General features: G+C 47.7%; 2 protein-coding genes and 1 non-coding gene across 5 annotated transcripts; all 3 read right to left on the reverse strand.

Moving 5' to 3' along the window:
• SMIM12 (small integral membrane protein 12) lies at window positions 38,719-43,069 on the reverse strand. 2 transcript variants are annotated; one of them, XM_013963011.2, is made up of 2 exons: window positions 42,943-43,069; window positions 38,719-39,657 (listed from the first exon to the last, which is right to left on the reverse strand). In XM_013963011.2, the coding sequence occupies exon 2, from the start codon at window positions 39,650-39,652 to the stop codon at window positions 39,374-39,376; it is 279 nt and encodes a 92-aa protein (XP_013818465.1). In that variant the 5' UTR covers window positions 39,653-39,657; window positions 42,943-43,069; the 3' UTR covers window positions 38,719-39,373. The 2 variants fall into 2 exon arrangements, with proteins under 2 accessions (XP_013818465.1, XP_017896706.1); XM_018041217.1 differs by lacking the exon at window positions 42,943-43,069 and adding an exon at window positions 39,739-39,853.
• On the reverse strand, window positions 50,696-112,585 carry DLGAP3 (DLG associated protein 3). 2 transcript variants are annotated; one of them, XM_018041233.1, is made up of 12 exons: window positions 112,444-112,585; window positions 90,868-90,950; window positions 88,327-89,484; window positions 83,807-84,012; window positions 83,405-83,477; window positions 72,013-72,226; window positions 71,422-71,735; window positions 70,891-70,976; window positions 53,755-54,239; window positions 52,715-52,806; window positions 52,311-52,454; window positions 50,696-51,600 (listed from the first exon to the last, which is right to left on the reverse strand). In XM_018041233.1, exons 3-12 carry the CDS (start codon window positions 89,431-89,433, stop codon window positions 51,382-51,384), a joined length of 2,940 nt encoding a protein of 979 aa, XP_017896722.1. In that variant the 5' UTR covers window positions 89,434-89,484; window positions 90,868-90,950; window positions 112,444-112,585; the 3' UTR covers window positions 50,696-51,381. The 2 variants fall into 2 exon arrangements, with proteins under 2 accessions (XP_017896722.1, XP_017896733.1); XM_018041244.1 differs by lacking the exon at window positions 112,444-112,585 and adding an exon at window positions 108,369-108,847.
• Window positions 56,463-56,535, reverse strand: TRNAG-CCC. The gene has a single exon. It is a non-coding gene; the product is annotated as a tRNA-Gly (tRNA).

Consider the following 144,179-nt stretch of genomic DNA (forward strand, 5'->3'; position numbering starts at 1 on the left):
TTCCATCAACCTATCAAGTTACATGATATTACCACCCTTTTCATTAGAGTAGCTTTGTAACACATCTTAATATCTGGTAGAACACATTCTACCAAAGAATTGATGCTTTCGAATTGTGGTGCTTCTTTCTTGAGAATCCCTTGGACTACAGAGAAATCAAACCAGTCAATTCTAAAGGAAATCAACCTGAATATTCATTGAAAGGACTATTGCTGAAGCTGAAGCCCCAATACTTTGGCCACCTGATGTGAAAAATCGACTCATTGGAAAAGACCCTGATAGTGGGAAAGATTGAATGTAAAAGGAGAAAGTGGTGACAGAGGATAAGATGGTTAGACAGCATCACTGACTCAACGGACGTGAATCTGAGCAAACTCCAGGAGATAGTGGAGGATAGAGAAGTCTGGCGTGCTACAGTCCATGAGGTAACGGAGAGTCAGACGTGACTAAGCGACTGAACAACAAAGAATTGTTTTTACTTTTCTTGAAAATCGTGGAAGCCAGGTATATATTCTCCAGGCAGACGTTTGAAAGAATCTTCTATGTGGAATCCGACAGATCCTAAAGAAAAGACCTATAGAAAGGGGCACTAGGGTTCCCCAAGGAAACAGCTGGATGATCATGCAATGAGGGCCGCAGTCAGGAAGCCCCACTCGTTCACCCAGAGCAACTTTCCAGTGACCCTCTCTCAAATATGAGCACACAGCCAAGGACGTCAGGCACTCAAGGGAAGCATCTTATGTGAAAGAGTCTGAAACAAACAGAATAAAGTTTTCTAGAAGATACAGATTATGCATGGAGACGCAAACTTCTTTTAACTATCACTGCTTTCTTTAGAAAGATAAAAGTGTATTGCAGCCTTGAAAAAAAGTGACAATATGCGAAAGAAGAAATGTGCAGAGAACAACAAAATCAAATTCTTGGGGGAAAAAAAAGAAACGTAATTTGTTGTTTTTCAGTCACTCAGTCACGTCTGACTCTTTGTGACCCCATGGACTGCAGCATACCGGGCTTCCCTGTCCTTCACTGTCTCCCAGAGCTTGCTCAAATTCAAGTCCATTGAGTTGGTGATGCCATCCAACCTTCTCATTCTCTGTTATCCCCTTCTCCTCCTGCCTTCGATTCTTTCCCAGCATCAGGGTCTTTTCCAGTGAGCTGGATCTCCGTAATATCTGTATCTTTGTCTTTTACTCTATTTTCTGGGGTGGTTGCCTAGCTATCTTCCAAAATGTTTATTGAAGTTTTCAATTCTACTACTATCATAATCACACTACTACTACTTCAATAAATATTTTGGAAGATAGCTAGGTAACCACTCCAGAAAACAGAGTAAAAGACAAAGATATAGGCATTACAAAAGTTTAGCTTTCTTTTTTTTTTAAGTTAGAAGACCAACTAACAGGAGTTCTAAAAAGGGGAACAGAAAAAAAAGTGAAAGTAATCAAAGAAAATCCTAGATTGAGAGGATTTTCAATCAGTAGTGCCCAGCTCAATGGACAATATAAGTCCTCTATATTGTCTGAATATTTTCAAAACACAGAAGACAAAGAGATGGGCCCACAAATTTCCAGAGAGAGACAAAACACAGTCTCAAGAATCAGAACGGCATCATACTTTGCAACAATACCAGAGGCTACAATAGTAGAAAATGAATCACAGCCTTCGAAATTCTGAGTCAAGTGATTTTCAAGGTGAAATTCTCTACCCGGGACAATGACCAACAAAACTAGACTATACACTCTGCGATTGTTTTAATAGCAGATTCCCTGAAGGCCTGAACAAACTTGCTATAAAACCAGTTAGACTCAATGCCATCTTTATGCCATCCTTTAAAATTTTTTTCACTGACTATTTGCCTATTCAAAATTTTCTTCTTCATGAATCTATCTTAGTAATTTATATTTTATCACAAAAATTACCTGTTTAATTGTTTGAGCAATCTTTTGTCATCAGACCATATATTCTCACTTTACTTACACTTCAACTAAAAGCCTTAGTAAAATTGTTCCTAGGCTTCTTTGTGTGCCATGTAGAGAGAGACATTTCATAATCAGGGTCATGCTAGTTTGGCAAAATATAATTGGAAAGCTTTCCAGCTAAAACCCTCAAGTGTTTTTCATGTGAGCTGCCACTAAGCTATTACCAAGCCTGAGCTCCTGTAATTGTGAATCTGAGAATTAAAAATGACACATCTGACATCTGCACCAGCGAAATGCCATCATGTCCACTTCAGTCCATTGCTCCAACTGACAAGAACCGTCCTCTTAAATCTGGATTCTGTCATCTGGAGTATTAGCCACTTCTAGCTTCCATAAATTGGATTTTTTTTTCATCTGACAAATCTGAGAGTTTAATGCAATTAAATAGCCTTTCCTGGTGGAGACTATGTTTATTCCAGGGTCTGTATGTTTGGGGTCTTTGTTAAGTGGAAAATGTTGTTTCTAAAAGCAGCCTAGTGGTTAAGACTCCACACTCCCAATGCAGGGAGCGCAGGTTCCATCTCTGGTGAGAGAACTATTAATAAATTCCACACGCTGCAGCTGAAGATCCCTCATGTGGCAACTGAGACCCAGCACACCCAAATAAATAAATACTTTAAAAAGTGAAAGTAAGTATATAAAAGCCATAGCCTTTGCTCCGCCCCCTCCAAAGGTGGGGAGGCAGCAGAGCAAAGTGCCACATGAACCTAAGCGTGTGGGGGACCTGACTACCCAGGCCATGTCCTGGGCTCAGTGAACAGTCGTTAGCCAGGCTTGGCTGTGACCCAGAGGAGCTCTAAAACCAGAAACAGAAGCTCAGTGCAAGGAGGGTGAATTCCCACAAGGGGGAATGCAGGGCAGACACAGGAGACAAAGCCCAGCACACAGCCCAGGAGCATGAGATGTGTTGGGTTAGGACCATAGGTGCACAAGCCAAGTTTTAGCCATGGGAAGACCCATTCTCAGCCTTACAGTAGTTGGTCCCTGCAGAGAACAGAACTCAGTAAGGCAGCGAGCCCAGGATGGCTTCCCAAGACTGGATCTAAAGAGGCCTCCACACAGACTGAGGCGATGACAACAGAGCGTGGTCAGAGCCAGACATCCCTAACCTAGGGATAATGAGGGACAACCAAGGCCAAGAGCTCTACCAACCCAGCAGAGACATTAATGTGTATCTTGACATTATTTCCAAATGAGGTTAAATACACAATTGGGTTTTAATATATGTGTTAAAAAGCATTAAATATTGACATATTTGAAACATGACACAATTTTTGTAACTCTCTCTATACAATTCTTTGCTAAAGAATACACAGAAGAGCCATAAAAAAAAGATCTTCATGACCCAGATAATCACGATGGTGTGATCACTCACCTGGAGCCAGACATCCTGGAATGTGAAGTCAAGTGGGCCTTAGGAAGCATCACTACAAACAAAGCTAGTGGAGGTGATGGAATTCCAGTTGAGCTGTTTCAAATCCTGAAAGATGATGCTGTGAAAGTGCTGCACTCAATATGCCAGCAAATTTGGAAAACTCAGCAGTAGCCACAGGACTGGAAAAGGTCAGTTTTCATTCCAATCCCAAAGAAAGGCAATGCCAAAGAATGCTCAAACTACCACACAATTGCACTCATCTCACACGCTAGCAAAGTAAATGCTCAAAGTTCTCCAAGCCAGGCTTCAACAATACAGGAACCACAAACGTCCAGATGTTCAAGCTGGATTTAGAAAAGGCAGAGGAACCAGAGATCAAATTCCCAACATCTGATGGATCATGAAAAAAAGCAAGAGAATACCAGAGAAACAACTACTTCTGCTTTATTGACTATGCCAAAGCCTTTGACTGTATGGATCACCACAAACTGTGGAAAATTCTTCAAGAGATGGGAATACCAGACCACCTAACCTACCTCCTGAGAGATCTGTATGCAGGTGAGGAAGCAACAGTTAGAACTGGACATGGAACAAGAGACTGGTTCCAAATCGGGAAAAGAGTACATCAAGGCTGTATATTGTCACCCTGGTTATTTAACTTATATGCAGAGTACATCATGAGAAGCACTGGGTTGAATGGAGCACAAGCTGGAATCAAGATTGCAGGGAGAAATATCAATAACCTCAGATATGCAGATGACACCACCCTTAGGGCAGAAAGTGAAAAGGAACTAAAAAGCCTCTTGATGAAAGTGAAAGAGGAGAGTGAAAAAGCTGGCTTAAAACTCAACTTTCAAAAAACTAAGATCATGGCATCTGGCCCCGTCACTTCACGGTAAATGGAAGGGGAAACAATGGAAACAGTGACATACTTTATTTTCTTGGGCTCCAAAATCACTGAAGATGGTGACTGCAGCCATGAAATTAAAAGATGCTTGCTCCTTGGAAGAAAAGCTATGACCCACCTAAACAGCATATTCAAAAGCAGAGACATTATCTTGCCAACAAAGGTCCGTCTAGTCAAAGCTATCGTTTTTCCAATAGTCATGTGAGAGTTGGACTATAAAGAAAGCTGAGAACCAAAGAATTGATGCTTTTGAACTGTGGTGTTGAAAAAGACTCTTGAGAGTCCCTTGGACTGTAAGGAGATCCAATCAGTCCCTCCTAAGGGAAATCAATCCTGAATATTCATTGGAAGGACTGATGCTGAAGCTGAAACTCCAATATTTTGGCCACCTGATGCAAAGAACTGACTCACTGGAAAAGACCCTGATGCTGGGAAAGATTGAAGGTGGGAGGAGAAGGGGATTACAGAGGATGAGATGGTTGGATGGCATCACCGACTCTATGGACATGAGTTGGAGCAAGCTTTGGGAGATAGTGATGCTCAGGGAAGCCCTGGCATGCTACAGTCCATGGGGTTGCAAAAAGTTGGACACGACTGAGAGGCTGACCTGAACTGATCCTCAGGGGAAACTAACCAGAGCTTACGCTACTGTGGGCTTCCTAGGTGGCGCTAGTGGCAAAGAACCCGCCTGCCAGTGCAGGGGACATCAGAGAAGATCCCCTGGAGGAGGCATGGCAGCCCACTCCAGGATTCTTGCCTGGAGAATCCCATGGACAGAGGAGCCTGGCGGGCTACCGCCTCTTAGGTCGCAAAAAGTTGGACACAATTGAAGCGACATAGCACACACATTACTTGCTGGAGTTTTATCAGAGACTAACAACCTAGACAGTATATTCAAAAGCAGAGACATTACTTTGCCGACTAAGGTCCGTCTAGTCAAGGCTATGGTTTTTCCTGTGGTCATGCATGGATGTGAGAGTTGGACTGTGAAGAAGGCTGAGCACCGAAGAATTGATGCGTTTGAACTGTGGTGTTGGAGAAGACTCTTGAGAGTCCCTTGGACTGCAAGGAGATCTAACCAGTCCATTCTGAAGGAGATCAACCCTGGGATTTCTTTGGAGGGAATGATGCTAAAGCTGAACCTCCAGTACTTTGGCCATCTCATGCGAAGAGTTGACTCATTGGAAAAGAGTTTGATGCTGGGAGGGATTGGGGGCAGGAGGAGAAGGGGACGACCGAGGATGAGATGGCTGGATGGCATCACTGACTCGATGGACGTGAGTCTGAGTGAACTCCGAGAGTTGGTGATGGACAGGGAGGCCTGGCGTGCTGCGATTCATGGGGTCGCAAAGAGTCAGACACGACTGAGCGACTAAACTGAACTGAACTGACCTGTGAGGGAAGGAAAATATTCTGCTCCAATCCCCTATTGCCAACTTGTCTCACCAAAGGGAAGTAGGGAGGAAATGCATGAGAAGATCTTGTGAGGCTCACAGTCCAGAACCTCGTTAAAAGCCTGAGACAATCACAGGCCTACAGAACACTTGCCTCGTCCCCACACCTCTCCCCACATTACCGAAGTCCTATTCACAGCAGTTCCCTTCACCTAGTACATTATGGCCAGCTGGCAAGAAGAAAGTATGAGACATGCTAAAAGGCAAAAACAGTTTGAGGAGACAGAGCAAACATCAGAACGAGATACAGATACGATGGGGATGTTGCATTTACCAGCCTGGGAATTTTAAATATCTATGATTATATGATAAGGGCTCTAGTGAATAAAAGACATAAGATGCAAGAACAGGTGGTCAATGGAAGCAGAGAAACAGAAATGCTAAGAAAGAATCAAAAAGAACTACTAGAGATTTTTTAAAAAAAAAACAGGATAATAGAATTAAAGAATGCCTTTGAGGAGTTTGTAAGTAGAATGCACACAGCTGAGGAAAGAATCTCTGAGCTTAAAGGTAACACAATAGAACATTTCAAAACTGCAAAGCCAACAAACAAACAAAAAAACCCGAAACCAACAACAGAACAGAATATCCAAGAACTAAGGGATAACTACGAAAAGTATAAGATATGCATAATGGGAATACAAGAAGAAGAAAAAGATAAAAGAACAGAAGAATTATTTGAAGCAATAATGACTCAGAATTTCCCCAAAATTAATGTCTGATACCAAAGCACAGACCTAAGAAGCTCGAGGACAATAAGCAGGATAAATGTCAAAAATACTAAAACCAGGCAAGTGTGGCATCACTGACTCAACAGACATGGGTTTGAGCAAACTCCAGGAGATGGTGAAGGACAGGGAAGCCTGGTGTGCTGCAGTCTGTGGGGCTGCAAAGAGTCAGACACGACTGAGTGACTGAACAACAGCAAGGCAAGTGTGTGTTAGTCACTCAGTCGTGTCCAACTCTGCGACCCCCATGGACTATAGCCCACCAGGCTCCTCTATTCATGGGATTTCCCAGGTAAGAATGCTGCAGTGGGTTGCCATTCCCTTCTCAAGAGTATCTCCTCAACCCAGGGGTTGAACCCAAGTCTCCTGCCTTGCAAGCAGATTCTTTACCATATGAACCGCCAAGGAAAATATCATATTCAAATTGCAGAAAATCAAAAATGATGAAAAAAAAATCCTGAAAGAATTCAGAAGGGAAAAACACCTTACCTATAGGAGGAGCAAAGATAAGAATTACATCTGCCTCTCCTCAGAAACTATGCAAGCAAGAAGAAAGCAAAGCAAAATAAACTCAGAACAGAGGGTGAGCACCTCAACTTGACAAAGGATATCTGCAAAACACCTATAGGAAACATACCTAATGGTGAGAAACTAGAAACTTCCCCACTCAGATTAGGAATAAGACAAAGATGTCTCCTTTCTCCACTCCTTCTCAATGTCACAATCAAAGGAGTCAAAAAGTTATGTCTATGCACACACTACTATAAATGGATAATCAACAAGGACCTTCTGTATAGCACATGGAACTCTGCTCACTGCTATGTGGCAGCCTGGATGGGAGGAAGGTTTAACGTTGTTTGTTAACCAGCTATATTCCAATATAAAATAAAGAATGTATATGCATGTAGAGGAAAAAGAACTATAAAAAAATACTTATGTCCGCAAAATGAAAAACAAAGAAACTTTATACCCACACAAAAACTTGCACATAGATGTTTATAGCAGCTTTATTAAAAATTTCCAAAACTTGGAGACAGCTAAGATAGCCTTCAGTAGAGGCGAGAGGATAAACTGTGGTACATTCAGACAATGGAATATTATACAGCACTAACAAGAAATGAGCTATTAAGCCAATGAAAGACATGAAAGAAACTTAAATGCTTATTACCTAGTAAAAGAAGTCAAAAAGCTTACACACTGTATGATTCCAACTATAGGACATTCTGGCAAAGGTGAAATTATGGAGACAATGAAAAAATGTCAGTGGTTGCCAAGGGTTAGAGAGGAGAGAGGGGTAAATAAGAGTAATGATGATTTTAGGACAATTAAAATATTCTGTATGATACTCTAATAGTGAATACATGTCCTTATACAGTTGTCAAATCCCACAGAATATACAGCAGGAAGAGTGAACCCTAATGTAAACTACAGACTCTGGGTGATGATGATGTATCAATGTAGGTTCATTAATTACAACAAATGGATCACTCTGGTTCTAGATGTTGATAGTGGGAGAGACTGGAGGTGGGGAGGGGAGAAGGAAGACGGTATATGGGAACTCTGTACTTTCTGTTCAATTTTGCTGTAAACCTATAACTTCTGTAAAAATGATTTGTTTTTTTTTTTAACTAAAAAGGAAAAATGGAAAAAATACACCACACAAATACTAGCAGATAGTTGAATGGCTATATATATATATCAGACAAGATATGCTTTAGAACAAAGAATACTACCAGGGATAGGAGAGCATCTCATAATGTAAAGGCACCAATTCAAGGGACTTCCCTGGTGGCCCAGCGGTTAAGACACCACACTGCCATTGCAGGGGGTATGCGTTCAATCCCTGGTTGGGGAACTAAGATCCCACATGCCACACAGTGTAGACAAAAAAAAAACAAACAAATTTAAGAAGATATATCCATCTTAAATGGGTATGAATGCACCTAATAACAGTGTCTCAAAATGCAATATTCCTAAAAAAAAAAAAAAAAAAAAGAACTAGGTTGGAGGACATACACTACCTGTTTTAAGGACTTACTGTGATTTAAAAGGTGTGGTATTAGTATAGCAATAAACAACAGATCAACAGAACTGAACAGAAAATTCAGAAATAGATCAACACTTACGTTGTCAGTTGCTTTTTGACACAGATGTAAGATAAGCAAGTGAGGAAAGGATGGTTTCTTCATCAAATGGTCCTGGAACAATTGGATATTGTAGGGAAAAAGGAAGCTGAGCCCTTGCCTCACACCATACATAAAAATTAACCCCAAGTAGGTCAAAAACCTAAACATGAGATCTAGTAATAAAAACTTCTAGAATCAAAAAGAAGATAAATTCTAGGGTTGAGTAAAGATTTGTTAGAACACAAAAGTACAAACCATGCAAGAAAAAAATTGATAAATGGGATTTCATCAAAAGTAATAACTGAAATACATGAAAAGATAATGTAAGTAAATGCAAGTTAAAACCATAATGAAATACCATAACAAAACCTACCTGGAAGGATAAAAGATTGATCATACCAGCAACATGGATGAATTTTTAAAACAAGCTAAGTAAAAAACACAAAAGATGATAAGTTATACAATTCCATTTATGAAATTCTGGAAATGACAAAACTTCAGTGACAGAAAGCAGATTGATGGTTGCCAGTTTCCTGGGCTGTAAGTAGGGCACCATCTCTACTAGAACCTACCTCACAGGGCTGTTGAAAGGATTAAGTAAGAATTAAATGAGATAATCTCTCTAGGAAACTTAGCACAGACCTTGCACATGGAAAGAATTCAGTGATGGTTGTGAAGTAAAAGTCGCTCAGTCATGTCCAACTCTTTGAGACCCCATGGACTGTAACCTGCCAGGCTTCTCTGTCCATGGACTTCTCCAGGCAAGAATACCAGAGTGGGTGGCCATTCCCTTTTCCAGCTATTCCCTTTTCCAGGGGATCTTCCCAAGCCAGGGATGGAACCCAGGTCTCCCACGTTGCAGGTGGATTCTTTACCATCTGAGCCACCAGGGAGGCCCTCGTGATTGTTAGTTGCATATAGTTTTCAAAGCACTGATATTCTTGTGGCAGAGCCTGCTAGGATTCACCCATATCATGTTGTCAGCTTCTTCCTGGACACACTGCTAGACCCAATTTCTAGCCTCTTTGCATTTGGGTAGGACCACACAACTAGTTCTCACCCACATGTAGATGAAATGTATATGATGAAATGTAGATGAACGTGATATATGAGCATGGCAGTTAGGAGTGGGTTGCCTTCCCCATAGTCTCTCTGTTTGCTGGAGGACAGAGAGGATCCAGTGGGGGACTCAGACCCTAGAAGACAATGGAACTACAACCTGGAACAAGCCTGGGTCCCTGAAGGATTGCATGAAATAGCTCCCTCCTTCCCCCACTACGAAATAAACAACAAATGAACTTTACCTGTATTAAGCCGTGGAGAGTTGTGAGTGTCTGAGTGTCTGTGTGTCTGTGTGTGTGTGCACGTGCGCACGTGTGTGCTCACTTTGTCACGACTGACTCTTTGTGACTCCATAGACTGTAGCCCACCAGGCTCCTCCATCCATCTCACTGAGAATATCCCAGCCAGAACACTGAAGTGGATTGCCGTTTCCTCCTCCAGGGAATCTTCCTGACTCAGGGATCGAACCCAGGTCTCCTGCATTGCCAGGAGGGTTTTTTACCGCTAAGCCACCTGGGAAGCCCCATGGAGAGCTGAATGAGTTCTTATTGCTGGTGTTATTGCTATAGCATTAGTCTGCCTGACTAATCAAATATATGTATACCCATCCTCATCCTTCCTAGTCTGAACACCACTCCCCAAAAGCTCTCAGCTTTCTATTCTTCAGTTTCCATCCCTTGCCCTATGCTCAACCTCCATCTTTATCTTATCTTATAGTCCCTAGTCCAAAGTCATTGAAAGACCAAATCCCACCAACAATTCAATGTTCTACGTAGTACACTTTATCTATGGGCTGCTGCTGCTGCTAAGTCACTTCAGTCGTGTCCAACTCTGTGTGACCCCATAGACGGCAAGAACTCTGGAGTGGGTTGCCATTTCCTTCTCCAATGCATGAAAGTAAAAAGTGAAAGTGAAGTTGCTCAGTCGTGTCCGACTGAGCGACCCTGTGGACTGCAGCCTACCAGGCTCCTCCATCCATGGGATTTTCCAGACAAGAGTACTGGAGTGGGGTGCCATCGCCTTCTCCATTATCTATGGGCAGTGAGGCACAATAGAATGAACATAACTTGGCATTTCTAAGACTCAGATCCAAATCTCTCTATAAATTGCCAGCATTGTGACCTTGGTTGCGTGCCTCTTTCTCTCTGAGACTCAGTGTCCCCATCTGTAAGGTGGGAATATCAGCATCTTCTTCAAACGATTGCTGTGAAGGTTAAAGTAGGTAACGGATGGTAGAGCCTATACAGCCTGACTCACATGAGTCCTTCAAATGAACCCAAAGCACTTGCCTCCCCCAAGGGCTACCAAGGCTGGCCAGGCTCCCAGGAGCCAGCCTACAGTGCAGAGGTCTGTGACTAGGTGGGGACAGGTACTCCTGGCCCCAGGCAGGAGAGCATCTGCTCAACCCCCTTCCTGAACCCAAGAAAACAGGGCTATAGACCTCTTACTGCTAATATTGTGGCTTCCTTTAAATCACACACTGACAATAACACCAGCAGCACCCATCACGTACTAATGCTGGTTACAGTCTATGGGATTTATTGTGGTATATATTCCCCAGGAGAAAAATAAGATCCTAGAAGCACATTTCATTTTCACAGCAAGCCTAGGAGGTACTTATTCTACCGATGAAGAAAGCAAAGTTCAGACAGATTTTCAGTAACCTGCTGAAAGTCACATAGCATTCGGTAGCAAAGCTAGAAATTGACCTGTTCGTACGTTCAATCTTCCTTTGATTTACTCAGCAAATCATTTCTGCTCTCTGCTCTGAGCCAGGCCCTAGGCTGGGCCTGAAGACACAAAGATGCAAGGAGACCAAGTCCTCAAGGTGCTCACAGAAAGAGACCCCCTGACTCATTAGCTACAGTCCCAAGCAGAATGGAGCCTGTGCAATGCTGGTCCCTCTGTGGTCCCCTCCTCCCGTTCTGCTACCTCCCAGAGCTGTAGAACCCCAGCAACAGCCCAGAGACGTTTCCTGAGGCCACTGTTTTCCTTGGCTCCGTGGTGGGAGACAATGTGCCCAGCAAGGTGGAAAACAAGACAGGGGAGGGGAAGCAGACCTCACAGCAACCTGTCCCTGTTGCTGGTGGGAGCCTGGGACAGACGGGGCTGCTCTGGTGCGCACCCTCCAGCCCCTCCAGGCCATTGTTCCCATGTTGTGACAGGGGGTTCAGCTGCGGCCTGCAGACCGGGGGCTTCCTCCCCAGCCCGCCAGCCTGCCGGGCTTGGACAGCTGGAGGAAACGGGCGCTGGGGAGCCAGCTCTCCACTCCAATAACAACAGGCTGCCTGCCCACTGGCGGCCTTGCTGGGGGCCCGGCCTGGAGCCAGAGGCCACCCCACTCCACCCTGCCACTGGCAAAACATGTTTTCTTGTTTTTCAAGGGGGAGGGGGTGCAGGAGGCTCATACCCATCCTGAGTCAACACGGGACCTGATAAGCACAGACGGGCCTGGCTGCCAGGGTGCCAGCTGGGGCGGTGGAGACAGGAGTAGGGCCAGGGCCAGGCCTACCTGGGACACCATTCCGGCCAAAAGGCCAGGTTCAGAGTCAGAAGGGAAACAGCAAGGCCCTGGCTGCTCCAGGGATAAAGCTTCCAACCTCAAATCTGTCTTTACTGAAAAGAGAAGACCTCAGGGGCTGCCAGGCTACAAGCATCATCACTGACTTCAGACACATAGTACCCTGACCTTTGTGGGTACAAGTGCCCATCCACCAGTGCCTGCTTCTCGGCCAGCATCTATGCCAGGCCTATTACCAGCATCACCGTTTTCACTCCTCAGAGAACATGAAAAGTGAGGACTGCTGCCCATCACCTTTCTCAGATGAAGAGAATGAGGTTCAGGGTGACACAGCCAAGGCCACATGGTGACTGGTGCATGTTTAGAATCTGAATCTACACTTGCCAGACCAGAAAGTTCATGTCCTTCTGATCACACTCTAGACAGTCCTACAGCCCTTTCTTATTCACAGAGGTCTTTAGCTCACGAGACACTTAACAAGTTTACTGTATTACTTTCTTAGGGCTACAGCGGGAGCTGCTATCAACCTGCCATTTTTATCAGGAAGCTATTAGTGTCTTAGTTTCTATATCCCCCAAAGCAGATCCTGCGGTAAGGATTTGAATGCAAAGTTGTTTATTCCGGAGTTGATCCCCCAGGAAGCTCCTACAAGGGAGGGAAGAAGGAAACGAACTCAGAGTGACTCAAGAAGCTGGGACTGCTATGGGCAGTCGGGTCTCAGTCCTGTTGGAGGCTCTGGGACACACACAGGACAGAATCATGCCCAGAGACACAAGGAAGCTGCAGTATTTACCCACCACTTCCTCCCAGCTCTGGCTGAGAGCTAAGGTGCTGCTCCTGGTCCCTTAGCTCTCCAAGCCTTCAGACTGCCCCGTGAGGGTGCTGAGCATGGTCCTGCAACCAGAGAAAGTCCTCAAGCAGAGAAACACAAGCTGACATAACAGTATGTGTGGGAATAGTCAGGGTCCAGAGGACATGAGTGGAGTGGACACTGACAGCCACTGTGACAGTTAGTAAAACAGGGAGCATCACTCTCATTTTGTAGACATAACCCCTTGTCCCCTTCAGCTAAACCATCCCCATATGCTATGCCTATGAGAGTTGTGGTCCATAGGCCCCTCTTCAGCTCTAAGAGTCTGATCTCTCATCAAGGGTCACAGCCCCTGCAGCCAACCCCAAAGGACTTGCACCCTGTGAGGATATTTCAAGTCCCACCATCCTCAGCAATTCTGACCCTGCCCAGAGAGAGCCCAGGTCCTTTGATTCCTCCCACTGCCACCTCTGCCTTCCATCTCCACCCATAACTTCCCCCTCCAAAAGGTTGGGATAGTATTTCTTCTCTTTTGGGGGGAGATGATCTTAATATTACTGTCCAGGAGCCATATAATCAGTCCCCCAATACCCCTCACCTTTTCTCCGATGATGCCCAGGCTCTTGTTCAAAGAAGACCCATGGTGGGCTGCTCACTCAATGCCAGAGTGCCCGCTGCAGACACATACATGAGACTGCAGCCAGCGTTCCGCTGCACAGATGTGGGAAAGCTCTGAAAGTCACGGGGTTTGTCCACCTTGAGAAATGGGGTATTGCCTGCCATATCGTTAAACAAAGGATGTCCCAGTCATCAGCAACTGCAGCCCTCCAACAGGGGCTGGTGAGCCCTGAGGAAACTCAGGAGGGAGAAGAATCCCTGACTTCTAATAGCCATCAGACTGCAGCCACTCCCCATGGTAAACCCTGAGGACACTCAAGATATGAAAATACAGGATACTGGTCCCAGATAGCTGAGGTGTATGTCAAAGAAATAATTTCTGTGAGCCCAGACTCTTGCACCTTCCCTTACATAGAAAAGCACTAGATTCCTTAAGATATCTGGTTTTAATTAACAATATTTTTGATGATCAGACTATCTGCCCTTTGTTACAAAACTCCTGTATATCCTGACTTCCCCCTTTGCCTCCTCAGAATAGTTCTCTCAGAATTATTTGAGGTGATGCTCCTGGGCTTGAAGTCGTAAAAATTTCCGACAAATAAAACGTAACTCTGAGAAACTTACCTGGTGGTCCAGTGGTTAGAAATCTGCCTTGCAATGCTGGGGACGTGGGTTCCAGCCCTGGTTGGGGAACTAGGATCCCGTGCACCGAGGGGCAATGAAGCCCGTGTGTCACAATGAAGACCCGGGGCAGCCTAAATAAATATACAAAATTTAAAACATAGCTCTCAACTTTTAGGATGTGCATATATTTTTAATTCAGCAAACTTTAACCCAGGACACTCCCTCCTGATTCTGAGTCTTTGGAAAATACAGGGTGAGCATCCTGCCCCTTGAGGTCTGCTTTGGCCCCACCATTGGCCCCTACATGGGGGTACACCAAGGTAGGGGGGCTTCCCTGGCGGCTCAGCTGGTAAAGAATCCGCCTGCAGTGCGGGAGACCTGGGTGCGATCCCGGGGTTGGGAAGATTCCCTGGAGAAGGGAAAGGCTACCCACTCCAGTATTCTGGCCTGGAGAATCCCATGGACTGTATAATCCATGGGGTCGCAAAGAGTCTGACACAACTGAGCGGCTTTCACTTTTCACAAGTGGTCCACCCCATGTTTGGGCAATAAAGGGGGCATTGTCTATAGCGAGTTTTAAAATAATAAAACTGGCTAGAACTCGGCCTGCTTTTCGTTTTTGCCACACAGTGGCAATTCTAGAGAATGTTATGGATGAGCTGGCACCCCCCCACCAAGGTGGACGGCTCCACCAGCGCCCCCAAGGCACCGGTGCTCAGCGCCACTCCCCTCCCACTCCGTGACTGACAGACGTGATGAGCCAGACAGGCCTCTCCTTTCCACTGAAGCGAGGTGCTGCCTCAAAACTCTTCCTCCACACGCTACCCTGCGCGATCCTGTTCTCAGCTGGCATCAGTCTGATCCCTGGCACTAAGCTCCCCGGCCCAGACCTTCTCCTAGAAGTGTTCCTCAGACTGTTCTCGGACTAGGGATCTAGCCTGAACCACAGTCGCTCACACCTGACCGGACTCCCAACCCCCTCTCTGATTTCACAGTCTTCACTCAGCTTCCCTTATTGTCCTCTGCTCTGTGTTTGCTCTGCTCTCGTCCAGCTGCGCACCCAGGGTCCTGGCCTGAGAATTCATACCCAAAATGCTTGGCCTACCTCGGCCGGTCTGCCTCTGGGCAGTGATCTCCTGATGCTCACACTGCGCAGGCCCACAAGGAGCGCTGGACGGTGACGTCTTCACCTGCGCATTGCGTCATGCATGTGCCCTCTGAAAAGTCCCCTTAAGGGAGGTCTGGGTTTGACGGTTGATCACTATCCGAAGTTATACGATAGCTGTGCTTAGGTTTAGGGTCTGTCTCCCTCCGCTGGAAAATAAATTTCAAAAGGACGGAAACCTGGTCCATCTTACTCCCCGCTGCGTCCACTACCTAGAGCAGTACCTGGGACACGGGAGGCATGCGGAAGCTAGCAGCTGAGAGAGTCAGATGAGTTTTCCTCAGCTCACACTTTAGACCCCCTGGGGTAGCCTCCACCTCCGAGGCCCTTGGGCTCCTCTGCCCCTCTCAGCCACCCCACAGCCCCGCTGTGCCCTCCAGACTCCTCCCACCACCCCTCTCGTTCCCTGACGTCTGCGTCTGTCCCCAGCGTCTGCTCAACCTGTCAGTAGCCCAAAACTCAGAAGGTAGGAGAGCAGAGTGTCTGAGCGCTAGGACCCTGGAAGCAAACAGTCTGATTCTTAACCTCTGCAAAGCCTAGTGTCATTTCATCAACAGAATAGCAAAAGTGGTAATACCCATCTCAGAGGTTGTTACAAGGGTTGAATGGGGAGCTAAATTGTCAGATGTGTATTGAGCCCTCGGTAGCATTTACCATTATTATTACCAAGTTAATAATGGAGTACTGGAGTGGGTTGCCATTTCCTTCTCCAATGCATGAAAGTGAAAAGTGAAAGTGAAAAGTGAAAGTGACGTCCCTCAGTCGTGTCTGACTCTGTGCGACCCCATGGACTGCAGCCCACCAGGCTCCCCCGTCCATGGGATTTTCCAGGCAAGAGTACTGGAGTGGGGTGCCATCGCCTTCTCGGAAATCTGAGACAAGTGAGCTTATCTACAAAGTAGACGCAGACTCACAGACATAGAGAACAGACTTGTGGTTCCCAAGGGATGGGGGGAGGGATGGATGAGGAGTTTGGGATTAGTAGATGTAAACTATTATATAGAGAATGGAAAAACAACAAGGTCCTTCTGTATAGCATGGGAAACTATTTAACATCCTGTGATACAGCAAAATGGAAAACAATATGAGAAAGGATGCGTGTATGTGTATAACTGAATCACTTCAGTTCATCAGAAATTAACACAACATGGTAAATCAGCTACATTTTAATACATTTTTTTAAATGAGGCTCAGAGACCCCCACCCCACCCCAGCAATCCGAGGAGGCTCAGCGGCGGGGGCTCCAGCTGAGGTGGCCCTGCGGACAGAAGAGCAGGGCAGACGCCGCTGCATGCTCAGCCCCCTGAACAGACCCTGTTGCAGCCCCCGATCCCTGGGCCACTCTCTGGACCCAAAGTCCTGAGCCTAATGATACATCCCCACCTGAGCTCCCAGAAAGGGCAAGGGAGGACTACCTCACCAAGGGACACCTCTGTAGTGAGGGATGGGGCTCAGCTTCCTTCCGAGACTCACGTGAGATTCCCTCAAAACCAAGAGAGGGGTGCCAGGCAGCCAAAACTCCACAGCAGAGGTCAGCCCGAGGCCTTTGCCTCGAGGAGCTAACAGTGTGGGAGGAGAGGTGAGCCTGACCTTGGAACGCATCGATTCCCACGTTTCCCGGGTGCTGTCAGTGGAGCTCTCTGAGGATGCGAGTATGAGAAAGGCTCAGTGAGAGGCGCTGGCTAACCCGGTTCCCTCATTTCAGGCCTCTCAGGGCCTCTGATGGAGAAAGCGATGGCACCCCACTCCGGCGCTCTCGCCTGGAAAATCCCATGGACGCGGGAGCCTGGTGGGCTGCAGTCCATGGGGTCACGAAGTCGGACATGACTGAGCGACTTCACTTTCAGTTTTCACTTTCATGCATTGGAGAAGGAAATGGCAACCCACTCCAGTGTTCTTGCCTGGAGAATCCCAGGGGCGGGGGAGCCTGTGGGCTGCCGTCTATGGGGTCGCACAGAGTCGGACACAACTGAAGCCACTTAGCAGCAGCAGCAGAGCCTTTGACATGCCAGCGTGTGCTGTGAAGGTCCCGGAGGGGAAGACAGCATCAGCTTTTCCCTTGTTTGACCACGCAACCCTTTCCTTGGAGAGTATTCTGCAGGACGGGTATTCTGTTCCTATATCACATTAAGGGAAACTCCGATCTAACTCAACCTTCAGACAGGGAAACTGAGGGGCTTTCCTGGCCTTCCTGAGTCCCCGGCCTCCTGACTGTCCAGCCAGGACTCAGGGAAGGGATCTGTTCCCAGGAAAGGGGCCAAGATGGAGGCAGCGACCTGGGCCAAGACAATTGCTCAGGCCCTCCCCCGGGCCTGGTGCCCGCCGACATGAGCTCACCTCCAGGTGCAGATGAACAATGCATGCTCTCTAGGCCTTCGGGGCCCACTTCCATCTTCAGGAAGCTCCTTCCAGGGAAGGAGGGCCAGTCATGGCAGCCCAGGGCCATTCAGAGCCGGGTCCCAGCCGCCTCAGCACCAGAGGGAAGGAGGCAGGACACTCGGCCGTTAGCAGGAGCCCAGGGCCTGGCTGAGGAGCCGGTGTGCCGGAGTCCAGGCCCCTAACCTCCTCCCCCACCGCTGCATGGCTGTGTGACCTTGGGAGGGTTAGTTAAGTCTCTGAGCCTCAGTTTCTCCAGCTGAAAGAAAATCCGCTGAATTACAAATGAGTCCGTAGGACCTCCCTGGACATCCAGTGGCTAGGACTCTGCACTTCCACCTCAGGGAGTGTGGGTTTGACCCTTGGTCTGGGAACTAAGATCCCACACGCTATGAAGCACAGCCAAAAAAATAAAAAAGATTCAGTAAAGTGTGAAGTATTCTTCAGATACGAAGTACTGTTGAAACAAATGTGCTGCTTTTTCTTAATGAGAGACCCTGAAAAAGACTTTGTAGGTAGGTCATGGCAACTCTGGGCGGGGGTGGCTTCCCCAGAAGGAGGTGTCTCCTATTTGGTTATGTTAGGCAAGGCCATGGCCTACCTAGAAACACAGACAGGATAGCATTGACATGAGGTGTTCATTTTGAGAAGTATTTCCTGAATGCCACTAGAGTGCCAGGAACTGGGCTCAGAGTTACACACACACACACTTCACACTGGCTCACACCTTCCATCTCTGCCCTGACAGTCCATGCTGCCCAGAATAAACTTCCCCTCTTAACCTGGGGGATTTCTATTTATCCTGCCAACCTAGGATGAGGGGCTCACCTCCCCAGGGAAATTCTTCCTGGCCTCTCCTCTCTCCAACCTAAGCTGACGCTGCCTCTGTGCTTTCTGTGTGCAGACTCTCATCACTGATCCTAAGGGATCTTACTTGTCTGTACGCTCGTCTCCCCCAGTGGACTGTGAATGACTTGAGGGCTATGAGTCTAGTCCAGCACATACAGGTTGAGTGAATGAATGTAACCCAACTTTCAGCTCCTTCTGTTGTGGGAAGCCTGGGGTTTTCCCTCATGCCAATCCTTGAAGCAAGAGTCCACGTGCCCTCCCATTTACCCTAAAGAAAATACATTCTGCATAGCATCTGATGGCTGGACATTTTGCAAAGAAGACAGACCACACGCACACCCCACAGCAAGATCCTCCAAGTAGCCGTCAGACATGCTTATTTCCAGTCTCCTTCCTACGACACCAGGAGTCCTCGATGGTGGCCAGAATGATGTCCCCCTCCCAAGATATCCATGTCCTAATCCCCAAACCCGTGATTACGTCAGGCTACATAGCAAAGGGGAATTAACTTGCAGATGGAATTAAGGTTACTAGTCAGCTGACATTAAGGTGAGGGATTATCCTGAATTATCAAAGGGGTCATAAAAAGCAGACAAAGACGGTACAGGTGAGAGGTTAAAGTGATGTAATATGAGAAGGATTCCAGCTGGCTTTAAAGATGGGAAAAGGAGAAAGGGAGATATGTATCAAGGAATGGAGGTGGCGCCTGGAAGCTGGAAAAGGCAAGGAAGCAGATTCTCCCCCTGGAACCTCCAAAGAAGAATGCAGCCTGAGGACGCCTTGATTTTAGCCCAGCGAGACCAGTTTCAGTCTTCTGACTCCCAGGACCACTAGAGCACACTCGCTTTAGGCCACCAAGTTCGTGGTCATCTGCGTCAGCAGCAACAGGGCACTAATGCATCCTCTTACCATGCCCAGACTCTCCTGTCTCCAGCAATTCCACTCCGGCCCCAAACTTGCACAGCTCACCCAGCTGAACAAAAGCCCTGCAGTGTGCCCAAATCCACCCTTCTTAAAAGGCTGTGTAGCAACCATCTTTTGTTATACAAGGCATATCCCTCAACAAGCAGGCTCACAGCCTCACAACTAATCAAAACACTCCTTCCAGATTGATACAATATTCTGAGATATTCTCCTGGAAGGAAGTGCCGATATACTGGTTCTCTCCATGTTACAAGTGAAAATAATAATTAGCTAACATCTGGGAGCTCTTGCTACAAGCCAGGCACTATTTTTAGTGCTACATGTGTTAACACATTTCATCCTCTCAACAACTCACTGAAGCAGGTGCTGGTCTCATACCCATCTTACAAAGAGTTTAGTAACTTGCCCAAGGTCACACAGCTGAGATTTTAATTCAGATGGTCTGACTCCAGTCTGGGCTCTTAACTTCTGCACATCCTGGCCCCCAGTATGAGAGCAAATGAGTAAATGAGGCAGGTGTGCAAAATGCACATGGAAATGCGTGCGGACGGACATCTGTCCGTGCCGATGCTAAGAAACCAGGTCTCATGAAGACAGAGGTCCTGTGCTCATGTTTCTCACAGTCCAGCAGAAGGTGGAGACCAACTCATCAGCCCAGTGCTCTGAGGGCATCTGCTCAGAGCTCTGGGAGCACAGTGGGAGGGTCCTGATTAGATAGGAGTCAGGGAAGGCTTTCTGGAAGAGGTGGAACTGAGCCAAAATTTGAAGGGTGTGTAGGCAATAGTGGAAGGTGTCAAAGGGCATTGGGTCAAAAAGACCCTGAGGCCTGAAAGAGAAATACAGAGACAAGATAGAGCCACTGAGAGACCAACACTGACTGCAGAGTAGAGAGGCAGAGAAAGGGGCAGAAAACAGCTGACTGTGTCATGCCTGGCTGTTCCCGGCCCAACCTCCCTCCAGCTCTGGGACAGAAAATAGCCTGGCTGACCCACAGTGTACAAAGCATTTCCTGTGCAGCCCTGGGGACCCCTGAGCTGCACTTTCTCAGGGGTGGGGCTGGTGGGGATGGGGCAGTGAGGGCAGAGGAGGAGGGGATGTAGTCTCTCGGAGGAGAGTGGCTCAAGATGGGAAACAAGCATGTCCACGTACGTGCCGGGGGTGTGTGTGCAGGAGGGGCCCCCGGGTGTGCGTGATGTGCCTCTCACGCTGTGCACATGGCTGATCCCGGGGTTCATGGGTCTCTGTGATAAATGAAGCCTGGGTGGACACACAGCAGGTCACGGCAGCCACCTCCCAGTCTTAGGTCTGGGGACAAAGGGCACTTCTGGAACCTTCTTGAGGACACAAGCCATCTCCTCTGGGAAGCCACCAGCGTCAGTGTTCCTGGAGCAGCTTCCAGGGGATTCTTTATCCTGCCTGCTCCCTTCTCTGGTCAGTGACCTGGTCCCAACTTCTGCTGGGGACTGAGTGATCCAGCCAGAACCCTCCCCAAGGACGCTTCCCAAGGACCCTTCCCAGGGAACAGGAAAAGGGCTGGGGGCAGTCAGGTCTGGCCTCCAGAGCCCAGAACATTTAATGGGGGAAGACACCCTCCCCTTAGGGAGATCCCTAACATCCCCCAGGGCCTTCTCCGTGCCTCCTGACCAGCCCTCCCCCGACCTGCCTCCCTGAGTCCCTGTCCCCACATTTCCCAAGGTAGTTTTTGAGGCTATCTTTAAACCAGCTCTTTCCACCCTGTTTTCATGCAGTTTATTGTTTTACCCGCTCCCCCTGTTAGATTGATTGATTGATTTTTGGCCGTGCTGGGTCTTCACTGCTGCGAGCAGGCTTTATCTTGTTGCAGGGAGTAGGGGCTACTCTTCCCTTCAGCGCGCGGGCTTGTCCTTCGGTGGTTTCTCTTGTTGCACAGCCCAGGCTCAGTAGTTGTGGCACACAGGCCCAGCTGCTCCACAGCATGTGGAATCTTCCCGGACCGGGGATTGAACCCTTGTCCCCTGCATCAGCAGGTGGATTCCCATCCACGGCACCACCAGGGAACACCTGGTGTTCATCTAACACCTCCTTGTTAGATGATCTCTCCGATACATGCGATGTCTTTGAATCTAGTACACACATTTTTCCTGTTTGATGGATCTGCTTTCTGAAACGTCCTAGCAGAGACTGAGTGGCCAGCTGCTGGACCGCCGCAAAGGGGATTTCTGACCGGGCTTTCATTTTTGGCCGGGTAGACCCACACACTCGTCCAGGTGAAACAAGGGCTTTTAGGACAATCAAAATTATGTTCCTTCGCTCTCCTCCTAAGTCTGAAGTCTCAGCCCACGTCACCTCAAACTCTGACACACCTAACAACCAGCCAGGACCTTTGATTCCACCACACTGGGGCCCAGGAAGCTCACCCCAAAAGACCACAGAACAGCTTCAAGCCTGGAGGCACGCTGACTTCTTCTGACCGGGCGGCCTGACCTTCCTGTCCCTCCCTGGGGCCACTGCCCTGGCTCCCCAGCAGCTGCACAAATGAGAGGTGCTATCATCCACTGCCTCCCGAAAGGAGACCAGTGAACTGCTGGATTAAATAACAGGAAGTAATTTGTGGAGCACCTATCATGTGTCTCCTTTAACGGACACAATAGGTAAAGAACCCGCCTGCCAATGCAGGAGACGACAGAGATGCAGATTTGATCCCTGGGTCAGGAAGATGCCCTGGAGTGGGCAATGGCAACCCACTCCAGTGTTCTTGCCTGGAAAATTCCACGGACAGAGGAGCCTAGTGAACTGCAGTCCATGGGGGCGGGGGAGGGGGGGTGTGCGCAAAGAGTTGGACATGACCGAGCATGCACTCGACACAATGAGCCCTCCAAGGGAACTGCTATTCTGCTGAAGAAGGGCTTCCAGGGGAGGCTAAGTCAGGACACATTGGATGGGCAGCGCCCCCTCTCCCCAGCACCCCTTCACAAGAGGTGGGTCAGAATGGGAGCATATATGGGAAGCAGGCTCCTGGACGAAGGGGGCCAGAGCACGATGACCTTCCCCCGGCCCAGCTCCTGGGACTGGGTCAGAATCTCAGGGAGAGAGGAAGAGCGGCTGGCTGTGGGGCTTTCTTTCCCAAGGGATCACGTGAGAGAAAGCTCACAGGCCACACTGCTCTGGGGCCCAGCAGTGATGTGCACGGTCTGGATTTGGGGAGAGGAACCTTCTCCTCACTTCATGGAAATCCCTGTGGATCCAGTTCTGTGAGGACTGACAGAAGTATGGTGCCACCTGGTAGCCAGTCAGCTTGCAAGCTTGAAGGCCCTGAGACAGCATTAGGCAGAGAACAGGGGCTCTTTCAGGGGCTCCACAGCCCTCCTGTGGCTGGAAGGCCAGAACCAGTCATGAGACAACAGACTGGACACGTGCGAGATCTACTAGGGACCCTGAGGAGACAGACGTCTGGGTCCCAGAGATGGGGGACTATGAGGCAGGAAGAGTGGGACATTCAGGCCAGTGTGATTTTTTTTGCAGCCACAGGTTGGTGAGGCCAGGGAAGGTCACATCTCAGGCATGATAGAGATGGGGGTCAGGCTCAGAGAGGGCAAGTTTCTGGTTCCACAGCCACACAGCATCCAGGACACCAGCCAACCTGGGTCACCTCTCACACCCACTTCAACCCCAAGGTCCCATAAATCCTCTTTGTCAGCCCACCCCAGTTCCATTTCTTTTTTGTCTTTTCAAACTATGTGTTTATTTGGCGCCGCCAGATCTCAGTTGCGGCATACGAGACCTTCAGTCTTCATTTCAGCACGTGGGATCTCTAGTTGCGGCATGCAGATCCACCTCCTTGACCAGGGGTTGGACTTGGGCCCTCTGCATTAGGAACACTGAGTCTTAGTCACTGGGCCACCAGAGAAGTCCCCCAGTTCCATTTCTAAAGCCAGTGCATTTCTACTAAGAAACTACTGCAGCAGAGAGGGCTGAGCCCACGTCGCAAACCCTGCCCTGCCCAAGAGGCATCAGCACACCTGTTTCCCCTTAATATCAGCCTCCTCTGAAGACCGGGGCCCCGTCCGCAGGCCCTGCAGAAGCGACCGTGTCTCACCAAACGCTTCTCTTCCCCCAGGCGCCACCTACTAGTCAAGCACCAGTGCGTCTCCTCTCTGGGATTTCTGGATTCGGAAACAAAGGATCAAAGTTGTTGCTGTAACATGTCAGACTTGGGAGCTCTCAGTTGCTCTGTTTTCCTCCATGTGAAGAAACCAGTTTGCCACGAAATAGGCTGGAGCGTGCAAAGAGCGAGACACAGGTACAAAGTGGAGAGCGGGTGCGCTAGGGACCCTCAGGTCTGCCCCTGAAGCAGCTCTGAGAACCATGAGGCTCTTCTTTGCCTGAAAAGCATAAGTTGGATTTTGGTCACTCGCACAAGGCCCTGCCCAACCCCCATGTGCCCTTTCCCCTCCATCGCAGGATGGGCAGGACAACAAGGAGCAGCGCCAGGGAAAAGAAAAGCTGGAAGGGGGAGCGCCAGTGGGGCCGTCCCTTGGGACTTCTCCCAACAATGGCACGGGCAGCACACTGTTCTGGGTCGAGACGTGTCCCCAGATACCTCCAGCCCCTCGCCGGCAGTGAGTCAGGCAGAGGCAAAAACGGATGGTAGGGGCAGTTGCCAGTATCTCTGGAAACCTTCTGATGCCTGGGGACCACATCCCTGACCTAACTTTGCGTGAGCAGCGAGACAGAAAGGAGAGGTCAGATGGGAGATAAGAGAATGCCTTGTTGTATGCTGGGGAGGAAGGGGCTGGCCCTGGGCTTGGGTGGAGAAGGGGCTGGGAGGTGTCTGGCCCATAGAAGCACATTAGATGCTTGTTGCTGTGGTTTAGTTGCTAGGCTGCGTCCGACTCTTTTGCCACCCCATGGGGTGCAGCCTGCCAGGCTCCTCTGTCCACGGAATTTTCCAGGCAAGAATAGTGGAGTGGGTTACCATTATCCTTCTCCAGGGGATCTTCCCGAGCCAGGGATCAAGCCTGCATCTCGCGAGTCCCCCACACTGGCAGGCAGATTCTGTACCACTGAGCCACCGGGAAGAGCCCTACTCAAAGCGCTCGAGTCAGCCCTTTCTCTCTCCTTTCCTGCAGGGTGCCTAGCTGTGAAACATGCAATAGGAACAGAATATACTCCGCGTTAGAGCACCCTGGCATCTCCCGAGTCTGAAGACAACTTGGCCTCCTGTGAGATCCCGGGCCCACTCCTAACCTTCGCCTGCCAAGCTCCTCTGAACTGACTGCTGTGACAGCGGTGCCTGCCCAAGGTGGGCAAGCACAGGGGCCCACACCACTGGCCTCCGCTGGAGGCAAGCTGGACCGCACTGTTGGTGCAAGCTGCTGGGAAAGGACAGAAAGCCGGGACATGGGCAGAGAGGGCGAGCTCCTCCACAGGCAAGATCCAGCCCAACACTAATGATTTCAGCCAGTCTGATGTTCAAGGCAGACAGGTTTCAGAACTGGAGTTTCAGGAGATGCATACATTCAGAGCAGGGCCCTAGTCCCGCAGCTCAGGAGTACGGAAACCCAGCGCAGCTCCTCTGGGGATGAGGAGACAGTCATTAACGAGGCTAGTTGGGGTGTCAGGAAGCAACATGAACGGGAAAGTCGCTCAGTCGTGTCCAACTCTTTGTGACTCCATGGACTATACGGTCCATGGAATTCTCCAGCCAGAATACTGGAGTGGGGAGCCTTTCCCTTCTCCAGGGGATCTTCCCAAATCAGGGATCGAACCCAGGTCTCCCATATTACAGGTGGATTCTTCACCAGCTGAGCCACAAGAGAAGCCCAAGGCAGGTCAGGAAGCAAAGCAGGTCTTAAAATGACATCAACTGGGAAGGTGCAGCTGGGGTGAGACGACTAAGATCCAGAGGCCTCAGAGCTGATACTGGAGGCCAGCAAGGCCACGTGAACGGTTCTAGTGTCCACATCAAGGACAGGAGACAAAGAGGGAAGAGGGTCTAGAGCAGCAGCCTTTGGGGCCAAGAGTCTCATGGCGGGCGTCGCTCCCCCAGGTCGAGGCAGTCGGGCTTCGTACACGCATGGAGGCCGCGGAGCACTGCCAGCTAATGCTCAGAAGGGCTCTCTGCTCAAGGCAGGGCTGGAGTGACAGAGACAAGAGGGGCAAGAAGAGAAGGAAAGGCATATCTACCTTACTTCATCCTCACAGAAACCCTGCAAGTCAATGCGATTATCTCCACTAGAGAGACTGAGACTCACACAAATCTGGTAACTTGCCTAGGGTCACACAGTTAGTTAGGGCCAGAGTCAAGGCTGGAACCCAAGGGTCTGACTCCAGCATCCATGGTTTTTCCACCTCACCATGTGGCTGAGGAACAAGTGCCCCTTCCTGGCACTGACGGATCAGGGTTGGGAGGGCAAAGCCGTGGGCAGCCAGACGGGGCTCTAACGAGCCTCTTCCTGCGCGAGGTCTGTCCTGTTACAACCTCATTACTTGGCCTGAAGTGCATTTCTAGAACTCAGACACACCCAGACCCACACATAAGGCCAAAGGCACATGGCCAAAGAAAAATTATCTGCTTCTGCGCCTGCCATTAGTGCAGATAATTAACAGCTGATTTGATATTCTTGGCATAAAGGAAGGCAGAGCTCTGCTTTGTTTGGGCTATTAAAATGCCTCTTCACCCCCTCTGCACGGTGATTCGCTCACTCACCACAGAACCAGACAGCAGGGGCAGAAGTGACCTGGAAGGGAAGGAGATGAGGGTGGAGAGGGCACGAACATTGCCCAGACATCCAAAGTTTGCCAGGTACCAAGCTAAGAACTTCAACAAGTTACGCAAGTAATATGAGTATTCGTGCCCTACAGGAGTTAAGACTGAAGCTCAGAGAGGTAAAGCAACTTGCCCAAAGTCACACCTTCGAGGGGGGCAGAGTAGGACTTCAAAGCTCAGGTCTGCCTGATTCCAAGGCCATTTTTTCTCACACTGGCTCTCAGTAGAGATCTAGAAAACCCACCTGCTAACAAAGTGCCTGAACTCCTTTCCAGCTCTCTCGGGCACCACACCTGAAGTCAAGTTTCCGCTACACTCATCCTTTCTCCCAGAAGTTCAAGTTCCCAGGAGCAAGAGCGGACCCCAGCCCCCAAGCCCATTGTGCACCCGATGACAATGAGAGGCAGGCAGGCGTCCCCTCCTCACCCACCACTTTCCTCCCCACCCCGCGGGGTGCTGCCAGTTCAGCACAATAGAGCATTCTGTGTCCAGGGGCCTCTGCTGGCGGCCCCCTGGCTTCTGTAGCCCCTCCAGACAATGGCAGGGCCCAACAGGCCTGATAACCGGTGACAAATGTATGTGAATGACCAGCTCACAGGAAGTGGCCTTCAATAGTCCGATAGCTTCCTGTATCCTGACATTGTGAAGGCCCACTTCCTGTGCTGTCTCCGAAAATACAGCAAGGCAGGGCTGGGGGCAGGGGCAGAGTCCACCTCCCAGGCCCAGGCTCTATTCAACCCTCTCCCCACCCCCACCCCCATGCCACCAGTCTCACCTGACTCCTGGCCAAAACCCGCCCCAGCCCAGGCACAACAGAGGACCTATTCTTAAAGAGTCTGCAGCCTTCCTCAGTCACCACAGCCCCCCAACCCCGCCCCAACCCTGCCTGCCTGCGCCCAATTCCAGGATCCCAGGCCTTCTGCTGGGAAAGGCCTTCCCGTGGCTACTCGCATACCTCGGGTGCACTGTAAACATACTTCCCCTGTCCGCAGGTCACTCGACTCCGAAGGATAACCTTCAATAGGCTATGAATGCTCATTAAGTCCACCCTTCCACCTTATCTCCCCAGAGGGGACAATCACAATTCCTTCAGCTTCCTCCTTGTCCAAAAAAAAAAAAAAAAGCAAAGCACAGCAAGAGCCGGGGAGGCGGGGATGCCTCCACCCTCACTGAGCTCAGCGGGACTCAGGAAAAGGCTTTCCCAGGCTTCGCCTCCCCAAGCACTGTGCCGCCTAGAAGGAGCTGGCCAAAGAGATCAAGACCGCCTGCCGACTAGCACGGCAAGCGTCCGGAGTGTCTTCCGTGGGGTCAAGCACGACGCTTAGTGCTCTCCCCCTCGACCGTCTGGTGACAGAGGTAGTAAATCCTCAAGTTAAAGACAACCACTGAAATAAGCCAGATGGAGGAAGACAAATACTGTAGGTTATCACCTATATACGGAATCTAAAAAATAAAACAAACTGGTGAAAAACAAGAAAACAGATAGGCACTCCCAAACGAGTGGGCAGAGGGAAGTGGGGAGGGGCCAGACAGGGGTAGCGGATTAAGAGGTAGCAACTACTGTCTATAAAATAAATAAGCTACAAAGATATGCTGAACAGCACAGGGAACATAGCTAACATTCTATCAGTTCAGTTCAGTCACCTCCGACTCTTCGAGAACCCCTGGACTGCAGCATGCCAGGCTTCCCTGTCCATTGCCAGCTCCTGGAGTTTACTCAAACTTACGTCCATCCAGTCAGTGATGCCATCCAATCATCTCATCCTCTGTCGTCCCCCTCTCCACCCACCTTCTATCTTTCCCAGCATCAGGGTCTTTTCCAGTGAGTTAGCTCTTCACATCAGGCAGCCAAAGTATTGGCATTTCAGTTTCAGCATCAATCCTTCCAGTGAACATTGAGGGCTGATTTCCTTTAGGATGGACTGGTTGGATCTCCTTGCAGGAATATTTTACAGTAACTATAAATGGGTATAATCTTTAAAAACTGTGAATCACTCTGTTGTACACCTGTAACGTAATATTGGACATCAACTACACTCAATAAAAACAATTTAAAAAATAATAAAGACAAGCACAAGGAGAAGCTAAGTCACTGGCCCAGGGTCACTCAGCTAATGAGAGGCCAAGCCAGACCTCCCCAGCCTTGCTTGGCACCGGGAGATAGGTTTAGATAGAGGAAAGGGGAGGATACCTTTCAACCCTCCTCTCATACCCGCTCTAGGACACCCACCCACCCCCCAGACACTGAAACTCCCCCAACCCCTGGAGAGGGGCAGGGGGCTGCACCTCTGCCCCCAGCAGCCTGCCACTGTGAGCATTGTTCCACAGTTTCAATACCAGGGCACTGAATCAGCCTCGGCCCATTGTGGTCGCTGGTGGGAGGGGGCGGCTGCTGCGGGAAGCAGGAGAGGTCAAGAAGTGACAACCTATTCATCGCCCTCAGCCGCTGGAGACCTGAGAGCCAGCAGCTCAGCCAGCAGGAGCCCCAGGTTCCGTGAGTCCAGGAATCGGGCAGAACAAAGAGGTCTCTGGAGATGGAAGGAAGGAGGGGAGGAAGCCCTCGCCAACTTTCCTACCCTCCACTGTCACAAGGTGAAGGGAGCCTTCCTGGGGGTAGAGAACCCAAAGCCACCAGCCCAGGGCATACCTCCCACTGCCTTCTCCACCTGTGACTTAGCCTCTGCGTCTCAGTGTCCTTACCTGGAAGGGATTAAATGAGATATCATGGAGCACCCAGCCCCACGCTCATTTGAGCTCAGGGAGCAAGCAGCTTTTCCTTCTCAACTTTTCTGGGCTTTCTCTGCCTCAGGTTCCCCAGACTAACAAGGTCAATGAGGGTGGTTCCCCACATCCAGCCCTTTGCCAAGAAGCAGGAAACCTCTGCCATCCAGGACTCGAGGAGTGGGCAGGGCAGGAGGCCGCTGGCAGCCTGGCCAAAAGCACCATCATATCATGCTTGCCTCCCAAGCTGGCTCCTGGACCCTCCGGGAACCCATGGCCACATGAGACACAGGGCTGCTGACCCCAGAGAGAGATACCGAGGGCTGAGGAGGGGCAAGGCACCAGCGGAGGCCCTTGCAGTGATCTCTAGTGCACCGAGTGGGGCGGCCTAACAGTGACAAGGATGTGGGCTCCTGGATTTGTCATCTGTGACCAATTCAGAATCCCAGCAAACCTCTGAGCCACTTTCCCCCCACGCTCAGCTTTTCACCAGAGAACACACAGCTTAAGGGGAAAGTCTTCACCAGAATATCAGCTTGAACCAAACCAATCGGGCAGGGAAATCTTCTGGGAAAAAAGAAACAGGAGTGATGCTTGGATTCTCAGTGCTGTGTCTACCCTCCCAACATGGAAGGTCCACAGTTGCAGAGTTCAGCTAAAACCAAGACGGCTGGAGCTGTTCCCTTCAAAGTGTCCCTACGGGGAGATTTGGGGGTTATGGCTGGCCTCTAACAGCTGCCTAGAGGCAGAAGGGTGTCCAGGCTCCGATAAGAAAGGGAAGGATAGGACCCGTGCCTGTGGCCCAGCCCGCTGACTGCTCCTTCACTCCAGAGATCACAGGGATCGTCGGCTCACAGGCTTCCGTGAGGGAGTGGAGGAGCCAGCCCCAGCCTCACCCGAGGACCTGCCCTCAGGAGGCAGGGCACTTGTGTCCAAGGCTCTGGCCGCAGCCACTCTCCCCAGCGGAGATTCCCCCTCTTCTGAGTTGCTACTCTGTCTGTCCTTCTGGCATGGGTTGAATTGTGTCCCCCCAAATTCGTACATGGAAGGCCTGACCACTTCCCCCAGCACCCGAGACTGTGACTGCATCCAGAGACAAGGCCCATCACAAAGTGATTAAGTAACAATGAGGCCGTCCGTGGGCCCTAATCCAATCCGATCGGGGTCTTCAGAAAAAGAGGAGATCTGGACGCAGACGCCAGGGGCTCAGGGGCCAAGAGGGACAGCCTTGTGAGGAGGCATCAAGAGCACGGCCTCTGAAGCCAAGGAGAGAGGCCCCAGAGGAGACCCGCCCTGCTGGCCGGCACCGTGACCTTGGACTTTAGGTCTCCAGACTCTGGGAGAACACATTTCTGTTGTTTGAGCCACCTCGTCTGGTATTCTGTTGCAGCAGCTCTAGCAAGCTAAGACACTTCCCCTGCCTCATCGGGGGTTCGTGAGGAAAGGTCTGGGGGCACTCCTCGCCACTCTCAGCCGATCCTCACAATGGGTTGGTGCTCCGAGAGCCACGGCAACCCAGGCAGGGCCCCTTCAGCCAAGCCCTAGCCCTTCAGCCGCTCAGAAACCCCATCTGCCTGCAGGCCTATCTGTGAGCCAACCAAGGCAGGGCTGTGTGGGCATCAGGGACCCCCCCAGAACTGGGGATGGAAGACAGAGGGATGGAAGACTAAGGGATGGGGGCAGGGGAGGCAAACAGCAGGAGGGCAGCATCAGATGGCAGAGCCAAGGGGCCCCGGGGCTGAGGGCTGGGGCCCCTCATCATTCCCAGCCCTCTGCCACGGCATTGCCGGAGGCCTCGGTTCCCCTCTCCAGTCAGGCCAGAGACCTGAGTCTTGAAGTGTGGGTAGATGCACAGGATGGAAAATTACCACCAATCAGGGACTTCCCTGGGGGTCCAGTGGCTAAGACCCCACGCTCTCAACGCAGGGGGCCTGGGTTCAATCCCTGGTGAGGGAACCAGATCCCACGTGCTGCCACTAAAGATCCCAAGTGCCACAACTAAGACCCAGCACAGCCAAATAAACACATACTTTTTAACTACCACTAATCGAAATAACCAACTTTTCCTAAGTGCTAACTACACGTAAGTTTCTTGTGCCAAATGCCTTGCGGGTGTTTTCTCTCCACCCTCACAGTAACCCCGAGGTAAGTAATATGTTAGTCCCGCCCGACACGTGAGATGAACCACCGAGAAGCAGCTTGGGAAAGGCCACGCAGCTGTCAGTGGCAGTGCTGGGCTGTGAACCCAAGCAGTCTAACTGCACAGCTGAGTTTCTCAGAGGGGAAAGGGGGCGGGCTGGGATCCGAGCCCATCGAGGTCCCGGCACAGGACGGTGAGGCAGGGGCCAGCCAAGGACAGGGGTTTAGGGACAACAGCAGCGGAACAATCCACCTTGTCATCAACTGACCAAACAAGAGACACAGAGGCCTCCATCTGTGGGAAAGACTGTGACCTCCTACCCTCCCACACGTGGGGAAAGCAGCTTGGAGAGCATCAAAGGGGCAGAGCTGCCCCAAAGGTTTATCTTTGGTCTGTGTGCCGGGAAAACCAAACAGGGAAAGGCAGGAGAAGCAGGCTGCAGAGATAAGTCACGCCAGCCGGCAGCAGAGGGGCCGCGGGGGTGCCAGCTCTGCGCCCGGTGCCAGCACACTCTCGAGGGTGTTTCCCTTGGTCAGGTCAGCTGGTGGGCAGACCAGTGGACCCCAGTTTGCTGTGATAACAAGAAGCAAACTGGGAAGGGGAGGGGTGGTGGGGTGGCCGCAAGCCTGGCGCTGCCAAGAATTCCCGGTGTTATCTCGGGTGAGCTGCTTCCCGTTCTGGGCCTTGATCCCCTGAGTGAACAGAAGCAGAACCAGGACTCCTCTCCTCTCTCTTTGCGCTCCTTGGGGAGGAGGGGCAAACAAAGAGGGCTTCAGATAAACACCAGACGTTCCAGGCCAAGCCAGCCCCTTGATAAAATGAGGATACCCTGGGAGTTCCCTGGCGGTCCAGTGGCTAGGACTCGGCTCTCTCACTCCTGTGGTGCGGGTTCGATCCCTGGTCGGGGAACTGAGATCCTGCAAGCCGTGCCACATAGTAAAAGGAAAAAAAAAAGAGAGAGAGAGAAAGAAACCTAAGATTCCACACGGTGCGCAGTGTGGCCAAAAATAAAATGATTAAGGAAAAAAAAATTGAGGACACCAAAGCCTGTTTCTTCTCTTGTTTCCAAGGCTTCCACCTCACCTATGAGCCCACCCTCCCTTTCCAGGCCACAGCCAAAGGGGAGGCACGAAAGGGAAAACAGAGAGAGAGAGAGCTCGCAGAAACACTCCAGAAGCAGTGGTGCCCTCAGGCTCCCGGGCGTTCCCACGCCTTCCCAGCATGTGTTCCTCAGAGTCAACCCAGGGGCCCACAGAGGCTGAGAGCGAGCCCCAGCTGGTAAAGGCATTACAGTTCCTCAGGCTCTGACCCAGGGCCCTGCGGGGGCCTTGGAGGGCTCCCATCCACCCTGCTGAGCTGCTGCACGACTCTGATCACTACTACACGAAGGGTTTCCTGAATGCTTTCCTGAGGACATTGTTCCCCTCTACAGAGTCATCAAGGTCAAATTCATCATGGGCTAGGCTGGTCCAGGTCCTACCCAGTGGGGAAAGCCCGCCCTCTGTCCAAGCCCCACTTCCCCCGGGAAAATTCAGCCAGTGCATTAGCTGCTTTTAGCTCATTACCAGCCTCGGGACGGCAAAGCCGTAGGAAACACGCTGCCGTGAGCTCAAGACTGCCAGGCAGCGCAGAGCACACACCTGGGGGGCCCGGGGCCGGGGAGGAAGGGGAATTCATAACTAGAGACAGACATCTGGGAGCCTCGCTCCGTCTTTCCAAGAGGCTTGTCTCCACAGCCAGCCCCAGGATGTGCTCCATTCCAGAGTCACACTCAGGGGCCTCTGAAGTCATTCAGCGTTTATTGGAAATGCCTCTGTGCAAGGCTTCGTCCCTGCCCTCAAGGAACTCACAGTCTAGGGGAACAGTCGCACAACCAACACAACGCCCTGTGTAAATGCCGCGGGAGCAGAGCGGACCCCAGGCCCGAGAGGCAGTCTCTGCTCAAACTCCTGGGCCGTCCTGGAGTGGAACAGAATTCACCAGGCAGCCCAGGAGGCCCGCTGCGCAGTGCACACAGAGGCCTCAAGATCCGGACGGGCACAGCACAGTCAGGAGGTGGCACAAGCCAGACTCTGTCCTGGGGATGGTGCAAGGGAGGCGGGGGCAAGACGGTGAAAGGACGTGTGTGGTGCACCCAGGGCTCAGGTGAGAGAAGCCATGGAGGTCTTTAAGGAGTGACCTCATCAGAGATGTGTTTGAGAGAGAAAATGCTGGTAGGAATGGAAGAATTTTCAGGAAGAGAACAAAAGTTTAGGCCAGAAGTGATGAGGGCATGGAAGCGAGATGCAGAAAACAGATGAAGAAGAGAAACCGTCACAGGTGGGTGGGGACGGGGGCGGGGCAGGAGGGTCAGAACCCAGCTAAGCAACAGGAGAAAGGAGACGGAATCTACGCTAACACTGGGCAGGTGTTTCACAAACACTCCATCTTCATCCCCACTGCACAGACACAGCTTAGGAAAGCTGAAGTGACTTCCCTGGCCACACAATTAGATTACACAGTTAAGCTGCAAACCCACGTCAACGCCTTTAACCGTCATACAAATCAAGACACAGAGATACATAGTGAGCTGTTTCGGAGAATGATCTGGAGGCTGGAGGGCGAAATTCACAACTCGAGACAGACATCTAGGAGTCTTCAAGGTAGATCAGCAGGTGGCTGAAGGCACAGGTGAGGCTGAAACTGTCCGGCAAGAAAACAAACATGGATGAAGCTGGAGGAACACTCATACTTAGGAGAACAGGAGGCGGCAATGGCAGAAGAGACAGCTGGAAAAGGAAACGGAGGTGGCGGTGATATCGAGACAGAATTCCACGAAGCGTGCCGGACACTGCAAAGCGACAGTATGGCTGGGAGGGGACACCAGATTTGCAGTCATAAAGGCTTTTAGCCAAACTGGCTTCAGCACTGTAGTGGTGGAGGCAGAAAGCAAGCAGCAAGGGTCAAGAGGGATGCAGCCATGGGGCTGAGGAGGCTGATTCTTAAAAACAAAAGTCACCTTGAAGGTTGCATCTGAAACTATACATGGAGACTGCCCGGCCACATGGTTACATACAATTCTCCCGCTGCGCTAAGCAGCGCAGGCCCGGAACCAAACAGAAACGGACAGTGGAGCTGGGGGTGGAAGTGGAACAGGGGCAGTGGAGAGAGGCGTAAGGACACAAAGGGCTTGGACTCTTCCAGAGAGAAGAACTGCCCTTTCTGGGACTCCAGTAAACATGTTTAAAAATGTCAGAAATATGCGGAGGACCCATTTGGAATTTTTAAACAAAAAACAAAGCCAAGGTTTATCTCCGCACTAAAAAGGATCTGATAAACAGATAACTAATGTTAACAAACTCAACTCAAAAGGAATACACAGCTTTTACGTACATACAGAGGATGAGATGGCTGGACGGCATCACCGACTCAATGGACATGAGCTTGAGTGAACTCCGGGAGTTGGTGAGGGACAGGGAGGCCTGGCGTGCTGAGGTCCATGGGGTCGCAAAGAGTCGGACACGACTGAGCGACTGAACTGACTGAAGTACATCAAGGTACCCGTGGGACAGGAAGCAAAATGATACATACTAATTATCAATAATGCCTCTTTACTCTTAAAGCTGATTCCCCCAGGGACTTCTCCTTAGCAGACTTCCGAGAGACTGTTCAGGAAAAGCACAGAGGAGCATTTATGTCTATTCCATTATCAGACTGGCTGCCATCCGATTAGATAAAAGGGGGGTTTTACTGGCATACAACAGCACGCGCATGTTTCTGAAGCTCTAAGCTGGCTTCTCACTCTGTTCACACACAGGGAGGACAGCGGCATCCCCATCCTTCTGAGGCCAGCAGGGTGGCAGTCGCGCTGCTCTCAAGCCTCAAGCCCAAGGCTCCCTGTTCCAGCCATCCTGAGGAGCCACTCTCGGGTGCTCCCCACACCTCGCTCCCCACTGCTCGCCTCTGACCTTGAGTCAGCGCCGATGTGACTACTACTTGGCAACACAGCCTGCACTCCCCTAGGCAGCCTGGTTCTGGGACAAGGCAGTCCCTCCTGTGAAACACTCCCCAAGAAGCCCTGGACCACCAGACCTATGAGGGCGGGTCCGGGATCACTGTCCCATCCACAGTTGCTTGCTCTCTCCTCCTGATCCCAGCTCACCAGGACCACAAGGATACACAGAACTCTTTTTCTTGTGAAAAAACTAAAGCAGCCAACATTTACTGAGCACCTACCTACTGCCATGGGCTCTGCTAAGAACTTTACGCATGATGTCTTAGCTTTGCAACAGCCCAGCAAAACTAGGTATTCTTATTCCTGTTTACCAGAAAACTGACACCTGAAGCTGAGAAAGGCTACATCACTCAGCTAGCAGTGGAGGCAGTATCACACATTTGCCGAACCCGAGGATCCTCTTTATTTTCACTGTGCCACACGGCCCTGGCTCACCATTCCACAAGTGCCCAGAGACCCGTGCCAGAGGGGGAAACGAAAAGTGAGATAAGACATGAGCAAGCCTCTCTGTTTGAACTGCCTGGTTCCCAAGTGACTCGGGGGAGTCTAATCTCATGGTGTTTCACTCAGTTGACAGCCTCATCAGCCTGGGCCCTGGCAAGCTGACAGGGGTCAGAGGGCCCCCGGCCGGCTTGTCCTGGCAGCTGCCCAGCTGACTTGCACAGGAAAGGCAAGAGAGGGAGTGGAAAAGCCCCAGACAGCAGGCCCCTGAGGGCAGAGAAGTGAGCCCTGACATGCTCAGACAGGGCAACGCTGCTCTGACGCCAGCACTGCCCTTCCCTGGTGGCTCAGCTGTAAAGAATCCGCCTGCCACTGTAGGAAACACAGGTTCGATCCCTGGGTTGGGAAGACCACCTGGAGAAGGAAATGGCTACCCACTCCCAACATTCTTGCCTGAAAAATCCCACGGACAAAGGAGCCTGGCAGGATACAGTTCACGGAGCCGCAACAGCAACAAAGCCACCACTATTACCCAGGGTGGGGAGGCAAACCCCAAGGCCATCTACTTACTCGTATGTTTCAGGGAATCAGAAAGTGTGGAAGAAAACCAGTCTGCGCCTTGGTTGGTCCCAGCAAGTCTGGCCTACCTTTGCCAAATCCATGGAAAGCCTGCTGCTTGGGACTTCCCTAGTAGTCTAGTGGTTAAGACTTCCCCTTCCAACACAGGAGTGGGTTCGATCCCTGGTTGGGTGTTAAGATCCCACATGCCTCATGGGCAAAAAAAACAACACATAAAACAGAAGTAATATTGTAACACATTCCAAAAATGACTTTAAAAATGGTTCACATCAAAACAAAAAACAACACCCTGCTGCCTAACATTACGTGGCTGGGCAGAGGCAAGAAAGCAGGCGCTGTCTCAGGGCCCCGCAGCAGAACTCAGCCAGCCTGTGGGAAACAACAGCCAGCTGGGAATATTAATAGACTTGCTACAGACAGAAATTCAGTGAGAGCAAGCCCTCCAAAACAGAATTACTTAAAGAGGGCACAAAGTGAGACTAGAAAAAGGGAGCAACTCGGATTCCCAAGGACAGGGCTTCCTCTGCCAGGCACTGGGAGGAGGCACAGCAGGGCCGGCAGGGTTATTCTAAAACATCTGAAAACCCAAAAACGGCCTCGTCTGTGGGAAGATGTTTTTGGTGTTATTTCTGTTATGTTTTCTGTCCTCCGATGTTTTGCTTAGGCTGATATTAAACTACATATGTGCAGGATGCCCAAAAGTGTTTCGAGGGATCTCATATTTGCCACAGTTGTTAGATGATCACTTAAAAATAAAGCTCCTGTCTCAGATTTCATTAGCACGCGAGGGGCAGCTTGACAGCTGGCACACTGGCAGCCACTGGGTCATGTGAGCAGACTTGGAACTTTTTTTTTTTTAATAAACTGTCTACATTTAAAAATCAGAAGTTTCCATGCCAAAAAAAAAAAAAAAAACCACAAAAATCTGAATTTCTAATATCTTTTAGGAAAAAAAAAAAGATAAAAATCTGGTATCTCTGGCCAACCAGCACAAACTGGAAGAGGCTGCACAGCCACTGCCCCCTTCAGGCAGGCCCGTGCTTTCCAGCGCCTCATTTAAGACACCTCACGGACCCCTATGGGAGAAGGCAATGGCACCCCACTCCAGTACTCTTGCCTGGAAAATCCCATGGACGGAGGAGCCTGGTGGGATGCCGTCCATGGGGTCGCACAGAGTCGGACACGACTGAAGCGACTCAGCAGCAGCAGCAGCAGCAACTGACCTGAGTGCTGCTCCCGTGAAGGGATCCCAGGCTTGGTGGCACTCGGGACTGCCACAGGGGGGCAGCACTGGCCTGCTGATGAGGCCTGCGTCAGCCCCAGCCCGTAACCAGCCTGACCTTAGTACATCCTTTCAGAACCAGAAACCTCATCCTTATTTCAGGAGCAGATGCTGCTACCCCACGTTCCCCACCAAATTTGCTCCCTGAGAAACAACAGCAGTTCATCTCAACATTCCTGCCAGGCTTCGGCGACTGAGGGGGAAGCCACTGACTTGACCTGCCCCCTCCTTCTCTGGCTACCATCCTTTGTATCCCTGCCCCCCCGCCCCCCACAGCCAGAACCTCACCTGTTCGGCTCTACCTTCACCCACCTGTTAACACCATCAGGGCTCAGATCCTGCGGTAAGAAGCAGGGCAAACGCCCTCCCCCTTTTAAGGTAGTTCATTCTTCATCAAACACACTACTTGCCTTTGCTCACTCGGGGTGAAGGTCAACTGACTTCATGAGGCAACAGGTCTGCCCTCTGCTCTCACCCTCTCCAACCTCACGGACAACATCTTTAGTGGCAGCATTTAGTATAAGCTCCAGCTGCCCTTCAGGTCAGACGTTTAGTTACTATATATTAAGACCCTTAAATTAATCATCCCACTTCATCCAGAATGCCATTTACTGTTCCTACCCCTTTCCTGTATTCCAAAATGCAGGAAAAGCCTCATATAAGATACTCCTGGCAGTATTCCTGAGTGAACAATCAGAAACAACCCAAATGTCCAGCGATAGGGAAACAGTTAGAAAACAAACTATGCTAGAGTCCCACTTGATGGGCAACTGAAAACAATTAGGATTATGAAGACCATGTGATGAGATGGAAAAGTAATTCTGATATGAAATACTATGTAAAAAAAGAATATAAAATATGTACAGTAATGATAAGTAACTAAAATCAACTAGCCCAAGAATTACTGAAGATACCAAAATGTTACCTTTTTATTTGTACTAGAGACCTCAGAGTGTGGGTAACCATTTTCCAAACCCCCTACCAAATATTATGTATATATTCTACTTTTTATGTGTGCATGAGTATGAAGTTGGAAAACTTGATGTTAACTGTCAAGCTCCCTAGTCTACTCTAATTTAGACTTTGAAAGTCTATAAGCCTCTTGTTATCATGATAAAAAGGCCCATGGGAACCTGCGTCTCCAGGATCCAGTGCAATCACACTAGTAAAACAAAGCTCCAGGGCCCTGAAGTCCTTAGTTAAAGGCCGATGTTATCCTACCTGGAGATGTCTGCACTTACATAACTCCAAAGGAGACCCCAAACATCACCTGGAAGATAGGATTAGATCAAAATGGTTTTCAGATGCCACTTTAATCAAGTTTTGCACTATACAGTAATGGGCAGGGTGGTGAAAGATGGTGATTGTTTTCAAGCTAATTCACCTGCCCCAAGGCGAACAGTCTGGGCTCCCAAGAACAGAAAATGGCATTCCTTCCCAGGGGAATCCCCTCCCTGAGCTGCCAGGACAGGATTTCGGGGAGAATGAGCACAAAGGACAGGGCAAGCTAGTTAAGAGAGTCAGGTAGATCTGTGAACTCTTGCCAGTGCAAACCAGAACTAGGTATGAGGTACCCTACCACCCCAGTCCCAGCCACTGCCACTTGAGGCCAAACCACCTCCCCACCGGGACTGACGGCCAGTGTTCACTTGGTAACTCTCCCCAAGTGGTGCACCCAGCGGCGCAGAAGCCCCAGCAGTCGTGGCCACCATCCAGCTGAGGCAGCCTGCAGGCCAGAGCCCTCCCAGGCCTTCCTCCTCACTGGCCCCTCCGCTTCCAGTGCGTCTGCCTCGCCATAGCAGAGCAGCCAGTATGTGGGTGGCGGTGGGAGGTGGGAGGGGCCGGAAGCAGCAGTGAAGCGAATCAGACGTGGGTTCTGGGGCTGCGCCGACGTGGCGGCAGGCCAGGCCGTGGCCCGCAGAAGGCCCCACAGGGCCCTGGGTCCTCCATTAGTTCTTCTCCGGGCGGTTTCTGTTCAGGACGGCTTTAGGAGCAAATTCCAGCTTGTCCTTAAGGCTCACCACCTGCGTGTGGTCCTTGCCTAGCAGCTCATCCAGCTTGCGGTCTTCCCGGCGCTCCGAGATGCTCTTCTCCTCCTCCACAGGCTGTGGCTCCTTGCCCCTGATGAACCACTCTAGGTGGTAGCCCACAGCTCCGACCACGAAGGCCACGGGAAAGGTGACATAGGGAGCATAGGTGCGCACCGCGGTCCAAAGCACAGGCCACATGGCATCTGCAGGGGAGCACAAGGCCATTAGGGAGAAGAGCGCCCTCCCCGCCGAGCATGGACAACCCACCACAGTGCTCCGCTTACCAGGCGGCCCGGCACGGTGTACTGAGCATCCACCCCATGCGGAGCAACGCAAGAGGGCACCCCGCTTTATGCAACAGTGGGGTCCCTGAAACGATCTAGGCAATGTCAGAAGATCCCACTGTTAGGGAAGAGGGCGAGAGTCTATTTTATGGACTACACTCTTTGACAGTTATACAACCATGTATGGCAGTGTTCCCCACAAGAGACCCTCTGAGCCTTACCTAATAAAGCTTCAAGCCTGCTGGTGACCCCAGGCCCTCCCTGCACAGTTTGCCAACATTTCAAGAGTCGATAAGAGCCTTCCTTTGCTCTATACAACTTCTCCATCAGCAGAGCTAGCCACCCCTTCCCCACCACACACAATCCCACCGTGAGTCTCTTGTCCTTTGCCCCACATAAAGAAGGAGGAGCATATTTAGGCAGCCAAATCCATTACCCAACCAGTCTGGATTTAAGGTAAAGAAATAATGGTTTTTTCCTATTCTGAACCTGACTTTCCTGACTAGATGAACCTCTACAAATCTGCTGGCCAAACCCCTTTCAAAATACACTCTCTTCAACCAAAGTCATATCCTCATATTTACATAATTAAAAATATCACCAACCCATTATACATTCTCTGGACACACTAGAACTTGAAAATGAAAATTCTATGTTTTTTTCTTTTTTAAAAGAAAAAAAACCACTGTACAGAACTTCCCTGGTGATCCAGTTGTTAAGACTCCATGCTCCCAGTGTGTGGGGCCTGGGTACACTTCCTGGTCAGGGAACTAGATCTCACATGCGGCAACTAAGAGTTCAAATGCCACCAACTAGAGATTCTGCTTGCCACAACTGAGGCAGCGCACAGCCAAATAAACAGCAGTTGATGAAGAATCTGCCTGCCAATGCAGGAGACGTGGGTTCGATCCCTGGGCCAGGAAGATCCCCTGGAGAAGGAAATGGCAACCCACTCCAGTATTCTTGCGTGAAGAAGTCCATGGACAGAGGAGCCTAGCAGGCTACAGTCCATGGAGTTGCAAAGAGTCAGACACTACTGAGTGACTAACATTTTCACTTTTTTTTTTTTTTTTTTTCATAAAACAAAACACAACACTGCACAAGCCATGATCACCCTAGATCACCCTAGAGTTTCCAGAACTGAAGACAACACCAAAAAAATGTAAAAACACACAAAGTGGGTCACGCTAATGGCCATTCAGTCTCAAATGATTATTGTTAACAATTACCAAGGACTACTCACAATTATCAGAATAGTGATATTCATTCATGTTTATTTATTGCGCACTAAGTGCCAGAGCCTGGGGTAAGCACTCTATATATTCTATCTTCTCTAAAACACATGTCCACTCTGCGATAGATGGCATTACCAGAGGATTAAGTAACGTGCCCAAAAGTCTCAACTGAAATATCATTCCTTTTGTACCCCTGTAGGTGTTTCCCCAGCTCGGCTGTCTCTGGTCTACCTCACCAAAGATCAGATGACTCTCTCCCTCTCTCTTTGGTTCCAATTCTCTTTGAGGAATCCCAGCATTTTGGGGACCCAAGATTATAATGGACCATCACCAGGGGAAAAACTGCCAGAGCAGCTCTGAGGTTGTGCTCTGAGTCCCTGTCTTAACACCAGGCACTGTGCCAGACAATTCACACACTAGTCGTCACGTGACCTTCACAGGTGCAGATCACCTCTATAAGGTAGGAATTACTAGTCCAGATTTTTGTTGAAGGCCACAACGGCTCAGGAACATAACCTTAACTGGCCCAAGATCACCAGAAATGACAAAGCCACTAACTGGAACCTAGGCCTCTCCATCTTCAACACCTCTGTTCCTTCAGCTGGAAAAAACACACTGCAAATAGGTGTATGTGTGTATGAGCACACAGTTCGCTCCACGCAGTCCTGTCCGCCTCTTTGTGACTCCATGGACTGGCTTCTGTCCAAATCCTGGTCTTGAAGAGAGCTTCCTGCAATTCTTCCCTGTCAACTTGGCACTTCACTTCCTAAAAGAGCTTCTTTTTTGAAAACTCTGAGATTTGTGATACATTCAGAGATTTGTGAAATGATAAGGCAGCCCTGAAGAATCTCAAACCTAATACGTCTTCATTTTCTTTCCTATCTTGTATGCAAGTCCTCTGTGAGTAAACACTTTCCCTCAACAGCAACTCTCTGCACAGGTCACCAATTTGTCTTAAAATATATGAAGCATGAGTCCACCGTGTTTTTCTCTCTCATATGTAGCCCAAGGTCTCCCTCTGTGGTTCACATTCTAATCATCCCCAAATAACTTAATCCATTCAACATTTAGAAACACTTTGTTTGTGTCGCACACTGGGCTGGCCTACCCCATTTGTGTGCATTTCTCAAAACACTTTGCGGTCCAAAAGGGCAAGGCCAATGTTTGTGCGTTCCCACTGTGGCCTATCCATCTCCCATCCTTCCCACCCCATCAGGCATTAAATGCTGAAAAAGTTTGTTGAATGAATGAGCAAGTGGCTTGTGTAAAACCACCGCAGTCATTCAACCACCCGCCCTTAAAAGGCGGCAGGAACACAGCAGGTGCCTCTGCTGATCACAGGAAGCTAGATACTCTAACAAGTCATCCCTAAGGGGTCAAAACGGGAGGCCAAAGTGTCTGGCAAATACCGTGAGGCCTATTTCCAGCCCCGCACGGAGGAAGTCTGAGCAGGAAAAGGTCAAATGGGTTGCGGGGAATCCTGCCCTTGTGCCGGGGGTCCTGGAGGCCCAGTGAGATGAGAAACTGCAGTCAGGAGATTTGAGAACCGCTAACAAGGGCAAAGGAGGCCAGACTGGCTGGAAAAATCAATCCTGACCTTCACTGAGACCGGTCCAGGGATGAGAGCGCAAGGAAGTCAGGGTCCAAGGGTCTGCCCTTCGCCCTTCTCTGGGTTCCCTGGGCCCGGCCCCTCTCCCACCTGTCTGACCTCGTCGGGTCCGTCCTCACCCACGTGCCTAAGACCGAGAAGCCTTGACAGCTAAGTGTTCGCAGGGCGCTCAGACGCTCACACCGAGCCCGGGGAAGAGAGAGGGGCCATCTCTTCTTCTCAGGCCTCGTCAGGGCCAGAGCCAACGCTAGGCATTACCCCTCCCCTAACTCAGAGGTCAAGGCCACGAGGCGTCACCACAGCTACGGGCGGCCCAGCAGCAGCTCCGGAAGAGAGACCGCCTGCGGGACGCGTGCTCACCTGCGCGAAAGTCCGCACACCTCCGTCCGGACCCCGCCCTCCAGCCGAGCGCCTGGAGCCCAGACACCACCTCTCCCAGCGGCCCTCGGGGCCCAGCCCCGGGACCCGCCCACTGGCGCCTGCTCCCTCGGAGCGCAAGGATTGGCTGAAAGGACTGGGGAAGCTAGGCGCCCGCAACCGGCCGCGCTGAGCTGAGATGCGTACAGCGCCCCCTTCCGGCTGGGAGGTTTCTCAGTGACGTCACCACGGGCTTTCGGTTGGAGAAAGGAATCAACTGATGTTGACTAGGCGACTCCTAAGACTTTGCTCTGGACACAGAAAAATAAAAACATGACCCTTGACCTCAAGAAGGGCTCAGCAGAGTGAAATCTAGAACTCTTAAAAACTATTCCGATCTGGGCTAGCTTTCTAGCCGTGTGACATTGGGAAATGTGTGACATTCAGCCGTGTGACTGAGCCTCCTTTCCCTCTTATGCATAGACGTAATAATACCTATTTCACAGGATGTTGTGAGAGTTGATGAGATAATGTATGCGAAGTGCTCTGCTGGCATATCGCAAGCAGGGAAATAAATGACACTACTGTTAGCATCAGTTCAGTTCGGTCGCTCAGCTGTGTCCGTCTCTTCGCGACCCCATGGACCACAGCACACCAGGCCTCCCTGTCCATCACCAACTCCCGGAGTTTACTCAAACTCATGTCCATTGAGTCCGTGATGCCATCCAGCCATCTCATCCTCTGTCGTCCCCTCCTCCTCCTGCCCCCAATCCCTCCCAGCATCAGGGTCTTTTCAAATGAGTCAGCTCTTGGCATCAGGTGGCCAAAGTGAAGTATTGGAGTTTCAGCTTCATCAATCCTTCCAATGAACACTCAGGACTGATCTGCTTTAGGATGGACTGGTTGGATCTCCTTGCAGTCCAAGGTACTCTCAAGAGTCTTCTCCAACACCACAGTTCAAAAGCAACAATTTTCCAGCGTTCAGCTTTCTTTATAGTCCAACTCTCACATCCATATGTGACTACTGGAAAAACCATAGCCTTGACGAGAGGGACCTTTGTTGGCAAAGTAATGTCTCTGCTTTTTAACACGCTGTCTAGGTTGGTCATAACTTTCCTTCCAAGGAGTAAGTGTCTTCTAATTTCATGGCTGCACTCACCATCTGCAGTGATTTTGGAGCCCAAAAAATAAAGTCAGCCACTGTTTCCACTGTTTCCCCATCTATTTGCCATGAAGTGATGGGACCAGATGCCATGATCTTAATTTTCTGAATGTTGAGCTTTAAGCCAACTTCTTCACTCTCCTCTCATACAAATAATTAAAATACAGTAACACCTAATTCTTACTTGGCCTGGCACCCCACTCCAGTACTCTTACCTGGCAAATCCCATGGATGGAGGAGCCTGGTAGGCTGCAGTCCATGGGGTCTCGAAGAGTCAGACACAACTGAGCCACTTCACTTTCACTTTTCACTTTCATGCATTGGAGAAGGAAATGGCAGCCCACTCCAGTGTTCTTGCCCGGAGAATCCCATGGATGGGGGTGCCTGGTGGGCTGCTGTCTATGGGGCTGCACAGAGTCAGACATGACTGAAGCGATTTAGCAGTAGCAGCAGCAGCATAGCTGATTAATGAGGACTTCCCTGGTGGCTCAGATGGTAAAGCATCTGCCTACAATGTAGGAGACCTGGGTTCAATCCCTGGGTCGGGAAGATCTCCTGGAGAAGGAAATGGCAACCCACTATGGTGTTCTTGCCTGGAGAATCCCAGGGATGGGGGAGCCTGGTGGGCTGCCATCTACGGGGTCGCACAGAGTTGAACACAACTGAAGTGACTTAGCAGCAGCAGCAGCAACACCTAAGTCTTACTTGGCCCCCCAGGTGCAAGTAGTCACTCCCTCCTCTGTGTCCCCATTGCACCCTGTACAGATGTCTATTTTATAGCGTATAGAAGAAGAGAAAAAAACACACCAGAGTGTAGGCTTCATAATACCCCAGCTAGCTCTGCGTCACCACCCGTGTGATGCAGCAATAACACATACTAAACCCCTCCTCTTCCCCCCATAGAGACCACTGTTTCACACCTCCATGCCTTTATTTACACTTTTTCATCTACCTGGAATGCCCTTCCCACCTTTCTTTACCAAAGGAGCTCTGGCCTGTTTTTCAAGCTTAAAGGACACCTTGGTAGGAAGCCTCCCAGACTGCATTATCAGGTTAGATCCCCTTCCTGTACAATCTCAAAGATCTCAGTGCTAAGTTCTGACAATGGAGGAGGAGAAAAAGGAACTGATAAAGAATAAAGAAAGGTGTAGGAACCGGGGACTTCCCTGGTGGTGTTGTGGTCAAGTCTCTGTGCTCCCTATGCAGGGGGCCCAGGTTTGATCCCTGGTCAGGGAACTAGCTCCCACATGCTGCAACTGAAAGAGCCCTGGAGCCACAATGATGCTCAAAGATCCCGTGCTGCAACTCAGACCCAGAACAGCCAAGTAAATAAGTTTTTGAAAAAGAAATGTATAAGAAACCACTATTAGCAGAAAGTGTTCACTAACTGAATATGTAGAGAGAAGAAAGCTATGACAAACCTAGACAGCATATTAAAAAGCAGAGATATCACTGTGCCAACAAAGGTTCATCTAGTCAAAGCTATGGTTTTTTCCAGTAGTCATGTATGTATCTAAGAGTTGGACCATAAAGAAAGCTGAGTGCTGAAGAACTGATGCTTTTGAACTGTGGTGTGGAAATGACTCTTAAGAGTCCCTTGGACAGCAAGGAGATCAAACCAGTCCATCCCAAAGGAAATCAGTTCTGATATTCATTGGAAGGACTAATACTGAAGCTGAAACTCCCAATACTTTGGCCACCTGATGCAAAGAACTGACTCATTGGAAAAGACCTTGATGCTGGGAAAGACTGAGGGCAGGAGGAGAAGGGGATGACAGAGGACGAGATGGTTTGATGGCACTGTTGACTCCATGGACATGAGTTTGAGCAAACTAGTGGAGGACAGAGGAACCTGGTGTGCTGAAGTTCGGGGGGCTGCAAAGAGCTGGACATGATTAGCGCTGAACAACAACAACAGAGAAGAGAACAGAATGGCCTACAATAACTAGCCTTCTGTCAGCCAATTAACATTTTCTAGGCATTGCCAAAGCCTTTCACTCTGTAGATCACAATAAACTATGGAAAATTCTGAAAGACATGGGAATACCAGACCACCTGATCTGCCTCTTGAGAAACCTATATGCAGGTCAGGAAGCAACAGTTAGAACTGGACATGGAACAACGGACTGGTTCCAAATAGGAAAAGGAGTACGTCAAGGCTGTATATTGTCACCCTGCTTATTTAACTTATATACAGAGTACATCATGAGAAACGCTGGGCTGGAAGAAGCACAAGCTGGAATCCAGATTGCTGGGAGAAATATCAATAACCTCAGATATGCAGATGACACCACCCTTATGGCAGAAAGTGAAGAGGAGCTAAAAAGCCACTTGATGAAAGTGAAAGTGGAGAGTGAAAAAGTTGGCTTAAAGCTCAACATTCAGAAAACGAAGATCATGGCATCTGGTCCCATCACTTTGTGGGAAATAGATGGGGAAACAGTGGAAACAGTATCAGACTTTATTTTTTGAGGCTCCAAAATCACTGCAGATGGTGACTGCAGCCATGAAATTAAAAGACACTTACTCCTTGGAAGAAATGTTATGACCAACCTAGATAGCATATTCAAAAGCAGAGATATTATTTCGCCAACAAAGGTCCGTCTAGTCAAGACTATGGTTTTTCCAGTGGTCATGTATGGATGTGAGAGTTGGACTGTGAAGAAAGCTGAGCACTGAAGAATTGATGCTTCTGAACTGTGGTGTTGGAGAAGACTCTTGAGAGTCCCTTGGACTGCAAGGAGATCCAACCAGTCCATTCTGAAAGAGATCAGCCCTGGGATTTCTTTGGAAGGAACGATGCTAAAGCTGAAACTCCAGTACTTTGGCCACCTCATTCAAAGAGTTGACTCATTGGAAAAGACTCTGATGCTGGGAGGGATTGGGTGCAGGAGGAGAAGGGGACGACAGAGGCTGAGATGGCTGGATGGCATCACTGACTCGATGGACGTGGGTCTGAGTGAACTCCGGGAGTTGGTGATGGACAGGGAGGCCTGGCGTGCTGCGATTCATGGGGTCGCAAACAGTCAGACACGACTGAGCGACTGAACTGAACTGAACTGAGGCATTGGAGATGCAAACATATCTGGGACCATCTTTTCCCTCAGGAGTTGTCTAATGTGGAAGCAGAAGGGTCTAGGAAATGTTGAGAGAGTGTGCAAAATGTGATGACGGGAGTGTGCACAAACAGCACAGAGAAGGATCCTCAGGAACAATCAGGGAAGATTCCCCAGAGGAACCTTGAGTCTCAAATGCTGGCGAGCAGTTCTGCTGCTTGAGAACTGAGTGGGGCTCCAGGACACAGACTTACGAATCAGAGAGCTGTAAATTCAAATGCTGGCCCTGCTGCCTGCTAATCTCAGAAAATCTGTTCACCCATTGTTTAAAAGAAAATGACAAAGAAAGTGGTTAAGATTTCACCTTCGGGGATGGGGGCGGGGGTGGTGCCATGTGCACTTTCGATTCCTGATTGGGAGCCAAGATCCCACATGCTCTCAGTCAAAAAATCGGGGGAAAAAAACCAGAAACAACACTGTAACAAATTCAATGAAGACTTTAAAATTGGTCCACATCCAAAAAAAAAAACTTAATAAAAACAAAATCCCTGGGTTGGGAAGATCCCCTGAAGAAGGGAAAGGCTACCCACTCCAGTACTCTGGCCTGTAGAATCAGACACGACTGAGCGACTTTCGCACTTTCACACACTTCACTTTCAGCTCCTCCTAAGTGCTTGGTAATTGGTCACCCACGTTTTGCTTTATGTTTCCTTTTCACTTTACGTATTCCTCAAATTCAGGCCTCCTTCTGCAATGTCCTATGTCCATTTATGGCATTATTTAGTAAGCCCAAAACTTGACTGACATTTTCAAGGCCTCTTCATCTTTGCATTAGTCCCCACATCCAGTTTACAGCACCTAGGCCTCCTCAATGTCTCTCAAATTCAACATCATCCCTTACCTGGACCACCTTGGCAACTCCTTCAGTGGTCTCCCTGCCTTCCATTGTCTCCTTCAGTCCATTTCTTTCAAACACTTAAATAAAACCAAGAAATCTCCAGCTTGCACTCATGGGTCCTTTCCAGCCACATCTCCTTTATTTCCTCTCCACCCTGTCCTGCCTGTCACCTATCTCAGTCTCTGCTCTTCCCATCATCTACTACACACGTACTGTTCCATGACTTTACCTGAGTGGGTCTGTTTGCCTGAAATGAATGTCTTCCCTTTTCATCCCTCACTGCAAAACCCATAATTCATCCTGCAAGACCCAGTTCAAAAGGCCTCTCTTGCAGAAAGCTTTCCCAGACTTGCTGGCTATTAGAGGCTCCCTCCTCTGGTCTCTTCAGCCGCCTGGGTGAATAGGCCTCCCTTTGTGCCATAACTTTGTGTTTATGTGACTCACTAAGCCAGATGGGAGCAACTCAGGACGGGATCTAATCCTTCACATGCCCATGGAGCTCAGCACAACAACCTGGGCCACAACACCCTAAGGAGACTCCCCCTGTCAGCCCCTCCATCAGCCACACACTGGGAGATTTTAGACATCACGTCTGCAGCAGGATGCCTGCACAGTCTCAGATGCTGCCTGTCCTCTGCCATCCATTCCCATATACCTCTTGGCCCCAGCAAGCCTGGCCTAGTTATGCAGACTCATAAAAAGCTGTATAATGTAGAGGGTTAAACTTAGACTTAGCCATTTCCTGGCTTCGTGATTTGGGGTAAGTTGTTGAACCTCTCCAAGCCTCAGTTTTTTCATCTGTAAAATGGAGTTGATAACAACACCTGCCTCATAGGACTGCTCTGAGTATTGTCTAGTTCAAACTTCACCCAGGTCCCCACTTTCGAACCTCAGGATGATAAAGTCACTCAGCCAATGTCTCTCTTGGTATAACAGACTTAAGTCTTGGGATAACAGACTTAAGTCTTGGGATAACAGACTTAAGAGCAGTTTTAGGTGAAACTTGAGACAGTCAAACAATTTCAGTGTTCCCAAACCTGGCCAGCATCAGAATCACCTCATTTGTCAAAGACTTATCCAAGGGCAAAGATTCTATTCACTTTTTCTTGCACAGGAGCCCTCTTCACCTCCCAGTGGATAGAGGACCTCTTGCTTTTCAAGTGGTCTTCCAAACTAGCCTGTAAAATATCTGCTCATGTCACTCTCCTGTTCAAAACCCTTCATGGCTCCCCATGGCCCTCAGGACCCAGGCAAACCTTCCTCAAATTGACTCAAAAGCCCAGCATGATCAAGCCTCTGCACTCCCAATGCCTCTTTCTCCTCCAGGCTTCTGCACAGATGTTCTCTGATCTTGTACATTCTTTACAGCCCTCTTTCAGGGGCTAATAGCTAGTCATCTCTCCAGCACTCACCCTTATAATGTAACTGCTTGCTTGTTGCTGCTGCTGCTAACTCACTTCAGTCGTGTCTGACTCTGTGCGACCCCATAGACAGCAGCCCACCAGGCTCTCCCGTCCCTGGGATTCTCCAGGCAAGAACACTGGAGTGGGTGGCCATTTCCTTCTCCAATGCATGAAAGTGAAAAGTGAAAGTGAACTCACTCAGTCGTGTCCGACTCTTCGCAACCCCATGGACTGCAGCCTACCAGGCTCCACCATCCATGGGATTTTTCAGGCAAGAGTACTGGAGTGGGGTGCCATCACCTTCTCCGAACTGCTTGTTCACTTAATCTATTTTTCCCATACAGCTGCTAGCACCAAATACTTGCTGAATAAATGAATGAGAACTAGCTAGTCCAGAGTGACCCAGAAGAGCAGGCAACCCTTTGGGAAGGTTCTTCCTCCTGTCTCAAGGTGACACGTCAGCCTGAGGACTGGCAAGAGGACATGGTGAGCAGGAGCTGCCATCTTTTCCGGGGCTCAAAAGGCTGTAGAGCTAAAAGCTCAGGATTGACATTGGACAGACTTGGGTCTACACTCTTAGCTCTGCCTGTGACTTTGACCTGAACACTTGACCTCTCCTGAGCTTCAGCTTTCTCCTCTGTTAGAAGATTGAGCTACATTCATGTAAAGCACTTACATCTTGCCTGACCCACAGCAAGCATCCACTAAGTGGAGATGCCACTTAGCTTCCCAGGAAAGTTCTGTTCTCTCTTTTGTTTCCCATCAATGTGCCCATGCACTGGAGGCATCAGAAAATGCGACGGCACAGAACTGAACAGTTTTCCGGAGCAGAGAGAACACTGGCTTTTTAGGGAAAAGAACACCAATATTTGTTCATATCGAAGAACAGCAGCCCTCACTGTCTACGAAGCACATGCTTCCCTCTGGGGCGGGGTGGAGGTGGGGGTGCGGGGCGAGGAGGGAAGCCCAGGCAACTGGAAGGCATAAAGGAAACCAGATTAACTAGGAGGTGAAAGCCTGGCCTCTCCACCCCGACCCCGGCCCCTCTAGGAGGATCTTTCTGTCGCCACCAGGAGGCCAAATCCCCTTTCCCCCAGCTGGCCCACGAAACCCTGCTCTCCCCGGATCAAGATGTTGGCTCGGGCCTCCCCAACCCGCCACCCGGCTCCCTGTGCCCCCACCCGCTCCCCCACGCACGCATGCGCAGAAGTGGCTTCTTCTGGAGCGAGCAGCTGGCTCAAGTGCAGTTCTGCCGTTTTATTTTTCCTGGGATACTCAAGGGGATGTGGGAACAGCCACAGGTGTGGTGAGGGGAAGCCCCCATCTCCCCTCCCCAGCAGCTGGGGAAAGGGGAGAGGCCCAGGCGCCCTGGTCCTGGGTTGGTCCAGCCACTGTGGTCCCTGGGCCCGGTGGGCTGAGGGCTCAGGGGAGAGCCCCTGGGAGGGTGGGGCGGGCTCCTAGGCGGGGTTCGGGATTCTTCATAAAAAGCCACGAAGCTTGATTTCCCCACGAAGCCCAGCCCCGCGGGGTGGGGGGGGGGTTGTGGGGTGGGGAGAGGGGGGACGCAGAGCCCAGATGGGGGACCTGGCCCGGCCTGGCCCGTGGGGGGTGGGGTGGGGCAGTAATGGCAGAGATGGTGCCCGTGGGGAGGAGGTGGGGACGAAGCGTCGGACCTCGAGGAAGAGGGGTCCCGGTGGGGGCACAGGGCGGAGAGGCACGGCCCCCAGCCCAGCCCGGGCGCCTTCGCGTGGGGTCAGGAAGGTAAAAAACCCACGAGCGCGTGACGGGCAGGAGGGGCCGGGGCGTGCGGTGCCGGCGGGGCGGGCGCACGGGGCGGCCCGCGTTCACAGTGACCTCGACGCTGGGTGTACAGTACGGGTAGAAAACCGCGGGCCCGGGCCCGGGCTGGGCGGGCCGGGCCGGTCACAGCCTGGTCTGGGCCTCGGGGATGTAGATCTCGATGCTGTCGGCGCTCTCGGTGGCCGAGCTGTGGCGGAAGGAGGCGGCGCGCTTGGCCGCCAGGAGCCGCTTGCGCGCTTCCTGCCGCTGCCGGTCCACCGAGTCCAGGGAGCGCTCCTTCACCGGCACACCCCGGCCCCGCGAGGGCTTCTTTGGTATCGGCGGAGGGACCTTCTTCTCCTCCTGCCGGCAGAGGAGCGGCGCTTAGTTTGGGGGCGGGGTCCCGGCTGACTCCCCACCTCGCTCCCCCTCGGCCCCAAGGGGTTCACAGCGCACACCTCTGATCCTGAGCCAGGCTCCCACGAGCGCGTGCGTGCGGGCCCTCCCTCCCCCAAGCCCCAGGGGTGCCTCTTCTGCCAAGGTCAAACTCACATTTTTCATCTTTTAAAAAAAGGTGGACCCGTGCGCCCCCTGGTGAAGCCGTTTCCCACCTCTCGCATCAGAGAGAGGGTTTGCTCCCTCTCTGGAGTGGATGCTCTCCCTCCAGACCCAGGGGGAGCGCAGCTCCCCTGACCCGGGCGAGGCAATGCGGGTCACATTCCAAGCTGCTGGGCCTCATCTCTATGAAGGTCTAGTGAGATGCGGGCTGAAGGTCCCCTCTGTGCCTAGAGCCAAGCTGAGGGCAGTCTGCCATTCTTGCTCCCTCAAACTACAGCTGCAGCCACCAAAGAAAGGGGTTCTTGCAGCTCAGGCAGAGATGAGATGGTTCTTGCTTTGGAACCGAGCAGAGGGCAGTGACCCAGAGGGTGGTCGTAGAGGGTCCCCATCGCCTGTCCAGGGCTGCCTTGGCTGCCCAGGGCCTCTTCTCCTGCCCTCCTCTCCCCTGCCCACACTCTCTGGGGAAGGGTACTTCCCAGGGTCTGGGCTCTTGGCTTGAAGGGACCTCCCCCCACCTTAGGCTCCAGGAGTTTCCAGCTGTTGGCCTTGAGTTGCTGTAGCTCCAGGAACTTGAGGGTCACATCCTCGATAGAGAGCTGCAGGAGGTCCCAGAAACCCGCCAGGTCCTGGAAGGTGGGCACAGGGAACGCAGTGGGGTCCTGCAGTGGAAGGAGTCAGGGGGAAGCAGCCAGTCAGAGAGGCCTGAGCCCCAGCCAGGGCCTGAGAAAGCCCCACCCCACCCTCACTGTCCAGTTCCATCTGGAAGAGTGGAGTGGGGACCGGGAGGCAGGGAGACAAGAAAGAGCCCAGACCTCCCCATCATGGGCACAAACACCTGTCCTCACTTCCAGGCATCCACACGCTCTGGTCATCTACCAGGCACACACACCTGGTGGGCTCTATGCCCACGAGCACTCACCATGCTTTGCTGACACAGCCGGAAGAACTGCTGAACCTTTTGGGACAGGAGAAGTTGTGTGCTGCCCACGGCACTGCGGATTTTCTCCAGGACTGGAGAGCAAAAGGAGATGGGGGAGGGGAATAATGCCTCTCCTTCCTCTGCCTCCAGGAAGTCTGCCTAGGATGACTCTGACCCCTCTTGTTATCTGGCACCATCCATCTGTCAGTCTCCTCCGGCCCCTCCCTGTCCCATATACTCAAGATACTAACAAGCAATTCCTGCCCCACTTCACCAAGAAGACTGACTCCCCAGACACTGATGTTTCTTGCATCATATGATCTACATTTCTTGACTGGTTATCCTCCTGTGTCCTCTTCCCTTCCATGTCAGAGGACAGGTGGAAATCAGTACCAGTCCAGCCCTACAGCCTTAGCCAGCCAGGCACTAGCTCAGTGACACCTCACTGGCAGAACTTTGTCACCCATCGGCATGTGAGTCCTTGGCTCACTGAGAATTACCAAAGAATGAATTACCAAATTACCAAACGTCCCTGACTCATCTTCTAGTCACGATCCTATCAGCTTGGGGGTTCGGTGGTAAACCGTTGTCTCCCCTCACACTGGACCTGCAGGCCCCTCTGGCAGGACCATGTCTTCCTGGCTGAGTCTCCTCCCAGGCCACAGACAAGAGCTGACCCACACACCGCCTCCCCCTCTGCCTGAAGTCCTGCTCTCACACCTGGATCAGACCTGGATTCCCAGCCAGCCCAGGTAGGAATAGGGGCTCCTGGAATCTCCATGGTCTTGGGCTGGTGGCTACCTCCTAGAAAGCCCGGCCCTTTCACCCACTCACTTTGCCCAGTCCTAGCTCTGGCCTCCGAAGCTGCTCGCGCTTCCTTCTAGGAGCTCCCGGCATGCTGCCAGTGGGAGCCACCAAGGCCTGGGGTCACGCCGCCAAACTGAGAAAGGCACAGTCGTGCCCAAGGTCCTCTCCTATCCCACCGCATCCCCAGCCACCGCCAGGCACCGGGCCTCGGCGCCCAGAGTCCCCGCACTCACTCTCCTCCGGCAGCTCATAGTCCTCCGCCTCGCGCTCCATCTGCTGGCACCAGTGCTCCAGCTTCTCCACCTCCGCCCTCAGCATCTTGATGAACCACTCGCCATCCCGTGGGCAGGGGGATGTGCGGCCTGAGTCCGGGAGGCTACGTGAGCCGCGCTCCATCCAGGAGTCGCGGCGCCCGGACCCAGGGCCAGGGGTAGGGGCAGGGGCAGGGCCGGGCGACCCATCGGTGGCCGGCGGCTCGTACGGCAGTGGGTAGCCCTCGCGGTAGGCCCACTGGCCCTGCGTGTGGACCGTGCGGAAGACTGAGTAGGTGGGGGCCCGGGGCCCGGGCTGGGGCTCAGAGGCATGCCTCTGGAAGGAGCGTCCAAACTGCAGAGCCTTATCTTCTGTGGCCACTGCGGCCAGGCCGGCCAGGCCCTCCAGCTCCAGGTCAGCCTGCACGCCGGCTGTCACACTGTTGGAGCGTTTGAACCTCGCCCGCCTGGTGAGAGAGGTGGCAGTCATCCCTGCCCCTGCCCAGTCTCACCCCAGCCCTCATCTGTACCCCAGGCCAAAAGGACAAGGAATGAGACAGGAAGCCTACAAAGTGATGGACAGTCATCCACCACCTTTAAACGGATCGGTCCTCACCACGGGTGAGCACATAATATACCTAACTGCTGCACCGGTTCTGGACAGGGGTGATGGTCAAAACATTAAACCACGCATACTTGATGGGCAGAGCAGAGGCTGGCATATACCCATCAGACAAGACACAGCCAAAGTGCTAGGGCGTCATCCTGCAGAAGCTGGGTTGAGGGGTGGACCAGAGGTGCCCCAGGAGGGTCCAGGATGGTGGGTCTTTGCCACAACCACAGAAGTATCTCAGCATTTTAACACTGTGTCTTTGCTAATTTATACCAGCTGTGTGGGTATGTCCTTGACTCTATGGAGAGACAAATCAGCTATGGCCCAGAGAGGCCCACAGTCACCCAGCTGCGAAACAGCAGAGCCAGAATGTGGACCCAGGGCTGCCACGCTCCACAGCCCAAGAACTCCCCACCACACCAGCTGCTAGAACATCAGGAAGAACTGTCTTAGAGCAGCTGGGGGAAGGGGGTTGGGCTGCAGCTGGGAGGACTTCTCCTCTAGGGACCCCATGGCTCAGCACAGAGCCTGGCCAGACAGTCAGCGGGTGCCAAGAGAGCTGAATTAAGTTGCTGACAGGAATGACACAGGGCCTGGAAATTTCTTGTCTTTGAGTTAATAATATGCAAATCATATGCAAAACAGAGTCAGTTGGCCTTGTTCTCCCCTCCCCACCCCCCAGCTGACTGAGTTCAGTCAGAGTGAGGGCTCTTTTCTATGAAGAAGTCACTTCTCCAGAGGGGCATGAGGTTGGGGGTCAGACAACACTTAAAGAAGTGAGAGTCAGGAGATGCGGGGGTGGCAAGGAGAGATGAATAGAAGTTTGCGGTCTGGAAATTCAAGGAGCAGGCAAGAAAAGCCCATGTGTCCTAAGCTCCCTCCACTCTCACAGTCAGGAGAAAAAGGGGGTTGGGAGCTAGGTTTAGGGGCTCCTCCGCTTCCTGGGAGACTCCCACAACCCCCACAACTTCAGCCCTCCTCTTGCTGCCCAGGCCTTCTTTCCCTGCCTGCTTCGCCTGCCTGCTTCCCTCCAGCTGGCGGGCTGCCTGCTGGGAGCCTGTTGCCATAGAAACCAGGCCCGGAAGGATGCGGCAGGACCCAGGAAAGAGAGATGCACTCATGTGCAGTCTCCAACCAGCCCTATGTTCCAACCCCCACCCAGAGAGAGAGAAAACAGGAACATATCCATGTTGCGTCCCACATGGTCTTCACCTTGCCACCTGCCCTGTCTTGCCCTGGTCAAGATTTGCATCATTCTTACCGTGACTACTGGATCAGCCTCCTTTTAGACACAACTGCCTCCACTCAGTATAGCAGAGAAGAGCACAGAACTAGAAGGCAGACCTGAGTTCTAATGCTGGCCTTGAGGCTATGTGCCTTTGGGAAGTCACTCACCTTCCACCTGGACCATCTAGTACATACATATACATATGTGTGTGTGTGTATAAATACATTATATGGTATATATGAATATATATTACATACAAACACACACACATATATGATATAAAATGATAGGAATGGACCAGTACATTGCCAAGGTACCTCGTTTCTCTAAAATTATACTTTGCAGGTAGGGGATGAGTGTAATTGACAAGGGAGATTGAGAGGGACAAACTTCCAGCTACAAAATATTATTAATAACTCGCAGGGGTGAAATGTACAGCATGAGTAATATAGTCAGTACTACTGGAGTAACTTTATATGGTGACAGATGGTAACTAGACTTATCGTGGTGACCACTGCAATATATATATATATATATATATATACACACACACACACATATATATATACTGTATGGAAATACTGAATTTTTAAATAAAATAAAATTATAATTAAAAAAATGATATCATATACAATTATACCTATGCATATTTTAGGATCTGGGGCCCAACTTTCCCTCACCAATCCACCCAGGACTAGAATAGTCTTTCTTTCTTTCTTTCTTTAATACTTATTTACTTATTTGGCTGTGCTGGGTCTTAGTCAAGGCACAAGGGATCTTTATTCTGAAGTGCAGGATCTTTAGTTGTGGCATGAGAACTCAGTTGCAGCATGTGGGATCTATTAGTAGTTCCCTGACCAGGGATTGAACCTGGGACCCCGGCATGGGGAGTGCAGAGTCTTAGCCACTGGACCACCAGGGAAGTCCCTGGAGTAGTCTTTCTGAAGTTGACCTCTGCCCAGCTCATTCCCCTGCTCAAAACCCTTTCATTGCTCCCCACTGCCACAAAGATAGAGTCCAGGCTTCCTGTGCTGATGTTTACTCTGGATGCAGTTCCCTCTGATCTCATCTAGCTTGCACCCTTTGCTCCCCGAGTAGATTCTCGGGGCCCTGACTTTAGCCCCTGTGCTTGCTATTCCCCCACTTGAAAGGGCCTTCCTCCTCCTCACTGCCTGTTGGTTCCTTGCTCAAGTGCCCTCTTCGGTGAGCCTTCCCTAGGCCATCCACAGAACCATTTCTCCCTCAGCGGTCTTCTTGCACATGGAGGCAGTCCCACTCTTTAGCACTTCCCAGGTGGCTCAGTGGGTAAAGAATCCGCCTGCAGAGCAGAAGACACAGGTTCCATCCCTGGGTCAGGAAAATGCCCTGGAGAAAGGCATGGTAACTCACTTCGGTATTCGTGCCTGGGGAATCCCATGGACAGAGGAGCTTGCTGGGCTGCAGTCCATGGGGTAGCAAGGAGTCAGACAGGCCTGAGCACTCATGCAGGCCGCTGTTTGGTTCCATTTCTCTGTTTCTGGTGAGAGTTTCGTGTGTCTAACTGAACTGTTAGGATGTCCTTTGGCTTCCTTTGAATATTTTTGTGCTTTGAGCTCCAGTTAGTCTCTGGCTCCTTCAGTACTCCAGCAATTGCAAACCACTCTGGGAAAGGTGGGGCTTGGCCCAGTAAACACATTAGTGAAGAAATGCCTCCCCTATTTACTTTCTTGTTACCCCCACAAAGCATGGACCTGTCCTTTGGTATCACTGGGTCTGTGCCTTTCACTCTCCTCTGAGAGGTCCTGAGAAGATCACTCTGTGTCTTGATGGAAATAGGCCACATAGTCTGGAACTTCAGAAGCCTGAGTGCTCCAGGCTTCATGGTTCTCAAGTCAGTAGCTCAAGGAGCTCTCTCATCATGTCTACTTGAAGGAAGACCAAAGAAATTGAGGAGCTTATAGGATTACTGGAAACACAATCTTTACCAACACGTCCAGCCAGGAGCCAGAGATTTGCACAGCACAAGCAGGAACTGGCCATCCTTGAGCAAGTGGCACTTAAAACTAGCAGTGTGGGATTTCCCTGGTGGTCCGATGGTTAGGAATTTGCCTGCCAGTACAGATGTTTGATCCCTGGTCCAGAAAGATTCCGCATGCCGTGGGACAGCTAAGCCCAGGCACCACAACTACTGAGCCCGGGTGCCTAGGCCCTGTGCTCCGAAGCAAGAGAAGTCACTGCGATGAGAACCCCAGGCACATCAGCAGAGAGTCGCCCCTGCGTGCCGCACCTAGAGAAAACCTGCTCGCAGCCCAGCGCAGCCAAAAATAAATAAATGATTTTAAAAATAAACAAAACTAGCAATGTGGGATAAGATTACCCAAGAAAAGAGCAATGGGACAAAGATGCAAAGTCCTGGGAACACAGACATTGCAGGGACTGGTAGAGACAGTGTAGCCCCAGATGTGTCTAAGCCAGAGAGGAAAAGGAAGAAAATCAAGAGAAAGTCACCTAAAAGCAGATAGGAGACCAAAAAAAGTGGGGAGTCCCCCAAAAAAGGGTCTCAAGAGGGAATGAGCAGCCAACTGGAAAATGCAACCAACTGAGAATGAAAGGTGTCCACTGACTTGGTAACATGGAAGCCACTTGCGATCAGGGCAAGAGCCCGTTGGATGGAGTATGAGCAAGATGCAGAGACAGGGGCTGTGAGAAGCAGTGCATGCTTGACTGCTCACTCACATCCGACTCTTTGCGACCCCATGGACTATAGCCCGCCAGGCTCCTCTGTCCCTGGGATTCCCCAGGCAGGAGGTGGAGAACACTAGGCGAGACAATGGGCTTCCCCGGTGGCTCAGCAGTAAAGAATCCATCTGCAATTCAGGAGACACGGTTCCATGCCCAGGTCGGGAAGATCCCCTGGAGAAGGACATGGTAACCCACTCCAGTATTCTTGCCTGGGAAATCCCATGGACAGAGGAGCCTGGTGGGCTACAGTCCATGGGGTCGCAAAGAGTCAGACAGAACTTAGCGACTAAACCACCACCACCACCATCAGGCAAGACAACTCTTCCAAACAGCTTGGTAGAGAAGGGAGGAGGAGAGAAGGCAAAGTACTTTTAAGGAAGGGATAATATGATTATCTGGCAATTATCTCTCAATAGGACTGGGAGGAGGGACATTTTGTTGAGGATGGTTCTCACATGCTATATCCCTAAGGGGCAGGCAGAATAATGGCCCCCCAAAGAAGTCCATGTCCCAATTCCCACAACCTGTGAATGTTACCTTCCACAGCAAAAAAAGACTTTGCAGAAAAGACCACATCAAGGATCTTGAGATCCTGCACTATCCAGTTGTGTACATTTTAGTCAAAAGAGTCCTTATCAGTGAAAGAGGGGAGCAAGAAAGTCAGGATCAGAGAAGGCAATGGGGCAACAGTTTCAAGGCTAGAATGGCATCATGTGAGGACTCTGTCCGCCACTGTTGGCTCTGAAACCAGAAATGGGCTACAAGCCAAGGAATGCAGACAGCCTCTCTAAACTGCGAAAGGTGACAAAATAGATGCTTGCCAGAGACTCCAGAAGGGATCAGTCCTGCCAACACCTTGATTTTAGCCTAGTGAAACTCAGTTCAGACTTCCAACCTCTAGAAATGTAAAATCATAAATATGGAGTATTAGATGCTGCTAAATTCGTGACTATATATCCTATCAGCAACAGGTAACAATGCAATTTGTAAAGAGAAGTCAGCTGAAGCTAGAGGAGAGAAAGGCAGTAATCCAAGGACCAGATATGAGGAGAATAAATAAAAACGAACATCCTCTAAGCAGTTAGCATGTGCTAAAGCACTTTATATGCTTTAATCAATATGCTCAATCATCACATTAGTATCACCCCTACTTACAGGTGAGAAAACTAAGACTTACAGAAGCTTAGTGACTTCCTAAGACCTGATAGTATCAATTTAGGGCAGTCTGTCCACAGTGGCCAACTCTTAAACCATGACACTCCACTGCCTCCCTAGGACTGAGGGAGAGGGCAGCTTTAACCAGAAAGGCAGATACCTCAACCCCTGAGGCCAGACTGTGGGAGGAGGCAAGGGAAGAGATGCAAGCTAGAGATTGGTCCAGAAGTGGAAAGAGATCCCACCAGATGACCTCAATTGTTACAATAAAATATGCTGGGAGGGGACTTCACTGGTGGCCCAGTGAAGACTCCACACTTTAACTACAGATGGCACGGGTTTGACCCCTGGTCAGGGAACTAAGATCCCACTTGCCGCAAGGCATGGCCAAAAAATAAAATATAAATTAAAAAAATAATAAAGTAAGCAGGGCAGTTGTCTGCTGGAGATTAGGGGCTAAGGAGGCTGGGGGAGGAAATGAGAATGAACAGCTTTTGAGGAGGCAGGCTAGCAGAGTGGTTAAGCATGTATATTTTGGAGCCAGACGGCCTGGGTCCAAAGCCCAGCTCTATGGTTTGTGCCTCAGTTCCTTATCTGTAAATGAGAATGATAACAGTACTGTTACGATAAATCTAAAAAACTTAACCACACCTGGCCTGCCCATTGCAAATGTTAGCTATTATATGGTAAGGCAGGAAGACTTGCAGCTTGCACTGAAAAGAAAGGGAGGTGAACAAATGAAATAATGGGAGTGTAGCACGGAGAGCCCAGCAAGACCATTGTAGTTACTGATTATCATGATTGCTTTTGATCATTTCCATCTGTTCTCCCACAGCTTTCTGAATAAAACCTCTCCATATCACACTGCATTATAGTTGCGTATTTGTCTGTCTCCCTTATTAAATTGGGCAGTTCCTCAAATAAACGTTGCTTGAGTGGTAGATTGGTTGGTTGGTTGGTTGGTTGGTTGGGAGGAAGGATGGCAGAGACTACGAATCATCCTTCAACATCCATTGCTCTTCTCCCTTAATTATAGAATCCCACAGTTTTAAGTTAGACACATGACCACTTCAAATAAAGATTCTTTTACCAATTCCCCCTTGCAGCCAGGTGCAGCATGTGGTTAAGTTGTAGCTGAGGGGATATAAGCAGAAGTAGAATGTGCAACTTTCAGAAAATGTTCCTAAAGGGAAAGGGTATGCCCTTCCTTGTTCCTTCCTCCTCCCTGCTGCCCAGAATGCAGACACGATGGCCGGACCCCAAGCAGCCATTTTGGACCATGGGATGGAAGCCAAGGACTGAGGACGGAGGAGCAGTAAGATAAAAGAAGACTGGGTGCTGCCACTGTGTAGCACCTGCCAGCCCTCAACTGACTCTCTCGACTTCTAGGCACGCGAGAAATAAACTTCTGTCACATTTGAGTCACTGTCATTTAGGGATTTTCTGTAACTCACAGCCAAACCTAATCCTAACTAGAACAGCTCCATTTTCAGAGCACTGAAGTGCAGGGCTTATGCCCCTATTTAGTTTTGGATCTGGCAGTATTTGCTGCAGTCTTCACCAACAGCTGCAAACACAGGATAGAAATTGGCTTCAGTTATGAATCACCATTAACTCATAACAATGCCTTTCACAATATTTTCTCCCCAAGCCTTTTAACAAGGTTGAGGAGGCCTTCTCCCCTCAAGTCCTTCTGAATGACAATGCTCACATTCCTGATGCTTCTGGAAGTTGTTATCATGGTTACTTCTGGGAGATGTTTCTACTGTGATTCTCTAAGGGATAACAAAAGGCTCTGGGAAGAAACTGGCTTATCCCAAGAGATGCATTATCCAAGGAATGCTCAACATTCTAGGAGTTGTCAAGTGGTTTGGCTAGGAGTATTTGGCAGCAGACTGGCAGGGGTAGGAGGGAAAATGGGCCTGGAGATTTCAGCAAGGCTCAGCCATTGTACCAGCTCCCTCTCTGACAAAGCATCCAAGAGCTTAAACATATAATCAATCAGGGATTCCCGGGTCCACCATCCCTAGCCTGGGAGCTATCTCCCTACCCCCACCCAAGTGGGGCTAGGATGGGAGACTGAGGAAGAATCATGACCATCTTGGAGCTGACGGCAGAGGACTAGAGGTGGTGTCCACCCCGCAGTCTTGTGGCCAGTCAGCAACTCACTGCTTCTGCAGGACTGCTCTTGGAATATAACATCATGAGGATGGAGGCATCCTGTTCTTTCAGCACATGCCTTTCACAAGTCCCAGTGCCAGAAATGACCGTGATGCTAAGCAAGGGGTGGACTTCTTGCACAGAGTCCTCCAGGTATCCCTAAGTGGGCATTTGGATCTAAGCAGGGTTGTCAGATAAACTACAGGCCTCTCAGTTAAATTTTAATTTCAAATAAAAACAGCTAATTTTTTAGTATATGTCTCAAGTACTCTTTGGGAAATACTTTTACTAAAAATAATTCATTGTTTATCTGATAATCAAATTTAATTGGCTGGTATAGTGTTTTCTACTCATGTTTTTTGTTTTGTTTTGTTTTTGCTAAATTTGAGATTTAAGATAAGATCTTAGTGGGAGAGATCTAGACGTGGAAGCTACAAGGGGATCTCATGATTGGAGAGAGTCGGAAGTAAAAATCACAAGGTTTCGATGTTCTCAGAAGGCCCTACGAACATTCTCCTGAGATTCAGCAAGGACATTTGATGCATTCTTTTATCAAGGCCCAGAGTGTGCTGGGTCTGGAAAGACAGGTGCTGTGGGATGCTCTGAGACAGAGCTGGTAACTGTTTCTTAACTATGCTCCCTCCCTCTCTCCCACCACAGAGACCTGCTGGTCCTTCTGCCGGGAATGCTCAGCTCCCACTTTTTGTCGATTTTTGCTCATCTTCAGGTCTCCACTCAAATGTCACCTTCTCCGCAATGGGGAGTCCATGCCTGGCCCCCGATGGGCCCAAGCCCCGTATCACACACTCTCACAGTGCATGTGCCTCTCCTCCGAGGCTCCTGCGGTGACACTTCTGCATCGCTTAGGAGGTTCTTAGATTAACGCAGCAGCCAGCTTCACAGTGCAGGGTTGTGTCTGGCTGGGTCCCTCTTTGTGTCCTTGGTGCCCAGCACAAAACGTGACACAAATACCAGGGATACAACTAACGCCTGTGGACAAATGAATCTTAGGTGGAGGCATGGTGGAGACGGAACTGAAGGGGCACCCACCCCAACTCCTGTCTATCTCTAAGCCAGGCCACCACTGCTGATGAACAACAGCCAAGACCCACAGGCAACTCTCAGGTGTTACGGGCAATAAATCTGAATTTTTCACCCAACAGGTTAGCAGAGAACCCCTGCATAGCAGAAAAGGAGAAACTTTTCCTCCCCTGCCATTTTTAAAACCAAAGTACAGAGAGAGAAAGAGAGAAATACTGGGACCAGTGAGACAGGAGCAAGGATAAGAGAGTCCAGGAAAATTTGGTGGCAGCGGGTGGGGGGGAGCTAAGCCTGGATGCATGCCTAGAAAGGCTGCTGGTACTCATGGCTCACTTTTACATACCAGTTGGGACATGGTGTGTGGTAAGTGAGACTTCGAGTGCCAGGGACAGAAGGGACAGAAAGGACGGCGCAGGCGCATAGCTAAGGATGCCTCCAGCAGACACGCAAGGAACCTGGCCAGAAAGATGCGCCAAATTTCTTCTCTCCCACCTGCCACCCCCTCTGGATTCCCAGTGTGATCACCTGTCCCAAGCAATTCAGCTCCTTAGACACTGATCCAACACCATCTCCCCTCCCCAACTCACCCCTCCAAACCTTCCTGAGCACCTACATGAGGACAAGGAAGACCTCAGTCTCTACCTGTCCCCACCCTTCCTAACTTCACTCCAAATGCTTCCAAAATCAGTCCACTTCTTTATCTGCTGTTCATGGCCTAGTCCAGACGACTGATCGATGTAGTAGACTGAACCAACCACCCCCATTCACACAGAAATACTGGATTGAGCAAAGCCCCAAAGGCGGTTTTGCTACAATGCCAAGCTTGAAAATAGGAAAGAGACAACTTCAAGTATCAGAAACAAAGAAGAGATTCAAAATCTGAGTGGTGAACAGGAATCTAAGCCAAGTGAGCCACAGGAATACGGGCCAGACATATGCTAGAGGCTAGATGGTAATGCCCAGGGAGGATAAAAGGAGATACCCTGAGCCTGTGCATCCTGGGGACCTGGAAGGAGACCCCATGAATAAAGCCAGCAGCCAGAAAAAAAAAAAAGGTTGTTTCATTTACAAATGCAGACTAAAAAACTCATGTTATGATTCAGGTATGTGGCCTGGAAGCAGGATGCTGAAAAATCAGAATATCAAGGCTGCTCTGTGTGTGGGTGTGGGGTCTGAATGAGTAGTACCAGTGAAATACAGAAACCTCAAGCTGAGATATTAACTCTAAAACTGGTCCCAAGCGTAAGCAGTACTTCAGCATAAAGGGAATTGAACCCAGGAGGAAGCAGTGGGCAGTAACAAGCAATAGTGAACACATAAATTGTTAAAACATGTTTGTAAATCCAAACTATTAAACCATAAAAGACATAACAACAACTGCTTTGGCAGGGTTTTTTAAAGCAGTATAATCAGAATACTAGAAAAACATAACATGGAAAATGGGAACTAAGAAGGAAATTAAAGTGTTTCAAGGTTCTTATTTTGTGCTTATTTCAAGATAGAAATACTGATTTCAGACTCTATTAGAGAAATGTGAAATTAAGTATATTTGTTTGAAATCTGAGGGAAATCACTACTAAAACATATACTTCGAAACCAGTGGAGAGATGGAGGGAACAGCAGAAATAAAGTCACCTTGATCAGTTCAATAGATGGCAGAAAAGTAGGGGAGGATAAAAACAAAGAAAAAGCATGTCTGGAAAAAAATTTTCAAAGAGATGACAGAAATAAGGCCAAATGAATCAGTAATCAAAAATATATAAATGGATTAAATAGGTCTACTAAACTCTAGCCCCGTACTGCTTATGAGCAGCATACCTAAAACATGAGGATACGGAGACATGAGGAGACAAAGGATGAAAAAATTAATCAAAAGAAAGCAGACATGGCAATTAAACCAGGCAAAAGCAACTTCAAGGCAAAAACCAGCAATAAGGATGAAAAGCATCCTATTTAATGATAAAAGGGCCAACCCATCAAGAAGATACAATAATCGTAAGCCTGAATACTACTGACTTAAAAAAATGCACAATGTAAGAACTGCCAGTTAGGTTTTATTTGGGGCAAAATGAGGACTGCAGCCTGGGAGATACAACCTCAAACAGCTTTGAGAAACTGCTCCAGAGAGGTAAGGGGGAAGGATAGTATACACGTGATTTTGGTAAAGGGGGAGTACGTGCAATCAAGCACATTCTTTTGTAGAAAGTTTCTGCTGAGAAACAATTGTCACCATGAAGGATTTTAGTGCTTTTCTAGATATGATGAGATATAAGAATTGGGCTCATAGAAACAGCTCCTGAGAATATCTGACTATCTGAAGATCTGTCCTGCCGGCTTTCCCGCAGAATGCCTCATTTCTGCTCTCCACCCTGAGCTCCTTCATGGGTGTCGGAGGCGCTGCTGCAGCAACAGCACGTGATGTAATCCTCGCAGAGGGGGATGGCAAGCACCCACGGCAAGTGCCAATTTGTGGTCGACAATACTAAATAGCGTTCTTTCAAATTAAAGAAAATGATTAATGAAATTCCCAGGGGAAACAGCACATGCATAATCATGGTAAGACATTTTTAACACACCTGTCTCATAACTGTTAAACATCCAAAACACAAAGGTAAACATTTGAAAATGTAATTTATAAGTCTGACTACATATACGTATGTGATGAAGAAGCCCTGACAAATTCTAAGGAATAAATATCATACAGAATGCATTCTATAACCACAGTGTAGCAAATCTAGAAATTGAGAATGAAAAGGGGCCCTGCACACACACACACACACACACACACACACAAATACATTTGGAAATCTTTAAAAAATTCTTCTAAATAATTTACAAGTTAAAAAAGAAATTATGATGAAAGTTACAAACTAGTTAGAGCTGAACAATGAAAACACTGCGTCCCAAAACTGATGAGATACAGATACAGCAATGTAGTTAGAAGCGAATGGATAGCCTTAAAAACACATTAGAAAATAAGAAATAGTGTTCGAGAGGCTGAAAATAAACAAACATGGTAAAAGAAAGAAAATAATAACACAAAAGTAGTAGTTCCGAAAGGAAATATTAAAGGTAAAAGAGAAACAACAGAGACACTTATCCAAACCAAAAGCTAGGTTTTTTTTTAAGACTAATAAAGGATAATTTTTAAAAATATATTAAAAATAATAGAATATACAAACTTTGGGCAAAATGAGTCAAGAAAGAGAGGTAGGGTATAAATATGTGGTATTAGGATTAAAAATGAGGCACAGCTTTTAAATATGTTAAAATTTTATAAAATTATAATACTATCAGAATATTTATACCAAAAATTTTGAAAACTATAAATTTTTGTTATATGGCCCATGTTTTAGAAATATATGCGTCACCAAAATTGACTTAAGAAGAAAAATAAAACCAGAATAAATCAATAACCGCTAAAGAAACTGAAGCTGTAGTTTGAAGTTTCTCCTATCCTAGAGAGGCATCAGGCCCAGACAGCTTTATAGGCAGCCTTTACCAAAACTTGAAGGAAGAGATAACCCTTATTTTACACAAATTGTTTCAAAGAACAGAAACACAGAGAATACTGCCAAGCTCATTTTCAGAGTCGAGCATAACCTTAATGCCTGAACTAAATAACAACAATCAAAACAAAATTGTAGGCCAATATCATTTATGAACATAAATATAAAAATCTTAAATAAAGTAACAGCTATTCAAAAATCCAGCAATGTCTATGAAAATAATACCACAAGACTGTGACAAAAACTGTTAAGAGTTCCATATACTCATTCCATATACTCATACTTCCATATACTCATTCCATATACTCATACTTCCATATACTCATTCCATATACTCATTTTCTCTTTGTCTGCAGCAATAAGAACCCTAATTTTCAGCTCTGCTCATTGCACTTTGCTTCCCAGTAAAAGACTATTCCACAGCCAACCTTGCAGCCAGATGCCACCATGGAATGAAGCTTTAGCCAATGTGATGTGTGAAAGTCTGTAACTTTTAGGAACTCTCTTAAAAAGGAGGGACTGCATCCTCCTCCTCTCTTTCTCCTTGGTACAGCTCAGAATGCAGACAGGAGAGCTAGGGTTTAATCATCAGCTTCTTGGATATGAGTGCTATACAATGGGTGGAAGATCAGCAAGATAAGCGGAGTCTGGGGTCCTGACACTGAAATTCTACATCCAGGCTTTTTATTTGTTTGTGTGCATGCTAAGTCACTTCAGTCATATCCAACTCTTTGTGACCCCATGGACTGTAGCCTGCCAGGCTCATCTATCCATGGGATTCTCCAGGCAAGAATACTGGAGTAGGTTGCCATGCCCTTCTCCAAGGCATCTTTCCAACCCAGGGATGGAACCTGCATCTTCCTGCAGCTTTAGTGAGAGAGAAATATACTGAAGACACTACTGAGTCCCTGTCTGCTGAAAGTGAAAGTCGCTCAGTCATGTCTGACTCTTTGCTACCCCATGGACTATATAGTCCATGGAATTCTCCAGGCCAGAATACTGGAGTGGGTAGCCTTTCCCTTCTCCAAGGGATCTTCCCAACCCAGGGATCAAACTCAGGTCTCCCGCATTGCGGGCGGATTCTTTACCAGCTGAGCCACAAGGGAAGCCCAAGAACACTGGAGTGAGTAGGCCCTGTTTAGCCAAACTTAATCCAAATTGATAATGGGATCCATTGAGGTTTAACCCAGGAATGAAGGAATGGGTCAACATGGAAAATCTATCGATATAATTCAGCACATTACAGATGAAAGGAGAAAATTTAGGATCATATCTCAGTAGATTCTGGAAAAGCACTCAATAAAATTCCACTCTCATTTTTTATTGAAAAATAAAAACTCTTAGCCAGCTAGAAATAGAAAGGAATTTCCTTAACTGGTAAACGATTTCCATCAAAATCTGCAGCCAACATCATCATACATCTAAGTGGGACTTAGAAGATATTCACTAATATCAGGAATGACACAAGAATGCCACACTCAACAGTGAACTAGAAGTCCTAGTTGATACACTAGTACAAGAAAAAGAGATTTTACTTTTATCTATTTATTTACTTATTTGACTGTGCCATGCAGCTTGTGGGATCCTAGTTCGCTGACCACGGATTGAACCCACACCCTCAGCAGTGGAAATGTGGAGTCCTAACCATTAGACAGCCAGCGAATTCCAAGAAATTTTTAAAATATAGATTTAAAAGAAATATTCTCATTTGCAGAACTGACTACATTAAAAAAAAAATCATAATTTTCAGACAAACGTTGGGTCTTAATAAGACAGAGCAGCAAGGTTGCTGAATACAAAATCAACATGTAAAACCTAATAGTGTTCCCATACATTGGTAGTACCCAAGGATACATCTAACAGGGAAAAAAAGATCCCCAACTTGAGATTGTCCACAATGCCTTCCTTCTGGATCATGAAAAAATCCTGCTTCCTAGCTTCCCCATGTCTGCCCTTACTTCCCTCAAATTAATTCTTCACTCAGCAGCTAGTGATCTTTTGTAAACATAAATTAGATCATACCACACCCCTTCTTTAACCTTTCAAAGGCCACTCATTAGTTAGAATTAAATTCCAAGGGGAGTTTAGGGAAGAATGGATACATGTATATGCATGGCTGAGTCCCTCTGCTATCCACCTGAAACTATCACAATACTGTTAATCCAGCTATCCAAGTGTCCAAGTGTTAGTCACTCAGTCGTGTCTGACTCTTTGCGATCCCGTCAGGCCCCTCTGTCCACAGAATTCTCCAGGCAAGAATACTGCAGTGGGTAGCCATTCCCCTTGTCAAGGGATCTTTCCAACCCAGGGATCGAACCTGGGTCTCCTGCATTGCAGGCGGATTCTTTACCGTCTAAGCTACTGTACTCAAATATAAAATAAAAAGGTTTCTTAAAAAAGAATTAAATCCCAGTTCTTTATCATGCCCATGCTCTACATGACCCGGCCCCATCTATTTTCCAGTCCACTGCCTCACAACCACCCCATCCTGTTCCACACCAGCCATATGAACCTCTTTCAGTTCCCGAAGCATGTCCCTCTTTCCTCTTCCAGTGCTGCCACAATGTGCTATTCCCTCTTTCTGGGATGCTTCCCGCAAGCCCACCAGCCTCTCGCCCACTATCACCTGAGTGTTCCCAGTCAGCCCGCAAGTCTCAGCTTCAATGTCACCTGCTTAATCTGAATAAAGTCCCTTCTCTCTTAGCGCCTGCTTTTTTCTTTCACATGACCACTGTAATGTGCAATAATATCCCATTACTTGTTATACCATAGTGTGTAATCATATTTTTACTCATGCATTATTTTCTTTTTAAACTTTATTTAGTGTATTTATTCACTGGCTGAACCACACAGCCTGCGGGATCTCAGTTCCCTGACAGGGATCAAACCCACACCCCCTGCATTGGAAGCAGTTTTAACCACTAGACCTCCAAGGAAATCCCACTCATGGATTGTTTATTCATTGCCTTGATTCCCTTCTAGGCCATAACTCCTATGAGGGCAAAAGTCATGTCTTTCATGCTTCCCGGAGCGTTTAACAGAAGCTGTCATATAACAGATGCTTAATAAGTATTTTCTAAATGAGTCAATCCGGGAATGAATGACAGAGTTTGCTGATTTAGCTCAAGTCTCAGCAGCATGCCTGCTATACTCTTCCCAGGATTCAGGTTTGTTTGGAGGAATGGGGGTCTGTCTGGATGAGGGACCAAGAAGCCTCATCAAGAGGCAAATGGGGCCTCTTGGGCTTGGTTTATGGTCCATGGTTCAGCATTAGAGTTGGCAGCAGGGTTCTGAACACAGAGCTGCACCTAGCCATGACTCCTACCCCACCTCTCAAGAACTCAAGCCACGGACTTGCAGGATTTGGTTTGCCATGAAGTACAACTTTTCTGAGCTCTTTATGGTATATTAAGAATTCAAAGGGAACCTTCCTGGTGGTCCAGTGGCTAAAGACTCCACACTCCCAATGCAGGGGGCCTGGGTTCGATCCTTGGTCAGGAACTAGATCCTACATGCTGTAACTAAGACCCGGTGAAGGTAAATAAATAAAAAGAATTTGGAGGACAGGAGCTTTCAGGAATAATGGGGGCAACAAGGGTGTCTTTTTGCTGTCCTCGATAGAGACGTTCACAGCCTTAAGAGCATTTGGAGCTGCAGGGAGCTAACATGAAGAGGAGGAAAATGGTGCATCCCCACAGGAACCTCAAGAAGTCTTGATCACACATGCACAAGATGCTCCCAGGGGTTCCCAGAAATAGCTGGGGGGATTTAGGGAAGGTCTAAAAGCCCAACTACGGCAACCACAAACAGAGCTGCTAGGGACTGCTACGGGCACTCTAGTTTTACTCCTTCAGGGGGTACGGCCTGGGCCACACAGATTACCAGGAAACTCTTACTGCCAGCCCTAGGTGGCTGTGGTACCCAGACACCACACTTAGGGCCACTGGCCTGGGAGCAGGGCAGCCCAGAAGGCAGATGGGCCACTGTGGCACTGCTACCTGGTCATAAGGGAAAGAAAGCATCTTCCACAGGAACCCAACAACAGAGGGATTCCTTCCAGTGTTCCCTCTAGAGCTCTCAGTGCTAATGTTTCAGTTGGAAATTAAGAAAACAATCTTTCTGAGGCCATCTCATGCCAGAGAGTGGCTGTTGATTTCTTGGGTACAACACAGACTCAAGCATATAATAGGTACCCCCGACTGGTTAAATGCTTGTGTGAGCCGAATGAGGAGGAGTGTTATATCGACCAGGGGTCCCTGAGAGGCAATCTTCATGTTTATTTGTTTCTTTTTGAGCTCACATACTTGTACACCACAGGAAGTCAGCAGGGACTAGAAAAATCCTGTGATCCTCTGTAAAGCACAACTGCTGGAGGCCTACTCTGCACCCACCTGCTACTGCTCCCTACCACCCCCTTCCCTGGACCTCTGTATATCTCCTGTCCACTGCTCAGCACCTGGGACAGGCACTGGAACTAAGAGAATTCACTTTAGATCTGATGACTGCCCGGGGTGGGGCATCTCTGTGAAGAACCTCGGTGGCTGCTCTGACGCCTCCCCAATTAAAGGGCTTGTTCCCCAGGACCAGGAGGAAAGGGTTACAGGGAGACCAGGCCTGTGAGGTCCTTATGCAGCCCTCTCTCCTCTTCTCCCCCTGCCCACAAGGCCTGAGATATCCCCACTGGGACCTACCTCTTGTCTTCTTCCACCTGTACACCGATGGAATGGAACTCTCTTCGACTCCTATTCTCTGTGTCTGAGTCCGAGATAGTCTCCACCTGGTGGCAAGGTTGGGGAGTCAGTAGGCAGGGCTAGACCAAGGCCCTCAAGCTTGAGGGCCAAGGGAGAAGGGCAAGCAATGCCTGAGCCTCAAGCCAGAGGGCAGATCCTGCAAATATGATCTGCCTGAACAGGACGGCAGACCCAGGAGGTTAGATGCATTAAGGTTACAACTTCTGGGCACTGCTCTCCGCTTGCCAGGGGTGATGGTGCCAGGATGAGGGACAACGATGTGGGCCCGGCTGTTTGAAGCAGCAACCCCACCCCACGCCCCGTCGATGATCAGGCTAAGAGCAAGCAAGGAAAAGGTCTGCATATCCAGAAGGCCTCACTGACCCTCTCAACCCATTCTCAACATGGTCAAGGCCATACAGAATCCATGGTGTTAAAAATTAAAGCAATCAAGAAAAAGCAAACTTTCGTTGGCGCCTCCTCCTGCCATACCTGAACCCCGATGGACGGCCGCCACTTCCGCTGCCGCGCCAGGCTCCGCAGCTCCTCCCTGCCAGGAATGGTCTTGATGATGAGTGTGGGGGGCTTGGGGCTGGCCCGGGGTGGCACCGGCGCCAACTCCAGGGTGCGCGCGCCCATGGCCGGGCCGTCCAGCCCGTCCGCGGAGCTGCAGCGCCGGGCTGGGCCCTCCGCCGCGGTGAAGCTCTCATGGGCGGAGTCGGTGCTGCTCTGGGCGGTGATGGAGATGCGGGGCGGGGCCTGGCTTCCCGGCGGGATGGGGGGCGGGGCCTTTCTGAAGTTGAAGGCTGAGGCCAGGGAACGCAGAGACACAGCCGATGAGAAACGCCGTCCCGGTAAGTCTGTGGCCGACCACCCCCCACACCCACGCGGTAGCACAGGACCCAGCAGCCACACCTAACCCACGTGCCGCTACGTGAAGAACCACGGATCATTCCTTCACCGGCCCAGAGAGGCGAGCGAACCGCCCAAAGTCGAGCAGCACGGCCGCGACCAGGGCCGGAGCTGGAACCCAGATCACTCTCCAACCTAGGGCTGGACCAGGGGCAGAGAGGGCATACTCACAGGAGCCGGGCCTCCCTGAGACAGAGGCAGGGGCAGCAAGGAGGGGCAGGCAGTCGTCGTCTTGAGAGCAGCCAGCCTGGATGGCCCGGAGGTAGCTGTGGCTCCGCATGCGGAAACAGCCGGGCAGATCCAAAGCGTCCACGGCCTGGGACTCCAGTTCCCCAAATACGGACCCGCACATGGCCTCCAGCTGCTGGTTCAGCTCCTCGCTGAGCTGGGTGCAGGGACCAGAAGGACAGTTACCGTGGTGCTCGAAAGGGGGCGTGTCTGAGGCACTTTGCCTTAGGAACATCTCCAGTTCTGCAGAGGCTGGGTCTCGGTGTGAGACTTCTGCATTTGGACTAAAAGAAACCCCCAGCCCATGCAGAGAAAGATGGAGGCACCTCTGCCCTGTGCCGGTCCCGGGGCCTGCTTTGGGATCAACCTTGGTGTCTAATCTTTCCTCTAAATACTCCTCCCTCTGCCCCAGCTATACCTCTCCCAGGCGGCGCCATCTTCCTCTCCACCTGATCCCATCCCCTCACATTCTCTCACCTGACCCCTGGGGGAGAGGACAAGGGAGCTGACAGCCAAGTATGGGGGCTGGGTACTGCAGGGAAAAACAACTGTTACTATTTACGACCTGAAACAGTAAAAGTCGCTCAACCCTGTCCAACTCTTTGCGACTCCAAGGACTATAGTCCACCAGGCTCCTCTGTCCATGGAATTGTCCAGGCAAGAATACTGGAGTCGGTTGCCATTTCCTTCTCCAGGGGATCTTCCCCAACCAGGGACTGAACTCAGTTCTCCTGCATTGCAGGCAGGTTCTTTACTGTCTGAGCCACCAGAGAAGCCCATTTATGACCTACTGCATTACAAAAATGATCGAAAGCAACCTATAGAGATATAATCATGTGGAAGGAAGGAAATTAATGAGTACATAATGGAGCAAAAATTATCACCCTTGTAGTGTTTCAAGCCCTCCCCCACCTTCTGCCCACTAACTAAGGAGGGACTCAGCCTGGTTCAGCCTGCAGGTTCCTACCCTGCCCTCCTCCTCTGAGAGAAGTTCAGTCATTGAGGATCAAGATTCTTGTTTTTGGTTTTGATAGTTTGTGACGCAGAATCATTTTGTGATGTGTTAAAAAAGAATTTAAGCAACTAAGGAAAAGCAAAACAAGAATTTTGTTCATGGAACCATGTTGCATAACACTGCACTAAGACTAAATACACCAGAGGCTGTTGTTTCATTTGTTTTGAATGAGAAAACTGGCAAAAAGAAAATATAAAGGTATGGAAGAAGGTGGGTTAGTGGTAAACTCAACACTCAGGGAACAGGATGGTTGCATCTTTGACCCTGAGCTTCAGAACAGCCAACACTTTGAGTATAGGCTGTGGGTTGTCTGCAAGGGCTATGTTGTAAGACTCAGCTGGACTCAAATGCTGGCTCTGCTACTTCCTAGCAGTGTGGCCTGAGAAAGTCATTTAAAGTTTTGGGGCCCCAGTTTAATCACCAGTCAAATAGGAAAGATAATGGTACCATACTCGTAGGGCTATTTAGGGAACTCAAAGAAAAACATGGGAGGCACTTGGTGCAGGTAAGCCCTCCATCTATGCCATGTGATGGTGTCAGGGCCTGCCTGGCAAACACAGGCCACCACTCATGACAACGGTCACTGAGTCCCAGAGAAATTCCCCCACGGGTGATTATGCAGAGGCCACTGGATGAAGTCATGGACAAGGTCCTCAGTAGCAACCAGAGGATGAATATGACAGCAAGTATCCCGTGGCTGCATCTTGTGACGTCTCCCAGGAAAGAGTCATGGCATCCTATTTACGTGCAGTCAACAGAGAAAGGAGTGGCTTGATCCACGTGTAAAATGTAGCTCAGCATTTCCAAACTCGACCTCCAAAGTATATATGATATTATAACACTACAGTCTACCTCAAATTAAGCAAGAATTTCCATCCTATTCTACTGATAGGCAAACCAAGGTTCAGAGAGGGTGGATGAATTATCCAAAGGTGCCCAGCATGTACATGAGAAAACCAAAGTGCTGTTTCCTGACTCTCCTGCAAGGCTGACTGAGTATCAGAATTTCCTGGAGACCTTGTTAAACTTACATTAACTTGGGCACCACCCCAAGGATCTGAACCCAGAGTTCTCTAACTCTAAGCCTCTCTTCGTTTTGACTGCTTTGAAGGTCAGAGCCAAATTTTCTGGAGATTCAGGTTCAGTGATTCCAATATTGGCCCAGTAATTAAAAAGGAAGACTGTCTTCAGCTTTTTTCTAAACGAACTTCATTACAAGTGTACAGAAATTACAAAAAAAGTGTTAGTTGCTCATTCGTGTCCAGCTCTTTGTGACCCCATGGACTGTAGCCTATCAGGCTCCTTTGCCCGTGGAATTCTCCAGATAAGAATGTTGGAGTGGGTAGCTATTCCCTTCTCCCGGGTATCTTCCCGACCCAGGGATCAAGCCCAGGTCTCCTGCATTGCAGGCAGATTCTTTACCATCTGAGGTACAAGGGAAGCCTGTGGACAAGTCACACCTCCTTGTGAGTCTACCTCTCAGTTTCCTATCTCTTGACCTCTGGGGTACCAAGCACCAGTGGTGCCAGGCTATTTCCTAAAGCTCAAGAGATAACCTGCTGCTGCTGCTGCTGCTGCTGCTAAGTCACTTCAGTTGTGTCCGACTCTGTGCGACCCTGTAGATGGCAGCCCACCAGGCTCCCCCATCCCTGGGATTCTCCAGGCAAGAACACCACAGTGGGTTGCCATTTCCTTCTCCAGGAGATCTTCCCAGGGAAGACCAGGGATTGAACCCAGGTCTCCCACATTGTAGGCAGATGCTTTACCGTCTGAGCCACCAGGGAAGTCCTCGTTAATCAGCTATGCTGCTGCTGCTACTGCTAAATCGCTTCAGTCATGTCCGACTCTGTGCAGCCCCATAGACGGCAGCCCACCAGGCTCCCCCGTCCATGGGATTCTCCAGGCAAGAACACTGGAGTGGGCTGCCATTTCCTTCTCCAATGCGTGAAAGTGAAGTTGCTCAGTCGTGTCCGACTCTTAGCAACCCCATGGACTGCAGTCCACCAGGCTCCTCCATCCATGGGATTTTCCAGGCAAGAGTACTGGAGTGGGGTGCCATTGCCTTCTCCCAAGAGATAGCCTAACTCCTGCTATTTCTAGGCTAGGCTCAAAATACTCCCCAACCAGAACCAATCCAACCCAGAAGGTCACTCTGAAGCACAAGAAAGCTGACCCAAACCCAGCAGAGAGCATTTTGGCCTCAAGTCTGAACACCAAGGATAGAAGGAATCTCACTCTGTGGCTTATCTCTGTATCTCTAGCCCACTTCTGTGTGTAAAGCACTAGGTATAATATCTGGCATATAGCAGATGCTTAATAAACATCAGCAGACTTCTCTGGTGGTTCAGTGGTTAAAAATCCACCTGCCAATGCAGGAGACATGGGTTCAATCCCTGGTCCAGGAAGATTCCACATGCCATGGGAAAACTAAGCCCCAAAGCCACATCCACTGAGCCCATGCACCTAGAACCTACGCTCTGCAACAAGAGAAGCTACCACAATGAAAAGCCCATGCGCTGCAACTAGAGAAAGCCTGCACCAGCAACGAAGACCCAGTGCAGCCAAAAAAAAATAATAAATACAGTTTTAAATAGAAAGAAGGAAACTGAAGTTGCTCAGGCGTGTCTGACTCTTTGCAACCCCGTGGGCTGTAGCACCCCAGGCTCCTCTGTCCATGGAATTTTTCAAGCAAGAGTACTGGAGTGGGTTGCCATTTCTTTCTCCAAAATTTTAAAATACTTATGTATATAATAAAAATAAATAAATTTATATTGCTACTATTATTAGTAGCAAGAGGTTCTTAAATCACAATGACAATACTTCTCAGAGGCCCCTCTTTCCCAAAGGTTCTCAAGCTCTTGAAATCCCAACCATATGTTAGTTCCATGACCAACTCTATCTAAGGCAGACAGAAGGGGGGTGAGAAACTCCCCAGGGCCACACATCTTCCATCTCTACTAGCCAAGAGGAACTTCTAGAGTTCCAACAAGGGACCAGGACCCAAGAGAAATGCAGACTTTTATAGACTCTCAGAGGAATATTGCATCTGAGCTGATCTTTACTGCATTACAAGTATGAAACTGTAACATTATGCTGTGAATTCTCCTATTTTCCCTATACAGCCTTCCATCCTGCTCCCCCTGACACTTACTTCCAGGTGAGTCAAAATCAAAAAATCCTCTTGGGAAATAAGAAGCTTAACCTTTCTGCAATCCAGACACAGAATCAGTATTTCCAAGGCTGTGGGATATTTAAAAGAAAATATTTTGTTTGGGTTTAATTGAAAACTGTCTGTACTAGTGCTGGTGGGTCCAGTTGGGGGCGAGGCAACATCCTGTATACGCATTTGGCTTAGATAACTTTGGAAAACTCTCTCATTTAAAAAGATTCTAAAACACTGGATAAAATATAACAAACGTTTTATATACATAGCTGAGCTCACAAGAAAGCGAGATAAGTCCCCAGGGGACAAAAACAAAGAGGAGATTGGAAAATCAGAATATTAACTGTGTGAGCCAATGCTGCAAACAGCCCAGTGGAGGTGGGAGGTAGGGGGAAGGGGGAGCTGGTCTCAGTAACCAAAGGACTTAGATTTTAACACCCACTTGGGTGTAGGAGTAAGGCTCTGGGCCCACATGAAGCATGGAATTGGAAATGGGAACCTGCATACAAGTAGAAAAGGAGAAAGCTTTGATAAAATGATAAACTAGAAAAAAAAATCAATTATCGGCACAGACTGATGACAAAGGAGTTAGTCAGCAGTCTAGGCACTGAGGAGGGGGGACAGAAGATAAATTCCCTAAGGATTTACACTCACAAGGTAGTTTTCACACAGACACAGGATTTTGTATCTACATGGGCCAGATCCCTCCCCAGATTAAAAATTAACATAAAATGGTCCCAGACCAAGAACAGTCTAACAGAGCAATCTAAAAATCTGGGGGACCCACTCTTAAGCCAAGCTGATGAGGATGATCACAAATAAAGCTCCACTGAAGATGAACTCATATTAGAAAGTGTGATCTGACGCGGCCCCTAAATCTCCACCTCCTGGCATTCACACTTTTGCACAGTCCCCTCCTCTCGAGCGCAGATTAGACCTCTTTGTCCACTTCTAATGAAAAGAATATGGCAGATACAACGGCATGTCACTTCTGAGATTAGATCACAAAAATACTAGGGCTTCCATCTCGGACACATTCTCTCACTCTCTCAGAGCCTTTGCTCTGGGGGAAGCAAGTTGCTGTGCTGTGAGCTGTGTTATGTTGTGAGCCATACGGTGAGTCCCACACATTACGGATATGAAGCCTGCGGACCGTAGGTGAGCATGGAAAGAGATCTTCCTCTAGTCGAACCTTGAGATGACTGCAGCCTTGGCCAACACCTTGATAAAGCCTGTAGGACGTCTCACCCAGGTGGCACCAGCTAAACTGTGCTTAGACTCCTGACCTATAGAAACTGTGAAATAATAAACAATTTTTGTTTTAAGACTCATGTTTTTATTGGTTTGGTTTTGGCTACACTGGGTCTTCGTTGTGCTGTGCAGGCTCAGTTCCTGGTTGAGGGATCAAATCTGCATCTTCTGCACTGGAAGGCAAATTCTTAACCCCTGGACCATCAGGAGAGTTCCAAGACACTATGTTTTGGGGTTATTTTTTATGCAGCAATAGGTAACTGGGCCTCCCAAGTAATGCTAGCAGAAATGCTAGCTGCCTGCCGATGCATGAGACATAAGAGACACGGGTTCGATCCTTTGGTCAGGAAAATCCCCTGGAGGAGGGCATGGCAACCCACTCCAGTATTCTTGCCTGGAGAACCCCATGGGACAGAGGAGCCTGGTAGGCTACAGTCCAAAGGACAGGAAAGAGTCAGACAGGACTGAAGCTGCTTAGCACAATAGGTAACGAATATAAACAGCGACATAAATAAGAACTAAACTTTTATTGAGTTAAGCCATTGAGAATTCAAGGTTTATCTGTTATAGCAGCTAGTATTACCTTAGCTAAAGCAGATTAGCTTTTAAACAATGTTTAAACTTTCTAAAACTTAAAAGATAAATAAAGCTAAGGATAGAATAAAAGCTTTGAATAAAAAAAAGCAGAAAGATTTCCAAAGAAACCAATTCAGATTTCTAGGTGGAGGGAGCGGAGGGGAAAATTAAAATAAAGTAATAAGTAGTAAATGAAACACAACAGAAGAGAAAAATAGAGAACCAGAAAATATATCTGAGGAACTTACTCCGAAGGCAGCAAAGAGAGGTAAAGAAATGGAAAATATGAAGGAGAGGTTAAGATACACAAAGGAAATGATAAAAATACCCCAAATACAACTAATAGACGTTCTAGAGGAGGGACTAGATAAAATATGTCTGTGTTAGTCGCTTAGTCGTGTCCGACTCTGTGTTACCCCATGGACTGTAGCTCGCCAGGCTCCTCTTTCCACGGAATTCTCCAGGCAAGAATACTGGAGTGGGTAGCCAGGCCCTTCTCCAGGGGTCTTCCCGACCCATGGATTGAACCTGGGTTTCCTGCATTGCAGGTGGACTCTCCAGGGAAGCCCAGATAAAACAAAGAAGAAGAGATGTTTTAAGAGATAATAATGGTGGTTTAGTTGTGAACTCATGTCCAACTCTTGCGACCCCATGGACTGTAGCCTGTCAGGCTCCTCTGTCCATGGGATTCTCCAGGCAAGAATACTGGAGTGGGTTGATAATAATAGTCTAGTCATTAAGAATTTTCCAGACTTCTGACTTCAGACACAACAGAGTGAGGATACCAAACCCTATGCCCTAAGACAACTATAAAGCTGCACAAAGCTCTCCAAAACAACCATTTTATCACTCTGAAAATCAATCAAAGTTATACAACAAAGAAACACATTCATGAAAATTGCTGAACTTTGGGTAAGAACAATGAGTCTGTAGTGTCCTCACCTGGAGTTGATCCCATAACACAAGTTCCCAGCTCTATAAGTTGCAATAGTTCAACTAGGGTGGACCAGGCTATGAAAACCAGCTGCTTAACTGCAACTAACAAAGGGGGCTCACTTTATTTTGAGCACTGTCCATTATAGTGTCAAGAATAAGAATAACCAGCTGCACTAACAGGTTGAGGTTTCAGCACTGTTTGGGAGCAAGCAATGGGACTGGCAGACTAGACAGGAACTTGATGGGGAATTCTAGAGGGGAAAGATAGCCACAGAGAGTTTGATAAGCACTTCACATAATCGGGGTTAACTAGAGGCTGGGTGCATGTACCACAAAAATCAGAAAGGCCTTGAGCCCACCCACATATCCCTGGCCAATAGAGGCTATGCATATGTACAGAAGAAATGTAGAAGAGCCTGTGAAAAATAAAAGCCAGAGCAGGCTTGAAAACAGCAATATTCCTCAGCTCACACATAGAACCATAAAACGAGAAAAAGGAAGCCTTACTGGCTTGTAGTTTTTGAGCACAACCTCTGATCAGTCTCTGGCTGGACACTAAGCTATGCAGAGACAGGGACAACCCCCAGGAGACCAGGCTTTTAAATAAAATCAAGAAAGAAAAAAGTTAGTGGAGACATCAGAGGCTACATCTGGCAAGGTAGATAGATTTCACAGATTTAGACCAGGAATTAGCAAATAAACAAAGCAATAGCAATCTTCAAGAGGTAAAATAAGAATCCAGAGTTGTTACAACAAAGGTTCAGTATTCAACCAAAAATTTTACGACACATGTAAATAAACAAGAAAATGTGAATGTCCCTGGATGTTTGATTTACTATACAAAGACTACAAGGCAGGTATTATAAGAATGTTCAAAGAACTAAAGGAAATCATATTTAAATATCTAAAGAAAGTATGACAGCAGTGATGGCTTTAATAGAAAATCACAATAAAGAAAGAATTTTTTAAAAAGAAGAAAAGAATCAAATGGAAATTCTAGACCTGAAAAGTACAAAAACTGAAATTTAAAATTGGCTGGAAAGGCTCAGCATAAAAAGTTATCAGTAAAACTTAAGATAATCAGCATAGATTAACCAATATAAAGAATAGAGTGGGGTGAAAGATTGAACAGAAATGAGCAGTGTCTTGGAGACTTATGGGCAACATCAAGTATATCAGTATGCATGTAATGGGAGTCCCAGAAAAAAGATGAGAGAGAGGAAGAAAAAATATCTGAAGAAATAATGGCCCCAAACTTTCCAAATTTGCTTAAAAACAGTAATCCACAGGTCAAAGAAACTCAGTGAATCCAAAGTAGGCTAAATACAAAGAGATCCATACCCAGACACATTACAATCAACTTTCTAAAGACAAAGAGAACATATTTTTTAAGAAAATCTTAATAACAACCAGAGAAAAAACAATTCATTACATACCAAAAAAATTATTAATTGACTTTTCATCAGAAATCATGAGCACCAAAAGCAGTGATGTTCCAAGTGTATAGCACTCAGTGTATAGTCAAAGTGCTAAAAGAAAAAAACTATCAACCAGGAATTCTATATTCAGCAAAACTATCCTTCAAAAAATGAAGGAAAAATAAGACGTTTCCAAATAAATACAGACTGAAGAAAGTATTGCCAGCAGAGTTATCTTATAAGAAATACTAATGCAAGTTCTTCAGGTTAAAAGGAAGTGACACCCAATGGTAACTCAAATCCACAGGAAGAAATGAAGAGCACCAGAAACAGTAAATATGTGAGTAAATATAAACATGTTTCACACTTTTTCTCTCAAATTCTTTAAGAGACATATTTTAAAAAGGTTAAAAAGGACAGAAGAGTGTGCAAAGTAATTATTCCATTACTGTTATCAGTTTATAATAAGTTATAGCTTATAACACATAGATAGAAAATGTATATGACAATAATAGCACAAAGAAGGGAGAGGAAAAGGAGATATATTAGAGCAATGCTTCCATATTTTACCAGAATAAACTAGGTTTCAATTAGTTACACATGTAATTCTTAGTGCAATCACTAATGCACTAAATAATATAGTAAAGGGAATTAACAAAAAGAAATAAAACTGTACACAAAATATTTAATACAAAAGAAGGCATTAAGGAAGCACGGAGGAACAAAAATGACATGAGACAATCCAGCCAGATCAGTAATCACATTAAACGCGGACAGACAAAACACTCGTTCAAAAGGCAGAGATTGTCAGACTGGATCAAAATAAGCACACAGATTGAAAGTAAAAGGATGTCAGCAAACAGGAACATGAGAGAATGTTCCAGATTTGATGAAAGACATGAATCCTCAGATTCTGGAAACACGTGTGTGTGTGTGTGTGTGTGTGTGTGTGCGTGCGCGCGCACGCGCGCGCATGTGTGAGCATGCACGCACACATACACATCATTGTGAAACTGCAGGACACCAAAATCAAAGGCAAGATCTTGACAGCAATCAGAGAGAAGTGAAAATTACCAACAAAGACAGTTGGGTTAACAGCAGCCTTCTCAACAGTAACAACAGAACAGATGACGGGGAATATCTTCAAAACACAGAGAAAATAAATGTTGACCTAGAATTCTGTAATAAGCTAAATTATGTTCTGTAATAAGCTAAACTATATTTTTGGTTAAAGGCAGAATTTGCCGCTGACGTGTACTGAAAAAAATTACTAAAGAATTTACTTTAAAAGGAAGGAATGAGAGAATTCCCTGATGGTCCAGCGGTTAGGATGTGGTGCTCTCACTGCCTGGAGCTCAGGTTCAACCCCTGGTCAGGGAACTAAGATCCCACAAGCCACATGGCACAGAGAAAAATTAAAGGAAGGAAAGAAATGTAAGAAGGTATAGTGAGAGGCAACTAAAATAGTGTACATGCTAAAGTACAAACTAAAATACTGCCACAAGCACACGTGAGAAAGGAGGCGGAGATCAAAAGTCAATGGAGGAGACAGTGGATGGAGCAAGTAACCTGGAGAGGAAGGAAAAGGGCACCCGCAGTTTGGTTTTGGACATTTTAATTTTGAGATGTCTACTCAGCATCCAAGCAAGATTTCAATACACAGTTAGATATACATGCCCGGTATTTATGGGAGAATGTGGGCTGATGATAAACATTTGGAAGTCATCAGGCTCTCAATAAGCTTGAAAGCCATGAGCCTGGATGAGCTTACCCAATGAGTGAGTGTAAGAAGTAGTCCAGGAACTAAGCCCTGGAAAGCTCTGGTGTTTAGATCCTGAAGAGTTTGTGGGCCCCAGTGACACAGACTGAGAATAGGCAGCTAGAGAGAGAATCTAGAAGAATCTGAAAGATGTGGCATCCTCAAGGCCAACTGAGAAAAGTGTTTCAGGAAGGAGAGAATCATCAGCTGTGTTAGATGTTGCTGATGGATCAAGTGAAACAAAGAAGGGGTATTAACTAGTAAGTTTAGCAACACAGGCTGGTCTTCTGTGAATAGATGACTGTGCCAGTCAAGATTCCCTGATTCAGGAAATGTAACAAAGAAATGCTGAGAGACAGCAGCGGCAACAAACAATGAGAGCCAAGGAGGAGAGACTTTTGCATTGCTTTTTTGCATTGCCTTTTTCTCCCCAGCAAACAGCAAAAATAGCTAACCTTTATCGAGTGCTGGCTCTGTGCCAAGAACACTATTATGATGCCTATTTTTAAATAGGGAGAGTGGGGCTCAAAAAAGTCAAGAAACTTGCCCCAGGTCACTCAGCTGGGAAAGAGTGGAGCTGGAATTCAAACCCACCTCAAGCATTTAATTGCTAAACTGCACTCACTGCCTTCTTTAGTTAAGGGGAAAGTCTATACTTAGGTATAGAACTCACACTTATAAAATACCAGTTTGGGGCCAGCTTCCTTGTGTTTGCATATATTTTCTCACTGAACTCCCCAAACCCCTGTGAGATAAGCATCACTACAATTGTCATTTGCACCATGAGGAAACAGAGGCGTTGAGAGGAAAGTATCTTGCCAGTGGTCCCCAGGGTGGAGTGGAGGGGAGAGAGCTCAAGCCCTGATCATCTCTGAGACTGAAGCTCTGCCCTCTTCAGTCTGTGCAGACAGTGCTGCCTTTTACATGGGGCGGGGGAGCTGGAGCAGTCAGACCAGGACAGGGCTCGGGAAGCTCAGAGAACTGACAGTGCCCTTCCAAGTTCATCACTTAGAGGATGCTTGGCGGTTTTTAAGGATGTGACTCTGAGATCCTCAGTCTGATTCAGCTCTGAGAACCCAGGGCATGCTTCCCAGCTCCCCAGGACCAGACCTATGCTCTCTCCAGGGGCAGATTCCTGATTTTTAAGACCAAGGCTGAGCATGGGAGCGAGTCTTCCTCCCCACCCCTTCCCCCTGGCATGCTGGGCTGCTTCCTACCTGTCCGGTGGTGAGGGAACGGCTGTAGCCAGGAATGGAGCTCCGCGGGTGGATCCGGGGTGGGACACAGCAGCTGGGAAAGGTCAAAATTCCAGATTCAGAATGGGGGTCTGCTAGGAGGTGGGGGAGGGGAATGAGAGCAGTGGGGTCCCTGAGTGGGTTCTGTTCCTCAGAAACCCCCAGAATCTCCAGGAGGAGACTCCTGAGTAAAAGGACTGTGCTAAAGAGGCATTCAGATAGGGGCTTTCACAGGCACCCCCTCTTCATACGGGCTAGAGCGAGACTGCCCAGTTGAACCCTAAGCACGGAGGCTGACTGGTACCCACGCAATGCACACCTCCTGCGGGCACCCAGCATCAGCTTCCTGCCCCCTCCCCATCCCCCAGCTCTCCCTGTCCTCACTTGATCCGGGCCTGGTCCACACTGGAGGAACGGCGAGTGGTGAAGCGCCGGGCGACCGCTTTGGGAGATGTCTTGGGGCTGCCGTCTGAGTCTCCGCTCTCCTCATCCCCCATGGCTTTGATGTAGCTGCCGCTCCGCATCCTGCGGCAGGGGATCTCCCCATCCTTGCCCCCAGTGGGGTAACCCCCCCAGTCATCTTGCGGCACCTGCAGGGACAAGGGGCCTCAAGTACCTACTAAATCGGGAAGCCGGGACCCTCTTTCTTCACTGCCAGTGGGAGATGCACAGCCTTGGCTCAAGCAAACCACGCTCAGGAATATGTCAAGCCAGATCAGGTGAGGTCTCCCCTACAAGACATGCCTCTTCATCCTCCATGGGCCTTCTGCTACTTAACTGAGGGCCATCTAAAGAGTCTAAGGCTCCCACAATAGGTACCAAGAGGTTGCAGCTCAGAGGCCAAAGTGACCTATGTCAATCTCACCCCTAGCAGTAAGGCAGCCCCTGACATCAGTCACCTTTCACCCCTCCTTCTCCTTCATCCTCTTAACGTGCTTACATCCCAGATCCTCTGATGTCCCCCTCCCTTCTGTGAAGAGCCACAGGAGTGACATCAGTTTGTGTTTCAGAAAGAGCACTTGAAGAGTCCAAACATAGGTTGGATTGTGGAGAGCCAGGAGCAGGGCAGGGGCTCAAGTGGTGAGAGGGAGACCAATTAAGAGGCTGATGCTGTTATCCAGGCAAGAGATGATGAGCCCTAAATTAAGGTGATGACAATGAGGGGGAAGAGAAGATGGAAATGAGAGGTGTTCAGGAGCATCAGTGAGCCTGATTAGACATGGGGGGTGAGGGGGCGGGGAGGAGTCGTGGAGGACCGGGAGGCTGCCGGCTGAGGACCTGGGGGACGGTGGCATTGCTCACTGAGCCACAGAATCCCAGAGAAACAGATTTGGGGGAAAGGTGATGGGTTCAGGGTTGAGCATCTTGAGCTGGCAAAGAACTGTGGAGCAGGTGGTTGAGTGTTTGGTTCTGGAGTTCAGTGGAGAGAACTGAGCTGGAGGCAGACATGGGGGAGTCATGGGTGGCAGCTGAATCCATAGGAGTGAATGAAACAGCCCAGAGGAGAGAAGAAAGAGAGGTGGGCAGGAATCCACTGACATTTAAAAGGGGGACTGCGAAGAAAGGGAGAGGAGCCTATGAAGTCACCTGGAAAGGAGTGGGCAGATGGGTGGGAGAGAAGTCAGGAGAACACCCTGTCACGGAAACAGGAGACATTTCCAGAATAGAAGGAGCTGATAATGTCAAATGCCACAGTGCATGCTAAGGTTAGCGGTTTGGGCTGGGGAGTTAGAACCATATTCAAATTCTGGCCCTATCACTTGCTAGCTGTGTAAATGTGAGCAAAGTTGGTTAAACTCTGCCACAGTTTCCTCATCTGTGAGCTGATAATGATAATTACGCCTGCATCACAGCACTGGTGGAAACAATAAACGAACCAACAGAGAGTAAGGGTTCAAAGTTAACTATCGTAACGGTGAGCATTGAGAGATACCTTTCAAGGAGGGCTCTCAGGAGGCCATTGGTGACCACTGCCAGGACGTTTCAGAGGCCAGGAGCATGGAAGTCAGTCCAGTAAAGGGGAGAATGAAAGGAAATGGTGGAGTCTATGCTCTAAGAACTTGGAAATGAATGGGAGACAGGAAGGAGATGGAAGACGGTATGGGGTTAAGGAAAGTAGTTTTTTTTTTTTTTTTTAGGATGAGAGCGATCTGGCCATGTTTGCAGGATGAGGGAAAGTCAGTAAAGAGAAAGATAGTCTTTAAATGTGGGGAGGAAGCTGGGACAGTTCATGGATGGAAGGGATCCCGGGGACATGGGCTCAAGCCCTATGGAGGGGTCACTGTGGGATGCATGGTCCTAGTTTCATCTCTGAGCCAAGAAGGAGGGGGAGGATGGGGGCTGGGGATCTCGATGAGTCTGCAGGTGGGTGAGGGAGTCCGTAATGGTTGGCCTATGCCCGTTGAAAAGAACAGGCTAAGTGGAGGTGGGGGTCAGGGTTCGGGGAGAGCATAGGGTTCCAGAGAGGAACAGAGACTCTAGGTGAGGCTAGATGAGAGGCCAGAGATCAGTGTGAGAACGGGGACTCAGGGATGGGTGGGCCCCATGAAGGAGCCCTCGGTGGGAGGACAGGGCTGAGTGAGGGGCTGGGCTCAATCAAATGGGAACACAGGGAGGAGATGAGGCTCCATAAAGGAACAAGGGCTCCAAGTGAGAAGGGGGGTTCTGGAAGAAGTTTGCGGGAGACCTGAATCCAGTGGGAGAATAGAGTCTCAACAAAAGGGCTGGGCAACCAACCAAGACACCTGGGCTGATGCGGCCAGCTTCCCCTGCTTTTGTGCCAGGGGAGTACAGGTTGTCTGGAGAGTTTCTACAGCCCTTTGTTCTCTGCCAAACAGGCTCAGACTTCCCAGTCCTCAGATCCCCTGGAACCCCAGCCCCTGATTGATAAGGCCTCCCCTTCCCCATAATCTACAGAGAGTGGCCACAGGCAGGCAGAGGGAGGTGGCAGGCCAGCCAGGGAACGCTCTGCCACACTGCAGGGTTCCCACTCCATGGCCACTGCAGAGCTGCCGGCTCCTCTGCAGGACGCTGTGAGGTGCATGTTAAAAAGGAAGCCCCCAGGGAGGTCAGGGCAGCCCTGGAGAAGCAGCAGGGAGCAGCGGAGTGGAGGCAAGTCTCCAGGGATGGCAGAAGAAGGGTTGGTGTTCTCTCCTGAGCCCTTTCTTCTGGACCCTTCAATTCCCAGTTTAGAGAACCTTCTTACCTAGGGAGAGGGCAGTGCAAGACCAATCCTGAATCCTAGAAGTCTCCAGTCTCCCCTTCTGTCTCTCGCCCCTTTCTGCTTCCACTATGGCCCTTGAGCTTTAGCAAGTTCCCCACCCAGGAGAGCCCTAGCATGTGAACAACTTACCCAAAAGGCCAGTGATACCCAAAGGACACGTGCAAGCTCAATTCTCCATGCCTCTGAACACGCTGCAGCCTCTTCCTGGAACACTCAGTCCTGGAAACACTGCACGCGACTAACTCCAACTTGTCCACTGCGCCTCTGTTCAGGGGACACTCTTCCTAGAAGCTGTTCTGAGCAGCCCCTGGCCACCACCACCCAAGTGGGTGAGGTGTCTCCTCTGGGCTCCCAAGGTTCCCAAGGCTCTCTCCTCTCGCCGCCTCCCTGCACTCTCTGTGTGTGCTGTGCTTAGTTGCTCAGTCATGCCCGACTCGTTGCCACCCCACGGACTATAGCCTGCTAGGCTCCTCTGTTCATGGGGATTCTCCAGGCAAGAATACTGGAGTGGGTTGCCATGCCCTCCTCCAGGGGATCTTCCCGACCCAGGGACTGAACTCGGGTCGCCTTCATTGCAGGAAGATTCTTTACCATCTGAGCCACCCGGGAAGCTACCTTGTCTATCCCACTGTTAAACTGTGAACTCCTCCAGGCAGCATCTGTGTCTGCATCTTTGCATTCACAGCACCCAGGGAACACTCATAGAATGAATGGATGTCGATTAACTATGTGAAATGTGGGTTTGGGGGATAAGTCTACTGGACTTCTAGAACTTGTCTAGACTCTTTCTCCTCCAACTATAGGAGGGCTCACACATCAGGGGACGTGGGAGAGGAGCAAGAGACAGAGAAGAGGAAGGTGGATGGCAGGAAGAGTCCCTAACCCCGTCTCTATAGGATGAGGGAGAGGGGACAGTGAGGGATGGACCAAGGCTCCCTGAGAAGAAGGGGTCAGAGCTCCTAGCCTCACCTGCAGACACCATAGAGGTAGTGAAAGAGGACAGGGACAGTGTGCCAGCTATCAGCTGCACCATCCACTCCCAGGAAGCCCTAGCCCGCTGCTGGGTCTGGAGCTCAGACCTCAGTGTGCGCCCCAGCCCAGCAAAACCCACAGGACAGGTTCCCTGGCTCTTCCACAGCCTCGTGGGTGTCCCACCGCAGGTTCCCCAGAATGACAATACCATCAGAGGCACATTCTGGAAATAACTGACCTTCATATCCAAACACTATCTGGACCACCCAGATTTGGGCTGAAAAGAGGTCTGGAGAAGGCCTGGGGGCAAGACAGCTGCTTTCCAACCGCTGACCTCCAATCTTGGGGAAGCACAAGCAGGCAGCCCCGCTCTGTCCTGTTCACTGCTCACCCTCAGCCTCATTCTGCCTCCAGCCTCACAAGACAGAGGCCGGCACAGCTTGTCCTAAACAGCAGGTAGAGGAAAAGTCTTCCTGGCACTGACATACGACATCAAAATAGAAGGGCTCCTTTACTGCACAAATGGGGAAACTGAGGTTCCCCAAGGGGTTCAAGGTGTTACAAGACAGTGAGGCAGGGGAGAACCCGCTGCCTCCAGACCCGTCATCATGGGAAGAGCTGGCTCCCATCCAACCCCTTCCACAGCCTCCGGGGCAACAACACTGGTGAGGGCTGAGGATCCTGTTCCCCACCCCCACCAAAGCCTCACCTGCAGATAGTGGTAAGTCCTGGCTTTGGCCTTAGCCTCCGGCCCCAGGAGCCCCTTGCTGGGCCCAGCCCCTGGGTGCCCATCCCGGCCCTGGCTGGCCACCATGGTGTGCCAGGCACTTCGCTTGACCGCTTGTCCATCCAGCGACATGGACACACCAGTGCAGGCAAGACAGCGGCCTTCCGACCCCCCCGAGCGCCCCCTGAAGCTCAAGTCCCGGTAGGACCCATCCGGAGCCTCCAGGCAGAAGGGACCCCCGGGCTCCCCGGGGGGCCGCCCACCGGCCAGGAAGCCGCTGTCACTGTCCAAGTTGTCATCGGAGCTCCACCAGCCCGCGGCCTTGGCCTGGTGCCGGCCATCCCCCTTGCGGTCCTTGCTCTTACTCCTCTTGCCGTGCCGGGACTGGTGGTGGTGGTGGTGGTGGTGGTGATGGTGGTGGTGGGAGGCGTGGGGGCCTCCAGAGCTCGGGCCTGGGTAGCTGTCTCCCCCGGAGCCACCTCTCCCCTCGGCCTTGGGCCCGTTGTAGTCCCGCTTCCCTGGAGCCTCCAGAGAGTGGGACTTGGCGAACAGCTTCTGCACGGAGTGGACCAGGTGCCGGATGCGGCTGGGGCTCTCGCTGCGGGCCTCGGGGGCAGCGCCAGACCCCGGCCCGGGCCCAGGCCCGGCCCCTGCCGGCCCCCGCTGGTATGGCAGCGTGTGGAAGCCATCCTGTTGAACCGGCAGCTGCTTTTCAAACTGGTCCAGCAGTGTGGGAGGCAGGCGGGGGGCACCCTTGCCCTGCGGGTGGCCCACGCAGTCTTCACAGGTGTCGAAGGGGCCCTGGCCAGGGTACATCCTGGGGAAGGTGCTGCTACCCCCCCCAACCCCGGCCCCTCCTGGCCCTCCCTCGGGGCCTATGGATGGCCCCTCACTCAGGCTCAGGGGCCCTTCAGGAGAAAGGTGTCCCAGGCCAGCTCTTGGGGCACAGAAGCGGGGCTCGGTGGAGAAGGCCTCCCCGGAGCCCACCAGGTACGGGGCCCTGGCAGCAGGGCCCACGTCCATATGCTGCTGGTCGGCAAAGCGGGCTGGGCGGGGATGGCTGCCTCGGTCGCCATGGTAACCCCTCATGGCCTCAGCAAGGGCTCTTCATAGCGCTGGGGGCCAGGCCCCAGGAACCTCCTGGGAAAATAGGGAGCAATGGGATTAGGATCGAACAACAGGCCACTTGACCTGAAACTTTTATCAGGTATTCTTAGAACTGCTTAGGTAATGCATATCAGTTCATTGCGGTTAATTGTACTGTCCTTAAGGGCTTAAAAGTCGTATAGACAAAGACACTCACAAGGGCACAAAATAATATCACCATTCATCAAATGCTGCAAAGATGATAAATACTTATTCCCAAGAGAAAATGTCCTCAACCAAACGGTTTTTTAAAAAATCTTAGGTAACCAAAAGTAAAAAGATACCAATACAAACATAAAAACAATAGTCAAACATACGAGCCATTATGTGAACTAGCTTCTAACAAGCTGGTGTGAGGCAAACTGAGCCAGCGCCACACCTGTGTCCCATCCCTACCCAATTCCCCTGCTATGAAGAGCCAGGGCTCTGGATCACAGCTCCCAGAAGCAATAACCAAATCTACATATCCATCACGATTCTGTAGGATAACCCCTCCCCTTCCTTCCACACCCAGTTCCTTCCATCTGGCTGGAGGCTCATTCTCCCTCCCCTCCAGGGCTGAGACAGGAAGGGATAACCTGAGATGACTCCTCCCTCCTCTTCTGGGTTCCAAATACTCACTGATGAAATTCCCCCCGTGCCTTTTACCGCCACCCCCATTCCAGTGGAGGAGAGGTCATGAAGAGAGGAGAAACGTAAAAGGAATGCTGGCTATTTAGGCAGCATCTGAATCCTAAACTGGGGTTAGAACCCAGGAGTTCCTCCTCCCAGGAACAGTGGGCTGGCAGGGCAAGGAGGTGATGGAGGGAAAACGTTGGAACCAGTGGCCCTGGCCCCCATCCCAGGCTTGCCAAGGCTACAGGACAGAGAGGTCAGCTCTCAGCAAGAACTGCCTCCAATCAGGACTCCAGAGCTGCCAGGACAGGAGCTGCAGCAGGAGGGAGTGCCAGCAGGAGGGACGGGGACCAAGGAGCTGGCAGACGGCGCCCTCCCTCATCCCAGACCAGGCTCCTGGGCCATCTGCTGACTGTGAGGAGATGACAGCCTCAAAGAGTCCAGACAGCAGCACCTCCAAGGTTCACCCGCCCTTCCTCCCCACCATGGCCTCCCCATACCCACCATGGTTCAAGCTTCTTCCAGATCCCACTCACAGTTCATCTCTGAGGACTTGCCATGTACTGGGTACTGTGCATACTCAATGCTCTCTAATCCCCCTGAAATCCTATGTGTAGATGTTACCCACATCTACCCATGAGAAAATAGCTCAAAATGGTAAGGTCACAAAGCCGGTAAGTGGGTGAGTCACTTTGCATCAAGATTCAAACCCAGGTTATTTTGATTTGAGAACCCTATCCCCCAGACTCTCCTACCACTCACCATCTGGGGTGTCCCATCCTTGGTGTCAGGATCTCCACCGCCAGGCAGAATCCTAACTTCAGGAGGCTCAGGACCACTGGCTCCTAAACGGAAAGAAAAGGGTGGTAAGCAAAGAGGAAAAGAGATTCTCCCGGAGTCCTCAGAGGACTGGTCTCTGGCCTTCACAGTTTCCCTGCCCAACCCCCCAAGCCAGGACTGATTGGATCCCCCATGATGCAGAGCCTCTGGACCCCCAGGGAAATGAAGTTGGCTTAATTATGCAAATGCATGCAAATAAGCTTACAGGTTGGACTACCTCCAACTGCAGGTGTCTGTGTGATCTGTCCGTGGTGCTGAGCCTCTGCATTTTCATTGCCCTCAAATATGATTCCATTCCACAAATATTTGTTGAGCAGCTACCATACCAAGACTCAGAGTGAGACATGAACAGAGGTGATTTTAGAGTGGTCCCTGTCATTAAGAGGCTTATATTCTAACAGGGGGACCAACCTTTCACATGAGAGGGTTATTTTAGGTCCCTGTATTTCTGCATAAGCTGTTCCATCCTCCTAGAATCTACTTTCATCCACCCCCCAACACATTCCCCTGGCTAACACTTATTCAGATTAAGCTCCACCTTCCTTTGAAGACTTTTCTGGGTTATGCCTCTCTATTGCGTTTTTAGAATACCCTGGGTTCCCCCATGAAAGCAACTATCGCATTGCACTGAAATTGTCTGTTTCAGCTTCTGTCTCCCCAAGTAGAATCCTGTCTTCTGCAGAGTAGGAACCAAATTCTATTTATCACTGGATCTCCAGCACTCAGCTCGGGGCTTTGCCCAGAGATGGTACTTAACAAATGTTCACTAAGTAGATGAATAAATGACTGTGCAGGAAAGAGGTTCCAAAATGTTAGGCCAGTTAAGATGAGGGCAAGAGCAGATCCAATAGAGGGAAACTGAGGACGACTTCCCAGAGAAGAGTGTGCTTGAGATGGAGAACAAGATGGCTGTGTGTCAGGGAGATGGAATTCCCAGCGAAGGCAAGAGCATGCACAAAGGCAGAAGAGGTGGGCAAATAAGCAATTTTGAGGGGTGGGATGAGAGAGTTCCAGCAGACATTCGGGGTTTGGAAAACACTAGGAAGAGATGGGGGAGAGAGAGTCAGAAAGGAAGACGACTCTGAAGTTTGCAGCAGCCGTGACTGGAAGACTAATGATGCCATTATTAGACACAGGGATGTCAGGAAGAAGAGCTAGCTTTGCGGGCATGATTAATAGTAGTGGAAGAGACACAGTCAGACCACAAGAAGAACTTCCTGACCCTGAAGGATGTGAGACAATGAGGAAGATTGTGAAGTCTCCTGGGAATCTTCCATAGAGGGGAGGGTAGGACCTGTCCAGCCTCTGGCCCACCCTATGGCCTGAGCTGGAGAGGCTGTTGGTTACCCTTCCTGGAGGAGAACTGGGGTAACCTTACAGATATCAACTGCCTATCTCCAGATGACAATTATTCTCCACCTTTACCCCTCTCTGGGGAAGCAGAGAGGACTTCAGACCAAAATGGCCTCTCAAATAGTTATTGGAAAAGCACCTAGAAGCATCTCTCCACCTTGGAAAGACGCTTTGATAGCTTGGTCTTTCATCCATGGCACAGTCCTCTTCCTGCCCCAAGCAGGACCCATGTCTGAGACTCACAGCACAAAAGGCCAGTTTGGCAGAAACCCAGACCACCCGGTTTGCTTCGTCTGTGGCCACATCAAGCCTGGGAATGTCCACACCAATGGTTTGGACATCCCCAGGTTTTCCCACGTCCCCCACCACTACACAGGTGCTGCTGCCAGCCACTGAGCCTTCATCAAGATCTTATCAAACTCAGTCTCTCTAGCATCGATCCTGGAGGAGGGCATGGCAACCTACTCCGGTATTTCTGCTGGAGAATCCCATGGACAGAGGAGCCTGGCAGGCTCTAGTCCATAGGGTTGCAAAGAGTTGAACACAACTGAAGCGACTTAGCACATACGCATGCACCATGCTCCCCCAGCTTTAGTCTCAGAGATGTGCCCCTGTGTTTATTCCTCTCCAGATAAAGCACTCCCAGGGTAGTGCTCCCTATGTCCTACAGGGTAGTACTTGCTAGTGGAGAAAAGCACAAACCCTGACACCCCAAACCCTCAGGCCACCCTGAGACCTGGTGACCCACCCTCTCGAAGCCTAATGATACCTGCTCACCTATCTCCAAGGATTTTAGTATCAAGTGATACAACGTACATGAAACCACACTATAAACTCTAAAGATTACGCAATATAGTCCCCCATGTGAAGCCCTCATTCTGGATTTGCAAAATCCCCAATGTCCAAATACTACACAATACAATCAAATTCAGATTACTGGGAGAAAAGGAAGCTATCCGATTTCTGGATTTCTTAAAGAGACGATTTAATTGATATAGATTTAATTATATAAACTTCCTCCTATATCTCATGATTACCATCACATTCCTTCTGCTGCCTCCCCATAACTAAACATAATCAATAAGAAGGAAAAACAAGCAAGGAGGGGACTAATAATTCAATCCATCACCATGTCCTATGGATTTTGTTTCCTAAAAATAGATCTGCCCACTTATTTCCATATCTACCAAATCACTGTCGGCTGACTGGCCAAAACTCATTCTCAATCTCCTTTCCCCTTTCCCAGACTCCCTTGTACCTAGAAGTCACATGATTCACATTTAGATAATAATATATACATAAAAAAATCTGATGAGAGTCTCTGGGAAAGATTTTGCCTTTATAATAAAAGGGGCAGGACTTGCCAGTACCATTCTTCCTTTCTTTTCGGCTTGAATACAATCACAATGCCTGGAGCCAGGGCAGCTGTCTTGCCACCATGAGAGCGAGGCATAGACAATCACAGAAATGCCAGCCCTGGAGTCACTGAGCCAGGAAACCAACAGAAGCAGTTGCCTTCCTCCAGGCCTCAATGCAGGAAGGAATAAAGTCCTCTTTATTTAAACCACTGTTGGCCAGATTTTCTGTATTTGCAGCAGAAAGTGCTGCTAACTAATCCAACTACCTCAGAACAGCATCTCCTGCCTGGATGTCTGCATAAGCCTCCTAAATAGTCTCCCTGCCTCCATTCTTACCCAGTTCCCCTTCAAATGGTCATTTGGAAACACAAATCTGATCATGTCACTTCCCTGCTTAAAACTCTTCACTGGCTTATTGATGTTCTTAGGATAAAATGCCTTAACCCATCCAATAAGGCCTGCAGGCTCTGGCCCTTCCTGGGCTTCCAAAATCCTCTCACAACACGCTCCCTCCTTGCTTCCTCTGCTCCAGCCAGGCTGGTCTTTTGCAGTCCCACAATCCCTCCCATCAAGGGGCCTATTTCCCTCCCATCTGGAAAGCTTTTCCCACCTACCTCTGCCTTGCTAACTCCTACACACCCTTCAGATCTCAGCCCAGTTGTTGCTTCCTCAGGGAAGCTTTCTCTGGCCTCCCTGACTAGGTCAGATCCCCCTGCTGTTTGCTCTCAAGGCACTGTGTACCTCTATAGCTCTTCTATCATTACCATTTTCAATTTGTGTGATTCAGAAATTGTCTGTCTCTCGCATTAGAAGGGAAGCTCCATGAAAGCGCAGGAATTCCATCTACCTTATTCGCTGCATTATCTCCCCCATTCCTAGAACAATGCTTGGCAGATGGCATGTGTTGGAAAAGAACAAGATCCCTTCACTTATGACATTTTAACTGCCTCCTTGGAAAAGTCCCTGATGCTGGGAAAGACTGCAGGCAAAAGGAGAAGGGGGCGGCAGAGGATGAGATGGGTTAGATGGGATCACCGATTCAATGGGCACGAATTTGAGCAAACTCCAGAAGATGGAGGAGGACAGGGGAGCCTGGCGTACTGCAGTCCATGGGGTCACAAAGAGTCGGAAGTGACTGAGGGACTGAACAGCAACAGAAATGCCAAGGGATAGATATTACCCCGCCCCGCAATTTGCAGGAGAAGACACTGAGGCTGGGAGGGCCTGACACACAGTCCCAAGGCTACACAGCCGCTGGCAAACCCAGAAGTGAAACCCAGCGTAGCCTCACTCCAAAGGCCTTAGCTTTTCTCCTTCCCACGCTGCTGCCCAGGGAAGCCAAACTGATTAAACACCATTCTGAAGGAACGCAGTAATGGATTTTTTTTTTTTTTTAAGAGATACACAAAACCAAGAACCTCACACATACCACACACTTCAGAGGTAACCAGAGTGTGGTTTAGCCCTTTCCCCTGTGTGGTAAGTACTGAATTTGTCCCAAGTCCAAGGTCAGAAGAGTAGAGAATAGAGGAGGCTCCTTGAAGCCCTCGGACAACTCTGGGCCCTGGTGTTACTTTCCCCCGTTATATGGCACCAAGGCATCTACCTACTTCCCCAGGACACAGCGAGCTGCCCAGGGGGTGAACCTCTGGGCCCAGGGAAGCAGCCACTCTTGCGATCGCCTGTGACTGGCTGGGAAATAGGGGGGTGAAGGAGGCTAGGAGGGTGCCGCGTGTGACACACTCTCTGATGCAACTCACATCGTTCTGGCATTGGAAGAAGTGGCACACATGCCGTCACCAAGAAATTACCCAATTTAGCACCAACTGCACAATCCAGCAATTAGTTTCTTAAACCGGAACTTGCTGGGGCTGCCAGGCTGGCGGGGTTGTTGTTACAAATCTCACTGGGAAACCAGCTGTGTAATTCGCCAGGAGGTTGTCACTGCCCCAAGCAATTACCTTCCAGAAAAAGAATGGAAAATGGAGGAAGGAAAAGGGCTGCAGAGGAAAAGAGTCACGGTGCTTTCCTTTCCTCTCCCCCAGGGCCCTGCTTGGTCAAGACAGCTGACTTTCCTTTCTTGAGACCTAGGTGACTCCCAGATTCCCTGCATCAAAGTAGTTCCTGGTATAGCTTCTGCTGTCAGACTCTCTGGGTTCAAATCCCTTTCCGTTCACTTGCTAGCTATATGTACCTGGGCAGGTGGTTCGCCTCGCTCAGCCTATTTTCTCTTTGTACAATTAGAGTTATCAGAAAGCTATGAAGGCTGTGAGGGTCAACCAGGTAAAGCATATAATACTGTGCCTGGGACGTGGTGAATCCTCAATAAAGGAGCGATAGGTATTTGTATTTTCATTTTTATGACTTTCTCCATGGGTTTACAGTGTGACCTTGAGTAGGTCACTTAATCTCTCTGGGACAACTGTATAAGACCAAAGGTATTCTACAGGAAAAAAAAAAAAAAAACAGTTCTGAGACGTCCCTGGTGGTCTAGTGACTAAGATTCCTCACTTCCAATGCAGGTGGCCCAGGTTCGATCCCTGGTCAGGGAACTAGATCCCACATGCCACAATTAAGAGTTTGCATGCTGCAACTAAAAAAGTTCCGCATGCCGCAAGTAAGACCTCGTGCAGTCAAATAAATAAATACATATTAAAAAAGAAAAAGGCAGTTCTTACTCAAAATCATCCACACCTGCACACTCAAGGATCAAGGAGCCTTTGACAAAGGCCAGTGTCTCAGAGGTGAACACAAAGTGATGATTTGGGTTAAAAATTTCAAAAAAGCAAGTATTAACTGCTTCGTGCCTTCCCCCAAGATGCTGTCTGGAAGAGGTACATACTGGACATGATGGTCCAGATGGCAGCAAAGGGTACAGTTGCTCTCTGGCTGGGGATCAGCCTTCTCTAGTCCCCTCACACTGAGCCTCTGAGGTCATCCCCATACCAGTTCCAATACAGCAGAACTTACAGCAACTGAGGCCTGGAACTCTTCTCGCTGCTGTAGGCCTGAGCTCCTCCATGGCTGTGGGTGGAGGACCTCAGGGCTTTCCCTTCCTATTCCCCTTCCCTGGGTCAGCCTAACCAGAGTGGCCAGGAGTCTGCCTCGGTTTCCCTTTCCAGTCCTCCTCCCCCGTATCTTGACAGCAGCTTGGAGGCTGAGGCTGTTTTGTCCACTGTGAAGGGGCCAGCTACTGGGGAGCCCTGACACAGGGCCTCTGACCTGTATCCCATGCTCACTGATGGGCCTGCCTCCTCTGGCCTCCACCTTCTCCTGCATGCAGGGCTGTCGGAGCCCCCTTGACCATTTCAGCACTGGCTCTGTTCAGCTCTCTTGGGCAGGATCTCTGCCGCTGGTTAGCTTTCCTCACCCCTGGCCTCTCTTCACCTCGCTACCCAGACTTGTCGCTGAAGACTCAGCATGCCTTCTGCCCAACCTCCACCCTTCGGACCCGAGACAAACGTTCTCTTCCCCTCACTGCCCCAAGAGTGGAAAGAAGGAAGGGTGAACAGAATAGGAGGGAGGGTTGGGATATTTTTCATTCACTTTTATTACTTTATTTAATGAACTCCTCCTGGGGGGTTAGGGTAGGAATTTTACAGAAAATGGGCTTACTGCTCCCAAACACTTGTGCCACAGGAAGATCCAAAGGCTAAATCCATCTCCTGACCCACTGGACGGCGCTCAGCCTGTGAATAACCCATACTACCTATAATCTCTTTGAAAATCCCACCTCAGGGGGCTTTATACTTGATGTTCTCTCTGCTGGAACACTCTGCCCCAGATATTCCCATGGCTTCCTCTGTCTGATCTTTCAGGTCTCAGCTCAGAGAAGCCTTCCCTGACCACTCACTAGCTGAAGTCGAGCTCCCTCCCCCAGGAACGCTCTACGTCACCTGTTTTCATTGCCTTCACAGGACTATCGCTCTTTGAAATTATTTTCTTTATCTAGCCCATGTTTATAGTATGTCTCCCCATAGCAGAATATAAGCCCTAGGGGGGCGGGGACTATGTCTGTCATGTGCTGTGGTACTCTGAGTGTCTAGAACAATGCCTAGCATGCACAGGTGTTCAGAAAGTATCACGTGTATGGCTGCATGTCTTCACTTTCCACTCCACTCCTGTGCCCAACAGCCCAGAGACAGGACCTCCGCTCCTTTCCCCCTAAGGGCTCTGGAGAGCCTCTGGAGGGTGTGGTATTAGGAATCCCACCACCAAATCCAGCCCTGCTCAATATGTTTATCTAGCCCTTCTCAACTGGCAGGTAAGGATGGTCCTTTTTCAGCCCCATCTGGGGCTCTCCAGATGTGCCCCTTTCGCCTTCAAGGAAGGCAGTGAGGGGGAAGAGGAATGGGGTGGGGGAAGTTACCCTCCCAACACTGCAGAGCAGGAGGAGAGAGCACAAGGAGGGGAATCTCCCAGCCCCAAATAGCTCTCTTTCTCCAGACAATCTGGGCTCCAGCTTCTCTCCCAGCAGAGGCCATGTGGCCAAGAGGTGCCAGAAGCAAAGTTCAGGCTTTTTCAGGGCTGTCAAAGGCAATAAGCGATACAGTTCAGGCTGCTCAGGCTCACGCCTCACCCCCTAGCTGCAGCCATGGTCAACTGCTTTGGGCCCATTCTTTCCTTTTTGTCAACTGATCAGTCCTCAGGAGGGTCTGCCTGCCCATGCTCCCCCTTCTACCTGCCTGTTTTGGGGAAGACATCCCAGGCCACCACTGAGAGACAGACCACCAGGATTAGAATCCTATAGGACCCTGGTCAGGGATAGCTAGCAAGAGAGCCTGTGGGTCCTGGGCCTCCTGGGTCTACCGGTTACTAGACGTGAAGCCTTAAGTCTCTGGACCTCTCTCTCTAGTTCAGTGTCTTCACTTTTCAAATGCAGGCAAGCATGGGTCCAATCTCACCATGATGTCATGAGTATTAAGGTCATGCAGGTGAAACAGCGCAGCGCTGAGGGTTAGCTCCTGGCAACCAGGGAGAAACGGTGAGAACCAGTGAGATCTGGAAGCAGGGCCTTTGAGAGGACTTCTCAGTCTCCGTCAGAGGCTGGAGCCACACCTGGCTCAGATCTGGGTCAGAGGTCCAAAACTGAAAGCTCACTTGTTTCGCGCTTCACCCAGGACCTTCTGCTTGCCTGGACCTTCTGCTTGCCTGGACCTCCTGCTTGCCGGGCTTCCTTTTCAAGACCTCCCACCCCCGGAGATGCTAACGACAGCAGAGCAGCCCCAGTGGTCAAAGGTGATGGCATCTGAGGGAACTAGAGGCCCTTGATCTGTAGACCCCAGCAATCCCTGCAGCCAGGGCTGGTGGTCTCTCTTCCAGCTCCAAGGATCTGGGAGGGCAAGTCCAGAGTGACGCTTTGCTGGGCATTGCAAAGACAACCATCTGCTTCCAACCATTTTCTCTCAGCCTACCTGCATGACCATGAGTCTCAATTCTGTCATCTGTAAAGCAGGGCTAACAAAACCTACCTCCTAGGTTGCAGCAATGAGTAGCCAAGTTGATCTGTCCAAGGCAACTAGCACACATGTTTCCAAATGTTGGCTACTTCTGACTACAGCACCTTAGTGTCTTCTTTTATTTGTACGTGTTTGGTGGAACTTGGGCTATTGCTTTCCTGGGCTCTAGAATGCTGCCAGCCTTGAGCCTGCTATCAGAAAACAACAGGCAGAGTCCCCCGTCCATGGCAAGGGTCCACTGGGCAGCAGTTTCTCAGCCAGGTCAGGCCTGTGGCCTGTCCTACTCCCTGGCCCACGGGTCTTGTTCCCTCATGAAGCCCACCTCCTGGGCTAGCACACTGCCCTGCAGGCTCTCTATGTGGGTTAGGACACGGGCTGCCTGCTGTCTTCTCCAGGCCTCTCCCACAGAGGAGTCAAGCACAGAGCTGGGCCCCATGAGGGCTGGCTGGTTGGTTAACAGCCAGGTTCATGTGGTGGCACCTCTCACCCCTCAGCTGTGTCTGGTCCTCCCCCAGCATCCAGGGTATCTTAACCCTCTGCTCTCTTCTCTAGATTTCTGGGCTTAGCAGAGCCACCACAACAGGAGAGAGAATGGGGGCAGGAGTCAGCAGACTGTAGGATTCTTCCATATGGAAAGCCTGTCCCCCCACCTTTGCCTCTGATGCGGTTCAGGCATCCTCTCTTCCAAGAAACTTCACCTAAGCTTGCCCACCTCATTAACCCCAGGGCATACCTTCTCTAAGGTCCCATACTTCAACACAGTAGGATAAAAATGTGTTTGCAGGGTGTGAGCTCCTTAAAAACCAGGATCCATCTGCTTTATCTCTGTATAAACAAAACCTGGCATAGACTAGATGCTCAGTAAGTTCAGGTTAGTAATTGAGCCATCGAGAAGTGATACCCATCTGCTGGGGCATAGAAATCGGGTGAGAAATGGGAGAAGGCATGAGGGAAGTGATTCCCTGCAGCTGGACCAGAACTGTGCAGCAGGCAGGGCTGGGCCAGTGTGATGTGGGTTTCCTGGAGAGCTGGGAGTATCCTGTCCAGGGAGGCATATCAGCGGAGATTGGAGAACCACCTTGGAGGATGGTATAGGATCCATCGAAGCACAGAACACATTTCAGATCTCACAACCTCTGGCGCCTTTCAACTCCAAAGCCTAAGGCTCAGCTCACTGAATGCCTGCAACTGAGCAGGCACCGTGTCAAGTGTACTTTTTCGTGTAGTCCTCAAAACCATCCTTTGCAGTAGGTGCCATTATCACTCCCATTTTACAGATGAGGAGATTGAGACTGAGAAATGTAAAAACTGCCCAAAGTCACACAGGTGGTAGAGGATTTGAATATGGATCTGGTCCTGGCCTGACACTCTCAACCACTAGGATAGCAAGCCCTGGCACATCTGAAGGAGCCTCTCTCTGACCAAACTGGTCTGATGAGATCACCAAGTGGACTCCCAGTGTGCCCTGACTCATCACTCAGCCTCAGGAAATCTCCACCCTCGCCATCCCTCCCCTTGCACATGGGCATCCATGGTCCCAAAAATGTTTATTCACAATTTAACACGTGTGTTCTCCAGAGGCAGCTTACACAGCCATGCAGACTCATCCAACACAACTCACATGGCATCTGTCCTCAAATAACTAGTCACCGTCACATAATGTGCACACACACATACAGACTTGTTCCCACAAGGGTTCACACATGTGCATTTTCACCCAAAAGACATGGATGCTTGTGCACATGGAAGCTACAGACACAAAACCTCACATACATCTTCACATGTTTATCCCCATACAACAGATACCCATGTTCATCTCACATCGCTTAAGCACTCATGTCTGCTCAATGTCATACATCAAATCCTCCCCCAACAAGAACTTTATCCATTGTTCCCAGATCTAATACTGGGCCCAGGTGAGCAATGGTGCTGCCTCCCTCTGGGGTTGGCCAGGCAGCCCTAAGATGGGGAGATGGCTCAGCCTGCCTGTGATGGATGGAATTAATCTACTGAGCTGGAGAAACTAAATAATTAAATCCCTAATCACCCTCCAAGCCAGCCCAAGCCAATATAGCTGAGGGAGGGAGGGGGCTCTCAGGCCCAGACCAATATCCTAGAGAGGAGGAGGGGCTTGGGAAGAGAGGCCTAGACAGAACCCTCTAGGAGGGTTCTTTGGAAGGCAGACAAGCAGCCATGGTTCTCCAGGGCTGCCAGCCCTCCCTTTCCACGTGAAAATGGAGCAGCTTGGGAAGATGCCCCACCAGCACCCACTCATACAGAATGAGAGGTGGGGTACTGTCCTCCTTTCACCAGCCCCAGAGCCCTTCCTGTCTCTCCAGGGTGTGGGTCTTAGGAGAGTAAGGGGATGGGGGGCAGAACATTCACCCAGGACTAGTGTCATCCATGGCGATCCACCGCCCAAAGGGGCGCTGATGCAGAATCAGTCAGGCCCCAGCCACCCCTGGAAGAGGCCCTTCCCCAGCCTGGCGCAGAGGGCCGGGAAGGGCCCTCCACACAGGTGCGGCCTGCTTCCCTGTTAGAGGGGCCAGCACGTGACTAACAGGCTGAGGAAGGAGCAGAGGCCTGGGCAGGGGGGCTCAGAGAACGAGCCTGGGAACAGGCCCCAGTCTGATTGGCTGAAAAGTGGGTCATTTTCCTTTTGAAAAATAGGGAGAAAATGGAGAAGTAGGTCGGGCTCTCAGCCCCTCAGCCCCAGGCACCATCCCTTGTGGGGTGGGGCGAGAAGGAGAGGTCGGCACCTCCCAAAGCCCCCCGTCTCCCCAAGGACCCCACTGGGGCCCCGGTACAGGAGGCCAAGGTCATCATCACTCAGGACGCCCAAGGACATGCACCCTCTGAGGCCAGGCCGAGAGCACAAGTCTCACCCTGCCCTGGGGGCCCTGGGCCCAACTGGAGGGGTTGGGGGGGCTCAGGCACGCAGGACCTAGAGGAGCCCCCTCCCATCCTCCTGTCTGTGTGGTGCCTCCTCGCCTCTCTTCTCCCTTTCTTCAACGTCCACGTGGGCAGAGTCGTTGCCATGACACCGCGGGCAGGTGGGCGGCTCTGGCTGCTGTCTCGGCCCAACCCCCATGCTCAGAGCCCAGGTGGGAGGGGAGCGGCGGCAGCGCCCCCGCCCCTGGTCCAGCGGCGAGCAGAGATTGGCAGAAGGCCCCTGTCACACACCCCAGAAGCCCGACGGGTCTCTAGCTCTTGGAAAGGAAGCAACCCAGATGGAGGCTTGGGGGTCTCGGATAGGAGCTCTCAAAGAGGACTTGAGGCCTTCATCCCCGCCCATCCCCGGCCCCTCGGAGTCAGGGGGTGGCGCCGGAGGGGCTGACCCACGGCCCCCACCTCTTCCTCCGTTTCTCACCCGCCGGCCTCCAAGCTTCCCCCAGGTTCTAAGTTTCCGTCGCTTCAGCCTAGACGCCGAATGGTCCTGCCTGAGGGCTAACCTCAGTGCCTCTTTCTGCAACGCAAGCTCAAGTCTCCGTGCTCTCTCCTTAGACCAAGCTGAGACTCTCAGAGAGACTCCTCCCCTACCACCAAACCCCAGTCTGTCCTAGAAATTGGGTCTCCATTCCTTGGTGTCCCCAAATCCCTGAACTCGCACACCGTGGGGCAGGGGGAACCGCTCACTCCGGAGTCCATACCTCCGGTCACGGCTGCCACCCTACTAGGTAAAAGGACCAGAGAGGAGCAAGGGAGAGGAGGAGGGGCGCTGAAAGATCGGGGCTAGCCAGTGGATGCCCTCTGAGGATGCTGTCCTGCCTGCCACCACATCTGGCCTCAGGAAGTCTGGGCCTGGCCAAAGGTCGCTGCCTCTGAGCACCCCTCTCAGGGTCCATGTGCCTCCCCCACGTGTCTCTAAGTCTCTGTGACTCTGACTTCTGAAGACCCTTTCCACTGCTCAGGACCCAGGACCCTGCCCTTGCTTGCTGAGGCAGAAGCCCTGCATCACTGACCAAATGGAACCTGCCTGGCAGTCCTTTGAGCCAGTTGACAGAGGTAGGCGGATGTGTGGAGAGCATCAGCCAGGGTTAGCTGGAGGATGTCCAGCTTGTCACTCGGTGCTCATGGCTTCCATACCATATTAACGTATAAAGACATTTTTACTTTCTTCCTTAGCTTCCTTTGACTAAGACAGTAGAGGTGACTGGCTAAACTATAATACGTGTGTACACGTGGGCCTGTGTGTGCATCCATGCGTGTGTTGTGTACACTGTATCTCCCTTTCGCCACCTCCACTCCTGATGTTCTCCATCAGGCCACCCTCATCCTAAATTTCCACCAAAACTCTTCCAGCGGGCTCCTAACTGGTCTCCCCACCTTGTATCTTGGCCCAGCCCCATCCACTCTCCTCACTGCCTGCCACTGTGATGTACCTAAGGTCTGTATGTAGTGAGTGCCTCTGAGCCAGGCACTTCTCAGAACACAGTGCGTGCCAGAGCAGCACCAGATCTCTTCCTGCTCCATTTTCATGAAGTTTATATCCTAGTGGAAAAGGAGATGCTGAGCAAATGCATGAAATAATGGAGGTGGTAAGTGCTGAAATTTTTTTTTTGAGGTGAGAGGACAGCATGACAAGGGGGCTATTTAAGATACACTGTGGGGGAGGCCTCTCCAAAAAAGTGACTTTTGAGCGAAGACTTGAATCAAGTGAAGGAGTAAGTCACGCGGGTACCTGGGGGGAGAGCACTTCAGGCTGAGGGGAAAGCAGCAGCCCAGAGATGAGGCTGTGCTCAGCTCAGCATCTTTGTGGAACCGAAAGGAAGCACTTGCAGGGAAGGAACTTGCAATCAGGGAGGTCACTGGAGACTACTTTACACACAGCACTTCTGTCACTCAGGGCCTACCAAGCAAGCACTCAGGATTTCACTCTGAAATGGAAAGCCATGGGAAAGGCATGATTCTGCTTCCCCACTGGCTCAGACGGTGAAGAATCTGCCAGCAATGCAGGAGACCTGGGTTCAATCCCTGGGTCAGGAAGATCCCCTGGAGAAGGGAATAGCTATCCACTCCAGTATTCTTGCCTGGAGAATTCCATGGACAGAGGAGCCTGGCAGGCTACAGTCTATGGGGTCGTAAAGAATCCAACATTAATGAGCAACTAACACTATCTTAGGCTGGCTGCTTTCATGGGAAAGCTCTCTGGAGGAGGGGCTGGCAAGGGAGGAGGTAGGGAGACCAGTTGGGACATTTCCTATTACTGAAACACCACAGACCGCCCCCCTTAGCCCCCATGAATACATCTGTCCTCCTGCTTTCCTGAACAATCTCCTTACTTGGATCCAGGTCTAGATTGTAAGTTACCTGAGGTCGAGGACCATCCCCAGTGTCCGGCACAGTACATGGCATGAGATAGACACTGGCTGAATGAGTGGGTGAATCAGGGGAGGCACATGTGATAGAAGAGGGACTCTTCGTAAGCTGTTGTTAACCTAGGTGAGTGAGGTCATGGGTTGCCATCAGGCCAATATTAGGACACACGTGCATGTTAATTTGCTTCAATCATGCTTTACTGTTTGCGACCCAATGGACTGCAGCCCACCAGGCTCTTCTGTCCATGGTATTCCCCAGGCAAGAGTACTGAAGTAAGTTGCCATGCCCTTGTCCAGGGAATCTTCCTGACCCAGGGATCGAACCTGCACCTCTTATATCACCTGAATTCTTTGTTACTAGCACCACCTGGGAAGCCCAATTGTAGCAAATGCCTACATATTTAGTAAATGCATACATATTTTGCATACTCTGTCTATATACATATGAGCGTTAGCATGTATGTTTACATCAACAAATCCCCTCTTTGGGTAGGTATATTCCTGTAGATTTTTTCATATGTACACATTAGAAAGTGCATTTATGTTGAGTTATGCATATTAAGGCAAAGACAAGTGATGTACACATATACATCTACACAAACACACGTACATGTGTGCACAGGCTGATACACACACGTGGACCTCCATAAAATCCCTGCCCCTTTCATCCACTGAGCCCAGACTGTCCTGTTTGATTCTTGAAACCTCAGTAGTAATGTTAATGTTCAAGCTCTCAAACTCTTTCCCCATATACACTCCTGGGCACCATAGCATTTGATCAGCCTTGAGCTCAGCTCCCTTACTCAGCTGTCCCCAAGGCCTAAACAGGTTTCTCCTCTGCAAACTCCCTTTGTATGGATGGTGTGGGGAAGAGTGAGGCCCCATGAAAGATAATCTGAGAGGCCTCAAGGAGCCTGATTTTTGGAGAAGAGCTACAGGCGTAAGAGTGGATCGAGTTCAAGCCTGTGTGAAAACAACTTTGAACGGCCCCAGTGTTTAGTCAGAATCTCTCTCTTTCATCCTTTCTGTCACATTTATTTACGCAGATGACAACTTATATACATATATTCATATGCTGTTCATTCATGTGCTGCCACGTACATGCTCACATGCATACTTACGTTCACGTATACATATGTTTGAGTGAGCACCCCACCCCCCCAACAGGTTTAATTAGGTAATTGCCTTTATAGTCACATGAATACCTAGATGCATACTTAGAGTCCTACATATCTATACACATGTGTCCATGCAAACTCACAAATGTGTTTGTACACATTCATACAGCACTCTCACACTTATGTATGGGCATGTACAAAGTCACATACACACTCACAGGCAGAAACACACAGGCACAAGCACCGGAAGAGCAGACACGCAGCCTCTCCTCCGGCTTTTCTATCCTATGCACAAAGCCGGAAGTCCCTCTTCTCTCCAAGTGACACCACAAGCTTGCATTTGCTCTCACCTCTTGCCAGTCTCCCAGTTCTTTCTGGAAAGTTGTTCCTATTATCAATAAGATATGCCCCACTCCTGGACATACTCCATTTCTACCCACTCACAGAGGAAAAAAAAAATGTCATTCCAAAAAAGGGCTTTGTTATCCCCTTGTCTCATGCCTGGAATAATCAGTATTTCCACAGACAACCTGGGAGGCAGGGAACGTGAAGCAAGTGCACCCCAGACTAGGAGCACCTTTTTCCACCCAAAAGGCAGCCCCCACTCCCATATATCTAAAACTTTTTAATTCTAAAAGGGGAAATGAAGGGAAAGTATTAAGGCCAGGATTCTTCCTCCCAGCCCCTCTGGGTATGGTCCACAGCTCCCAGATTCCAAAACAGCTATTGGGGCAGAGAAAAGAACAGTACAAACATTGTCTCTGGGCACTAAAACTTCTTGGGATGCCTCTCTTCTTCCCTAAAGGGCAGCTTCATGATGTCCAGTGAAACCCTCCCACCCCTGGAGGCTTAGAAATGTAAAGAGTGGGGGTAACCTGGGCTCACAAGATTAAAAGAAGCAACCAGAGCAGGAGCTGGTTAGGGAGCAGGGAAGCAAACTGAAGACCCCTCCCAGCAGGAAAGCAGCTGCTGGAACACTAGATCGTGAATGTAGCAAGACTCTCCAAGGGGCCCCGGAGAAGGGGGTGGACATCCAACATTCCATGTGGGGGTGGAGGGGTGACTGCTTCAGGCAGTAGCAGCAGCTCCAAAGTAAAGTCTTATCAAAGCTGTTATGTAACCAAGAGAGCTGAGTAGAGCACAAACACCTCCCCTCCCCAAACAGGCACCCACACCCACACCCACCACCTCCCAGCACCCACAGCACAGGAAAACTCAGCTCCTCCCAAGCAACAGAGAAGAATCATCTTGACGAGTTGCATGAAAAGCATGATGGGGGAGGGGCTCCTTATTAACCAGAAGTCACATCTGGAAAGGTTAGAACTGGTTCCATTTGGGGTCCCTAACTACCTCCCCTTTTTTCTTGAACTCCCTGCCACACCCATTTTTTGCCCAGCATCCAGAAACTTTCTCCTTCCTCTCCCCTCAAGAAGGATGCCATTTGAATATTTGATTGTTCTCCTGGGGATGGGAGGTGAAGCTGCCATCATCCACTCTTGCCTGTTGTTCCCCCTCCAAGTCTCATCTGCATGTCCTGACATTTGGCTCTCATCCCCCTGGGATGACAAGAGAAGGGACCCAGAGAAATAAATCCTTGCTCTATTCCCTTCAGATTTACAAAGATGGAGCGTAAGAACCCAGAAACTGAGATGATCCTGACCCTAAGTGAGTGGGGAAAAGATTTACAAAGAAGCTGAGGATTGAAATCCAGAACCCCAATCCCCCAATTTGAGTAGTTTTTTTTCTCCCCCATATTTCCCTCTTTTCCCATTGCCCCATCGCTAGTAGCCTCCTCCTTCTCTGCTCCATGGCACTGAACAACCCCACCCACTCTTTGAGTCCTTTGCTTGGAAACCTACCTCCCCAACAAAAGTCTCTCTCAAATGCTGCTCTGAGCTGTGGCTGGGCTAGGCAAAACATGAGACAGGCTTGCAGAGTATTTCACTGCCTGTTTCCTGAATTCAAAAGTATGATGGGCAGGGGTATGCTACATTGTATAATTACCCAGAACTCCTGAGCTCTACCCAACCCAGTCCTAAACTGGCAAAACTTGAACCCTCTTAATTCAGATCTGCCTTGAGCCTGAATTTCTGGGACCCAGTAGGAGAAAGGCTGATGCCAGTACCCCCAAGCTTATTGCGCTAAAAACTATCCAGAGAAGAGAGCTCACAGCAGAAACATCATCATCTTTCCATACCCGCACACTAACCATATGGTAGTTTAGAAAGGGGAGGAGGAACTGAAACAGGAAAAGAGGGGTCCCTTCCCAAATACTATTAAGATCAGTGAGGCCTAAGGCCAGAAGAAGGACCCCAAAATCTATCTGTCCATTCAAGGACTCTGTCCTTGGAAAGTGGGTCATTTGGGAGAATTTTTCCAGTGAGCCCTCAACTCTGCCCATCACCGGTCCCTCAATGCAGCCCCATTCAATACTCAGGACAGTTCCAAAGCAGCAAATCCTATGAGTCAAATTCAGCACCTGGGACAGCTCCCAGCCACTCTGTGGCCCCACTGCCAGAAAGGCAGGATGCCAGAAACGAAAGGCTTACCCCACTATACACCCTCTTTAGTACAGAAGCCCCTCTCCCCTGCCCCTCCCACACTCGCTCCCATCCACCGGAGGCACCTGGTACTCCTCCTTTCTCTCTGTGTCCAAAGAAAGAAAAGAAACCCAGACACGAGACTTCCCTGAGTGAGCCTAGAGAGAGGACCCCACCCACCTCCTTTCAGCCCTGAGCCTCTCAACGGCACTCACAGCTGGTTCTAAAACCACTTTCCTTCTCAACCACCACCCCAAAAAATAAAAGAAATACTCACGTGGGGGCTCCCGGCCCTGCAGGCAGATGTGGTGGGGGGAGGCAGAGACAGGTAGCTCCCCACACCCTGTTCTGAGCCCCCTTTCTGAAAGAGCCAGCTCCCATCTGGACTGGGGGGAGGAAAGACATGTGGAAGCACTGAGTGAGGGGAGGGGAGAAGGAAGAGGGGAGGAGGCAAGAGCGGGGGACTGCAGGGTGGGGATGTCGGGATAGGGGCGAGGGAATCCTTTTTAATTTCATTCTCTCCCCATGTCTACATCAGCCCTGCAGGCTCAGCTCTTTAATATTTACACATAGGAAGAGGAGAGGATGAGAAAGAACAGGGAGTGAGGGGGGCAGGGGATACCTGAGCTCAAAGGGGACAGAGGCAGGAGCCTTGGAGAGCTGGGTGCTCACACCATCCCCAGGTCATTTCCATTCTGAGCTCTTGACTGGAAGGAAGAAGGAACTCTGGGACCATTCTGTCCCTTTGTTAACAAGACACTTTGAAACAGCATCAGAAAAAGATCAGATCCCCACCCACATACCTGGACACCCCCACAAACCCAGATTTCTTGGGTGCCTTATGTTCAGATGGTAGAGGCAGTATTCATGCACAAGCATGTTCTGATGCTTGGAGGCATGTTTGCATGTGGGCTGCTGTGTAAAGGCACATGAACATGTCAGCTAGCATGTACAGGTTTCTACAAGTATGTTTTCAGTATATGCACATGTAACAGCCTCTGCAATCATATGCAAACTTATATAATCATATGTGTAAACCAGTCCCCAAGCAACCTCCCCACAGCTCCCCAGCTACAGCCCCAAGGACAAGGCCACCCACCTCCCCAGACTCCCTTATTCACAGCCCCCTCCCTCAAAGCCTCACTTTTTCTTTCTGTGACATGGGGAGAAGGGATAGTGGGAAGGCATGCTGCATTTGAGCCCAGGGACTTGACAAGTTATTAGCAACGATGAGCTGGCAGCTCGTTACCATAACGATGTTGCCACCACCTCACCCCAGCTCAAACCCAGACTCTCCAGACAGCAGGAGGCCCGCTGAGCCAGCAGCCTTCAGACTGGGGGGTTGGGGGGGGAGGGAATCAAGACATATCGCTTGTAGAGTGGAGGGTATGCAGCTGTTCTTCCACCCCCCACTGAGAGACCAAGCTTTGGATCTACCAAGTGGAAATGACATCAGACTCTGCAAAGGTTTCCTGACCATGGGGCTGGTAAGATACTGGAAGGGGTCTGTAGAAACCCCTCTAGACAAAAGCTTCTGTTGTCATTTGCTCCTCTGTCCCCTCACTCAAAAGAATCTCTTCTACTGATCTTAGTAGATTACTAGAAAAACCGAACAAATAGGAGGCTCTTCTATGAATTTTGATTTTCCCACCTGTAAAATGGGAACACTTATCTTTATCATTTACCCGAGACTCCGGGAAAGTTTAATCAGAAAGAGTTTAAGAGTAACCACAAACCCCTCCAAAATCAGACAAGCCCCAGAAGCTTCTCTACCTAACTGGAACCTATAAACCTATACACTAAGGAACTATCAGGCCAACAAAATGCATCAGAAACTGGATGGCATGAAGCAAAATGGAGCTCAGCCAGCCCAGGTTCCAACATCAACTGGAGAGAGATGATGTGAGCTGCCAGGTAGCAGCCAGCTGCTGCCACAGAAGAAAGTCTGGGAGTCTGGCCTGCAGCAGTTTCAGCCCCTCACTGGCAAGAATTAAGAGATGCCATGGCCTACCTCAGCGGTGGGTATGGCTGGGAATCCCCATTCCCAGGAACATCTGTTAACTCCTTCTCTTTGGAAAGGGGTCCCAGGTCAAAGGGTCTATAGCCTTAGGATTATTGAGCCTTTGCTTCTTTTCCCCAAATCCCCTCTGCTCTGTTTTAAGGAGCAAAACGTGGGAGTGGGGCTTTCCAGGAATAGAAAGCAACACGGAAGGTTGGAGAGATCCTGGGCTAAGATAGCTAGGAACCCACAAGTTTGCTGTGTGACCTTGGGCAAGTCCTCTCCCTTCTCTGGGCTTCAATCTCCTCACTTTGTAATTAAGAGATTGGACCAAGTCAGTTCTAAGTTTCCTCCCCTGGCCATCATTCTGTAACTACATACAAGCTCACTCCTTGGACATGAGCCCCCTGGCATAAAACGCAGTGGGCACTGCCTGCCAGATCGGTGGGCCGTGGGGGTGGGGATGCGGGGGTTGTATCTGAGGCTATCGTCCTATGTCCGTGCTCCTTTTAGAAACACCTGCCACCCTAGTCCTCCCAGCTCCCTGTTTAGACCCTGATTCACTGCCAACTCACGAAGCCTCTCCCACCCCCCTCCTCTCTTCTCCCCCTCTCTCCCAGCTAGGCCTTGGCAGCTGGGTGCAGAAGTAGCCCCAGCACTCAGGGAATGCTGGGTGGAGATGGAGGGCAGTGCCACCAGGGTCAGAGAGAGCACACCAGGGAGCCCCACTCTCTAGCCTTGGCCCAACCCAGCTCTTCGGGTCAGCAAAAGACCCAGGTTGGAGTCTTTCTGAACCACTAACTAGCAGTGTGTGATTGTGGGGAATGCAATTCAACTCTCAAGCCTCAACATCCTCATCTGTAAGTGGGCATTATATTAGGTTGAACCACATGAAATTGCTGTTTTTGTAGGTAAAAAGCAAAGACAGTTGAATATTGGTAATTTCATATGACTTAACCTGCCCTGCCTGTTTCCTGGGGCTGTTAGGAAGAAGAGAAAGAATTGAGAGGGGAGCATTTTTCAAAAGCCCTGAACTGATACAAGGACATTGTCTCTTAAATTATTATTACTTCAAAGAGCTTTTGCACAGACCCACCTGGAGTCAGTGGGCTAAACCAATGACCCAGAACTTAGAAATTGAGGACTTGGAAGTCTAGAGACAGCCACCTGCTCTGATGACTAAGAACAGGACAGAAGCCTCCACCTGGCCTCCTGAGCCCCTGGCGCTAAAGGGCCCTTGGTGAAACATCCCTGGGGTGACACAAGTTCCAGACCTCAAGAAGGAGAAGCACCCACAGGCACTTACGCTCCAGCTGCACCCCCCGCCCCATAACCCCCAGGGGCCTCTGTGTCCAACTAGGACACAATCAGTAGCATCACAGAGGGTACCCCGTGGGGTAGGTGAAGGTGGGAACCAAGGTGGAAAGTGCCATGCAGCTCTTGCCTGAGTCGGGTGAGGAGTCCCTGGGGAAGGGGTTTGATCTGACCTCAGAAAAGTCCCATCTCCCTGTCCCCTCCCCAGCACCTCACCAGGCATCCGCTGGGTGAGGAGGGGACAAAGCCTAGGTGTGCGTGATTACGAATGAACCCAGCTCAGACACATTCTCACACAGCACGCACCCCCCAACCACACACACGTTCACGCAGGCCACAGATACCCGAACCCACTCTCGGAAACAGTCACACCAGCACACACACATCCGTTCACATACACACTCAGAGGACCCCCACCCCCCACCCCAAGCACACACGGTGACAACACGCACACTCATTCACACACATGTTCACAGATACATACACGGAAACACCCTCCATACTCACACTGCATACACCCACGGACACGCACACACTCACCCACAATGACACACGCACACTCTCGCTGCATACACTCACTGGCACACACAGCCACCCACAGACCCACACGGTGACACACACGCTCATCACAGACACACAGTGACATGCACTCACACTCACACACCTGCAGAGGAAAACTTCTCTCCGGATCTCCCTGAAACCTCCACTTTCCCCCACCACCCTGCTGGCTACTCCCGCTCAGACCCAAGCCTCAGCCGGGCCGGGGCTGGGCCGGGGCTGGCGGCCCCGCGGCTCTACCCCAAGAGCCGGTCCCCGCTCCGCGTGGTCTCCCACCCGTCCCTCCGGTCAGGCCCGCGGGCAGCCAGGCCCGGGCGGGGGCGGCGGAGGAGGCCCAGCCTTCCCCCATCCCCGGACCGGGAGCCGAGGCCGCCGGAGCCCGGGGCGTGGGCGGCGCCGGGGCCGCAGCCAGGCCGAGGCTGGGGGGCGCTGCAGAGGGCGCGGCGCGCGCGGCCCGTCCCCACCCCTCCCCGCGGCTTACCTGGCCCGGCTCGGGCTCCGGCCGGGTTACATGGTGCCGGCGGCCCGGGCCGGGGGCGCTGCGGCGGCGGGCGGGCGGGCGGGAGGGCAGGGACGGGGCCCGGCACTGCGGAGCCCCCGGCGGAGGGGCCGCGCCGGCTGCGGAGCCCCGAGCGAGCGCCGAGCGGCAGCGGGCGCGGGAGCGGGAGGCGGCCAAGCCACGGAGGCTGGATTTCCCGGGGACCAGGAAGGGGAGGCGGGGGGATCCCGCCCGCGCGCTCCGCCCCCGCCCCCGCCCCCGCGCAGGGCTGCCGAGCCCGGAGCCGGCGAGAGGGAGGGGGCCGAGCTCCCCGCCCCCGCGCGGGACCCGGGAGGGCCGAGGTCGCCGCCAGCGGACGGCCGCCCGGGTCTCCGAGGAGCGCCCGCCTCGGGGAGGCTGAGCGACGGCGCCGCGAGGCCCAGGCGGGGGTGCGAAGAAGCTCCCCCTCCCCGGGGACCACCGGGTCCGCGTCCGCCGGGGACCCAGGAACCGGCACACACAGTGTCACGGTCACGCACGGCCGCCTAGGCACAGGTCCGAAGCCCGGAGACGGGCGCTTGGGGAGAGAGTCACACAGCCTCCCAGACAGGGTCTCGCGCCCCACCGAGGCACAGTCACACCCTGAATGTCACACAGCCCCCGGGGCGCATCCCTCTCGGAGACGCTTTTCGGGTTGCGCGGATGAGCTACCCGCCTGCAGCTGCTGGCCGCGGGTCTAAGGGCCCCTCTTCAGCCCTGCGTCCCCGGCTGGGGCGCCGTGCCGGGCTCAGAGCCACAGACTGGGTAGAGTCCCTCACCCTCAGCCCAGGCAGCCCCACTGTGTGGAGGGAAAACCGCGCTCGACCTGCGGACTTTGCCGGGGCCCCACCTGTGCCCACTGTGTCCGCCCACCTCTAGGCCCTGAGCCAGGGGTCGTGCCAAGGCGGAGGCGGGGTGGGGGAGGGAAAAGGGACGGTCCGGGGCACAGCCGGAGGCTGCAGAGCCGGGACTCAGGCTGCGGGAGCCAGGAGAGGCGGAGGAGAGAGGACTGCAGCAGTCCCTGGCTGGAATCCGTCTTGGCGCCCAGGGCGATGCTGTAATGGGGGGGAGGGGGCCGCACCGGGGAAACCGCTTGGGGAGGGGCTGGCTCTGGGTTCTGATTTCCTGAGGTGGGTGTGAGGGGAGCTCGGCCTCAGGCGCTGAAAGTTGGGGTGGAGAGTAGCGTGCATCCTTAAAGCCGTCTTCCCTCTTCCTTCGTCCACATTTTCTGGTCTGGAAAGCTGGGACGGTGAGGCTAGGGAGACTGACCATCCTCCTCTCTAGGAATAGACAGACCTTGGAATAGTTCTGATTCAATATCCACCCGACAACCTTCTCCCTGTACCTCTTTGGGGCCACTGGCTCTCCTTATATAAAGGGGGAAACTGAAGATAGAAGAAGTAGCAGCCACAGGCCCAAGTGAATAAAAACTGGGAGTCACACCCTTTCCCCATTTCCCAAGAAGACGTTTAAAGATGCCACATGACATAAAGTTCTGGTGGGAGATAGGCAGACTGGTCACCTGTCCTGCTGCCTACAAGACCTATTCAATCAAGAAGTTTCAGCCTGAGCTAAGGTTGCAGAGAATTCCCAGCCCAGAGATCAGCCGAGACCAGGTACCAGGGAAAATCAGATAGAAAGTTGATCCTAGGAACCCACTTTAGAACTGCAAGAAGCATCTCACTTGCCATGAAGCATAAGAACAGCCTTCATGCAGTATGTTAAAAGGCACCACCACGTTTTCTCTGCTTTTTTTTTTAATTATTATTATTTTATTTATTTTTGACTGTGCTGGGTCTCCATTGCTGCCTGCAGGCTTTCTCTGGTTGCGGTGAGCATGGTGCACAGGTGTCTCATTGCAGTGTCTTGCTTTCCCCAGTGGCACAGGCTCTAGGGCATGGAGGTCCAATGGTTGGGGCACGTGGCCTTAGTTGTCCCACAGCATGTGGAATCTTCCCGGAACAGGGATCGAACCCATGTCTCCTGCATTGTCAGGCGGATTCTTAATCACTGGACCACCAGGGAAGTCCTTCTCAGTTCTAAAATGTACATTCTGTTCACTCTTCTGAAATTGGAAATGCATCTTAACAATGGACAGGGACATTTTATGTGGTTCTCTACTTTTCTCTTACAGTTTGTATAAAAGAGTTGACATATTTTAGAAGTAAGAAATGGTGTCGTTTTCATCTGTTCCTTCCATGAATATTTACTGATTGTACCTGGCACCTTGCTAGCCTGCTGGGGCACAAAGATTAGTCAGACAGACTCTAGACAGTGTTCTCTCACACCCATCCAGTAGTGTATGAGGGAGATGGAGAGAGAACTCAGTCGTTACCCTCAGGGCCAGCTTCATGGGAGTGTGAGCGGTGCAGTCACACAGAGTCCCACGCTTACAAGCCTTATGCTCTGCTGTCACTGTTTTGAAATTCTCAGTGATTTTTTTAACAAGGGACCTTGCACTCCACAAATCATGACTGCTGTGTTAAGAATTCCATGCCTTAATAAGGATGAGCACTAAATACTTTTAGAATCTAGAGCTCTGTCTGGGTGAAGAAAGGTAGTCAAAGAAGTCAAAAAGCATAACAGAAGCATTTGAATAGAGTCTCCAAGACGAGAAGAGAGAACTAGAGAGCCACACAGGTGCAGAGACAGAGAAACTCATCAAAATGTCAGTCAAGCAGTATGGCAGAGTAGGTGCCTGGTTGATCCTCCCACTGAAAACATGATAAATTATTTTTTTTAATGATAGATAAAATGTATTTTTAAATCTTCTTAAATGCATCAATGAGCTGGTAAAAAAAAAATAAAAATAAAAATCCCCCCCAGCCAAAATCTAAGTGAAGACAGAACCAGAGAAGTAAGCAGAGCACTGAAGCCAACTTTAGCCTTGGGGACTATAATACCTTGGTTGCAGAAGTGGCACTTATTTACCCCTCCATGAATCCATGATTTTTCCATATGACTTTGCAACTCCCTGCATCAAGAAAGGGCTCTGTTTTCCCACTCCTTAAATTTGGATGGACTTGTGACGTGCTTTAACCAACAGAATATGGAAAAAGTCATGGTGTGTCTATTCTGAGCCTAAGCTGTAAGAGGCTTGCCTGCTTCTACTCTTTCTCCTGCTCTTCTGCCTCCTTTGTGAGAACAAGCCTGGTAACCTGCTGTTGGATGAGAGACAAGATGCAAGAGAGCCTTGCTATCCAACACAAGGTAATCAGAGATCAGCCTGTAACCAGCTGACCCCCAAACATGCAAGAGAGTCCAGCCAAGAGCAACAGAGACATATACCTCACTGTGGCTGACTGTAGACACTTAAGTGAGACCAGGTAAATGAGAAGAACCACTCAATCGGTCTGAGGACTGTTGAGTAATAATAATGCTTATTAATTGGAGCCACCGAGAAAACCACTATTCTAAAACACACATGTACCCCAGTGTTCATTGCAGCATTATTCACAACCGCCAGGACATGGAAGCAGCCTAGATATGTATTGACAGATGAATGGATAAAGACGGTGTGGTACATATATACAGTGGAATATAACCCAGCCATAAACAAGAACGAATGTGAATCGGTTCTAGTGAGGTGGATGAACTTAGAGCCTGTTATATGGAATGAAGTAAGTCAGAAAGAGGCAGGTCAGGTGGCCTGGTATTCCCATCTCTTTCAGAATTTTCCACAGTTTATTGTGATCCACACAGTCAAAGGCTTTGGCAGAGTCAATAAAGCAGAAAGAGATGTTTTTCTGGAACTCTCTTGCTTTTTCCATGAGCCAGCGGATGTTGGCAATTTGATCTCTGGTTCCTCTGCCTTTTCTAAATCCAGCTTGAACATCAGGAAGTTCATGGTTCACGTATTGCTGAAGCCTGGCTTGGAGAATTTTGAGCATTACTTTACTAGCATGTGAGATGAGTACAATTGTGCAGTGGTTTGAGCATTCTTTGGCATTGCCTTTCTTTGGGATTAGAATGAAAACTGACCTTTTCCAGTCCTGTGCCCACTGCTGAATTGTCCAAATTTGCTGGCATATTGCGTGCAGCACTTTCACAGCATCATCTTTCAGGGTTTGAAGCAGCTCAACTGGAATTCCATCACCTCCACTAGCTTTGTTCATAGCGATGCTTTCTAAGGCCTGCTTGACTTCATATTCCAGGATGTCTGCCTCTAGGTGAGTGATCACACCATCGAGATTATCTTGGTCGTGAAGATCTTTTTTGTACAGTTCTTCTGTGTATTCTTGCCACCTCTTCTTAATATCTTCTGCTCCTGTTAGGTCCATACGATTTCTGTCCTTTATTGAGCCCATCTTTGCATGAAATGTTCCCTTGGTATCTCTAATTTTCTTGAAGAGATCTCTAGTCTTTCCCATTCTGTTGTTTTCCTCTAGTTCTTTGCATTGATCGCTGAGGAAGGCTTTCTTATCTCTTCTTGCTATTCCTTGGAACTGTGCATTCAGATGCTTGTATCTTTCCTATTCTCCTTTGCTCTTCACGTCTCTTCTTTTCACAGCTATTTGTAAGGCCTCCTCAGATCCTCAGACAGCCATTTTTATTATTTGCATTTCTTTTCCATGGGGATGGTCTTGATCCGTGTCTCCTGTACAATGTCATGAACCTCCGTCCATAGTTCATCAGGCACTCTATCTATCAGATCTTGTCCCTTAAATCTATTTCTCACTTCCACTGTATAATCATAAGGGATTTGATTTAAGTCATACCTGAATGGTCTAGTGGTTTTCCCTACTTTCTTCGATTTGAGTCTGAATTTGGTAATAAGGAGTTCATGATCTGAGCCACAGTCAGCTCCTGGTCTTGTTTTTGTTGACTATATAGAGCTTCTCCATCTTTGGCTGCAAAGAATGTAATCAATCTGATTTCGGTGTTGACCATCTGGTGATGTCCATGTGTAGAGTCTTCTCTTGTGTTGTTGGAAGAGGGTGTTTGCTATGACCAATGCGTTATCTTGGCAAACTCTATTAGCCTTGCCCTGCTTCATTCCGTACTCCAAGGCCAAAAATTTGCCTATTGCTCCAGGTGTTTCTTGACTTCCTACTTTTGCATTCCAGTCCCCTATAATGAAAAGGACATCTTTTTTGGGTGTTAGTTCTAAAAGGTCTTGTAGGTCTTCATAGAACTGTTCAACTTCAGCTTCTTCAGAGTTACTGGTTAAGGCATAAGCTTGGATTACCATAATATTGAATGGTTTGCCTTGGAAACAAACAGAGATCATTCTGCCATTTTTGAGATTGCATCCAAGTACTGCATTTCGGACTCTTTTTTTGACCATGATGGCTACTCCATTTCTTCTAAGGGATTCCTGCCTGCAGTAGTAGATATAATGGTCATCTGAGTTAAATTCACCCATTCCAGTCCATTTTAGTTCGCTGATTCCTAGAATGTTGACGTTCACTCTAGCCATATCCTGTTTGAGTACTTCCAATTTGCCTTGATTCATGGACCTAACATTCCAGGTTCCTATGCAGTATTGCTCTTCACAGCATCGGAAAGCTCTTTACAGCATTGCTTCCATCACCAGTCACATCCACAACTAGGTATTGTTTTTGCTTTGGCTCCATCCCTTCATTCTTTCTGGAATTATTTCTCCACTGATCTCCAGTAGCATATTGGGCACCTACTGACCTGGGTAGTTCCTCTTTCAGTATCCTATCATTTTGCCTTTTCATACTGTTCATGGGGTTCTCAAGGCAAGAATACTGAAGTGACTTGCCATTCCCTTCTCCAGTGGACCACATTCTGTCAGACCTCTCCACCACGACCCGTCCTGCCTCTTGAGAAAGCTATCTGTAGGTCAGGAAGCAACAGTTAGCACTGGACATGGAACAACAGACTGTTCCAAATAGGAAAAGGAGTACGTCAAGCCTGTATATTGTCACCTTGCTTATTTAACTTATATGCAGAGTACATCATGAGAAACGCTGGGCTGGATGAAGCAAAAGCTGGACTCAAGATTGTCAGGAGAAATATCAATCACCTCAGATATGCAGATGACACCGCCCTTATGGCAGAAAGTGAAGAGGAACTAAAAAGCCTCTTGATGAAAGTGAAAGAGGAGAGCAAAAAAGCTGGCTTAAAGCTCAACATTCAGAAAACGAAGATCATGGCATCTGGCCCCATCACTTCATGGGAAATAGATGGAGAAACAGTGGAAACAGTATCAGACTTTATATTTTGGGGCTCCAAAATCACTACAGATGGTGACTGAAGCCATGAAATTAAAAGATGCTTACTCCTTGGAAGGAAAGTTATGACCAACCTAGATAGCCAATTAAAAAGCAGAGATATTACTTTGCTAATAAAGGTCTGTCTAGTCAAGGCTATGGTTTTTCCTGTGGTCATGTATGGATGTGAGAGTTGGAGTGTGAAGAAAGCTGAGCACCAAAGAATTGATGCTTTTGAACTGTGGTGTTGGAGAAGACTCTTGAGGGTCCCTTGGACTTTAAGGAGGTCCAACCTGTCTATCCTAAAGGAGATCAGTCCTGGGTGTTCTTTGGAAGGACTGATGTTGAAGCTGAAACTCCAATACTTTGGTCACCTGATGCAAAGAGTTGACTCATTGGAAAAGACCCTGATGCTGGGAGGGATTGGGGGCAGGAGGAGAAGGGGATGACCCAGGATGAGATGGCTGGATGGCATCACTGACTCGATGGACATGAGTTTGAGTGAACTCCGGGAGTTGGTGATGGACAGGGAGGCCTGGTGTGCTGCGATTCATGGGGTCGCAAAGAATCGGACACAACTGAGCGACTGAACTGAAGTCAGAAAGAGAAAAACAAATATCATACATTAATGCATATATATATATGGAATTTATTTTAAAAAGGATATTGAAGAACCTCTTTGCAATGAAGGAATGGAGATGCAAATGTGAGAATGGACTAGTGGACACAGTAGGGGAGGGAGAGAGTGAGACAAATGGAGAAAGTAGATCAACATATATATACCATCATGTGTAAAATGGATAGCTGGTGAAAAGTTGCTACATAACACAAGGAGCCCCATCTGGCACTCTGTGATGACCCAAGGGGGTGGGACGGGGGAGGGGAGGGAGGCTCAAGAGAGATATATGTACAAATACAGCTGATTCACCTTGTTGTACAGCGGAAACCAATACAACATTGTAAAAAACTTTTTAAATAAACAAATACAACACTATGGGAAACAAAAATAATAAATAAAATGTTCCCAGATAGGTAGTACCCCAGGTGTCTAGCAGAAGAAAACATAAATCTTTGTTAGAGGAACTCACTTTCATCTCAGGATTCAAATAATTTCCAGCAATAAAGTTCCAAAGAAAACGAACAGCAACAAATAGCAGAAACACATCTACAAAGGAGCCAGTTATTAGAATTATGAGACGCAGATTATAAAATATGTTTGATATATTTAGAGAAAATAGTCCTGTTGCTTTTGGCTTGTTTTTCCTGTCTCATTGTGCTGGCCGCAAAACAGTGTTAGGTAGAAGTGGTGATGGCGGGTACGTTTGTTTTGTTCAGAATTTGAAGGCTCCAACACTTTTACTTTAGGACAATACTTACTGTGGGATTTTTGAATACCTCTCTTGATCCGGTAAAGGGAGTTCCACTTTATTGCTAATTTACTACAAATTTTATCAAATATATGTTGAATTTTTCAAAGGTTTTTTCTGCATCTTTTGATATGATCGTATGGTTTTTGTCCTTTAATCTATTGTGATCAATTCCATTTCAGTTCAGTTCAGTTCAGTCGCTCAGTCATGTCCGACTCCTTGTGATCCCACGAACCACAGTACGCCAGGCCTCCCTGTCCATCACCAACTCCCGGAGTCCACCCAAACTCATGTCCATCGAGTCAGTGATGCCATCCAGCCATCTGATCCTCTGTCATCCCCTTCTTCTCCTGCCCTCAATCTTTCCCAGCATCAGGGTCTTTTCAAATGAGTCAACTCTTTGCATCAGGTGACCAAAGTATTGGAGTTTCAGCTTCAACATCAGTCCTTCCAATGAACACCCAGGACTGATCTCTTTTAGGATAGACCGGTTGGACCTCCTTGCAGTCCAAGGGACTCTCAAGAGTCTTCTCCAACACCACACTTCAAAAGCATCAATTCTTCAGGGCTCAGCTTTCTTTATAGTCCAACTCTCACATCCATACATGACCACTGGAAAAACCATAGTCTTGACTAGATGGACCTTAGTCGGCCAAGTAATGTCTCTACTTTTGAATACACTGTCTAGGTTGGTCATAACTTTCCTTCCAAGGAGTAAGCGTCTTTTAATTTCATGGCTGCAGTCACAATCTGCAGTTATTTTGGAGCCCAGAAAAATAAAGTCAGCCACTGTTTCGACTGTTTCTCCATCTATTTGCCATGAGGTGATGGGACATTTATTAATATTAGTATTAAATTTCACTAGTATTAATTTTACTTTCCTGAGATAAACCAAACTTACTTGAAGAGTTTAGCGTTTATTTTACGTATACTATTGGATTTGATCTAGCAGTGTTTTGTTTTGGATTTTTGCATCCTGTATTAATAAATGAAATAACCCTGATGTTTTCCTGTTTTTTTGTTATTTAGAATTTGGTTTCTAAGTTATTCTTGCTTCATAGAGTGTGTTCTTGTCTCTGAAGAAGTTTGTATAAGCATAGGATGATTTGATAGTTGTAAGTTTGGTGAGACCCATCTGTAAAGCCATCTGGCACTGGTGCTTTTTTGTTTTAACGGAAAGTTTTTTGTTTGGCCTTGTTTTGGTTTACTATTACTTCTGTTTCTTTAACAAGACATTCATTTATTTTTTTGCTGCCCTGTGTGACTTGTTTGATCTTAGTTCCCTGGCAGTGAAAGCACTGAGTCCTAACCACTGATGCACCATGGAATTCCCTAACAGGACTATTTCAAGGACTATTTCAAGTTTTCTATTTCTTCTGCATCAATTCCAAGAATTTATATCTTGCTACGAATGTCTATTCTGTCTACGTTTTCAAACATATTGTCATAAAGTTAATGATGAAATTCTCTTTTTATTTAAATTGGAGGATAATTGCTTTACAATGTTGTGTTGGTTTCTGCCATACAATAATATCAATCAGTCATAACTGTATATGTATATCCCCTCCCTCTTGAGCCTCCCTCACACTCCCCTACCCCACCCTGCCCCTCTAGGTCATCACAGAGGTCATCACAGAGTGCCAGGCTGGGCTCTGTGTGTTACACAGTAGCTTCCCACTAGCTGTCTATTTTACGTAGAGTAGGGAGCTGGTGATGGACAGGGAGGTGTGGCGTGCTGCGATTCATGGGGTCACAAAGAGTCGGACACGACTGAGCGATTGAACTGAACTGAACTGAGTGTATATATGTCAATGCTACTTTCTCAATTTGTCCTACCCTCTCCTTCTCACGCTGTGTCCACAAAGCCATTCTCTGTGTCTGCGTCTCCATTCCTTCCCTGCAGAAGATAGGTTTATCAGTACCACGTTTCTAGATTTCACATACATGTGTTGATATATGATATTTGTTATTGTCTTTCCAACTTACTTCACTCTGTATAACAGGCTCTAGGTTACATCCGCCTCGCTACAACTGACTCAGATTCATTCCTTTATATGGCTGAGTAATATTCCATTGTATGTATATTATCTTTTGAATCTGCTTCCTCTGTAATTGTGCCTCCTTTAGAATATGTATTCGTGCCATCTCTCTTTTTCTTGATTCTCATTGCCAGAGACTTGTCCATATTTTAATTATTGTAAAGAATTTTTTTGTTTTGCTTTGTCGATCTTCTCTACTGTATCTTCTAATTTCTTGACTTCTGCTCTTATTTTTATTGTCTACTTCCCTCTATTTTCTTCAAGTCTACTTCTTCTTTAAGTCACTGCTTAAATTGGAAATGCAGTTTCTTAATTTTTGGCTTGTCCTTTTACTCTTTTATTTTTTCTTAAATGTTCCACAGCTCTTTTTTTCTTTGGCTGCGCAGGCTTTAAGTTGCTTCGTGCAATGTCTTCATTGCCAAGTGTGGGTTCTTCCTTGTGGCATGCAGGATCTTTAGTTGCAGGCATGCAGGATCTACTTCCCTGACCAGGAATCAAACCCAGGTCCCCTGCTTTGGAAGCATGGAGTCTTAGCCACTGGACCACCAGGTAAGTCCCACTTTTTCCTCTTTTTGAATATAAATAGAAAGGCTGTAAATTATTTTTGGGAATTCCTTGCTAGTCCAGAGGTTATAACTTGGCCTTTTCACTGCTAAGTGAGGGCCTAGTTCCATCCCTGATGGAGGAAATAACATCCCACTAGCCTTGAGGCACTGAACTCCCCCCCAAAAATTACCCTTGAAAAACTATTTTCACTGCCTTTCACATGTTTTCATTATCATTCAATTTTGAATATTCTAAAATTATCATTGTGATTTCTTCTTTGATCTGTGAGTTATTCGGAAGTGTGTTAGTCATTTCCAAATAGCATTATTTAGTGTACATTTTTGTTACTATCTTCTAACTTCATTGTATTGCAATCAAAGAATCCTGCCTGCATGATACTTATTCTTTGGAATTGCTCTGTGACTAGTACATAATCAATGTTTGTAAAGGTTACGTGCGTCCTTGTGGTAGTTAGTCTCCAAGGCGGCCCCCAGTTATTCTCCTCTCAAGGTATTTATTCTTTTGGGTAGTCCCCTCCCACAGCGAAATAGGGCTGTTATGTACAATCAATAGGACACTGCAGAAATAACAGTATGTGACTTCTGAAGCTACATCGTAAAACATTTCACAGTGTCCATCTTTCAGTCTGAAGTTGCTCACACTGAGGGAAGCTAGCTGCCATGTCATAAAGACACTCAGCCCTGTGGAAAGAACTGCCTGGGAAGGAACCAAAGCTTCCTTCCAACCACTAGCACCAATTTACTAGTTACGTGGGTGAATCTGTTTAAAAGCAGATCCTCCAGCTACAGTCAAGTCATCAGAAGACTGCAGCCACTTACAACATTTCTGTGACTGTCATGAGAAATCTTGAGCTAAAACTACCCAGCCAAGCTGATCCTAAATTCCTGACCCACAGACACTTAGAGATTTTTAGAATGTTTATTTTTATTTTACACTACTAAGTCTGTACAACAGTGGATAACTAAGACCGTTTTGGAGACGATTTTGTACTCTCTAATTGTACAAAGGAAATTTATGTACAGTCAAACTTCTGTTCATTCAGTTTTATCGTTTTTATCTTCAATATGTTTACTGAAACTTTATCTGCTTGACTTGTCCACAATTTTTTAAAACGTGCCAAAATCTCCTATTATGACAGTGGATTTGTCTATATTATATTGTAGCCCTATCAAATTTTCTTTATGTAGTTTAAGGCTACTTCGTTAGGTGCATACATGATAGGATTAAAGAGGAAAAATAAAGCTATCGTTATTTTCAGATGATATAATTGTCTGCCTAGAAAATAATCTAAAGACAAATTATTGTATTAGATCTAATTGTATTTAGCCAGGTGTCTGGATAGAAAACCAATTTACAGAAGTCACTTGCATGTTTTCACATTAACACAATAATAAAACATGTAATTTGTAAAAGTATGTCACTTACAATAGCTATAGTGATATTAGATATTTAATATTAAATCTAATAAAAGATACATAATAGCATAAATATTTACTCAAAGTCATTTTTAAAAAGACCTAATCAATGGAGAGATATTTCACATTCATGGATAAAAAATTATAATTTTTTAATGATGTCAGTTCTTCCCATTCAATGTTATTTCAATTAAAAAAAAATGTAATTTGATAAGCTGGTTCTAAAATCATTATGGAAAACTAAAGAACCAAGAACAACTAAGACATATTTTTTTAAACTTTTTATTATGAAAAATATCAAACATACACACAAATATATAGTAGAGCGATTACTATAATCCCCCCACCCCCATGTATCTATTGCCTATATTCAATTATTATTATTAATTCCTGGCCAATTTTGTTTAATCTGTATCTTCTAGTCTCCCTCTCTGTATTATTTTGAAGCAAGTCATAAACATATTTTATTAATACATATTTTAGTATGTATATAATGATCACATTTTTAAAATTTGACAATCCCTTAATATCATCAAACATCTAGGGAAACAGCCAATCAATTTTTCTGGCTTCTCTTACATTGTACAGTGGACCTTTGAACAACATGGGTTTGAACTGTGTGTGTCCACTTATACGCAGATTTTTTTCAATGAACGTGTACTACAGTACTGAATGATCCATGGTTGATGGAACCCGCAGATGTGAAACAGTGAATATGGAGGGCTCACAGTAAAGTTATAAATGGATATTTGACTGCTCAGAGGGTCAGCTCCCCTAATCCCCTACATTGTTCAAGGGTTGATTGTAATTGATTGATGTCACTTAAGTATTTTTTAATCTATAGATTCCCTTCTTCCATTTTTTGTAACAAGTGTGTTGTAAAAAAAAACAAGATTGTTAACCTTGAGAACTTCTTACACTTTGGATTATTTTTCACCTGCAGAGTTATTTATCATATTTCTTTATCCTTCATATTTTTTATATATTGATAATTAGATCTAGAAGTTTGATCAGATGTAGGTTCAATTTGGGGGCAATACTTCTTCGTAAGTAGCGTTATATATTTCTATCAATAAGTGTATCATATCATAATCTCTCTTTTGATAATGTCTCCTCTGTATTGTTTCTAATGAGACTGCAAAAATGATGGTATAACAGTTTTATAATTCCTTCTTCAATTATTAGCTGGAGCACTTTTATAAAGTAAAATTTCTATCAAGAGAAACTTCTTTCCTCCATTATTGCATTACCTTATTGTACAGATTGTAGAGGAAAAGTGGAAAAAACATGACTATTTTTCCTTTCAGTTTTCAGTTTTTAAACAAGGAGTTGGATAAAAATGAACCTTGACCTCAAAAAGTAGAGAAAAAAATCTTTGACCACAAAAAAGAATTTCAAAATGGATTGTAGACCTAAATGTGAATGGTAAAATATTTAAACTTCCAGAAGAAAACAAAGGAGAATATCTTTATGACCTCAAAGAGGAAAAATATTTCTTAAGCAGGATACAAAATGTGCTACCTGTGTAAGAAAATATTGACAAGAGGATTCTGGAACTATAGTGGAGCAGGAAGCCCCGAGAACCTGTCTTCCCGTCTCGATACCTGCATTGTCAGAATCTGTCTGCTGTAACTATTTTGGAACTCTGGAGTCTACTGAGGGCTTCAAACGTCCAGGGGGAAGACTTGGACAGTAAACTGCTGCTGATTTTGGTCACCTTCATTCAGCCTTTAGTACAGTAGCAGCGGTGCATTCCCCATCTCCAGTCAGGTAGCAGGCAGCTGTGCATGTGTTCCCAGGCCAGCTTGCAGAAACCAGTGTGCAGAAACGGCCCTGTTCTCCAAGTATTAGAGATCTATGCTCTGGTCGCTCAAAGCCATTTCTAATAACAGAAGGGTAGACAAAGAGGAAGCGTTCATTGTTTCTGGATTTCCTCCTATTATTGCAAGACCCAGCCCCTCTGGCTAAAGTGATTTCCAGTGGATTTATGGGGCTGGAGCCTCTTTTTCCCTTTCATTTTCTTCTTTTCCATTTTTGGAACACAGACATTAAAGACCAAGATATTTAAAAGCAACTACATATTCAAGAGAAATTAGAGTGTCACCATGCATGCCCAGGAAAAGATACAGGCTCAGGAAACACCTAAGAAGATATTAACTTTACATCACATGTTGATCCTTGGTACAGAAACAGCCTACAAGAATTTATTTAAAAAAAAAAAAAAAACAATAGCAAACCCTGGGGATGAAGGCAAAATCTGATTTCCAGAATTGCCACATTATTAGATTAAAATGTCTAGATTTCAACAAAAAAAGTCACAAAGCACACAAAGAAATGGAGAGGTATAGCTCATTCAAAGAAAAATAATAAGCCAACTGAAACTGTCCCCAAAAGAGACCTAATGGTGGATTTATTAGCCAAAGACTTTAAAACAACTGACAATAAAAATAAAGCAAAAAGATATTCTGGAGATGAAAAATACAATAACTGAAATACACATTTACTAGAGAGTTTCAAAGGCAAATGTGAGCAGGCAGAAGAAAATATCAGTGAACTTGAAGATAGGGCAATGGAAAGTCTTGAGGTTGAGGAACGGGGAAAAAGAGGTTGAAGAAAAATATACAGAGCTTAAGGGACCTATGGGGCGCCTTAAGGGGCTTGTGGGGCAAGGAGGACAATGTACCCATCGTAGGAGTCCTAGAAGGAGACAAGAAAGAGAAAGGAGCAGAGAGAATATTTTTAAAATCTCCCAAATTTGATGAAAGACATCTATATAAACATTCAAGAAGCTCAGTGAATTCCAAGTAGGTTGAACCCAAAAAGACCCACACTGAGACTAATTATAACTAAGTTTTTAAAAGGTAAAGACAAAGGGAATTTTGAAAACATATCAAAGAAAAGCAGTTTGTCACAAACAAGGGATCATGATTAAAATAGTAAGCAGATTTCTCATCAGAAACTTTAGAGGCCAGAGGAAAGTGGCCAATATATTCAAAATGTTAAAAAGAACAAAGTTTGGCAAAGTTGTTTTTCAAAAAGAAGGAGAAATTAAGACATTTACAGATAAACAAAGCTGAGGAAGTTTATTACTATCAGATCTGCCCTGCAAGAAATGCTCAAGAGTCCTGCGAGCTGAAATGGAAGGACTCTAGACAGTAACTCAAAGCTGTATGGAGAAATAAGATCTCACTAAAGGTAAATTCATGGACAATTATAAAAGCTAGGATTATTGTAACAGTGATTCATAATTGTATATTTTGGGTTTCTTCTACATGATGCAAGAGACGAAACATTTAAAGAAAAATTAGTACAAAACCTAATATTACTATCTGGCTTGCAATTTTAAATCTTGTTTTCAACATAATTTAGGATACTAATGAATTTAAAAGAATTATTAGTTTATATTATAGGACACATTCTACATAAAGACAAAATTTTGTGACATGAACAACTGAAAGAGATGGGGTCAGAGATTTTTGTATGTTATTAAAGCTAAGTTAGTAAGTTCAAATTATTGTGTTATAATTTTAGGATTTTAAAATGAAATCCCCATAGTAACCACAATGAAAATAGCTGTAGAGTACACACAAAGGAAATGAGAAAGGAATTTAAATATTTCACTGCAAAGAAAAAAACACCTAAGCACAAAAGAAGACAATAATGCAAGAACAGGAGTGGCTGTACTCATGTCAGACAAAATAAAATTTAAATCAAAATGCATTACAAGAGACAAAGAAGGACATTATGCTGAGTGAAATAAGCCAGTTATAAAAAGATAAATACTACATGATTCCACTTATATGAGGTATTAAGAGTAGTCAAAATCATAGAGACAGAAAACAGAATAGTGATTGCCAGTGACCGGAAGAGGGACTGGGGAGTAATTGTTGCTATAGGTATAGAGTTTTGGTTTTGTAAAAAGAGAAGAGTTCTGGATATGGATGGTAGTGATGACTGTACAGCAACATGAATGTACTTAACACCACTAAATTGTACACTTAAAAATGGTTGTGAGGGTAAATTTTATGTTTTATGTAGATTACCACAGTTTTTTAATTGAAGAAAAATATTAACAAATTTGAATTTTGTTTAAATTAAGCAGATGTTCACTAACAGACACCATTAAAAGAAGGAAAAGGCAAACCACAGACTGGGAATAAATACTTGCAATATATGTATCCAATAAAGAACTCATAACCAGAATATATGAAGAATCCATCCAAATCAAGATGAAAAAAATAACAAGCCAAAAATTTTAATGAAAGAAAAATCTTGAGTACTTCTCAAAAGAGGATCTCTCATTGGCCAAAAAACCTCAGTTGGATATCACACCCAACAGAATGACTATATTTTTGAAAGAACAATACCAAGCGCCAGTGAGATGTAGAGCAACTAGAACTCTGATATCTTACTGGTTAGGGTATAATGGTACAATCATTTTTAGAAAACTCTTTGACCATATCTCTTAAAGCTAAGCACACCTACATTATGACTCAGCAATTCTACTCCTAGGTGTATATCCCTCCAAAATGAGTGCGTATGTTCATCCCAAGACATGTACAAGAATGTTCATAGCAACTTAATTCATAACGGCCCCAAACTGAAAACAACAAAATAAATGTTAGTCTATTGACACAATGGAAATCACTCAGCAATAAAGAGAATAAACTACTGCTACATGCTACAACATTGAAAACGTTATAACCTTGCTTCTCAAAATGTGGTCCACAAACCAGAAGTATCAGCATCACTTGGGAGATTATTCATTAAAAATACAGCACCTAAGATCTTACTAATCAGAATTTGCATTTTAACAAATTCACTAGTTGATGCAAATGCACATTGAGATTTGAGAAGCAGTATTCTGATAGACAGTTAAGTAGATGTATATACATGTAAATGTTCACCAATCTATACATATAAGATAATACTTCAGATTGCACATATCCAGATCTATACATTTAAGATGCACTCTATGGGTTATTTAAATTCAATCAAAATTAAGATAATTGAATAAAAGCAATGATTTGGTTCACTAGTATTCTGAAGGGGACCAATGAGGATTTTTAAAATATCATTGCAACCTCATGGATTTAAACATACTTGGCATATTTTAATACACTGAATCAGTTATTCCACTTTTGCTCTCTTTTTCCCGTCTTTGACCAAATGGAGTCTCTTCAAGCTGATGGCTGGGAAATTTGCAACGCCAGAAATCTTGGTGATTTCTTTACTTTTTAATGCAAGAAAATATTGCAACTCATTTTGTACATTTTCTGTCTAGATCTGAAAAAAAAGAAAAAAACAATTTCTCCAAGGAGCCAGGATCCTTTAATTTTTTATTTGTATATTTATATAAATACATATCAAATATATACTTGTATAACCAATAAATGTTTAATTATGTAAATGTTATATAAAAACATAAAAGATAAAGATATAGTCCCCAGGCCTATAGTCAGCCTATAGTCTCCCCTGGAGACCCAAGAGAATCACTGATATAGTGCTAGTCCAAGTCCAAAGTCCCGAGAACAAGAAGGGCATTTGGTACAAGTTCCAGTCTGAGTTCTAATGCAAAAACAAGAAAGGACCAATGTCAACTCAAAGACAGTAAGGCAGAGAAAGAATTCTTTCTTACTCAGCCTTTTTATTCTATTCAGGCTTCAGTAAATTAGGTTGAGGAGGGAAATCTGCTTTTCACAAATGTTAATCCTATCCAGAAACACCTTGACAGACTTACCCAGAAATAATATTTAACCAAATATCTGTATATCCTGTGACCCAATCATGTAGACACATAAAGTTAACCATCACAGAAGTATGTTGTTCAGTCACTACGTCGTTTCCGACTCTTCAACCTCATGGACTGCTTGCCGCACACCAGGAACCTCTGTCCTTCACTATATCCTGGAGTTTGCTTAGATTCATGGCCACTGAGTCAGTGATGCTACCTAACCATCTCCCTTGTGCTGGTCCCTTCTCCTTTTGCTTCCAATCTTTCCCAGCATCAAGGTCTTTACCAATGAGTCGGCTCTTCACATCAGGTGGCCAAAGTGTTGGAGCTTTAGCTTCAGCATCAGGCCTTCCAATGAATATTCAGGGTTGATTTCCTTTAAGATTGACTGGTTTGATCTCCTTGCAGTCCAAAGGACTCTCAAGAGTCTTCTCCAACAATTTGAAATCATCAGTTCTTCAATGCTCAGCCTTCTTTATGATCCAACTCACATCTGCACATGACTACTGGAAAAATCGTAGCTTTGACTATATGGATCTTTGTTGGCAAAATGATGTCTGTTTTTCAATATACTGTCTAAGTTTGTCATAGCTTTCCTTCCAAGGAGCAAGTGTCTTTTAATTTCATGGCTGCAGTCACCGTCTTCAAGTGATTTTGAAAGTGAAAGTGAAAGAAGCTCAGTTGTGTCCGACTCTTTGCAACCCCATGGACTATACAGTCCATGGAATTCTCCAGGCCAGAATACTGGAGTGGGTGGCCTTTCCCTTCTCCAGGGGATCTTCCCAACCCAGAGAGTGAACCCAGGTCTCCCACATTGCAGGTGGATTCTTTACCAGCTGAGCTATGAGGGAAGCCCCTCCAGTGATTTTAGAGCCCCTAAAAATAAAATCTGCCAATTTTTCCACTTTTTCCCCTTCTATTTGCCATGAAATGATGGGACCAAATGCCATGATCTTAGTTTTTTTAATGTTGCATTTCAAGCCAGTTTTCACTCTCCTTTCACCCTAAACAAGCGGCTCTTTAGTTCCTCTTCACTTTCTGCCATTAGAGTGGCATCATCTGCATATCTGAGGCTGTTGATATTTCTCCTGGCAATCTTGATTCCAGCTTGTGATTCATCCAACCTGGCATTTAGCGTGATGTACTCTGCATATAAGTTAAATAAACAGAGTGACAATATACAGCCTTGGCATACTCCTTTCCCAATTTAGAATCAGTCAATTGTTCCATGTTTGGGTCTAACTGTTGCTTTTTGACCAGCTTATGGTTTTTTAGGAGACGGGTAGTGTGGTCTGGTACTCCCATCTCTTTAAGAATTTTCCACAGTTTTTTGTGATCCTCACAGTCAAAGCCTTTAGCAGAGCCCATGAAGCAGAAGTAGATGTATAAGAAAATATTATCCTGAACTTGTATTAGTCCCAGGTGGCTTGGTGGTAAAGAATCCGCCTGCCAATGAAGGAGATGCAAGAGACGCAGGTTTCATCCCTGGGTCAGGGAGATCCCCTGGAGGAGGAAATGACAGCCCACTCCAGTATTCTTGCTGGGATAAACCCATGGACAAAGGAGCCTGGCAGACTGTAGTCCTTGGGGTCACAAAGAGTTGGACACAACTGAGTGCACACACAAACTTGGATTAAGAAGATTTTCTTAAATAAGACAAACAAAAAACACTGTCTAGGAAAGATAAGACTGATACACTTGACCACATTAAAAATCTTCTATTCATAAATTATCTTAAAGAAAATGAAAAGACAAGCTACAAATGAGGGGACATTTGTAACATACATAACTGACTAAGAATTGGCATCAAGCCTCAATACCACTACTAGAGAAATGCAAATCAAAACTGCAATGAGGTACCACCTCACACCAGTCAGAACGGCCATCATTAAAAAGTCTACAAGTAACAAATACTGGAGAGGGTTTGGAGAAAAGGGAACCCTCCTACATTGTTGGTGGAAATGTAAATTGGTGCATTCACTATGGAAGACAATATGGAGTCCTCAGAAAACTGAAAACAGAATTACCATATGGTCCAACAATCCCATTCCTGGGTATATATTTTGACAAAATTATAATTCAAAAGGATACATGCACCCCTATGCTCATAGCAGCACTATTCCCATAGACAAGACATGAAAACAGCCTAATGGACATATAATAGATACATATATAATAGATACATAATATACCATTAAGTACTGCTCAGCTTTAAAAAAGAATGAAATCATACTATCTGCATAAAAATGGATGCAACTAGAGATTACTATACTAGGTGAAGTAAGTGAAAAAAGAAAATACCATATGGTATGACTTATATGTGGAATCTAAAATATAACATAATGAACCTGTCTACCAAGCAGAAGCAGACTCATAGAGCACAGACTTGTGGTTGCCAAGAGGGAGGGTGGGGAAGGGATGAACTGGGAGCTTGGGGCTAGCAGTAGCCAACTATTATGTATAGAGTGGATGGACAACAAGGTCCTACTATATAACACAAGGAACAGTATTCAATGTCCTGGGATAACCATAATGAAAAGAATATAAAAAAGAATATATATATATATATATATATATATGCATGTATGTATGTATGTGTGTGTGTATGTATGTGTATAACTGAGTCACTTTGTTGTATCACAGAAATTAACATAACATTGTAAATCAACTACATTTCAATTAAAAAGAATTGGCATCAAGGATTTTGTAATTTCTTTATATGAATTTCTTCAAATGAATGAGAAAAAGATAATCAAATAGAAAAATACATGGTATAAGAGTAAGGTACATGAGCAAGATATATGAGTAGGGAATTCTCAGAGGAAGGGCCTATGGCCAGTATACACTCAGAGAGATGCTCAAACTTATTAGTAAACAGAAAATCAAGACCGTATTGTGATACTAACTTACACCTATTTTATTGGCAAAAATGAAGATATCTGACAATTTGAAATGTTGGAGAGAATATAGATCAACAAGATCTCCTGTATTTCGTGTGGAGGTATAAATTTGAACAACGGTTTTAAAATAATTTGGCTACAAAGTTTATTTCATAAACCCTCAAGGATAATACTGAAGTATCAACAACCAACACCACATGGGTACTGCCCAAATAAAACAGATGCCTGGCCAACCAGACTGGATGCTAGCCAATAGTTCTACTGGTGTGCACTGGCTTATTACTAATCCTGTTTTCACTACAACTCAGCATTCCACCTCTATTTACATACACAGTGGAAACTTGCTCATGTTTATACAAAGATAGATATAAGAATATTCATAGCAAGACTATGAATTAGTTAGTAGCTATTAATGCCTAGTCAAAATTCCCAGTAACAGAAAAATGGATAAAATAATCATGGAATAGTCACACAATGGAATTATAAAGAGCATGCCGAAAGACGGGTAAATCTTTGTTAATATAATGTCAAATTTTCTCTAAGTCCCAGGAGATTATATACACTGCAATATGCTTTTTTTCATAAAGTTTAAAAACAACTAAAACTGAACAATATATTTAGGTCACATAGATAGATTTAAAAAACTGTAAAAACAAAAAAGAAAGGGAACAATCATCCCAAATTTAGGAAGAGGGAAGCACGGTTATAAGATGAAGAGGAGCAGACAGGTAGCTCTCCTAGTTGTTGGATGGTGGGACTGCAGGCATTCACTACATTGGGCTCCCCTGATGGCTCAGAGAAGAATGAATCTGCCTGCAATGTGGGAGACCCAGGTTCAATCCCTGGGTCAGGAAGATCCCATGGAGAAGGGAGTGGCCACCCACTCCAGTATTCCTGCCTGAAGAATTCCAGGGACAGAGGAGCCTGGCGGGCTACAGTTTATGGGGTTGCAAAAAGCTGGACACAACTGAAAGACAAACACTTTCACTTTTATACATACATATTCAAATAAGAGGTCTGTGTCCAATGATACCAGTGACTATGAACCAAGGGTAATGATTTATCCAATTCTGTGTGTCTCAGATTCGTTGAAAAATAAAAGGTGATTTTGAAATATGAGCAAAGAGCAAGGATTTTTAAAGAATGACCTAGCAGATAAGAAAAGGAACTAAATATAATTTCTAGGAATGAAAACTGTAATAGCTATAATTAGAAACTCAATAAATGGGTTTAACAGCCAAGTGGATGCAGGTGCTAACAGAACAAGTGAAACAAAAAGATAGGGCTGAAAAAATACATGCAGGAAGCATCATAAAGCTCTGAGAAAGAAGGGTTAAGGGATGTGAAGGGAACATGAGATGACCTAGCATACTTCTAATCAGAAGCCCCCCGAAAGAGGGGGAGAACAGGGCAGAGGCAATAAATGGTGAGACAACAGCTGATGATTTTCCAGAACTGATAAATATATCAAGATGTAAATCCCCAACAAATTTCAAGTAAACAAATAGAAATAAATGCACACCTACAACATCATATTAAAACTGTAAAACCAGAGATAAAAAGAAGACTTAAAAGCAGCCAAAGAAAAGACAGGTTGTCTTCAAAGAAGCAATAGACAAGCTAACCACTGACCTCACAAAGCAACAACAGACACCCAGAGGACAATGGATCTGTATGTTCAATGTGAGGAGAAAACAAAACGGTCAACTCAGAAATCTATGCCCAGTTAAAAAAGACTTTTCAAGGATCATGGTGAAATAAAGATATTTCAGAGAAGAAAAAGATCAAAAGATTGCCATTAACAGACTTTACTAAAGAAAATTATAGGAGGAATAGAGATGCAGACATAGAGTACAGATACATGCACACATGGGGGAGGGGGACAAACTGGGAGAGTAGCGCTGACATCTATACGCTATCACGCGTAAAACAGATAGCTACCGGAAAGCTGCTGTACCGTATGGGGAGCTCAGTTGGATGCTCTGTGATGACCCCGAGGTGTGGGATGGGGAGGGTGGGGTGGGAGGGGGGCTCAAAAGGGAGGGACTGTATGTATACATACAGCTGATTCACTTTGTTTTACAGCAGAAACTAACACAACATTGTACAGCAATTATATTCTAATAAAAAATAAAAAGGAAGTTCTTTAGACAAAATATCTTTTCATGTAAAAGTGATCTCAGATGGAAGGTTAGGATGCAAGAAGTAATGAAGAACAAAGAAAACAGTCAATATGCAGATACATATGAAAAAGACTTGACTGTATAAAACAGTAATAAAACACGTTGGTGGGTTTTTCAAAGATAGAATTAAAACATATGTCAACAACAGTATATATCTCTGGAGAAGAAGGAAAAGAAGAGAATTAAAGTTTCTAAGACCCTTGTATTTGGGGAGAGGAGGATAAAGGGATCTATTAACTTCAGACTTCGATAAGTATATATGTTAAATTTCCTAGAGTAGTCAAAAAAAAAAAAAGAAATAGAATACTTCCCAAAGAGTTGTAGAAAAATTGAAATAAATATCCTTGATGAAAGTGTGAATCCCAGTACCATTTCAAGATGATTAGACTGTGGGCATGATGATAGGAGATAAGATTAATGATAAACCAAGTCAGATTACAAAGGGTCTGAGGTGCCCAGCTGAGATGTCAGACACCTAAGCAATGTGGAGTCAGTGAGGTTTTGATTTAGGTGAGACTAACATGATCAGATCTGCTTTAAGAAACAGCACTTTAACAACCGCGTGGATATAGACTAGATTTTATGTGCATACACACTCACACATTTATATAAAATCTCACAAAGATAATCAGAAATCTCAGACTTTGCCAGGAGAGGAATACAAATATCTCCCATTGACATGCACTACTAAATCTTGGTAGCTTAAAACCCAGACCTTGGGACTTCTCCGTGGTCCAGTGCTAAGAATCCACCTTCCATTGCAGGAGATGAGTTCCATCTCTGGTCAGGGAACTATGATCCCACATGCTGGGGGTCTACTAAGCCAACACTCACAACAGAGAACCAGTGTAGCCAAAATTTTATTTTAATTAAAACATCTAAAAAACATGAGACCAAGATGGCAGAGGAGTAGGTGGACATGGAGTACATCTCTCTCCACAGATGCATCAGGAATACACCTTCAGACACAGAAGTGCATGCAGAACACCAGCTGCGAGAGGACAGGAGTCCCTGACCAGAGGAGAAGAATATACAGAACCACGCAAAACTCGGTAGGACAAAGGAACTAGGGGGGAGAACAGGAGTGTTAGCAGGACTGCACCTGCCTTCTGCTGGTGGGGGACCTGAAGCAGGGGTCCGAACCCCACATCGGGCCAACTGTCTGGGTCAGAGGAGAAACATTTTAAGGCTGAGAATGAAACAGCTGACTTGTAGCAGCCTAAATGGAATCAGAATCAGACAGTCCTTGCTGCAGTCATGCATACCCCGGACAGGGATGCAGGTCCCCTGGAAGGTGCAGAGGCTGGGAGCTGGAGTTTAGGGATTGTGGAGCAATCCCAGGGCGAGGGCTGCTGTTGACTGCAGACAGACAGATCGAGGGGATGTGAGGGAGGAGATTGTGGTGGGAAATGCCTATGGAGAAAAACCAGGCAGCCGCGGAAGCAAGGCAATACTGCTGAGTCACATATAGCGGGTGGAGCCATTATCATAGCCTCTCTCTCCTCACATGCCATGGGCACCTGAACAATAGAGAGCCTGGCCCATCAAACGCCTGACGCACTGAACTATAGAGCAGGACCCCACCCAGGGTGCTCCTTCAAGTGACTGATGTACCAAACTAAAGAGCAGGACCCCATCCAAGGTGGGGTGCTGTTAAGTGCCTGAAGCTCCAATCTACAGAGTAGGACCCCAGCCAGAGGGGCCCCTCTAAGTGCTCGATGGGCCGGTCAGCAGAGAAGGACCTCAGGCAAGGGAGCCTTCTAAGTGCCTGAATAGGTGGAGCTACAGAGAAAGACTGGCCAAAGAGGCCTTCTGATCGCCAGCTACAAGAGGCTGCAAAAAAAGACTCTGATAGGGCCATAACTCCTGTGGCAAAGGCAGTCTGTGTCCCTGCACACCTGGCGCCGCCAGGATCCCCACAAGCCAAGCAGCCGTGCCACCTTCACGCTCAACTCTCACTGGGGCAGAGCTGCCACAGGCAAAAAGTCTTGCAACTATGCACACAGGGTCACTTCGGTCATGTCCAACTCTGAGACCCTCTAGACTGTGGCCTGCCAGCCTTCTCTGTCAGGGAGGGGGTCTCCAAGCAAGAACACTGGAGCGTATTGGACAGTACAGGTTGCCATACCCTTCTAGAGCACTATATTTCCTGCTGCCCTAGTCACCAACTCCCCTGAGTACCTGGTGCTGCCAGAACCCCTGTGACCCAAGCAGCTGCACCGCCTCCACACCTCGCCCTCACAGGGGCAAACCCAAGTCCTCCAGGGCAGCCACAGGAGCAAACCCCAGTGGACGACCCACTTGCAGAGGTGGAAATAAAACTACTGTTGAAACACAGGGGCAGTGTGGCTAAAGATGGAGACCCCAAACCTTCCCACCAGCTCTACAAGCTGCTGATTAAATCCACATGATCAACTAGGCAGACTCTGTGTCAATGGAATATACGAAAGGTCATTGAGAGCTCCCACAAAAGAAAGCACACTGGTCCTGATAGCCGTGGACATTGGCGGCAAGAACAAACAGGAGCAGTACCAGATTAGAATCTGAGCTGCCCTCATGGCAGGTCCAGAGATCAGCACCGTGTTGGAGGGCATGCTAGCGAGGTGAGTCGGGCTGTGACTCCCAGAGAGCTAAAGGACTCTGACAGCAGTGACTCAAGAAAAACATTTATTATTCTTAGATTTTGACTTGTTCTGTAGATTCTTTTGGATTTTTTTTCTTTTTTTTCCCCCTCTTTTTTCCCTCCTCTTTTGTAGTTGTCCATTTTATCGGCACTATGAAATCTAATTAAGCTTTTGAGCTTTTTTTTTCTCAGTCACATTTTTTTTGTTGTTATAAACCTCTGCCTCTGTGCTGGGCTTTTGCAGTTCTGTGCAGTTTTCTTTCCTCTTTTTTTAATTTTAATTTTTAATATTTTAAACCTATTATTTTTTCTACATTTATTTCTTTGTTTGCCTTTCCTACTGTTCTTTTCCCCTTGCAGTTAATCTTTAATGTATATAAATCTTCTTTATCTACCTCTATTTACGTTTGAATATCTATTCTTTCTTTCTTTTCTTTCTTTCCTTTCCTCTCAACATATTTGTTAGTTTTATTTTCATTGCTTTATTCCCCACTTGGCATCTTGCTTTAGTTTTGTTTTCCAGTTTGTGCTTTAGTTAGTTTTGTTCTGGCAGATATAATGTTTGGTTTCCTTTGTTCACTGGGTCAATCTACTGTACTTTATTTTTATTGGACTGTTTTGATTTTGCTTATAGGTGTAGACATATATGAATATATTCAGTCACACTTTTGATTGTTGTTATAAAACTCTGCCTCTACATTGGGCTTTTGCAGTTCTGTGGAGTTTTTCTTTTGTTCCCCTGTTTTCTTTCTTCTTCCATTCTTTTTTTTTTACGTTTCTCTTTTTTATATTTTTAATTTTTAAAACCTATTCTATTTTTCTATATTTATTCCTTTGTTTGTCTTCCCTACTGTTCTTTTCCCCTTGCAGTTAATTTTAATGTATATAAATCTTCTTCATCACCTTTATGTAACTTTGTATATCTATTCTTTCTTTTCTTTCTTTCCTTTCCTCTCAACATATTTGTTAGTTTAGTTTTCATTGCTTTATTCCCCACTTGGCATCTTGCTTTAGTTTTGTTTTCCAGTTTGTGCTTTAGTTAGTGTTGTTCTTAACTGTTATATATATTTTTTATTTCCTTTGTTCACCAGGTCAATCTACTGTACTTTATTTTTATTGGATTTTTTGACTTTGCTCATGGGTGTATATATATGTGTGTGTATGTGTATATTGCATTATTTTAATTATTATTTGCCTGATTTTGTAACTGCCGTTTGTCTGGGGTTCATCTTTGGTTTCTCATTTTGAATACTTGTTTTAATTTCACTTAATGCCATAACAAACCACCTGTGGAATCTTCGTTCCTGACCAGAGATCAGGCCCTGAACCTTTGGAGCGGGAGCACTGACTCCAAGACCCTAGACTAACAGAGAACTAACCTTAGGAGGTATCAAATAGTGAGAACTCATGCAAAGGAAACCACTTGAATACAAAACCCAGCATCACCCAACCACCAGTAGTACCCTGTGCAGGACACCTCATCCAAACAACAAACAAAACAAAAATACAAGCCCAATCATCAGCAGATAGGATTACCACCTCACTAAGCCTTGCCCATCTGAGGAAAAATGAACAAACAAAAACTCAGTACAAACCTCACCCTATAAGCTTACACAAACCACTGGACCAAACTTAGGAGGGCAGAAACCAAAAGGAAGAAAGAATTCAACTTTGAAGCCTGGGAAAAGGAGACCTCAAACACATTAAGTTAAAAAAGAAATAATGAAAAGGCAGAGAAATACTACACAAATGAAGGAACAAACTAGAAACATAGAAGTTCAGATAAACAAAGAGGAAATAGGCAAACTACCTGAAAAATAATTCAGAATAATGATAGTAAAGCTGATCAAAAACCTTGAAAACAAAATGGAGAAAACGCAAGAATCAATTAACAAAGACCTAGAAGAATTAAAGAATAAACCTATAGAGACAAACAGCACAATTACCGAAATTAAAAATACTCTAGAAGGAATCAATAGCAGAATATCTGAAGCAGAATAACGAATCAGTGAGCTGGAAGATAAAATAGTGGAAATAACTTCTGAAGAGCAGAATAAAATAAAAAGAATCAAAAGAACTGAGGATAATCTCAGAGACCTCTGGGACAATATCAAATGCACCAACATTCAAATTATAGGGGTCCCAGGAGAAGAAGAGAAAAAGAAAGAGTATGAGAAATTTTTTGAAGAGATTATAGTTGAAAATTTCCCCAACATGGAAAAGGAAATAGTCAATTAAGTCCAAGAGGCACAAAGAATCCCATATGGGATAAACCCAAGGAGAAACATGCCAAGACACATACTAATCAAACTAACAAAGACTAAACACAAAGAAAGAATATTAAAAGCAGCAAAGGAGAAGCAACAAGTAACACACAAAGGAAACCCCATATGCTTAACAGCTGATCTTTCAGCAGAAACTCTGCAGGCCAGAAGGGAATGGCAGGATATATTTAAAATACTGAAAAGGAAAAATCTACAACCAATATTACTGTACCCAGCAAGGATCTCATTTAAAATTGATGGAGAAATAAAAAGCTTTCCAGACAAGCAAAACTTAGGAGAATTCAGTACCACCAAACCAGCTTTGCAACAAATGTTAAAGGGACTTATATAGTCAAGAAATACAAGAGAAGGAAAAAGATCTACAAAATCAACCCCAAACAAGTAAGAAAATGGCAATAGGAACATATATACCAATAATTACTTTAAAGGTTAATGGATTAAGTGCTCCAACCAAATGACACAGACTGACCGAATGGATATGAAAACAAGACTCATATATATGCCGTCTACAAGAAACCCACTTCAGACCTCAAGACATATAGACTGAATGTGAGAAGATGGAAAAATATATTCCATGCAATAGGAAGCAAAAGAAAGCTGGAGTAGCAATCCTCATATCAGACAAATAGACCTTAAAATAAAGAATATTATAAGAGATAAGGAAGAACACTATATAATGATCAAGGAATCAATCCAAGAAGAAGACATAACAATTGTAAATATCTATGCACCCAACATAGAAGCACCTCAATATATAAAACAAACACAGACACAAAAGGAGAAATTGAAAGTAACACAATAATAGTAGGAGACCTTAACATCCCACTCACACCAATGGACAGATCATCAAAACAGAAAATTAATAAGGAAACACAAGTCTTAAATGATACATTAGATGAGTTGGATCTCACTGATATCTTCAGGACATTCCATCCAAATGCAGAAGAATACACCTTCATCTCAATTGCACATGGAACATTCTCCGGGATAGACCGCATCTTGGGTCACAAATCAAACCTCAGTAAATTTAAGAAAATCGAAATTATATCAAGCATCTTCTCCAACCATACACTATGAGACTAGATATCAATTACAAGAAAAAAACTGAGAAACACAAACACATGGAAATTAAACAGCACGTGACTAAATAACGATCAGGTTACTGAAGAAATCAAAAGGGAAATCAATTCTAGAAACAAGTGACAATGAAAAGATGACAACTCAAAACCTGAGGGATGCAGCAAAAGCAGTTAGTTCTAGGAGGGAAGTTTATAGCCATACAAGCCTACCACAAGAAATAAGAAAAACATTGAATAGACAACCTAACTTTACACCTAAAACAACTGGATAAAGAACAAAAAAATCCCCAAAATTAGTAGAAGGAAAGAATTAATAAAGATCCAAGCAGAAATAAATGAAAAAGAAGTGAAACAATAGTAAAGATTAGTAAAACTAAAAGCTGTTCCTTTGAGAAGATAAACAAAATTGACAAGCCTTTAGCCAGACTCACCAAGAAAAAAAGAGAGAAGAATAAAATCAACAAAATTAGAAACGAAAAATGAGAGGTTACAACAGAAATAACAAAGGGTTATAAGAGACTATTAAGAACTACTATCTGACAATAAAATGGATAATCTGGAAGAAATAGACAGATTCTCAGAAAAGTTCAATCTTCTAAGACTGAACCAGGAAGAAATAGAAATTATGAACAACCCAATTACAAGCACTGAAATTGAAGCTGTGATCAAAAATCTCCCAAAAAAACAAAAGCCCAAACCAGATGGCTTCACAGGAGAATTCTATCAAACATTTAGAGAAGAGCTAATGCATCCGGTCCCATCACTTCATGGGAAATAGGTGAGGAAACAGTGGAAACAGTGTCAGACTTTATTTTGGGGGGCTCCAAAATCACTGCAGATGATGATTGCAGCCATGAAATTAAAAGACACTTACTCCTTGGAAGGAAAGCTATGATCAACCTAGATAGCATATTCAAAATCAGAGACATTACTTTGCCGACTAAGGTCCATCTAGTCAAGGCCGTGGTTTTTCCAGTAGTCATGTATGGATGTGAGAGTTGGACTATAAAGAAAGCTGAGCCCTGAAGAATTGATGCTTTTGAACTGTGGTGTTGGAGAAGACTCTGGAGAGTCCCTTGGACTGCAAGGAGATCCAACCAGTCCATTCTGAAGGAGATCAGCCCTGGGATTTCTTTGGAAGGAACAATGCTAAAGCTGAAACTCCAGTCCTTTGGCCACCTCATGAGAAGAGTTGACTCATTGGAAAAGACTCTGATGCTGGGAGGGATTGGGGGCAGGAGGAGAAGGGGACGACCCAGGATGAGATGGCTGGATAGCATCACAGACTCGATGGACGTGAGTCTGAGTGAACTCCGAGAGATGGTGATGGACAGGGAGGCCTGGTGTGCTGCGATTCATGGGGTCGCAAAGAGTCGGACACGACTGAGCAACTGAACTGAACTGAACTGAACTGAATGCCTATCCTTCTAAAACTCTTTCAAAAAATTGCAGAGGAAGGAATGCTTCCAAACTCATTCTATGAGGCCATCATCACCCTGATACCAAAATCAGACAAAGAAAACTACAGACCAATATCACTGATGAACATAGATGCAAAAATCCTCAAGAAAATTTTAGCAAACAGAATTCAGCAGCACATCACAAAGCTCATACACCATGATCAAGTTGGGTTTATTCCAGGAATGCAAGGATTCTTCAATATATGCAAATCAATCAATGTGATACAACATATTAACAAACTGAAAGATAAAACCATATGATAATTTCAATAGGTGCATAAAAAGTCTTTGACAAGATTCAGCACCCATTTATGATTTAAACTTCCCTGGTGGCTCAGAGGATAAAGCGTCTGCCTGCAATGCAGGAGACCCGGGTTCGATCCCTGGGTTGAGAAGATCCCCTGGAGAAGGAAATGGCAACCCACTCCAGTATTCTTGCCTAGAGAATCCCATGGACAGAGGAGCCTGGTGGGCTACAGTCCACGGGGTAGCAAAGAGTCGGACATGACTGAGCGACTTCACTTCACTTCACTTCACTTCAAAAAATAGACATAGAAGAAACTATCTCAACATAGTAAAAGCCATATATGATGAGCCTACAGCAAACATTATTCTCAGTGTGAAAAACTGAAAGCATTTCCCCTAAGATCAGGAACAAGACAAGGGTGTCCACTTTCACCACTATTATTCAACATAGTTCTGGAAGTCCTAGCTACAGCAATCAGAGAAGAAAAAGAAATAAAAGGAATCCAGATCAGAAAAGAAGAAGTAAAGCTCTCACTGTTTGCAGATGACATGATACTGTACATAGAAAACCCTAAATAATAATAGTATTATTTAGGTAGTATCAGAAAATTGCTAATCAGTGAGTTTAGCAAAGTTACAGGATACAAAATCAATACACAGAAATCACTTACATTTCTATGTACTAACAATGAAAAATCAGAAAGAGAAATTAAGGAATCAATCCCATTCACCATTGCAACAAAAAGAATTAAATATCTAGGAATAAATTTACCTAAGAAGACAAAAGAACTGTACGCAGAAAATTATAAGACACTATTGAAAGAAATCAAAGATGACATAAATAGATGGAGAAAGATTCCATGTTCCTGGTGGGTAGGAAGAATCAACATTGTGAAAATGACTCTACTACCAAATGCAATCTACAGATTCTATGTGATCCCTATCAAATTACCAATGGCATTTTCAACAGAACTAGAACAAAAAATTTCACAATTCATTTGGAAACACAAAAGACCCTGAAGGGCCAAAGCAGTCTTGAGAAAGAAGAATGGAGCTAGAGGAATCAACCTTCCTGATTCAGATTATACTACAAAACTACAGTCATCAAGACAGTATGGTACTAGCACAGAAACAGAAATATAGACCAATGGAAAAAGACAGAAAGCCCAGAAATAAACCCATGCATCTATGGGTACCTTATTTTGGACAAAGGAGGCAAGAATGTGCAATGAGGCAAAGACAACTTCTTCAATAAATGGTGCTGGGAAAATTGGACAGCTAAATGTAAAAGAATGAAATTAGAACACTTCCTAACACCATACACAAAGATAAACTCAAAATGGATTAAAGATCTAAATGTAAGACCAGAAACTATAAAACTCTTGGAGGAAAACATAGGCAGAACACTCGACATAAATCAAAGCAAGATCCTCTATGACCCACCTCCTAGAGTAATGGAGATAAAAACAAAAGTAAACAAGTGGGACCTGATTAAACTTAAAAGCTTTTAGACAACAAAGGAAACTATAAGCAAGGTGAAAAGACAACCCTCAGAATAGGAGAAAATAATAGCAAATGAAAAAACTGACTAAGGATTAATTCCCAAAATATACAAGCAGCTCA

Source organism: Capra hircus, chromosome 3, assembly GCF_001704415.2.
Source record: "Capra hircus breed San Clemente chromosome 3, ASM170441v1, whole genome shotgun sequence".
In the NCBI taxonomy this organism is placed as follows: Eukaryota; Metazoa; Chordata; class Mammalia; order Artiodactyla; family Bovidae; genus Capra; species Capra hircus.

Bases quoted from the DNA above. Each gene is read 5' to 3' on its own strand.
- SMIM12 (XM_013963011.2), bottom strand. From the start codon at position 39,652: ATGTGGCCTGTGCTTTGGACCGCGGTGCGCACCTATGCTCCCTATGTC.
- DLGAP3 (XM_018041233.1), bottom strand. From the start codon at position 89,433: ATGAGGGGTTACCATGGCGACCGAGGCAGCCATCCCCGCCCAGCCCGC. The intron at 83,478-83,806 runs GTGAGGACAGGG...GACCTTTCCCAG, and splicing joins GTGGACCAGGCCCGGATCAA to CTGCTGTGTCCCACCCCGGA. The intron at 52,455-52,714 runs GTGAGTGCTCGT...CTTCCACTGCAG, and splicing joins GGCTGTGTCAGCAAAGCATG to GACCCCACTGCGTTCCCTGT.